Source organism: Dromiciops gliroides, chromosome 4 (genome assembly GCF_019393635.1).
Source record: "Dromiciops gliroides isolate mDroGli1 chromosome 4, mDroGli1.pri, whole genome shotgun sequence".
NCBI classification, from domain to species: Eukaryota; Metazoa; Chordata; class Mammalia; order Microbiotheria; family Microbiotheriidae; genus Dromiciops; species Dromiciops gliroides.
In genome coordinates, this window is record NC_057864.1 from 368,496,395 (window position 1) to 368,640,573 (window position 144,179).

General features: G+C 36.4%; 1 protein-coding gene across 3 annotated transcripts; it reads right to left on the bottom strand.

The window, feature by feature from the left end:
* Window positions 1-9,348: 9,348 nt before the first annotated feature.
* Window positions 9,349-112,730, bottom strand: MOXD1 (monooxygenase DBH like 1). Of its 3 annotated transcripts, none has more exons than XM_044004119.1 (13): window positions 112,598-112,730; window positions 112,130-112,430; window positions 86,821-86,967; window positions 83,146-83,313; window positions 82,936-83,019; window positions 42,594-42,773; window positions 42,028-42,130; window positions 35,208-35,374; window positions 33,736-33,927; window positions 31,862-31,921; window positions 29,299-29,441; window positions 13,281-13,449; window positions 9,349-9,871 (listed from the first exon to the last, which is right to left on the bottom strand). In XM_044004119.1, exons 2-13 carry the CDS (start codon window positions 112,391-112,393, stop codon window positions 9,683-9,685), a joined length of 1,866 nt encoding a protein of 621 aa, XP_043860054.1. In that variant the 5' UTR covers window positions 112,394-112,430; window positions 112,598-112,730; the 3' UTR covers window positions 9,349-9,682. The 3 variants fall into 3 exon arrangements, with proteins under 3 accessions (XP_043860054.1, XP_043860055.1, XP_043860057.1); XM_044004120.1 differs by lacking the exon at window positions 112,598-112,730 and adding an exon at window positions 93,716-93,812 and having other exon boundaries at window positions 112,130-112,232; XM_044004122.1 differs by lacking the exons at window positions 112,130-112,430; window positions 112,598-112,730 and adding exons at window positions 93,716-93,812; window positions 96,291-96,324.
* Window positions 112,731-144,179: the final 31,449 nt, after the last annotated feature.

A 144,179-nucleotide genomic window follows, 5' to 3' on the forward strand; every position in this document is an offset into this window, starting at 1 on the left:
AAGCTATGACCTGAATGGCCTCACCCTATCTGACAGCTGAATTTAATGATTATGTGCTTCTTTATATATAATAGAGTCCTGACCAGGCCAGTCTGGAACTTCAGGCTTGATAAAGGAATAAAATGAAACAGTCATGGAATATCTGACAGTAATCAAAAGGAGGTTTGCTTAGTCACAGTCCAGAAGGATATACAACAAGGATATTAAATGAGGACATATCTTGATCCAAGTGAATATTGTTCTCCTACCTCTGTGTTGCTCATGGAGGTCTGCAGGTCACAAGGTTAATCACACCTACCTCAGATATACACCATCACTGCTTTCTTACTGAGATCAATCCCAGTGGGTGTTGAATACTTTCTCTGATCCAACTGTATTCTGGCCCACAACCCACTTGGGTCAGGTGGAGTTCACAATGAAATACCCTCAAGAGATCAAAACTATGCAGTAACACCTTTCCCAAGCCCCAGAATTTTGCTTGAGTATTGTCTTAGCCAAATCTGCCTATGATACCATTGGATCAGAAGAGGTACAAATTACCCCTCCCCTTTCCCTACAAAAGCTGGAATATTTTACCAGCACTTGAGGGTCAATACCCTCAAAGCTCCTCAGTCTTTCTAAGACTCCCAAGTAAAATCTCTAGCCCTGTGGCAAGTCCAGGGCCACATTCATTCATTAATCATATTCATTCAATAAGATACAAATAAACAAACAAAGCAGTCCCTTCTTTAAAGAAGCTTACATCCTACTATAGGTGGGGGTAGGGGTGAAGGGAAGAGGGGATAACATCTACACTAGTAAATATATTAGAAGCATGTACAAAGCAACGTAAAGCCTCTATTCACTTGACTTTCATCCATCAAATTCAAGACTCTCACTTTGCAATTCACTTTCCCATCAGAATCCCTGCACCTGATGTGATTCCACAGTGTTAGTGATTATAAATTCTTTATATTATGCCCCAGAGCTATGAACTGCAGATTGTAAGTTCACTTGCTTAATCATGGGAAGCTAATGAGAGACCCTCCACCCTTGTTCTTCCCTGCTGAGCCCAGCATGGCAGAGGTGACTCAATGACATGGAAAGTCCCCCAGCTATTTTTTTTTTGTCCTTTGTCCTCTCATCATCCCTCTATTGCTCAACACGGGGAGATGGCCATGAGAATTTGGCCAATATTTTGCCTATTTGCCTGCTTATGGCCTTCCTTTCTACTGCCCATCAGCCAAAATAGATGTTTTGACACTCGTTTATCAGCCCAGACCATGGGTCTGCTTATCATTTTGGTAAGACCTCCTGAAAGGTCAAGAGAGATCTGTCAAGGTCTGTTCATTGGCCCATTTGTCAACCAATGGGATTCTGTTTTTTGTGTACACTCTCCTGGAGGGTCAAAGCCAATGTGTATCCACCAATGAGATTCTGTATTTTTTAGTTTGCTTTATCTATGTTGTCTGGCTACCAAGCATGATAAAACTCAGACCATAGGGGAAGGGGGCATCTCAGATGGTGAGAAAGATGAGGTCCACTTCATTAGAAGGGCCCATAAATCCTTTAATAAAGTGCTATTGGCTCAGAGTTCTGCCTTAGTTTCTTTTATTGTATGTTAGACAATTTAAAACCCCACAGTGTACATGCATGTATATACATATAAGTGCATTTGTGTATTCATAGAGAAATTTGATATAAATACTTTCTTTTTAAAATTTAATTTAATTTTTTTGTGTGGGGCAATGAGGGTTAAGTAACTTGCCCAGGGTCACACAACTAGTAAATGTCAAGTGTCTGAGGCCTGATTAGAACTCAGGTCCTCCTGAATCCAGGGCCGGCGCTTTATCCACTGTGCCACCTAGCTGCCCCCAATTTAATTTAATTTTAATAAACATTTTTATTTATAGTTTTGGGTTCCAATTTTATCCCTCTTTCCCAAACAATCAGATATGGATTATACATGTATAATTATGTAAAACATTACTATATTTGTCATTTTGTATAAGAAACCTTGATTAAAAGAAAAAAATGGGGCAGCTAGGTGGCACAGTGGATAGAGCACCTGCCCTGGAGTCAGGGGGACCTGAGTTCTAATCAGGCCTCAGACACTTGACACTTACTAGCTGTGTGACCCTGGGCAAGTCACTTAACCCCCATTGCCCCACAACAACAAACAAAAAAAAAGAAAAGAAAAGAAAAGAAAAAGAAAGTGAAAAATAGCATGCTTCAGTCTGTTCCATAAATATCAGTTCTGTCTTTGGAGGTGGATAGTATGTTTCATCAATAGTCCTCTGGGATTGTATTGGATCATTGAATTGTTGAGAATACTCAAGTCATTCACAGTTCTTCTTCAAACAATATTGCTGCCTCTGTGTACAATGTTCTCTTGATTCTGCTAACTTCACTATACATGATTTCATACATGTCTTTCCAGGCCCTTCTGAAGTCATCCTGCTTGTCATTTCTTATAGCACAATAATATTCCATCACCATCATATACCACAGTTTGTTTAGCCATTCCCCAAATGATGGGTATTCCTTTGATTTCCAATTCTTAGCCACCACAAAAAGAGCCGCTATAGATATTTTTGTACAAATAGGTATTTTTCTCTTTTTGGGGATGTCTTTGGGTTATAAACCTAGTAGTGGTATTGCTAGATCAAAGGGTATGCACAGTTCTATAGCCCTTTGGTCATAGTTCCAAATTGCTCTCCAGAATGCTTGGATCTTTTCACAACTCCACAAAGTGGATTAGCATCCCAGCTTTCCCACACCCCTTTCAAATTCAATATTTTCCATTTTTGTTATATTTGCCACTCTGATAGGTGTGAGGTGATACCTCAGAGTTGTTTTAATTTGCATTTCTCAGATCAATAGTGATCTAGAGCATTTTTTCATATGATTATAGATAGCTTTGATTTCTTTTTCTGAAAACTTCCTGTTCATATCCTTTGACCATTTATCTTTCTGTTTTTTGTTTTTTTGGGGGGTGGGGCAATGAGGGTTAAGTGACTTGCCCAGGGTCACACAGCTAGTAAGTGTCAAGTGTCTGAGGCCAGATTTGAACTCAGGTACTCCTGAATCCAGGGCCGGTACTTTATCCACTGTGCCACCTAGCTGCCCTTTGACCATTTATCAATTGGGGAATGACTTGTATTTTTATAAGATACAAATATTTTCCCCATTTAACCACTTCTTATTCTAGATACATTAATTTTGCATGTCAAAAAGCTTTTCAGTTTTCTATTTTATCTTTTGTCTTTTCCTCTATCTTACATCTGGTCAAAAATACATTTCCCACCCATAGCAGTGAACTGTACTTCTCTAATTTTTTAATGGTAATATTTAATATTTTTTAATATTAAGGTCATGTTTCCATTGTGTAATATGATATAAAGTACTGATCTGTGCCTAATTCCTGCCATATTACTTTCTGGTTTTCCCAGCAGTTTTATTAAAGAGTCAATATAAACTCAGAGTCAGTAATCATTTATTAAGTGCCAACTATGTGCCAGATTCTGTTTTGTTTTTTTGTTTGTTTTTAGTGAGGCAATTGGGGTTAAGTGACTTGCCCAGGGTCACACAGCTAGTTAAGTGTCTGAGACCAGATTTGAACTCAGGTACTCCTGACTCCAGGGCCGGTGCTCTATCCACTGTGCCATCTAGCTGCCCCCAGATTCTGTTTTAAGCCCTGGAGATACAAAAGGAGGGCATGACAGTCCTTGCTCTCAAGGTATTCACAATCTAATAGGGGGAAGACAGCACATTAACAAAGTTGAAAAGGGGTGGGTGAGTGGGAGGAAAGTAAAATAAAGTCCTGCAGTTAGGGTGGGAAATGATCAGAGGAAGTGAGAGCTTCAGAGTTGATTTCATCTTGCAGAATGAAGAGTTTCTGGAAATCATGAAGCCCAGGAAAGTAGCAGGACAGAAAATTATGTGCTGAATTCACTGAATAGCTTTTCTACAAAAAGTCTCTTCCCTGATTATTCTAGTATTTTATTCTTTGATTAATGCCTCTGATATTTATTCTCTCTTTAGTCTTTATTCCCATAGAATTTCTAAAGTACCTATTTTGAGTTCCCTCTTCTAAATAGTTTCTGTGCTATTGTCTTATAGATGCTGCCGCAGTCTCCCTTTTATCTGTTTGCAAATACCAACTCCAGCAAGAGAAGGAAATGATACAAGTATTTGTCCCATGGTAGAAATTTTTCTGTCACTGATTGCACCTTTTACTTTTTTAGGAGGTAGATAGATGGTACAGTATAGATAGAGTTCTGTGTCTGGAATACTGTGAAAGGAGTAGCTCCCAGTTACTAATGGCTTGTTATGTCTAGAACTCACAAGTGCAATTTTTAAAACAATTACTTGGGGCAGCTAGGTGGCACAGTGGATAAAGCACTGGCCCTGGATTCAGGAGGACCTGAGTTCAAATCTGGCCTCAAACACTTGACACTTACTAGCTGTGTGACCCTGGGCAAGTCACTTAACCCCCATTATCTCCCCCCCAAAAAAAAAATTACTTATAAGAAATTAAGCAGCAGCATCTGTAGTTGAATAGTCTTATTGCCATGGCCTCATTGTCCTCTTTAATTGACCTTTCCTGTTCCCTGGAGGATGCCTGGTACAGCTTAAGCACAACATTTACCCAAAAGACGCAGACATGGACTCAATGCTGTTGGCTCTCTGACAGCCTCAAAAAAACTACTTTTTCTATTCATCTAGCCTAAGAGGTCCACAACTTTGCCCCAGAACAATTCACCAGTTGTCATCTCTTGGTTTTTCTACCTGTTTGACCCCTTCTTGCCAGATTATCATCCTCCTCCTACTCATTAACTGTGGGCATCCCTGAAGGGTCTGCTGTGAGCTCTCTTTTTTCTCTTTATACTACCATCTTTAGTGATTTTTATCAGCTCCCATGAGTTCAATCCTCATCTTTATGTAGATGACTCCACAATTTATATATATAGCTATAATTTTCTGAGTCCCATTACTCTATAACCAATCATCTGCTGATCACCTAGATATTCCATCAGCATTTCAAATTGAACTTGTCTAAAAGAGAACTTATGGTAGAATTCTCTAAATATATCTCTACCAATTTATTTTTCTGATTCTGAGGCATTATCTATATACACTACCTTGACACTGACTTCCCATATAGTGACTTGGCAGAGGGTAGGTGCTTAAACGTTTGTTTAATTCAATTAAATTTGTGAGACAAATTAGGAGAGGAAGGCACCAATGTTGTGAATTAATTTTAGGTTAAACTAGCTTCTTGTTGTTCTGTCATGTTTAACTCTGCATGACCCTAGCTGGGTGGTATAGTAGATAGTGCCAGACTTGAGAAGCAGAAAGCTCAAATCTGACCTCAGACACTTACTAGCTATGTGACCTCACCCTATTTGCCTTGGTTTCCTGATCTGTAAAATGAGCTGAAGAAGGAAAAGACAAACCACTCCAGTATCTTTGCCAAGAAAACTCCACATGGGGTCCCAAAGGGTCAGAGTCAACTGAAATGACTGAATGACAAAAACCAACAAACTAGTTTCACATTCTTATCTCTTCTTTCTTATGGCAGCATATGGAGGTGTCAACACTCTTACATCTTTGATAAAACTGAGAGACAAGGCACCTCCAAGTGAGCGGTAATGCTTGGAGTAAAGCTCAGAGCCTTACATGAACACTGATGATATCATAGGAACAACCACATAATCTTTTTTTTTTTTTGGTGAGGCAATTGGGGTTAAGTGACTTGCCCAGGGTCACACAGCTTGTAAATGTTAGTATCTGAGACCAGATTTGAACATAGGTCCTCCTGACTCCAGGGCCGGTTCTCTAAGCTACTGCACCACCTAGCTGCCCCTTACAACCACATAATCTTAAGAGTTGACCAAAAAAAAAAAAATACAACTCACAAACAACAATAACAACAACAAAACCAAAGCCACAATAATATTAATTTGCTTTTTCTAAAACACTTTGAGTTTTATAAAATTCTTACCCCATTATGACCAAGATGAGAAAACTGAGTTCAAGAAGTTTGCATCTTTCCCATGGTCACGTAGTAAGAGTCAAAGTCAGGATTCAAACCCAGGTTTTTCCAGCTACAAGTTCAGTGTTCTTTCTCCTACATAATACTGTTTTTCTAGATCTCTTCTTGTCCTGAAATTCTATGTTTTAATCCTTGGAGACATCATCTTACTAATAAGTAAATGGAGTGTTTTTATTAAGCAAAAATAATTTACCTCATTCCCAGTGAAAGAACTCTGTCATTGTAAGGAAACACATATACCAATGTTAGATTCTTTTGGGCAGCACAGTTTATTCTATACTGATATGTGAGCAGAGTAGAACTCATTCAGTTGAAAGTAGAGGGGGCAACTAGGTGGCGCAGTGGATAAAGTGCCGGCCCTGGATTCAAGAGGACCTGAGTTCAAATCCGGCCTCAGACACTTGACACTTACTAGCTATGTGACCCTGGGAAAGTCACTTAACCCCCATTGCCCCGAACCCCCCCCCAAAAAAAAACCCCAAGAAAGTAGAAACACCTGGGCTCCATAAAAATAAGCCTTTCAAGTATTTTCCAAGAGGAATTTCTGTTTTAGAATAGAAAAATGACTAGTTAAAGGGAGGAGGGTATGACTAGCCTTTTTGATGACAGGCTGTCATCAGATGCCACCTTTCTCTTGTCTGGTGCTGCCATAGCCCTTTTTCAGAAACTAAGCCCTCATATCTCGAATCTTTTATTTCTGGAATCTCATAGGCTAGAAACTTCTAGTTTCCTGAAAAAAAAAAGGCACCTGCCTACCCTTAGCTTCATGGATAAGAGGCCAAATAGGCTTAAACATTACCTTGCCCCTCCGTATGAAGCACCTGGTCCCCTTGAGCTGCCCTGACACATGAAGTAGAGACAGACCCAGTAATTCAACCCACTGAACTGGCAAGAGTTTGACATAATGAGCTGCTAAATCCTGGGAAGAGCTTGTTATGAGAACATTGTGGACTCCCTCCTCCTTAAAAAGTCACTGAGTCAAGACTTTCTGGTACCATTCCTGATTTTATCCCCTCCTTGCCCTTCCTTATCCCATTTTGCAGGTGTTGATCCTAGCCCCATTGTAGGGGTTGGTGACCTGCCCTTGCTAGGTCAACTTCTGAGCCTATTCAGGGGAGGACATGGAAATGCTATCACATTACTCTTCCTTTGTTGGAGTCTGATTCTTCCTTTGTGCTCCCTGGGAACAGGATGTACAAGGTGTCAAGAGGCTTTTCTTTAAAATTTCTAAATAAAAAGGTCTATTGCTTCCAGTTTGAGTGTCCTCATCTGGTTCCTAGTGCAGCAAATGAGTCCAATAACTTCTTGCTAAACATACCTAGATACATGCCAAACTAACACAGTGTGTCTTCCAAAGCTAGGAAAAATGAATCAGTAGTCCTTACTGCTGATGTTAGTGGGTAACCACGAGGCAGTGGTGTGTTGGTAAATGGTTAACAACTAGTTTTTTTAAAATGTACACACAGGGGGCAGCTAGGTGGTACAGTGGATAAAGCACCGGCCCTGGATTCAGGAGGACCTGAGTTCAAATCCGGCCTCAGACACTTGGTACTTACTAGCTGTGTGACCCTGGGAAAGTCACTCAACCCCGATTTCCCAGCAAAAAAAAAAAATATACACACAATATACTTTTATATTTAATCTTCATTGTTAACATTTTCTCCAATACTTTCTTAAGTCTAGAGAATCAAGAAAATAATGTCAAGCCCTGCTTTGTAGCATTTGCTGTTCTCTGAGGTACAACTGCTCACATCAAAAATTTAACAATTGGTGATCCAGGTAGGAGCTGGTTCCAGCACATCCTTGTCAGGAGGTGGGGATTTAATGAGGTTAAGCTAAGAAGAGTCCCCACAGCTTTGCAGAATCAAGCTGAGTGTTTTATGAAATTGTGTAGGCAATAACATATTTCTCATAAAGAAAATTTTCATGGAAAATTATAGAATCAGATATGATTATAAAAGAAAAAAGTCAAATCTCAGTAGCAATATATTTTACAAACACAACAGAATTTTAATCAAATGATTCATTGCAAGGGGATGAAGTAAACATTTCAAAACATTATTTTTATTAAAGACTTTATATGGCATTGCTTTCCAGAAGAAAACCAGCTTTGAAATGACATCAACAAAAGCAACATATGCAATTGACTAGGCTAGTAACAGGAGTACTTGAATCACTTGCACATCTCAAGGAGAGAACAAGATGCCACAGGCAGATTTAATTCCATTTAGTTTATTAATACCATCCTAACATAAAACTATTATGAAAATGTGGAAATGTATCTGAACTGTACAGAAATCAACCTTAATCATGTAACATGAGTGCTATGGTGCATATATGCTAGACACAGAGGGACTGAGGGATCTTTTTTTTAAAGTGATAACTGGTTTCATTAAGGAAAATTAGTTTATTAATTATGCATATAAAAATAAATCTACAAGAGCAACCAAGGCTCAAATTCAGCAAGTATTCAGTAAGTTTGACATACTAGCACTGTTTTTTGGCAGCATGCTACACTGGTTTCCCACTCTCACTTGCCCCTCACCTGTGCAGGTCAAACCATTTGCCCTCTGACAAGGAACAAGTATAAAGAGCTTCTCAACAATTGGCCATCTGGCTCAGCTGGCAAGCTGAGAAACCACTTTCCTCTATGGCTCTATAACCAGTCACTAATTCTGTATCCTTAAGGCTCCAGAATCTATATAGATAATCAGAGCACCTGAGGAAAAATTCAGCAACGGGCGAGTGAGGAAAGCAACAGCAGATCTGTGGGGTGGGGAACTGTGAAATCTCAAAGGAGAATTAAAAGATGGGGGGGGGGGAGAGGGGGGGAATATAGACAGGCCCTTAAAGAAAGGGAACTTAATGTGGTAGTAACTTTGCAATAGTCAGGAGTAATATAAAATAGTCGAGAATTGAGCATAAAATAAGACACAGGCATGCTTAAAGAAAAGGACAAACAGAAAACAGCCAAAAGAGAAAGACAGGATAATGATAATAATAAGGCAAACTCAAAGAACAAGAAAAAGAAAGAAAAGTGGAATGGAGCTTGCTTCATGTTTTTAGATAAAAGCTTTTTTTAAAAGACAAGAGAAAACCCAAAATATATTAAAAAGCAGAAATTTTAAAAAAGAGTCAATTTTTTGTTTTTGTTTTTTGGCAGGGCAATGGGGGTTAAGTGACTTGCCCAGGGTCACACAGCTAGTAAGTGTCAAGTGTCTGAGGCTGGATTTGAACTCAGGTACTCCTGAATCCAGGGCCAGCGCTTTAACCACTGTGCCATCTAGCTGCCCCCTTGATTTTTTAAAAGAAAAAAATAAAAATACACAATTATCCTGTCTTTTGCTTATCCCCAAAGAAAGATTTTATTTCATGGAATGTTCATTTCACTGAACATGCTCATGTAGAATTTGACCTCTCTGGAAGAGTAGGAGAAGTTGGCTGATTGGTGTTCTCTAAACGACCTGGAAGTAGATAGGGAGAGAAGTGTGTATTCTAAGGAAAACAACCTGGGGAGGGGAGAGAGGGAGACAATTTCCAAATAGTCCATGACCTTTACCTACATCATTTTGACCATGGGAAACAAGAGTGCAAACATTCTGTGCTTGCCTGAAATAAAGAACATCACCAAGTACAATCAAAATATTATGCAAAATGCCTGATGCACACTGTGTTACTGAAGATAAGAAAGAAAACAGCCATCTGGAGAACAAAGTTTGGGTATAAAGAAGAGGAAGAAGAGGAGGAAGAGGTTGAGGAAGAAGATCCACACACAAATGGCTCTGGTTTATATGGTCTTTCAACTTCTGGAGGTAATGCTGTCATTCCTTGAATCTGAAATTAAAGAAATAAAAATGAGCATGTGTTTTAGGAAATATTATTAATGGTCATATTTTTTTCAGAATCATAACATCCTAATCAAACCCCTTCATTTTACTGATGAAGAAATTAATGCCATGGGCTGTTAAGTGACTTACCTGAAGGAAGTAGTAGAGGAAGAATTTAAACCTAGGTCCTTATGACTTTAGTCAGATTTCTTTCCACTGATCCTTGCTTACTATTGACTAGCTATGAAGAGAGGGGTTTATTGCTAAAGCAATCAAACTTCTAGACGGCCAAGGCAATAAAAGGCTAAGAGAAATACCATTTGTTGATATACTATTTACAGACTGAGTGTTTTATGACATTATTTAGACAATAGCATATTTCTCATAAAGAAAGTTTTCATGGAAAGTTATAAAATAAAACAAAAGATTATAACTACAGCTTTGGACAAATATAGAGGTCAACTCTAGTCTTATAATTCCTTTATTCTGGGGGCGGCTAGGTGGCACAGTGGATAGAGCACCGGCCCTGGATTCAGGAGTACCTGAGTTCAAATCCAGCCTCAGAAACTTGACACTAGCTGTGTGACCCTGGGCAAGTCACTTAACCCCCATTGCCCTGCAAAAAAAAGAAATTCCTTTATTCTTTGTTTCTACCTTCTCCATCAAGTTCAAAGTTGGGAGAGAAATAAAACTCCCATATAATATGGAAAATTAAAGTTTAAAAAATCAGGGAATATTTATTGAGTAACAAGTATGGATAAGGTACTAGCAGTCCTCTGTCTCTAGTCTCAAGTAATTATTGAGTGATTTTAGTCATGTCTAACTATCCATGACCTCATTTGGGATTTCCTTGGCAAAGACACTGAAGTGGTTTTCCATTTCCTAATCCAGCTCATTTTACACTCAAGTGGCTTAGGAAATAAGTGGGAAAGATGACAACTACCTATAATGATAGCTAATGTTATAGTCTTAGATTGTAAGAGATCTATGGGATATAGACAGTAAGTGCCATAGTTGCCCAGATAGAAGTTGGCAGTTTTCAACTCAATATAAAAGAGAACTTAAGGGTTACGGCAATCTCCAAATGCAATGGGCTACTTGGGAAACAGGGAGTTAATCATGACTGAGGGGGGCAGCTAGGTGGTACACTGAATAGAGCACCAGCCCTGGATTCAGGAGGACCTGAATTCAAATCTGACCTTAGACACTTGACACTTACTAGCTGTGTGATCCTGGGCAAGTCACTTAACCCCAATTGCCTCACAAAAAAAAAAATCATGACTGAGATGATCAAGTAGAGGCTGTATAATTATTTGTTGAAGATAATGTAATGGAATTCATGCTTCAGGTAGTGGTGAAACTAAGAGACCTCTGTAAATCTTTCCAACTTTAACATTCTCTGTAAGTCTATAAGATTTTATGATTCATAAAGTAGGTTGGACTTGAAGGGGGCAAGAGAGGATGGTGAAAAAGAAGGGTAGAATTCAGGTAAGTGGAAAGGAAGAGGAAGGGTATTCCAGAGAAGGGAATAGTATAAGCAAAAAAGTGTAAAGGTGGTATTGCACATGGCATCTTCAGGGGATAATAAATAAATAAAGTTTGGCATTACTGTAGGGTTTGGTTAGGGATAGAGTAGGTAATAAGGCTATAGAAATAGTTGAAAGTGAGATTATGCAAAATGTAATTACCAGATTCAAGACTGTGGTCTTTAGATAATAGGGAGTTACTAAAGGCTATGTAAAACATTTTAGAAAGAGTAATCTAATGATTGTGTATAGTATGGAATGATGAAGGTAGAGACCTAAAGGGAAGGAGACCAATAAGGAAGCTCTTATAATAATCTAGGTAAAGGAAAAGATTAAAAGTGAATTATTTAAAATAATTTTTAAATTCATAAAACAGGAATTATCCTATCAGTTTACACTAGGGGTTTGAATAAGTTGTTGCTCAGTCATTTTCAGTCACGCCCAAAACTTCCTGACCCCATGGGGTTTTCTTGGCAGAGACACTAGAATGGTTTGCCATTTCCTTCACCAGATCATTTTACAGATGAGGAAATTGAGGCATACAGAGTTAAGTGACTTTCCTTGGGTCACACAGCTAGTAACTCTGAGGCCAGATTTGGACTCAGGAAGATGAGTCTATCCAATGTGCCACATAACTGCTTCTTGAATAAATACATTTGCAAAACATTCTTCGCAAAAACAAGGAAAAAACTTCTTAGAGAATACCACAAAGATAATCATTGTTCATAGTTAGGCTGTGAAAATGAAAAAGATACTATCTAAATTAATGTATAGATATAGTACTATATCAAACTGCCAAGAGGTTACTATAATTAAAAATTTACTTAGAGGAATGAAAGTTCAAGAATCTGAAAGGAAATATTAAACAAAGCAGAAAAAGAAGGGAGCCTAGCATGATCAGGTTTCCTACTATATAATAAATCAGTAATTACCAAGTTTTTTTAACCTGTCCTTTAAAAAATAAAAAGGTAGATAAATGGAATAGATTCGGCAAGACCTACAAGTAATTGAACATAATAACGCATAGACTGATAAACCAAGATACATAAATCACTAAAGAAAGGGTATCTTATCTATGTAGAATGGGTAGGAAACTAACAAGCAATTTGTTTTTATTTTGTTTTTATTTTTAATTTTTTTGTGGGGCAATGAGGGTTAAGTGACTTGTCCAGGGTCACACAGCTAGTAAGTGTCAAGTGTCTAAGGTCAGATTTGAACTCAGGTCCTCCTGAATCCAGTACCAGTGCTTTATCCACTGTGCCACCTAGCCACCCAAAACTGATATGTCTTTAATCTAAATGGTTACATCATTCAAAAAAAAAAACTAGGATAATGGTTAAAGTGAAGTGCCACTTTTATCTATTTGGAGAATTCATAACTAAACAGAGTAAAGAGGAGAAATTATTGATTGGGAAAAACTTTCACATAAAATATCTCTGTTAAAGGTCTGATGTCAAAGATGTATAAGAAATTGATACAAATATCTGTCATTCCCATTAAACAAGCAGACAGAAAGACACGAACAGTTTCCAAAAGAAGAAATGGAAATGAAAAAGGAATTTATATTATTTATAAATAATCTTGCCATTTTGTCTGGACTTGTATTCATTCAGCATGGGGTAGTGAAAGAGTAAAAGACAGTTTCTGCCATTAAGGAACTTAAAATTGAATAGATTGACATGTTACATTTAAATTGATGTATGCTACCCAAGCAGGAGATAGAGACTTCAGACTGGAACTCAAAGGAGAAGTCAGCATTTGGAAGTGTTTCTTCCTTTTTCATTGAGCACTCCCTCTCCCCAGTAAAATAGTATCTTTACTCATCATTAGACACTTCCTTTGTGGATACCTTGTTTATGCTTCATCTATTGAAAATAAGGAAAGACTTACCGACCATTCTGCATTGTCTGTCTTGGAACATCTCACATTCACAGGCAGCCCAAGAACAAGTTTATTGAAGGAAATGCCATCTTTTTTGGACCATTTAAACTTGTTCATTGCATCCATGAAAGACAAGTTTTTATACTGCTTAGGACTCTTAATAATGAAAGGCCAAGTCCTGGATTTTTTAAAAAAAGACACACAAATTAACCATGTTCAAAACAAAACCAATAAATATTTCCCTTAACCAAGCCTCATTTTAATTTCTCAACTTTTCAAAAAATAAAATTCCCTGATCTGGTTCATGGGCCCAGAATCAGATGGTCTATGAACAAACAAGGATCTAAACAAAAACAAATATAGGCAAATGAAAAATAGACAAAATTTTGCCTCGGATTAAAGTAATATTCTCTATAGAACAAGTATCTTTTGTCCTCCCTTGTTTCTTTCCTTTAATACCTAGTCATCTTCCCTAAAATTCTATTCTGATGCCTCATGACAAATACCACCTAGGTGAGCCTTGGTTCTCAAAAGACACATTGGAAAAGTCCAAGCTCTGTTGAGTTCTCCTAAACAGAAAAACCTTTGTGTGGGCCTAATGATGGAATTCATGTCTGCTTTGCAAGGACCATCCCAGCTAAGCTTGGAGATGTTCACAAGCAGAAAGCTGATAAAGAGGCTGCTGTTGTTAAAGTGTTGGGTGTTCCCATTCTGTATTAGAGATTCAATCATAGTCATGTCTTCTTTTTATGTTTGTTTGCTTGGTTTTCGTTTGTTTTATTTGTTTTGTTTTGCAGGGCAATGAGGGTTAAGTGACTTGCCCAGGGTAAGCTAGTGTCAAGTATCATATTCATGTCTTAACTCACTCTCTGGACTTTTTTTCTTCATACAGTCTACCCTAGATAAAACTTCACTCTCTGGTCCCTCTATCCTGACTAGTAGCTACCTCATTGGGATCACTGTTTCAGGAAGGCCCTCCACCATGCTTCACTTCACTCATGTTTCACACCACTCCCCTGACTTCTCTTCAATAGCCTTTTGGGCCACTTGAGGATAGCACCCCTCTTCTAGGTTCCCTTTGTGTCATGTCTTTCTTCAGTATAATGCAAGCTCCTTCACAACAGGAACTATCTTGTTAGCTTATATGTGTCCTTAGTGCTTAGCATAGTGCCTGGCATATATTAAACATTAAATAAATGTATCTATCTATCATCATCTATCTGTCATCTATATCCATTTCTGACCTCTCACTCTCCCCCCCTCTGTCTGTCTCTGTCTCTGTCTCTCTCAATCTCTAATGTGGAAGTGAATACCTATAGATCCTCAGGTCTCTAGTAGATTTTAGGAACATAAGTCACAATTTTAATCCACTAGTTTTATACTGTGGTGGTCATTTTAAAAAATAATATTATATTTTCCCAATTACATGTAAAAATTTTTTAACATTTTTTAAAAGTTCTGAGTTCCAGGGGCAGCTAAGTGGCATAGTGGATAAAACACTGATCCTGCATTCAGGAGAACCTGAATTCAAATCCAGCATTAGACACTTGACACTTACTAGTTATGTGACCCTGGGCAAGTCACTTAACCTTCATTGCCCTGAAAAAAAAAAGTTCTGAGTTCCAAATTCTCTCCTCTCTGAGATGGTAGGCAATTTTATATAGGTTATACATGTGCAATAATGCAAAACATTTCCATATAAGTCATGTTGTGAAAGAAAACACAGGCAAGAAAAAACACTAAAAAAAAGTGAAAAGTAGTATGTTTCAATCTGCTTTGACTCCATCAATTTTTCCGTCCTCTGGAGGTGGATAGCATTTTTCATGATGAGTACTTTGGAATTGTATTGGATCATTATATTGCTGAGAGTAGCTAAGTCGTTCACAGTTGATCATTGTAGAATATTGCTGTTACTATGTAGAATATTCTCCTGATTCTGCTCACTTTATTTTGCATCAGTTCATGTAAGTCTTTCCAGGTTTAATTGGGAAATCAGTCTGCTTGTCATTTCTTATAATTTGATAGTATTCCATCAAAATCATATACCAGAACTTGTTCAGCCATTTCCTAATTGATGGGCATCCCCTCAATTTCCAGTTATTTACCACCACAAAAAGAGCTGCTATAAATATTTTTTCTACAATAGGCCCTTTTCTCTCTCTTTTTAAAATATCTATGGGATACATACCTATGAGTGGTATTGTTAGATCAAAGGATATGCAGTTTCAGAGCCCTCTGAGCATGGTTCCAAATTGCTCTCCAGAATGGTTGGATTGGTTCATACCCCACCAACAGTGGATTAGTGTCCAAATTTTCTCATATCCGCTCAAATATTTATCATTTTCATTTTCTATCATATTAGCCAATCTAATAGATATGAGGTAACATTTCAGAGTTGTTTTAATTTGCATTCCTCTAATCAATAGTGATTTAGAGCACTTTTTCATATGACTATAGATGACTTTGATTCCTTCATCTAAAAACTGCCTGTTCATGTCATTTGGCCATTTATCAATAGAGAAAAGACTTGCATTCTTTAAAAAGTTGGATCAGTTCTCTATATATTTGAGAAATGAGACCTTTATCAGACACACTTGTAAAAAAATTTCCCAACTTTCTGCTTTCCTTCTAACGTTGGCTACATTGGTTTTGTTTATGCAGAAACTTTCCAATTTAACATTATCAAAATCATCCACTTTACATTCTGTAATGCTCTCTAGTTCTTGTTTGGTCATAAATTCTTACCTTAACCATAGGTAAACTATTTCCTGTTGTTGGGTCATTTTTGGTCATATCTGATTCTTTGTGACCCTATTTGGGGTTTTCTTGGCAAAGGTCTGCCATTTCCTTCTCCAGCTTATTTTAGAAATAAGGGAACTGAAGCAAAACCCTTACTTAATTTAGAATTAAATGACTTGCCTAAGGTTACACAACTAGTAATTGTCTGAGGCTGGATTTGAACTCATGAAGATGAGTCTTCCTGACTCCAAGACTGGCACTCTGTCCACTCATCTGTAAAATGAACTGGAGGAGGGAAATGACAAATCACAACAATATCTTTGCCAAGAAAACCCTGAATGAGGTCATGAAGAGTCAAACATGACTAAAACTACTGAACAAACTAAAATGCATGTTGTATCCTCCTAGTAGAATGTATATAAGCTCCCTGAGGGCAGGAGCTGTTTTGTTTTTGACACTACATCCCCAAAGTCTAGTAGAGTGTCTGGTACATAGACTCCTAATAAACATCAGTGGGTTGCTAGGTGGTACAGTAGCTAGAATAATGGACCTGGAATCAGGAAGACATGAGTTCAAATCTGGACTTAGACAACAACAACAACAACAACAACGGTGACAACAAGTCGGTTAAAAACATTTATTAAGTACCTTCTATTTCCAGACACTGTGGTAAGATCTACAAATACAAAGAAAGACAAAAGACAGCTCCTGCTCTAGAGGAACCCATAGTCTAATGGGGAAAGTAACATGTAACCAACTATGTACAAAAAAGCTTTATATAGTATAAATTAGAGATAATCAATAAAGAAAATGCATTAGAAATAAGGGAGCCTGGGAATTCCTACTGTCAAAAAATGGGATTTTAACTGGGACTTACAGGAAGCCAAGAGGCAGGCTATCAAGAGGGATATAGAAAATATTCGGTGCAAATGCCCAGAACCAGGGTAAGGGAGTGTCTTATTCACAAACAGCTAGGGGGTCAATGTCACTGAATTACAGTATACATGAAGTAGGGATATAAAGATGTGAAGACTGCAAAATTGGAGACAAACAGGCTCTGAAAGGCTTTGAATGCCAGATGACTTTTTATTTTATCCTGAAATGATAGGGAGCCACTGGAGTTCATTGAGAATGGTAGGATGAGACATGGTCAAACCTGTACTTCAGGAAAATTACTTAGCAGGATGGAATATGGGCTAAAAGGGGGAGAGACTTTTGTTGGGCAGACCAACAAGAAAGTTAATGCAATAGTCCAGGCAGGAAGTAAAGTTAGAAAGGAGAGTTTTGAGGAAAAGAAAATAAGTTCTGTTTTGGACAAGTTGAGTTTAAGATGTCTACAGGACAATTTAAAATGAAAGACTGGAGGCCAGGAGATAGGTTTGGGCTAAATAATTCAATTTGAGGTGTATTAATGGAGAGATTATAATTGATTCCATAGAAGCTAATGAGACCACCAAATTTTAATGTTGTTGCTCTCAAAAATGCCTCTTGAACAAGAAAAAGGACCTTTCTTGACCATTCAAAGCAAAGGTCATGTTCTGCATATACAAGTACAAAGAAATCTCAAACACAATCAAGTTTGACAAGTGCTGGTATGTTTGAGCATGTTTTTGGACTCTAAGTACATATCACTGTACTCTGGAGAGCATAAAAGTCAACAATATGAATCTAATTGTACTAGTGATAAACTAAGTTACCTAACTTATATATCACAGTGTCAAGTCTAATTAGTTTTTTGTTTTCATTTTTCAGTTTACCCAAATCAAATTCAAGTTTCAACCATTGTAAGGAAATCCCTCTTTTTAATTAAGAAACATGCAGGGTTTGGCTATGAAAGATTTTTCAGTATGATAGTGATTTACAATCTGACATGTGACTTGCATCTGTGAATGCAAGAAACTCTAATGATGTATATTCACAATGTATATTTGGCCTCAGGTAAAGAAATCTACTTATAAATAAGATATTTATTTAATGTATATATATATATGTGTGTGTGTGTGTGTGTGTGTGTGTGTGTGTGTGTGTGTGTGTGTGTATAGACATCTGAGGCAAGCTGTCTTCTTGAAAGAATCATCACCTTTTCTGTGAGTCTGAAGATTATTTTTACATCTTTTTATTTTGGGTACAAGCCTATGATTTCATTAGTGTAGGTAACTCCCAGTGTAAAAATTCCCCCAGTGATACAGATTGGCAACTCATAGATAACAATTTTAGAATTGCCTGAGGCACTGAGAGTTTAAGTGATTTGCCCAGGGTTATCAATTTATGTTTGTCAATGGAATGATCTTTTTTTTTTAAAGTACTGAATCCAAATCCAGCCTTCTAACCATTACAACACTCTTGATCTATGTAACTGAACCCATTAAAATAGCCTTATTTCTTTGGGGAGACACAGAATGAGAAAAATGGTAATTTATGATTTGATAATTTTCACCTTCAGGTTCATTTTAGTTTAACAAAAGCCCCCTTCAGTTCCTCATACATATTTGATAAATGAGTGAAGGGGAGGAAAGCATTTATTAAGTCTTCACTATGTGCAAAATACTGTGTTTAGTCCTGGGAATACAGAGAGAAAGGCAAGATAGTCACTGTTTTTAAGGCACGCATGTATTATTAGAGATAGACAACAAACCTAGGAGGTTTTAACTTCAAATCAGATGGAAAGACCTAGTGGTCCTCAAGGTACACCAGTAAAGCAAATGGTGATACATATTCTTTAATGCTATTTCCATTTATTGAGTTACTAAAATGACAACTTTGCCTATTGAATATTTTAGGACAAGGTAGCATAAAAATAATACTCATCACCAAGGAAAATCAAATCAAAATACAGAGTAATGACATAAAACCTATATCATGATAGAATAAAAAATGTAATGGAATATAGATGTTGTTGATTCCATAATTTTAAAATTAATTTAAAATTAATATTGGCTTTAAAGGGGAATATATATGACTATTTAAAAAGTTAATAGCAAATTTAGGGGCAGCTATTTAAAAAAATTTTTTTTCTCTTCTTTTTTTTTTGGTGAGGAAATTGGGGTTAAGTGACTTGCCTAGGGTCACACAGCTAGTAATTGTTAAGTGTCTGAGGCCAGATTTGAACTCAAGTCCTCCTGAATCCAGGGCCAGTGCTCTATTCACTGTGCTACCCAGCTGCCCCAAGGGGGCAGCTATTTTAAAAAGAGCAATTTTTAAGTCATATCTACCTTTCAACAAGTTAAGGCAGTATATATTTTCATTTTTTAATGTGTTTCTTATTTTGCTGAACTGGTTTTTTTTCCCCTTTTTCTTTAGTTGTTATAAGGAATAGCTTTTGGGGAAGGGGAAGAAGGAAATATTGAAGAATATTCATAATATGGAAACAAAAGATATCAATAAAAACATTTTTAAACCTTAAATTTTTATAGGCATTTCAGAAATTATTGAGTCAAAAATTGGGTAAGAAGACTAAGTAGCTCCAGTCTCTGGGGAAGAAATCTCCTGTTGCTAGAAAATGATCTGATAATAATCATTTACTGAATTTGTCCAAACACTACCTCTTCTCTAGTACCTATTAATCATGTCTTATTTTTATTTATAGATGTGTGATCAATCAAACCATTCCACCCTTCTTTAAGTAAGTTATGTTCAGATACCTTTGTCTGCTGAGAACAATCAATCAGAGGTACGTGCAAAGCCAGACATTAATTGGTCAATCATAGGCTTTAGACTAAGTAAAAAGTCCCGAATCAATTTAGAAGTCTTTAAAGGCATTGAATGGAGTATAATGGTACCACTCAAGAAATTATACTCAGATTGGTTGAGGGATGTATTCACACCCTGAAAGACTTATATAAAACCAACAAGATCATGTGGGATCGAGATTCAACCATTGGGCAGCATAAAGCAGAGTTATTCCAGCCAAGTCCTTAAAAAAGCACAGCTTGGTTGGTGGTGGGGGGGAGAAAAAGAACCTCAACGTCCTTCCCCTTCCCTATTCGTTCTGAAGAGGACCATGTGAATGTCAAAGGACCAGAGAATATGAATTTTTTATTAGGAAACTAGCAGTGTCCTTGGGACAGCAGTGATGGGCATCAATAATTGCATCAAAGCCAAGGACTGGCTGGAAGCACCAAGGAAAGGCAAATTCAAGGCTCTATAAGGAACCCAGAAGAAAAGCTGCTCCATATCTTGAGGACTTCAGAAAAAGGATTTCCAGAAGCTGCAAGTTACCCCTTTGCCACATATGATATCCAGGCTTAAGCCAACTTTGCCCTTGACTCTCTATTAGTCAGAAAGTATGTCATGACTTTTCTATTCTTTGGGTGGGGGAAGGTGTACCAACTGTTCTTACTAAATCACCTTAGTAAAATAACCCTTCTAAAAGCAAGCAAGCCTGGTTAATTTATGTTAACCGTTAATCAAGAAATGGAACCCCATTGGTGGGGTCTCACAACCTAAAACATTTAGAAGGCACCAGCAGAACTTGATTCTGAAGGTTAAGCCTAGAATACTCTGGAGATTTAACCTTCTTGTGGAGTTGGGTTTGGGAGCACAGCTCCAGGGAATTTGTTACAAAAGGCAAGAGTTTGCTCCTCCTGAAAGTAATTTCAGGGATGAGAAAGCATAGAGGAGAAGGATGGGTTACTTATTAGGGGAATCCTTCCTAGCTAGCTTAAAAGGTGGTTACCCATTCCATTCAAGTTTAAGCCAAGCCTGAGCATAGGCCATCATGACATGATTCTAGTTGACTTTCCTTTTAAACTTTATCACTAACTTTAATTATGATGACTCACATTGCTATCGTGTTTTAATGTTTACAAAGCACTTTCTTATAATAGCCCTATGAGGGGGCAATGCAAATACTATGATTCTCTCTTTTTTTTTTTTAGTGAGGCAATTGGGGTTAAGTGACTTGCCGAGGGCCACACAGCTAGTAAGTGTCATGGGTCTGAGGCCAGATTTGAACTCAGGTCCTCCTGAATCCAGGGCTGGTGCTCTATCCACTGTGTCACCTAGCTGCCCCTATGATTCTCATTTGACAGTTGAAGAAATTGAGGCAGAGACAAGTTGCCAAGAATCACACCACTAGGGGAGGTAGTGAGGTTCATGGGGGAAGAAATTGATAGGAAGTCATAGAACTTTTATTAAAATCACTGTTCTGGGGGCAACTAGGTGGCACAGTGGATAGAGCACCAGCCCTAGATTCAGGAGGACCTTAGTTCAAATCTGGTCTCAGACCCTTGACACGTACTAGCTGTGTGACCCTGGGCAAGTCACTTAACCCCAATTGCCTCATCAAAAATAAATAGAAAAATAAAATCACTGTTCTGCCATTCACTTCTATGATCTTGAGCAAATTCAGCCTCTCTAGGCCTCTGTTTCCTCATTTGTAAAATGAGGGGGTTGGACTAGATGGCCAACAAATTCCCTTCCAACTCTCTATGATCATGTCAGTACCAAGGATTCAAAACTAGGTCTTTTGACTCCAGACTCATTGTTCTTTTTGCTCTATCAAAATGCCTTCTTCAGAGGAGATCCCTACTTGGAGTTCTCTAGACATAGATATAGTAGCATATGATGATTTGGGAACATAAAACAACCACTTTTCTAAGCCCACCATCTGCTGCATTATATGATCACTGCAAGCTTTTGGTGTTTAGTGGAGCCTTGCCATATTTTTGTAAGACAGAAGTACTGTTCCCCTCCTTCCTTCCCACTTAATAGACAATGCAATTGAGATAGCATTTGGTTGTTGGCTTTTTTTTATCCTCCCCACCCCCAGCTGATCCAAGTTGACTGTGAAAGGTTAACTTTAAAACAGAGCAACTAGTTTTAAATGAAACTAAAAACACAGAACAGCATTTTTTTTGCCACATTAGGTTATACAACATTCCTTTTTAATAGCTTATTTTTTAAATAGGGAGGGCCCTAAACCACACTAGCAGTATTACTTTGAGTTAGAAGAAGAAGAAAAAATGACCCATCTATTTTCTTTCCTTTAGATCTCTCAGCCAGCACCATATTGGTTTGGACTTTACCATCAATTATGTCACTGTGATGATGAAGTAAAACCCAATCTCTGATTTAGAGTCCTAATGTGTTTTTCAAAAGAGAGGCTCTTTTTTATTCATGCTTGGGAGAACTAAATAAATTTAGCCATGAAGATGAATGGCTTGATGTGGGTAATGTCATTTCAAGACTGGCCTTGTACTGTAAGGCCCTTCCCACTTTCTTCCAAAGTCATCCAAAGACCAATTTGCTCAATGCTACCTAAGTATCATATTTCTCAAGCAGAGTAATCTGAGAATTAGTGATACTGTGAGAAGTTTGGACATAAACATGACTCTTTTGGGGAATAGGAACCAAATATATCTAGAGGCTCCTGATGAGTCCAGATCCTAAAGGAAATCACGGGGCCGTAGACCACAACACAAGAGAACCATCTTGTATTATACAGCTTTGCCTTTTCCTTTTGCTTTCAACAACCAAAAACATTAATTGCTTTGAAAAAGTTTGGGTTCCCCTCCCCCTAAAACTCAAGTAAATATACATATTTAATGACAGTGAAAATTATCAATGGTCTGAAAACAAGACCATAAGCTAGTCCTGGAGAGCTAAACTGCCAAGCATGATCTCCAGAGAAATACTAGGAGTTCTCAAACTCTTTTCTATCCTGGACCCATTGGACCATCTGGTCAAACCTGTGGACCCCTTCTCAGAATGACATATTTAAATGCACAAAATAAAATACATAGGATTACAAAGGAAACCAATTACTTTGAAATAGTTATGAAAATATATTTTTTTAATTCCATGGGCTCCAGATTAAAAAAAACTACTGTAGTTGAAAAATTACAAGGTGTGGGTTTGAATACTAGCTCTGCCATTTACTACTTATACAACTTTTGGCAAATAATAAGTATGTTTTCAAATGGAGATAATGATATTTACACTAATGAGACCCAGCAAATAGATGGTTGGTATTGGATTGGAGTTAGAAAGATCTGAGTTCCTAGTGTGATTAGAGGCAAATCAGTGGTACACTAGGAAATGCTCTCAGTGGTACCCTAAGAAATGCTCTGAGACCACGAGTTATGGAGGTGTTGCCTGTCTGCATCCATGGAAACAAACATGAGCTATTGTCTTCTCTATTTAATAGCTTCATGCTACTGATCCTAGGATCACTGTAATTACAAAGACTTTTCACATCAGACATCCTTGTTCACTTACCAGTGGAGTATATCATTTACTGATGATATGTTCATCAAAGAGAAAAAGATAACCAGGACATCAGAAGATGGTACAACAGAGAAGAGGCAAGACTCCAGTAGGCAGTCTCTGAAGTCTGTTGAGAGGTGAGAGGAGAAGAGAGAAAGGAAGATAACAACTGAGGGCAGTTAATGTCTACATTAAGGGTAGCAGGAATCTGCTAATTGCAGATCAAACACACCTGCAAATCAAAGCAAGCAGCTTCAGATCTCAGGGAAAACCCCAGGAAAAAAACCCCAGGAAAACATAATAACAAGAAAGCCTTGCTCACAAGGCCTCAGCAAAAGAGCCTCATGCAATGAAGAACCTGAGCAGCAAGCAGTTTGGGCAAAGCTGCTGACTATGAGAGCTAGCAAGAGTGACAGACAACTGAAGATTTCCGTTTCAGCAAGTATGGGAAGGGGACAAAAATGGTGTGGTGACCTGCAGGAATTGCAAGTAACAAGTGACAGTCATTAAATACAAAATGCAGGATGGTTTTTCTGACAGGATGAATGAGCTGACAGATGTGTCTTTACTTTCCAGGATACTAGTGATAAACAAATAACTGGTTTCATGAAGGAAAGAAGTGAGTCAAGGAAAATGCAAAGAGGATATAGGAGTTTGAGGGAAAGAGAATGTGCTACAGAGATGGAAGGGGGAGAAAAGGACCACTGCACTCTGGGAGGTTCATTAGATTGTGAACTCCTTGAAGGTAGGAATGGTCATTTGACTTTTTTATCCCTAGGGGTTAGCACAGTGCCAGGCACATTGTAAGGGATTAATTAATGTTTATTGACTGACTGACATAAGTTTAACGATCTTCCCATATATGGTGAAGGCAAGATCTCAGAGAAGAAAATAGTGTTTTATGCTCAAAATGGATACAGATATAACATGAATATAAAAGGTAACACAGTTTTTTAAAAAGATGAAATCAAGTATTTTTCACAAATATTGCTGGGGGACAAGGGATAATTCTTAATAAAACAATGGGGGAGAGATTATAAAAGAAAAAATGGATAATTTCAAATAGAATTTTTTTTTTGGTGAGGCAATTGGGGTTAAGTGACTTGCCCAAGGTCACACAGCTAGTAAGTGTCAAGTGTCTGAGGTCGGATTTGAACTCAGGTCCTCCTGAATCCAGGGCTGGTGCTTTATCCACTGTGCCAGCTAGCTGCCCCTAGAATTTTTAAAGCTTTTTATGTAATAAAGACCAAATTAAAAAGGAAAAGGTAGAATGGGAAATTTTTTGCATCAAACATCACTGATAAAAGTTGGATATCCAAAATATAGATGGATATGATGCAAATATATAACACTAAGAATGATTCCCCAATAGATAAGTAGTCACAGAATATATAGTTTTCAAAAGAGCATTTGCAAATAAATGAGCACAAGAAAATAAGCTTGTTAATGGAAAAAAAGATTTGCAAATTAAAAAAAAAACTTTGAGTTTTCATCTCCATGTGTTTTAGTAAAGGTGAAAAATAGTAGGAACAGTGAATGTTTGTAGGAGTGTGCTTTGAGAAACGCATTGATGGATCTGTGAAATATTTGTAAAGTACTTAGGACAGTATTTGACACCTATTAGGTGCTATATAAATGCTATTTATTGTTATATCATCCTTGAACATATTTTATATACACTTAAATGTGTACATGTTCTTTCTCCTAATGGAATATAAGCACCTTAAGGTCAGGCTGTTTCAGTGTTGTCTTTGTATATCATCAGTATCTAACACACTGTCTGACACATTGAACATGGTTAATTAATGCTTGTTGATTAATTTAGTCTTCCTCTCTCTAATGGTTTCTACATAGATTTGCTACCATTGCTGATAGCTACAAAGCTAAATCCCAATGAGCATAATATTACTGGTACCTTTGATGGTTTCCAGCTTCCTTACATGTTTTTTAAATATTTAAGATACTCAGAGAAAGAAATTTTACTGTACAAAAATGTTTATAGCAGCTCTTCTCGTGGTAAAGAACTAGAAATTGGACTGCTCAATTAAAGAATGGTTGAACAAGTTATTGTATATGGATGTGATGGAACATTGTTGTGCCATACAGTTTCAGAGAAACCTGGGAAGTCTTCTATGCACAGATGTAGAGCAGAGCAGAACCATAAGAACAATTTTTAGAATAATAACTCTGAACGACTTGAGAACTCTGGTCAATTCAATGACTAATCACTATTCCAGATGAATGATGAATCATGCTACCAATCTGCTGAAAGAGAGGAAATTCATTCAATTTGCTGGATAGGACTTATATTTTTGAACATGACCAATGTGAGAATTTGCTTTTATTGACTATTTTCTTATGTGGCTTGTTTTTCTTTTTTTTTCCCCCCTTCAATGGAGATAAAAGATGGGAAGGAGAGAAAATAAATTCTTGTTAATTTAAAAATAAAATTTTAAATACTGAAAGAGTGGCATGTGTTCTAAGAACTGGGTCAGACTAAGCCAAAACTACCCTTGAATGCTATGAATTTTTAAAAGGTGAGGGTATTTTTTGTTTATTTCTTTAAACAAACAGAGACAAGAGGAAGATAAAGAAGGGATAGAACAGCTACTTAGAGTAGATGGGACAATGATTATGGATTTCAGACACCAAAAGGAGCTATTCAACTCATATTTTATTTTTGCTTTCTCTAAAAAGAATAATAATCTTTAGACTGAGAAGAATGGGTCGAAAGTATTAAAAGTAAGCTAGGAGATAGTTAAAGAAGACAACAGCTATTGAGATAAAATAACAATAGCCTTCATGAACAGCATGGAGAAAAATTCACAGATGTGATCGCTGAGTTGCTATTAGTGATACTTGAAAAACTATAGAGAACAAGATATTTCCTTTTTGGCTGTTATCCAGATCTTTCTAAGGGAAAAAAATGCTGTATTTTTTAAACAGTTCACTGAGGAGTTTAGTATTAATTCCTGGTAAAAAATATAGAACATTATTTAAAGGATGGTTTGTGAACTCTTAAAAATTGAAGCAGTGATTAATTGGCCACTTAGTGCCAGCATGTTTTCATCAAGAATAAGACAATTGAGTTGAATTCATTTCCTCTTCAGAACAGTCACTAGAATGGTGAGTCAAAAGAATATCACAAACATAGTATAATGTCAGGAAGACATTTGAATTAAATTTCTTTCATGTGATACCCTTGAGTATAAGATGGAGATAAGTCAGACAACAGTATCATTAGTTAGATTCAGAGAGTTTTCTGGTAGAATGCCCCATAGTATCTATTATTGGCCTATTCTGCTTAACGCTGTTATTAATACCTTGAATGAAAGCATAGATAACATGCTCATTAAATTTGAAGAAGACATGAAGCTGAGTGGGATAGCTATCACATTGATTATAGAATCAGAAATTAGGACAATATGTGTTGACTAGAAAAATCAGCTCAATGGAATTAGTTAAAATTTGATACTTAAAAATTTTAACTTATAAATATGAGTTAAACTGCTCAAATTTCAGAAAGGGAAGTCATAATTTAATAGAATTCATGTGAAAAAAAAACTGGGAAGTTTTAGTATACTGCAAGTTCAATTCCAATTCTATACCAGATGTCCATATGGACTAATTATTTATCACCTGTGATAGACTCTTCTGAGCTTGTATTGGTCTGATCAGCCACAGTTAGACACACGATGCATTGACCCTGATATAGAGATGTCATTTGTTGTACTTGATTATGAAGTACAACAATCCATACATAACAATGCAATATGACTACTATACTTAAGTCCCTTCTGACTTTAAATCTTTTATTCTAAGTACTTGAAGGGTTATCATATGAAAAAGAGATTAGACTTATTTTACTTTGCTCTGGAGGAGAAAAAAAAAACTAGGAGGAATGGATGGAACTTATAGAAAGGTAAATTTTAGCTGGCTTTAAATAAAATCTTTCTATTCATTGGATCTGTCCAAATAGTAATGTCCTGTCACTGAAGGTAGTAAATTTCCTATCTCTGAAGGTCTACAACTGGTATGCAAGTCACTACTTTCCAGAAACACATTTTTAGTGGTGGTCATGATGATGGTGCTGGGTTTCCTGTTCCAGTATAGATTGGACTAGATGATTTCCAAGATCCCTACAGATCTGAGATTCTATTGTCACTACAATCCACAATTTATGATGTTGTTCAGGAGTGACTTTTGCTTTTAGGGACTCACATCAGGCAAAAATCATAATCCTTTTTCAGGATCTCTGTTTGTGAAGCCTTGCCTCTGCCAAGATAAAAAGAACTCATACCTCAATCATGACTTTGTGAACTCTGAATCTTGTGACCTTATTGTTCATGCTGCCAATTCATAATGAATGAATTTCATTCTCCAGAAATATTTTGAGTTCAGTTATGAACTATTTTAAAAAATACTCATTTGTTTTCATTGCCTTAGCACTACATTGCTTTCTCTAAGTCCTATATATCCCATTAAGAATTATAGAAATTGGGGCAGCTAGATGGCACAGTAGATAGATGACCAGCCCTGGAGTCAGAAGGACCTGAGTTCAAATCCGCCCTCAGACACTTGACACTAGCTGTGTGATCCTGGGCAAGTCACTTAACTCCAATTGCTCACTCCCCCCCCAAAAAAAAAATTACAGAAATTTAGAGCGGGAAGAGTTCTTAGAGACCATTTCATTTAACTCCCTTATTTTACAGCTTTGGAAATTGAGACTCCAAAAGAGGAAGTGACTCATGATATTAAGATATAGGCTACTATTTAGTCCAACCTTCAATCCCAGATATGATATGAGGAAACAATCTTAAAGAATTGATGCGACTGAATGACCTGAAATTAGGACTTGAACCAACATTTCTTTGTCACCACCTATCATTTTCCTTTCTTTCTTTCTCTCTCTTTCTCTTTCTCTTTCTCTCTCTCTCTCTCTCTCTCTCTCTCTCTTTCTTTCTTCCTTCCTTCCTTCCTTCCTTCCTTCCTTCCTTCCTTCCTTTTTCTATCTATTTAACTTATTTATTTGCCTATTTAATTTTTTATTTGCTTACTTTCTCATTTATTTATTTATTTATTTATTTATTCAGCCCTTCATCTATCTCTCTATCTCTCTATCTATCTATCTATCTATCTCTGTCCCTCTGTTTATTTATTTAGAATTTTCCCCAAGTTACATGTATAAAGAAATTTTCACATCAATTTTTAAAACTTTGTGTTTGAAATTCCCTTCCTCCCTCCCTCCCCTCCCCTTAAGAACTCAAGGAATTCAGTATAAGTTATACACGTACAGTCTACCTATCATTATCTTAAATCAATCACAGTTTACAACATGAGGCTTTTCCCGATTACTTCTCCCCACCCCCAGCTGCTAGTGCCTGACCACCCAAACTGCCTTGCTTTAAACTTTGCGTATGCTTAAATGTATATATGTTCTTTTGCCTAACAGAATGTAATCACCTTGAAAGTGAGCTTTTTAAATGTTGTTTCTGTTTTTCTCCCAATACTAGCACAATGTCTAACACATGGTTGTTAGTAAGTGAATGTTTGTTGATTAACTTGGTATTTTTCTTCTGAATGATTTATATGTTGTTTTGCTGTCATTGCTGATAGCTATCAAGATAATTCCTAAGGAGCCTAATATTAATGGTACCTGAGTGCTTGTTGCCTTAAAAAAATACCAATATAAAAAAGAAAGGCACCTTGAAGTCATCAAATATGTAGGCAGAACTATTTTCATATTCAAGACAGACTAGAATCTAATCTGGATTTAAATCTACAAAGGAGACCACTTCCCTTGTTATTATATTCTAAGACTTAATGGCCTTCACTTTGAAGAACTTATGGCTAACCAAAACCATTGAGTCCAGTTTCTCTTTTTCTATTTTATATGGCAACAGAGGCCAGCTGGGAAACATGTGAGGTCACCCTTCCAGGTGTTCCTCCCACTAGTATAAAAATGATGGAAAATCAAAGCCAAAAGAACCATGGCTAAATAATGAAGACAATACAAAACTCAAGTTCACTTGGAGCCATACTAAGATAGATAGCCCACTCCACAAGACCCTGGACTACTTACGTGACTGGCCTGTAGATCTCCTTAACACCAATGAACTGAAGTTGTTCCATAATGTCTGGAATACTTGCACATCGAGTAAGATTGATTCTTGGGTAGTAGAGTAGATATGAGAGGCACATCTCACTTCTGGTGCTTAGTCCACCCTAAAAATTGAATGATTTCAACCAAAATAGCATGATTTTACCATTATTGCTTGTGGTTGAGCGGTGGGTAACACGTTAAGCAATATCCTGGAGTCCCTGCTAACATTGAAGTATAAGGAATCTTGAAGCCAAAAGACATGAGTTATTATTCATAATTATCAGGGATAGTGGTTATGCCTATTATAAGGTCAAAATGTATTAACTGATCTAGTAACCTTTCTAATGTGTGTGGCCAACTTAAAAAAAAAACAAACAAACACCAGGAAGTCTCTATGAGCAAAGGAACTAACCTTTATTAAGAGAAACAAAGGTAGGGTTTACAGTCTGCCCAGTATGGTCTGAGACCCTTATATACAGAATTCACCATTGTTTATAGGTCTCTTCATTCATGTATGAGCAACAATGCCCTCTAGAAGCTGATTCATGTAAGATTGCATTTTACAGGTCACTATGTCCCAACTTTGTGATATCCTAACTTTGTACTTTCATGATGTCTCAATCAGCCCTTTACAGAACTTTATTTCTTTATCATTTTAATGTAAAGATTAATATATGTGTATGATTATTATGGTTACATAATAAGATTCACACTTTATGATTTAGTTGGACTTCTAAGGTTATATAACAGAGGAATTATCTGGGACCATATCATGATTTGGTTACACTAACCAATCTTTTTATTTTTAATTTGGGACTATGTTCTTACCATAAATCACACAGTTTTTCTTATCCTAATGATTATAGCTGATAATACATTAGCAAGACAATACAGAGCAAAGTACTCAAGGAATTTATTATTGAATTTTTTAGTTTCAATTCCACCAATCACTTAGATTAATCTATCTCCAATAGGGCAAATAATCAATTTGACTGAATTTTTAAAATTTTGTAACTACAGCTATAAGGTATAAGTAGAGTTTTTTCATCTTTGGTCAACACAAAGTTTGACCTCAGTTAAGCTCAGAGAGGTCATGGAAGAATAATTCACCTTACCTCATCCAAGTAGCTCATCCTAACTCTAGCTCTGATTTCTTTTTTTTTTCTCTCTCTCTTTTTTTTTTTTTGCAGGGCAATGGGGGTTAAGTGATTTGCCCAGGGTCACACAGCTAGTAAGTGTCAAGTGTCTGAGGCTGGATTTGAACTCAGGTACTCCTGAATCCAGGGTCAGTGCTTTATCTACTGCACCACCTAGCCGCCCCTCTAGCTCTGATTTCAAGAATGGGAATCACATCAAGTCTAAGCTAAATTTATCTAGGAAGAAAGGAGGAAAAAAATATGAAGAGCTACCAATTTTAAGGACACTGGGAATAGCACAAATTTTTATAGGGAAAATTATTCCAAATGTAGCCCTCATATACTCAGCGTAACAATGGCAATATATTTATGCATAACACTTTTTTTGTAAGGGAGGTGGGATGTAAAGAGAAAGAAAGAAAGAAAAAGAGAGGTGAGATGTAAGCCCTTTACCCCTTGTGAACTCTTTATAAGGTGCAAATACCTTTTTGATTGAGTCAAGGAGAGTAATAACTTGATTGTCTGAGGAGGAAAATTAACTACCTCTGGGGGCTTAACTGTGGGTGGATTCTTGGAGATGGAGAATTGGAGAAATTAAAAGCTGGAAGCTACCTTTGTAGGAGTAGACCTCTACAGGTTTGGGTTTGTTTTTGGAGCAGTGGGAGAGATAGAGACAGTGAGAGATAGATGGAAAGACACACATACACACAAAGAAAGAGAGGGCAAGAGACACACAGAGAGAAAGACAAAGACAGAGACAGAAACAGAGGGAGAGGGAGGAAGGAAGAGAGAGGGAGGGAGGGAGGGAGAGAGAGAGAGAGAGAGAGAGAGAGAGAGAGAGAGAGAGAGAGAGAGAGAGAATGAATTATCTATGAATGACTTGATTCATTCTTCACAATGGAGAACAAAACACACTTTTCCTCATTTAAAATACATCCAGGATTTCTCATTTCCAGTGATTTGTTTTTGTTTTTGTTTTAGCAAAACTTTATAAAATTTGGTCCCCTTTAGCAGCTCTCCTTCTTAGGCTTAGGACTCTGGGGCTATGGAATAGAAAGAAGGCCAGAGTTCCATACAAGGATTGTTTTCATTAACATCCAGGTGCTCTATCACACTGAGCTAATGACCAAAGACATTATTAGGAATAAAACTTGATATGAAAAATACATGTAATAGCATTTTATAAAAAGCTATATTATTAACTAATTCTATCCACATAAATTGCATTTATTGGTTTGAATTTTAATAAAAATCTAAAGCATTTTATTTCATTTTATTGTGGTAGTACACAGTTACCTTCTCTTTTTCCAAGTGGAAATATTTTGTTCCTTCATTTCTTAGAAAAATAAAGGAAGGTTCATGCATTCTTTTCCAAACAAATCAACCTGATTAAAAGAATTGCTTACCCAAGTCATTCGTACTCGATCTCTAGTATTATAGCGGCATTCTGTGATTAAGTTGTCCCCCTAAAACAGAATTAGAAGTGCTTAGATTTGGAGTTTTGCATTGCTTCATTTATCAGATCTGTTGCCAATGGGGACAAGACTTCAAAACAGTATCTGTAGATGCTATAACTTTCTCTATATTTAATATTAATCTTTCAAGTACAGATGCTGTGCTACAAAATGTTGTAGGGGTATAATACAAAGATAAAACCTAGGTCATCTCTTCCTATGAGTCACAACTTCCATGGGTGGAACTCAAAGGTACTCCTAAACAGAATGAAAATCCTACTTGGGTCACAGAGTAGACCATGGATATGAATATAGGATATGTCATGCTATCAGATTGATAAAAATAATTCCATGGAATGAACTTACAAAAAAAGGACAGGATGTCTACCTTTTAAAAATTTCTCTATGGCTTTCAGTATTACTATGAGTTGGGCTATTTATTCATATGATGGGTATACATGCATATATGTTGTATATGAAAAGATTTATCTGAATATATGAATATATATGCATTGTACAGTATTTACATCTGCAAATAAATGGACTGATCACATTGGGTATGCCCCTCAGTAAGAGATCAATGCACATGTCCAGCTCTATCACCTATTACCCATATACATATGTGCATACAAACATACATGTACACCTAACCATATATGACACACATGGATCCAACTACATGTCTTTAGGTCATTAAGCACAGAGTCATATCATGACATCATAGATTTAGAGTTAGAAGGGACCTCAGAGTTCATCAAGTCCATTATCCTCAATTTACAGATATAAAAAAAACAGGCTCAGAGAAATAAAATTACTTCCCCAGAGTCAGATTTATATATATATATATATATATAATGTGTGTGTATATATATATAATGTGTGTGTGTGTGTGTGTGTGTGTGTGTATATATATATATATATATGATAAGGAAAGATTTGAACTCAGGGCTTCCTAACTCTAAGTCTAGCATGAACTCAATTCCATCACCTAGCAGCCTGTAGCATTACCATAACAATTGTTCTTAGACTACAACATTTCCAACATGCCCAAAATTTAATTATTAACTTTTCATCACTTTTGTCTGCCTCCTACAAGTGTAATTCATGGTACCCTCTTTTAAGAACAAGCCTGATTCCTCATCAAACATGATGTCAAACCCAAGGATTTCTAAGTTTTAAGTCAAATAAAGAGGGAAGTCACCTTTAGGGTATCTAATACCTAAGTCCATGCTTAAAATCTGCAGCTTGAATTACTACCTGCCACTACCCAGAAGTAGGAACACTTGGATGGTGCAATGGATAGAGTGCCAGGCCTGGAGTCAGAAAAACTTGAGTTCAAATATGCCTTCCAACATCTACTCTGGGCGAATCACTTAATTCTGTTTGCCTCCAGTATCTTTGCAGAGAAAACCCCAAATGGGGGCATGAAAAGTAGGACCCAACTGAAACAGCTGAACAACTGCCAGAAGCAATAGGGAAATCAGTAGATTTCAGTAAACAAATTGACTGTGTCCTATTTGGGCTGATGAACAACAATAATGGTGTCTTGGGGGCAGCTAGCTGGCGCAGTGGATAAAGCACTGGCCCTGGATTCAGGAGGACCTGAGTTCAAATCCAGCCTCAGACACTTGAGACTTACTAGCTTTGTGACCCTGGGCAAGTAACTTAACCCTTGTTGCCCCTCAAAAAGAAAGAAAAAAGGTGTCTTATTCTTTTGCAATTCAGGTACTTCTCTGCCAAACTCATTTGATTCATAGAATCCTTCATAAGTATAAGTCACCATGATTTCCATACTCTAGTAAGGAAAAGGATAAAGATATCCATACCGGCAAGATGGTCCTTTCTTCCTTTAGATACTGAAACTCCTGGAAATTGAAGTCAAAGTTATCATCATAAGCAAGTAGCTTCAGTTCCTCCCCTTTACGGAAATGGCGCATCCTGATACCTCTGCCGGCGAGATGTGCATGGAGAAGAACAGCAAATACATGAATTCCACTTGGTTTTTCAGCCTCTAGGGCCTGAGAGAGACCCAAAAAAAACTCATCAACATTTTTGAGAGCAAAAATAAACAAATAAATAAAAACATTCATTCAGAAAAATATTGTGTTTTCTATGTTCACTGTTCTAGGTGCTAGATGACAAATTATGCCCTCAAGGGGCATACATTCTACCAGACAAGAACAAGTGTCAGGTTAAGACAGTTTGAAGTAATGAAATCTTGAAAGAACAGTTGGCAAGGGGGCAGCTAGGTAGCACAGTGGATAAAGTACCGGCCCTGGATTCAGGAGGACCTGAGTTCAAATCTAGCCTCAGACCCTTGACACTTACTAGTTGTGTGACCCTGGGCAAGTCACTTAACCCTCATTGCCCTACCAAAAAATTTTTTTAAAAAAAAGGACAGTTGGCAAAACAAAGAAACAAACAAGGAAAACCTAAGGTAGAAGTGAATAAATGCTTGAACAGTCACAATGGCATTCTAAATTGAAATTATTCAGGGTTATTCTTTGCTTTTCAGCCCAAGTAAATTCTAAGTCACAATATTTATTCAGTTCCATATTGCCCATAATACATTTTTAAAATATTCCCAAAGTTTACAGAGCTTTCATTCAGAAAAGTCTCTCTAAATTTCTGAATTGTGGGGAAAGAATTTTTTATATTATGTTCACTTTTATCAACATTATTCTTTCTTTCTGGTGAGGAAGGAAAGAAGGGAATGGAGAGAAGTAGGGCAATTGAGAAACAAAGGAAATAGAGAAGGAGAAAGAAAAAGAGAAGAGAGGTTCAGAGAAGAGGGGAGAGAGGAAGGAGAGTGCAAACAGGGACGAGATTACAAGAAAGACAAAAATAGCAATCTGTCATCAATATTAAGAAATTAAGCAGGAAAACCCAGAACACTCTGAGTTACTCTTTCTATCCAGAGTTTCCCTTCCTAATGTCTGATCTCTCCATCCTCCAAGATAGAATGAGGAAACACACTTTAGGATTTTAGAGACAGAGAAATGAGCCCAATGTTTCCTAAAATGCCAACTCAATATTAAAAGGAGATGATATGCCTTTGTAGTGTATCCATTAGAATGGATCATTAATTTTTAAATAAATTGCATTTAATAATAATATATACATATCCTTAATAATAGGTGTATTCTTAATACTATGTAGCAAAGGTATCTTTAATAATAGCTACATTCAGAGCATTTACTTTAATGATTGTTTCTTGAGTGTTCTACCACATACTTTTCTGAGCTTGTTACTTAATGCCTAAATTATTTTAACCAATGAAGTCAGACAAGAGACTTACCTCTTCAAGGCATTCCAGAGTGCAGTGACCCTCTGATTTGAACTCAGGCATTCCTGGAGGGATGTTATGGAAGAGACTGACCCAGAGACCTGCTTCAATTATCCCAGCATCATATTTCCTTAGAATGGTGGTATGAAATAACCTCAGTCCAGAGCTATCAATCAAACCTGTAATAAAAGCACATGATGGAAAGTGAGTTTGACCCTGTAAAAAGAAAAATAATAAAATAAAAATACCATTACTCTCTAGTCTATTAAATGGAATTCATTCGTTTTCTGCAATGCAAAGTCTGAAATGAAGGAATAAAGCTGGCAATACATGAAAGCACTGTAAGAATTGAAAAGCCCTAATTAAAAGGTCAGTCATTAGTGGAGAGCTAGACAGACTATCTGCTCCTCACACTACCTCAACCACTGTCAAGTTTGACAGTAAATTTTAGAAAAATCTGAGTCACCTACCTGGTATGCCACAGTCCTCTAATATGAAGACCAAATAATAAATTGAAGGTCATTCATCTGAACTAAGAATAATTCAAAGAAGGTACTCCTTAATTTTGAACTGAGACGTTGCAGTTTCAAAATAAGAGTAAATAACTTGTTCTGAAACTGATTTTATATACATACACACATTTGTATGTGTATATATGTACATATATGTATGTGTATGTATACATGTATCTATACATATGTGTGCATTGTGTGTGTATACACACATTAGAGAGAGAGAGAGAGAGAGAGAGAGAGAGAGAGAGAGAATACACACACAACATCTATCCAATGTGGTTTTAATCCCACCTCCCTTTTGGCTCATTGTCAATCTATGACCCTCTGACACCTCACAAGCTATCATGATGAAATCCATCAATTCTTCAAGTATGGAGGCTGATCTCATAGAGTTTCTATATGTGGCTGTATATGAAATTGCCTAGAGTCCAAAGTGATGGGAAAAGTGCCCAAAGGATTCTATTAAATATTTTTAAATAATTTTTTTTTCTAATTCAATGGTTTAATGGGAATTTTTAAGAATGGGCAAAGGGATATTCTGTTTCATTAAATTTTCTGGTTAATTGTGGTTTAACAAAAAAAAAATTCTGGCATTCATTAGTTGTTGAAAATCTTTCTAAAATGTTAGTCTTCTTTTCTGCTTTAGTAAGGACAGTATACTCAACGTAATGTATTCTTTCTCTTTTATGACAGGATTTTTAAAGTGCCTCATCATTATGAAAATCAATTCTAGAGGGGGAAATTATAGAGGTTACTATACTAACTCTTGGATTACTTATAGTATAGTGACTTTGGAATTATATATTTGTGTTTTCAAATTTATTTTTTTAAAATCACTGGTATGAGTTTATATATTTGTACTTTGTATCTTTCCCTTATATACATTATGAATTGATGCATTTTTTCTTTTCCCCCAAATTTATGATTTGTTTTAAACATTCTTTTATTTTTAAATTTTGAGTTCCAAATTCTCTCCCTCCCTCCTACCCCCCTCACACTGAGAAGGCAAGCAATATATCAATTATACATGTGAAATCATGCAAAACATTTACATATTAGCCATATGCTCCCAAAAAAAAACAAGAAAAAGAAAGGAAATAATATTTCAATTTACACTCAGAGGTCATCAGTTGTCTCTCTGGAGATATATAGCATTTTTCATCTGGAGTCTTTTGGAATCATCTTGGATCATTGTATTGATCAGAATAGTCAAGTCCTTCACAGGACTTGACATAACAACATTGTGTTTACTGTGCACAATAATTTCCCAGTTTGGCTTACACCACATTGTATCGGTTCATATAGGTTTTACCACCTTTTTTTCTGAAACCATTTGACCTTGTCATTTCTTATAGCACAACAGTAATCCATAACAATCCAATGCCACAATTTATTCAGCATTCCCCAATTGATGAGAAGAGCAGCTAGGTGATACAGTGGATAGAGCACTTGCCCTGTAGTTGGGAGGACCTGAGTTCAAATCTCACCTCAGATAGTTACTATTTGTGTAACCCTGGGCAAATCACTTATCTCCAACTGCCTTAAACATCTGGAGCCATCTCCAGTCATCCTGATGTATATCTTGCCACTGGACCCAGATGGCTCTGGAGAAAATGAGGTTGGTAACCTTCCACAGCCCTCCCTCACCTAAATCCAATTCACTGCAAGTCATGACATCACTTTGATGTCATGGTCCTCTTCGAGAACAAAGGACTGACAACAACAATTAATGAGAATTCCCTCAATTTCCAATTTTTTATATGACTACAAATAATTTTAATTTCTTCTTGTGAAAACTACGTTTTCATGTCATTTTATGATTTATCAATTAGGAAATGGCTCTTATTTTTATAAATTTGACTCGGTTTGATATTCATTATATATTTGATAAATGATGCCTTTACCAAGGAAATTTTCTGTAAAAAAATTTTCTGTAAAAATTTTTGATATCACTTTATTGTCTAGGGTACCTTTTAGCACATTGTAGTTTCCTTGATTATCTCTTTAAATTAGGTTTATTTTTGTTTTTGCTCTGTCTGAAATATGGATTGCTATCCCCTCCTTTTTTACTTCAGTTGAAGCATAATAGATTCTGCTCCAGCCCTTTATTTTAATCCTGTATGTGTCCCTGTTTCAAGTGTGTCTCCTATATACAACATATTGTTGGATTCTGGTTTCTAATCCATTCTGCTATCTGCTTCCATTTTGTGGGTTAACTTATTCCATTCACATTCACAGTTATGATTATTAACTGTGTATTTCCCTCCATCCCATTATCTTCTGTTTCTTTTCTCTTTTTATTTAGCCCCTCAAAAGCCTATTTTGATTTAAACCACTGCTTCCCTTAATCTGCTTTCCCTTTTGTCATTCCTCCCTTTCCTCTTATCCCCTTCCATTCCAATTCCCCTATTGAATAAGTTATATTTCTATACACAACTTTGTGTGCATGTATGAATGCGTGCATATATCCATATACATGTATGTATGTATATTCTTTCTTTGAACCAATTTTTTTTTTTTTGCAGGGCAATGAGGGTTAAGTGACTTGCCCAGGGTCACACAGATAGTGAGTGTCAAGTGTCTGAGGCTGGATTTGAACTCAGGTATTCCCAAATCCAGGGCCTGTGCTTTATCCACTGTGTCACCTAGCTGCCCCTGAACCAATTCTGATGAGAGTGAGATTCAAGCATTGCCTACCCACTTTCTTGTGTACCCTTTTATGTGAGAAAAATTTTCCTATTCTATCTTTCTGTTCCCCCTTCTCCCAGCATATCTCTGTTTTTCCCTTCTTCATTTTTTTGCAGGGAAAGCATTCCAATATAATCATCTGCCACCCATGCCCTCTGTCTATGTAGACTCCTTTTAACAGCCCTAATAATAATAAAGTTCTTAGGAATTATATGTATCGTCTTCCCGTATAGGAATATAAACAGTTTAACTTTATTGAGTGCATTATGATTACTCTTTCATGTTTACCTTTTTATGCTTCACTTGAGTCGACTTTGGATATCAAATTTTCGATTCAACTTTAGTCTTTACATCAGGAATGCTTGAAATTCCTCTATTTCTTCAAATATTCATTTCCCCCCTGAAGGATTACACTCAGGTTGGCTGGGTAGGTGATTCTTGGTTGTAATTGTAGCTACTTTGCTTTCTGGAATATGGTATTCCAAGCCCTCCACTCATTTAGTATCTAAATCTTGTGTGATCCTGGTCATGGCTCCACAACATTTGAATTGGTTCTTTCTGGGTACTTGAAATATTTTTTATGGGAGCTCTGAAATTTGACTATAATATTCCTGGAAGTTTTCATTTTGACATCTTTCAAGAGGTAATCATCAGATTCTTTCCATTTCTGATTTACTCTCTGGATCTAAGATATTGAAGCAATTTTCTTTGGTAATTTTTTTGAAATATGATGTTTAGGCTCTTTCTTTGATTGTGACTTTAAGGTAGTTCAAATAATTCTTAAATTATCTCTCCTTGATCTATTTTCTGGGTCAGTTCTTTTCCCAGTGAGATATTTCACATTTTGTTCTATTTTTTTTTTCATTCTTGTGACTCTGCTTAATGGTTTCTTGTTATCTCATCAACCCATCAACTTCCACTTGCCCAATTTTAATTTTTAAGGAATTATTTTCTTCAGTGAGATTTATACCTCTTTTTTCCCCATTTGGCCTATTCTACTTATTAGGGAGTTATTTTCTCCAGTGAATTTTTGTGACTCTTTTATCAAGCTGTTAATTCTCCTTTCATAATTTTCTTGAATCATGCTCATTTCTTTTCTGAATTTTTTCTCTACCACGCATCTCTTTTATTAACTCTTCTGGGAATTATTATTGAGTTTGGGTCCAATTAACATTTTTCTCTGAGGCTTTTTTTGTAGCTGTTTTCACATTGTTGTTACCTATATGTATATATGCATATATATTACCTGTATGTATATATCAAAGAATAAATAAAACATCTTTTAAAATAATGAAAGGAAGGTGCAGAAAATTCCAATCAACTGATAGTTCCAATGAGTTTTAAGTTGTTAGTTTTATCATTTCAAAAACTGTGTTAATTCCTTTTGAAATGAAAACTATTTTGGCCACTATTACAGCATTTAGTGAATTATATCAATTAATTAATTAATTGATTAATTTTATCCATTGGCTAAACAAAATTATTTTCAATGTAATAATACATTAGTAGCTTTTATCATCTTTTTTATATGAAAGTCCATGTGAGAATTCTACCTGGTAGCTTTCATTTACTATTAGAGATAGATGGGACCTTGAAATCTTACTGGCAAATATAGATTTGGTCAAGTTAGTTTGTAACCAGTTCCTATCAGCTGCAATTCTGGTAATTGACCACTCTAGACCCTCCCTACACTCCTTTCTGTTACCTGCAGCCTGGCAAAGACCAGTGGAATTACCAACCAGGGATCCACATTGTCCTGACCACAGAGAAGAAAAAACCCTCTCTCCTGAACCAGTATCCACAACGTTTCCTGAGGAAACACATAGTCATACACAAGGGCAAGTTTAGGCAGACCACCAGCCACTATAGGGGAAGAATTCCAAAAGGTATGGCTTTTTACACAAACTCAGAGCCATCGCTCTGTATAAAATTCTTAGGGGACAAAAAGGGTAGGAGGTCATTCAGTCAGAATCACCAACCAGGGAGTGTCTAAAGTGAAGTTATTTGTCATCAGCTTTGGGGCAAGAACTGTGACTAATCTGAGGGCACAGTTACAGCTGTGTTATAAGGGAGGTTGTTTCCAGCTTTCCACAGCTGCATCCCCAGAATGCAGGGCCCCCTGTTTGGAGAGGGGAGCTGCAGACACACAGCAGCTGTGAAGGTTCCAAGACACTGACAGTCCAAATCCTGAGAAAAATACATTTAAAAAGACAAAATGGCAATGATGAATGTCTAAAGCCTAATGAAGCTACAAGATCTGAGTTTTCTCTACTTAATGCAGATAGAATATTTCACCACTTTTTCACTGACCCTTAAAGGTAAAAATGAATGTGTCAAAGAAAACAAAGAAAGTAGCATAACCCTGTTGATTCAAAACATCTTCTGTCAGCTAATTAGAGGAAGAATTCATCTATATCAAATTGCTAATTTCCAAAGGACTTCTATTGTTTATGAAGACTTTTTTCAGTGGACAAAAGAAGGTAGCTATGAAAGTTCTTTTTTAAAGTTAAAAGTCCTATGTGAATATAATTTATGATGTGTGCTAATGTTAAGTAGTATAGTTATTAGTTATTAATATTAATATTTTTCTTGCCATGATTGCATTTTCCTTAAAGGAAAATATTATTCCCACAATAGATTAACATAATGATTTTTTAAAATCATTTTTCCCCATTTTAGGGAAGCTTTGTTTTTAAATCCCCCAGAAGCATTTTAGGAGAGAACCTAGGGAGGGATAGAGAATAGATTCAGTATGAAAAAGCCAGCAGAAGAAATGGTTATAGCAGATTTTCAGTAGGCATTCTTTTCAAGGTACTGCATCCTTATGCCTTTTTTTTTGTTTAAGGTTTGAAGGCAATATAATATGTGTTTTTCTCTTTTTTTCCAATTAGCCTTAAGATATTACTTATTTTGATTCCAAAACAAAACTCTTTGTACCTCATTATCCTTGATGGATCTCATAAGTGAATCAAATGATTGAGGATGATCTGTTGTTGTTGTTCAGTTGTGTCAGACTCTTCATGACCTCTTTTGGGGTTTTCTTGTCAAATATACTAGAGTGTTTTACCATTTACTTCTCCAACTTATTTTATAGATGAGAAAACTGAAGCAAACTAGACTAAGTGAACTGTCCAGGGTCACACAGCTACTAAAGTATCTGAGGCCAGATTTGAACTCAGGAAGATGAGTCTTCCTGAATTCAGGCCCTGCAGTCTATCCACTGTGTCACCTACCTGACCCAAAGATACTGTTACTAGATCTTAAAGGTGACTTTTATGATTTTTGCTCGGAGTGTGACAAAATGGCATGCTGGATGACTCAAAAGATTCCATTTTATAATGTAATAAATGGTCATTTGTATATTTTCTTCACTTGGAGAAGAACTTTTCTAGTTCAAGGATGCATCAAAGATTTATATATTACATGCTACAAAGCATAACTTGTGTTATTCCACTCTATAACAGAACTTCAAGGTACATGTATCTACAAATTCAAATCAATTCCACAAATTTTTCCTAGAAGTACGGCACTGCTCTTTTGTCTGAGTTCCTAGTGAGTGCCTTTGGAAGATTCAGTAAATATCATTTTTATGAACATGAAGTGATAAAGATATAAAAAAGAAAACTCACCTTCCTGATATGTTGGGTTATCATAATGAACTTCCAGAAGAACGTAGTTAGGGTCTAATGACGTACCCAGGGACAAGCCAACATGAGGAGGATATGAAAAACCCTAAGAATTGAGATTTATATAAATCACTATAACATGTTCCCTACTGAAAGCTTTCATTTTAATCTATAAACTTTCGATTTCAAAGAAATTGCAGAATTGTCAAAACCATAAAAACAATATTAAGTGGCTTAATAAAATTAATTATTTCCTATGGACAAAGGAGAAAAAAAGCCATTTTTGTTTATTTGCTTCAGGGGTGAGGGTCAGTGACTATTATTTCATTGGTATACACAATTCTGAGTAAGGAAACTCTTACCAATTCAGATCAGCAACTATTTTGCTACTTGGAATCTTAGAGAGTTGCCTGGGAGAAATGAGAGGTTAAATAACTTGCCCAATGTGACACAGCTTCTATGAGGAATAGGTAGGATGTCTAAGCATGTTAGAGACATCATTCCTTAGAGATGCAGAGAATATTAACACATTGATGACAAATTGTAGCCTCTTTAACTATTATTCCTACCTCTCCACCAATGGCCCAAGCAAAGACCACAGTCTCACAGGTCAGGAAAGCATCTGGCATATTGGGGTGATAGCATTCATGGCCATAATCCAAAACACTCTCATTAAAATTGTTACTGCAGTGGTAGAGAAGAATGTGGTGTATTAGGCTCTCGTGGCCTTTTTGTATTACTGGTTCAACCTGTAGAAAAGGAAAATAAGGCTGTGATAAATAGAATAATTTTAATAAAACACAAGTAAATGATACAGATATTCAAAATATACAAATATTGTGACTAATTTTTAAGCAATATTATATTGAACTATAATGCGGTTATTTATATGTGTGTGTGTGTAATAGTGAAAGCAATATTGGATTTAGACTGAGTTCATGTCTGGTATGTTTCTATTGTGTGACAATGGGAAAATCACTTCTCTGAGATTCAGTGTCTTCATTTGTAAAATAAGAATCATGACATTTATAATCCCTACCCCCACAGATTTGTTTTAAGGAGAGTACCTTTAAAACTTTAAAATGCTATAGAAATGTGGGTCAATATTCAATTCACAAGGAATTTGGTATTAGGTATGATAATAATGACACAGTGATAACTGTTCATGCAAGAATATAGACTTTAAAAACCATTTTTGTTTTGTTTTTCCTCCAGTACTAACAGTATCTCCATGACTTAACAAAGGTAAAACAATGTTGTTTATTTGCTCGAGTCATAGTTCTAAGATTAGTATCATAAGACTAGAATCCAGCAAAGGAAGAACCAGATCTAAAAAATGGCCTTAGATGCCATTTATCCTGCCTACTATGGACTATTATTTTCAGGTATTAAGGGATTAATCCATACCCCAGAGGATTAAGTATGTCATTATTATTCAGACCCTGCCTCTCATGTACTCTTTGCCCTGGCCCCAGAGCATGATATAGGGTCTGACTTGTGAATCACATTTAAATATCTATGGAAAACATTGACATACCACACTTACCTTTCTAGGTTTCTTCAATGAAGAAAAGACATAAGAAGCACAAAGGGGGAAAAAAAGAACAACCCAGACTACTATAATTGATCCATTATAAATGTGTATTTGCTTCTCCTACTTGTGCTAACAAAAACAGAAAAGTATTTGCAAGTGGCATTTTACAGATAAAAGATGTTTAGCAGTGAGTCAATGAGGTTTCCTAGTTTCCCAAGGATTCCGTTTTTTAATAGGATTCAACAAGGACGAAAAGAAGATGGAGGACAAAATGTATATGGCTATATCTCTGGCTTGAGCCATGAGACTGAGTTCTACTTTAAATTGTTTATTCGATTGTTATTTTCCAAATTACTCTATAGCTTGCTCACAAATAAACATTTTGATAGTTAACATGACAAAATGGCATTTGCCCAAAGGCTTTCATTCACGTATGTATTGTTGGTTGGTTGTTATCCTTTGTTCTCAAAGAGTACCAAAATGACACCACTATGTTGGACTCGAGGTACAGTGTGTCTAATAGGATGATCAGGCCAATACAAGCTCAGAACTCTCTACTACAGATTGGGTACAAATAGTCCATATGAACATTTGGAGTGCAGGTGTCTCTAACTTGGTACATCTCACTTTTCTTTTGAACTACAGCAATTCTGCTTTGCTCATGGAGCACAGTGCCTCCTTTGATGAGGGCATGCCAAGTCAGCAACAAACTGTTCACACATGGAAAAGTGTTAACATTAAGTCTTCTGGTAGTCATCTTGCTTTGGAGCTGCCCCTTTTGTTGGATGCAATTATTTAGCTTGATGAGGATAAGTCTATGATCAGTCCAGCATTTTGTGCCACACATTGCCTTTGTCACTCTCACATCCTGTCTCTTCTCACAATGACATATTCTTTTTAATGACATCGTTTGCTGAGAAGATGCATCTATGAAGTTTTGTTGTACTTAGGTAAACCAAAGGCAGTGTTCGCGATGATGTTAATAAAGAGATGCACAAGTTTTCAGTAGTAAGTGACCATTGTTGTTGCTGTTTCCAACTCCATTCCTCCCAAGGACTTCCAGCCATGTCTGGTATTCTGTGCCTACTCTTGCATTAAAGTCACTCAGAATTATAAGCTTGTCCTCTTTCAGCACATTGATGATGAAGATCTCCAGGTCATAAAATTAATAATTTTTTTCTTTGACTTCATCAGAGTTCATTGGGTGTCAGTATACACACTGGTGATGGTACAAGTAGCAGTTGCATTGTGATAAGCCTATCATTCACTCCTTTTGGTAGACACATAAACCAGCCGACTAGATTAGTTTTAATTGCAAAACCTATATCAACTTCACAGTATTCCCCTTTACTGCAGCCACTGCAGGAAAACACATATCCAGTTTCAACTTCAGTAAACTGGCCTTCATTTGCTAGCCTTGTTTCACTCAGGGCTGCTATTTATATGCAATATCTGCTAAGTTCTCTCACAACAAGAGCTGAAGTTTTGTACATTTTTTGAGTGTTTCAACTGCAGGATGGAATCCCCTCTTTCTGTGGTAAGCAGGCCAATGTTGGAAAAAGCAGATAATTTTTAGGGTACTTTTTCTAGCCCCTTCCTCACACCAGGAAATGAACCTTAAAAGACTGCTCAAACACACCCAGGGGGCTGCCAAAGCCCACAGCTGATTCCAGTGAGAAGATGACTCTATAGCCTGGGCTACCTCTGTACAGGGTAGTGACTACTCCCAGTATAGCTCTACCTGCTGTTTCATCACTTACCTGTCACCATAGGAATTTGAGATAGGTGAAAATGGTAAAATGGTATGGGTGATGTCTTTTGATTAGTGCAAAAATTGGATAAGTGAGGCAGAATTACATGAAGTTGTTGGCATCACTCTTTTCCAGAGTCATCAACACATACATATACATACACATATATGTCCTACACCTATGTTATAACTTATTATTAGAACTCTAAAGCAAGGGCCATTTTTCATCATGACTCATAAGAGGCAGCATAGTGAAGTAGATAAAAGGACCCTTGGATTAAGGAAGACCTGGGTTCAAATTTTGCCCCTGACACAAAATACTTCTTTGACCACAAGTCACTTAACCATTCAATACTCTTATTCAGTCATTTTCATTTAAGTCTGACTCTTCATGACCCCATTTAAGGTTTTCTTGGCAAAGATACTGGAGTGGTTTGTATTTCCTTCTCCAGTTCATTTTATAGATGAGGAAACTGAGGCAAACAGGGTTAAGTGGGTTGCCCAGGGTTACACAGCTATGAAGTATCTGAGGCTAGATTTGAACTCAGGAAAGTGTCTCCCTGACTTCACTTTACCCACTGTTTATTTTCAATATGCTGGGCATCTCTAAAAGACTGAATAGTTATAGAAGACATGTTAGCATGTATTGGTGGAGTTTTGACAATATAAATCCCTATGCAAAAATCTCAAGTCTGGAACAAATTTGGGGTAGAAGAGGGAAGAATCATAGTTCCTGAGTGGTCATAATCCATATAATAGAAACCAAGGGAAAAAATGGCACAATTTATAAGCAAATACTTGGCAACAATACTAATCTAAAGGAGGACAGGTAAGTTTTGTAGAAGACCAAAATGTAGGAAAAGAAAAGGCATTGGGAGAAAAAAATAGGAGGGTAAGGGAGATGATGGGGAGGTAAGGAGGAGGGGAGGGGGAGAAAGAAAGAATTGTTTTTGAATTAGTTACTTAATCCCAGGGTGGGGAGGAAGGGAGGGTGTAATATTAGGTCTTGGCTCCTACCCCAATCTTCATGTATGCCTTCAGGGTGATTAGAGGCTACAGGAAGTCTTGTCTAACTGAGTTGTTGGCTACCTGTTAGTAACAGGAACAGAGAAAAGCTTCAGTCTGATAAATGTAGCCCAAAGGAGAAACAAAAAAGAAATTTTAAAAATAACTCAGAGGAGGATCTTCTAAATAATCATGATACTATTCTTTTCAGAAGAGTTTGCATAGTTTAAGTTTTTGTCAACCTTCAGATTACTCTCTACTAAGGGAGTAGACAACAGTGATTTAGTTTCTATCTTATGGTAAAACATTTTTAATGATCCCAGAAAAGGCAAAGAAGAAAGTCGTGGTAGTGGCCATTAAAATGTCACTTAATCAAGTATTCAGCAGGTATTATACAACAAAAGCACCCCAGTGAGCTCAAGGCAAAAGTAAAAAAAAATAGTGATAGTCAAGAAGCTGAGCCTGAGAAGTACCAGATATGAGGGAGGAATGAGGTAGAAGAGGGCACAGGGTAAACAAGACTAACAAAAGATAAGATATTCTCTTTATCCATCCTTATTTTTCATGTGAAAATGTTTTGCCCACATCTTTCCCATCTGTCTCCTTGCTCTGAGTGTCCTTCCCTTGAGGTAGCTGATAAGAGTGCTCTGGCAGGACTTTATTGTATTTTTTTACTCAATTAGTATATTCTTTAATATCAATTAATCAACCAACAAGCATTTGTTAAGTACTCTCTGTGCCCAGCCCAGATGGCAGGGCTACAAAGACAAAAATGAAACAGTTTTTTCCCTCAGAAAGCAATAGGAAGGGATATCGTGTACATAAATAAGTGCACACAAAAAAATCCAAAGTTATTTCAGGTAGAGAGGGCACTAGCAGCTGGGAAAACTAGGAAAGGTATCATGGAGAAAGTGGTGGTTGAGCTGAGCTTTGAAAGAAACAAAGGCTTCTAAGAGGAAGAAGCGAGAAGGGAGTACCTTCCAGACCCAGAGGACAGACAATTCAAAGCTATGGGCATAGGAGATGGACTGGAATATGTATCCTACCTGTCTTGCCTACCTTCCAGGACACTAAGTCCTAAATACTGTAAAGAATTAATTGTGATTTGAGGTTTTTCTGACCCCATCTTTGACTATAGTTAGAAACCCCCACGTGTGCCTCGGCCAGCCTCAGGTGCTGCCTCTTCGCCAGCACAGTGCTCCACCCACTTCACACTGACACCTCTGTGGGCCTGGTCAGATTATAATGATTGGAAGCCGGTGAGGGCAGTCAGGTGACCTTCAGCATCAAGAAACTGGGGGCAGTTGGTGTTTGTACAGCTGCCTGTTGATTCTGTCAATCAGGGCTGCCAGCTAATTTAGCTTGGGGCTGTGTGTGTATGACCACCCTGTTTCCTGTGAGAGAGGGGGTTTTCTGAGAAGGAGGAGGGAAGAGATTCTCCATTCTGGCATGTGAGAGGGAGAGAGACGGGGTGCAGCCGTTTTGCTCTTTGGGAACAGCTGAGTCTGGTTAGTGTTGGTTTCAGGTCGTATTATTTTCTTTCCCCTATTCCCTTTTTCCCTTGTCGCTAGTTCTACTAATCTTACTTGTGTTTTAAATTCATTCCTGTTAATAAACCCTGTTTTGTTTTTGAAAGAGGCTGTTAATCTCCTTCCTTACCCCAGTATTACAGTGAGCTGCCTAATTAACACTCCCCAATTAAAATTTGGCCCTTACGATACTAATGTGTTGACTGGATGACCAGCAGAAGCCAAGGGAAGTGGTAGGTGTTCAAGAGTAAAAAAGGAGAAACAAGGAATATAATACACACCAAAGGCTAAGAAGAGGTTGGCAGCCAGCTATATCATATCATGAAACCTTAAAACTGAAAGGGCTCTGATAGGTCAACTATCACAACCTGTTCATTTCTTGGATGAGACCATACAGGTGAAAAGATTTGTCCAATGACACACAGGCCTTTGGGTTCCTTTGTATCACCAATGTCTTGCTGACATATTGACCAGTCAAATGCTCTTTCTACTATACCATATTGGGTATGCTGGCAGGGAAAAAGCTGTTTTGGCTATAAAGACCACCTATCCAACATACAGTTGCATAAGAAAAAAAACTGAGTACCCCCCAAAAAACCAATATGGTTAGAACACTTCAACTACCTAATCACATCATAAACTCTGATACCAATGTAACATTCATAGAAACAGTTATGCAGTCATATAACAAGCTTAATCTTGGTCATTAAGCACCCAAATGATGACAGAATGGCATTTGAGCCTGAAACAATGCCATGCTGACTCTTCAATTTGAATTGTGGACAATTATCTGAGGTGCTCAGAACCAAATCTCTAAACCCTGGGACAAACTCAAGACATCAAAGGGCAGTGAGAATTTCTCCAAACTTAGAATCAATAAATATTTTCAGAATGCATACTGTAGAAAGGGTTATGGGAAATGTTTCTTCTGCCTCTGCTACTGAATGAAGGGCACCCTTGTCAAAACACAAAAAGTGCCTGCCTGCTGTTCAGTGCCTCAGCACCTGCTGTGTGCATGGTCATTACTTCAAAAAGAACTTCTCTTGAAAACCATGGGACATCACCAGAGTTAGGAATCCACATCCTTTTGTGGACTTCAAGTCATCAGTTGCCTAAACAATAACACTTACTGAAACAAGCATATTTTGTTCATTCCCTCTCCCCCTCCCACTTATGCTTTCATAAACAGTTTTACAATGTGCAGATTTGCATCTGTGCCATGAGCTTTTCTGAAACAATTTTTACTTGAAAACAGAGATTTATGCAAGAAGAAAGTGTCACTTTCTTGCATAATAAAGGCTTTCTTAAACTTAATTAAGTTGAAAAGAAATTGTTATGTGCATTTTATTTAGTTTCCAAATTTTGGATGAAAGAAAAAGTATCCTCCTTGATTTGCCCTCTTACAGCAAACACTGGGGAAATAGGAAGGCATTTACAACCGTTCTGTGCAACTTCCTTTCTAATTATTCCTCCCAGTCCAGCCCATTTAAGAAATAACCCTTGCTTGTTGAAACTTGAGCAGAACATAGCTCTCCTAAAACAACTTCCAACTCAATAAATTAACATTTAAAGTGAAAGTTATCTGCAATTAGGCATAATTTCTCCCCTTTCTTCTTATTCCTTTCCCTCCTTTTCTGATTAGCACCCCCTTTTCTAAATTCAACTGTATAATTTAATCAACTGCCAAATCTTACCATTCTTTCCTTCACAACTTTTCACCTTCTATTCCTTCCCACTTACAAAGCTGTGACCTAGTTCAAGCCTTTATTACCTTTCATTTAAATTATTGCAAGAGCCTCCTAACTGATCTCCTTGCCTCCAGTCTCTCACCACTCCAATCCATCCTATGCCGTGCTGCCAAAGTAATTTTCCTCTAATGCACATCAGACCATGTGACTCTCCTACTCAACCAGTTCCAGTGGCTTTCTCTTGTTTTTAGGATAAAATAGAAACTTTTCTGTTAAGCTTTTACAGTCACATACAAACTGGCTCTGACCTTTTTATCTAGTCTCATTTCTTCCCAAAACATACTCTTCAATCCAGACAAACTGGCCCTCTCTCTGTTCATATTCTCTGGACCTCTGCACCGGCAGTTCCACATTTCTGGAATGCATTGCCTCTTTACATCTATTTCATTGAGTCCCTCTCTTCCTTGAACATGCAACTCAAACAGCATCTGTGGTATTAGTATTTTTTCTGATCTTCCCAACTCCTAGTACCCTCCTTTCCAAACTACCTCATACTGAACTGCTTTGTATTTGTTGATATTTAATCACTTTATGATATTTACTTGTGTCTCCAAATGTCTATATCCACCCCAGCCCTGATGAATGTAAGGTCCTTTGGAATAGGGATTATTTCATTTTTGTACTTATATTCCCAGTGTCAAAACCAGATCCTGACATATAGTAATCACTTAATAAATAATTGTTGATTGGACTTTTTTTAGTTCAAACTTTGTTTTTTTATTTCATTTCCTCATCCCTCTGCCAAACCTCCACATTTTTACTTATGGAATGACCTTCTTTCCATTCACTCAAATTCCCAACTATGGAGTCATTCCTCATTCCTCTCTATCAAAACAATCAATTCGATAGAAAATGCTCTCCATATCCAGAAAAAAGAACTGTGGAATCCAAACGTAGATTGAACCATACTATTTCTACTCTTTTTTTGTTTTGTTTTTCTTTTTTGAAGTTTTTCTCTTTTGTTCTGATTCTTCTTTCACAGCATGACTAATGCAGAAATATATTTAATGTGATTGCACATATATAACCTATATCAGATTGTTTTCTATCTTGGGAAGGGGAGAGGGAAGGGAGAAAGAAAAATTTGGAACTAGAAATCTTATAAAAAAGGTTGAAAACATGTAACTGGGAAATTATAAAATACTTTTTAAGATTTAAAAAAAAAAAGAAAGAAAACCACACAAAAAATGAAAACAAAAACAATCAATTAGAACTTCACAAAACCTCTCTAATCTATTGATTTATCTTCACTGATATAGCCTCTTCCCTAGTTCAGGTCGTAATCAATAAATATTAAGCACTTATTTTGTGTCAGACACTGTGCTAAGCTCTAGGAATACAAAAGAGGTAAAAGATAGTCCCTGCCATCAAGGAGCTTACAATCTAATGCACCAGGACTCTGGTGATAGTTCTTAATGTTTCCCTAATTTCTTCTTCTTCCATCTCTAACCTCCACACAACTGCCAAATTGATATTCCTAAAACAAATGTCACATTTCTACTCAAAATTTCAATGGTTGCTTATATTCACAAAGATAAAATATAAATGTTTGGCCTGGAATTTAAAGTCCTCCACAATCTCATTACTTTCTACTTTTTTTTTTCAATATTATTTCATATTACCACTTCTCTGAACTTTTTGTTTTAGCCAAACTTGCCTTCAGCTTTTCCTCATAAATGACATTTCACCCCTTTTTTTGGTCACTGATGTCAGTAATATGCTCCTTCCTTACCTCTACCTTGTAGAATCTTGAGGTTCCCTCAAAGTATAGTTCTTGTGCTTGGTTTTTCCTAATCCCTGTAGTTACTATTATTTCTTTCCATCTTGGACTACTTTGTACATAACTTATATTTATTATAGTCATACTATCCATCCCTCAGTAGATTAAAGCAATTTGAGGGCAGGCATTTTTTGTTTTTTGTTTTTGTATCTCAGGCACTTAGCACAATGTCTTATACATAGTAAAAGCTTGATAGCTGTGTTTTGAATTGAGTTGAAATTATTTTAATTCATTATTCAATTGGCATACAGTTTTCATCTCATCTCAAACTTCTTTATAAAATTGTCTCTGATCTAATTTGGCCACATGAGTAGGCATACTATGTAATTACTATGTCAGAGTGATTTCAGTTAATAGAATACCAAAAAATATCTCTTCACCAACTTTGTGATTTCTAAAATTAAATAATTAGGTATTTGTTCCTTTGGTTGATATCAAACAGTATGAATTATATACATATATCCTGGAAAATATATATATTAAAGCTTATGGGTCCTTTATTTCAGGATTCACATCAGCTGTTGCCTTCAGCTAAGAGAATAGAGAGGGTGTAGCAAGCAAGCCATAACAAGTTGTACCTGAGGCTAAGGAACAATTTCTTGAGACGGATTTCACACACTGGATCCCTGCATTATCCCCAACCAAGCACTGTTTTCCTAACCTAGCTCTATATGGATGTCCTTGGCTTATGACCTGTTGTTTCTGGAATTAGGCAACATTCCCTTGCCCATTTCCCTAGATCTGTTTTCTTTTGGGATTTTTCACTTTGACTTCAGGAAAGCTTTAAGTTTATGCTCTTGAACTCTGGGCACAGTAACGCTGATCCACTCTCCTCTCAAAGGATCAAGGGTCTGACAATTTTGTCTCATAAGAAAAACAACCCCCCACCAATTATTGGAATGAGTTACTTGCTGCCCTGCAGGTCCTCCAGCTGGAGCCTGTGGAGCCCTACCCCAGAAGTTAGTTTTGCAAAAAAACAATTCTTAGTTGTGTTTGTTGGTTTATAGGGATTTTCATTTTTTTTCAAGGTTATCTAGTTCTCTGATTTTCTATTGATGTTTGTTGGAATGAATCAAGACAATTATTTGTTTTCCTTCAGCAACGGGAATGTATTTTCTAGGTATCTTTAATTGCAGGTTTAGTTTTTTAATCCTCCTATTTTATTAATGTAAGTTTGCAGAGATAAAAATTTTCCTCTAACAGTTATTTTAGCAGTATCACATAAGTTCTGCTGTTTTCTTATTGTTAATTAATCGAATAATTTATTGTTTCTATAATTTATTTTTTGCTCTTTGAATTATTCAGGATATTTTTATTTAATACTTATTAAGGATTGGTCTTTTGCTAATATTTCTTTCATTTGCAATTTTTATTGCATTATGGTCTATAAAGGATATGATTTGGGGGGTAGTTTTTACTTTTGCCTGAGATTTCCTTATTACATAACCTATGTTCAATTTTCGAAGATAATCAGGGATGCTAGAAAAAATGTATATTTTAATATTCTCATTCCCCATGGGTTTTCCTTTTTTAATCTTTCATTTGGATTTACATAGCTCTGAGATAATATTAGATACTTCTACAATTAATGTATTATTAGCTATGTCTATTTGAAGTCCTAAGTTTATCTTTTTCAAACTTACGTTATGCCATTTTCTAGTTATGTATGACAGTATGTGTGTTTATATATGCAATATGCACATGTGTATTATATAAATAATGTGTGTATATGTGTTATGGGCCTAGCACCCCAGAAGTTCTCTGGGGGTAAATCAAAGAACCTTCTCCTTGAGAAACTAAATCAAAGGACGGACTCACCTAAAGAGATAAGTGACATCAGATCAGGACTGAGCTAGTTCCAGGACCACTACCCTTCATTCCAGTCTCCCTCACCCCTGGGGAGATAAGATTACGTGTGGCTGCTACCGTTGTGGCATGAGGAGGAGAGAGATGGCTTGAGAGATCCGCAGCCACCCCTTCTCCAACTCACCCAGCCACCACCAGTGGGGGATGGTCCTCCCCCAATAAGAGAACTTTCCAAAGTCAGATGATCACCCCCATCAGTCCTATCTGCCTGTGTCTTGCTCGAGGAGATAGGTATCTCAGAGCCATGCCTCGTCTATGCCTTCTCCCCATGAGAAGAAGTTCAAGGATTTCTCTCTTGGTTTCCCTTCCCTAGCCCCTAAATAAACTATTGTATTATTCTATTGGATTTGTGTGCAAGAGGGTGTAATTCTTTTTTTGTTGTTTTGTTGTTGTTTTTGTTTTGTTTTTGCGGGGCAATGGGGGTTAAGTGACTTGCCCAGGGTCACACAGTTAGTAAGTGTCAAGTGTCTGAGGCCAGATTTGAACTCAGGTACTCCTGAATCCAGGGCCGGTGCTTTATCCACTGTGCCACCTAGCTGCTCCATAGGGTGTAATTCTTTAAAGAGGAATTCCTAAGGACCCCAAATGCCTACCCCTATCCCAAACTTCTATCCCAGACCCCTATCCCAAATCCCCCACCTATTTCCCCCATAACATATGTATGTATATATGTATGTATATGTATATATATTTGTATGTGTATGTATATATATTTGTATGTGTATGTATATATATATTTGTATGTGTGTATATATACATATGTATGTGTATGTATAAAATCTGCCTTGTTTAGGGTGTCTATACATTTTTACCCTATTTTCTTTCAAAACTGTCATTTTTGTTATCTAAAAATCTTGCTTTTTTAATTCACCTGAACTATAATAAAAATTTTTTCTATTCATTTCTAAAGTTAAGGCATATGTATATTTTCATGCATGTGAAAATTGTTGGGGTGTTTATCCATTCTTCTATATTCCTTTTTTCCCATTCAGAAGTTAAATATTCTTGCATCTATAGCTATAATTGTTCTGTATGTGTTTTCTTCCATTTAACTTTTTTATATTAATTTTGCCACCTTTTAAGTTTGCACAAAGTCTCTGCTTTTCTTATGCTATACTCCATAACCTTGCCCAACTCCAATTTCCTTGGGTTTACTTTTAACGTTGTTCTCCCTTTACTAAGTTCAGACAAGAGTAATGTACTGAATCATCTCAGTTCTCTTACCCAATACATCATTTTCTTAATTTCAATTACATTAATTTGTAATTTCACTAAAAAAAAAGATGTTATAGTTCATCCACTTACTCCTTTCTCTTTCTAGCATACTCTACATATGCAAGAATTAATGTTCCATTTGTGGGATTTGCAATTACATTCCTTCCTGTTCTTTCTCAGATTCTTATATCACTTAGAGCTTCTGAGGGGCTGCTGCTGCTTCTTCTTCTCCTCCTCCTCCTCCTCCTCCTCTTGCCCCGGGTCACACAGCCAGTAAGTGTTAAGTGTCTGAGGCCAAATTTGAACTCATGTACTCCTGACTCCAGGGTTGGTGCTTACTTCTTCTACTCTCCTTAAAAAAAGTATCTTCTTCTAAAGAACCATATCCTAAAGAATAATAATTAATGGAAAAGGTGGCTCTGTAACCTCAATTTACAGGTCCCAGTCCTGTTCCTTTTTTCCTCTTCTCATCATCTGTCCTTGGGATTTTGTAACATTTCTCTCAAAGCTATGCCCCCAAGTAGTTCCTCCCCACTAGTGGGTAAGGGTCTTGAAAATTATAATCTACTTGAAGAAGTTGTTCCGAACTGTCCTCCCCACCTCTCCTTGCCTTCCATTGTTATCACTTTCAGGATCCTATCACTACACTTTCTTTCCCCTTCATCTTGCCAAAGATTTCCCCTTCCACTGACAAATATGCACACCCCACTCCCTATTCTGTAACCTTCTTCCTGATAGGGTATCCCTCCTCTCCCACAGTTTCCAAGGGAGAGGGAGAGGGAGAAATTGAAAACTTCTCTTGCACATATCCTTTCAAGTCCTTACTAGTCTTCTTATGAATCTTCATTTTCAACCCTCTCTTCTCCTTTTCTAAGAGGAATTCCTATGAACTAGAGGAGGTGGGCAGGGTTATGGAGTATAGCATAAGAAAAACAAACCACAGAGACTTTGCGAAAACTTAAAAGAGGAAAAAACTAATATGAAAAAGATAAATGGATGAAAACACAAACATAGACATTATAGCTATAAATGTGAATGGATTTAACTGCCCAAGGGGAAAAAAGGATATAGAAGAGTAGCTAGATTTCTTATAAATTAGTAGTGATTATGAAATGTTCTAACTATTTCTATTAGAATATGAAATTATTTTCCAGGGAAAAATAATTTTCCCTTGGCTACCTAAAATATTTGTTATTTTATATTGTAGTTCTGAATTTTTACTGCATTGCTTGTTGAATTAAATTTGGGATTTCTTTCTATTGGTATTGTCTCAATCTGTTCTCCAATATCTGCTTCTAGGATTTCTGTAAAAATGTTCCAGTGTGATTCCCTGAAGCATGGTATTCATGTAGTTCTTCTCAAATATCCATAATATCTTCACTCATAAACATTTTGGACAAATGAGAGTTTATTATAAGATAGAAGAATAAAGAATTTATATGTCTATTTAGTTTTTAGATAACTTTTTGCAACCAGGGATTTAGTTTTCCTACACAAACTAAACCTAATTTATATTTCTCCTATTTATAATAAATTCCGTGATTTCAAAGGTATTCCTTGGAACTTGGTACCCTTTGCATATATTAAATTCCCAGGTAGAATGTTTCTCAGTTAAACAATTTTTATTGTAAACATACATATTTAACAAGTATGTGCTTGTGGAACGAACCTGGTTATTTGGGATCTGATTATCTAATTAATTAACCTGAAATTTGACTTTTGATCATTTCATTAATAGCAATGAAGTATCTAGGCTCCTGCCCTCAGAACTGAATAATTGAAAACTTGATTGATATGCCCACACATAGAGCTTTTTATGTGGTTTCTATGAGTTTAGAATGAAATTCATGTACTTCCCAAAGGTGTTACATCATATTTCAATTTATATTTAAAATGCTAAAATTTATATAATAATTTTTCAACTAGCTCACTTTATAGCACTTTTTAGCACCAGTAGAGAGAATTTTTTGATCATTCTTTTGAACAAGAACCAAAGTTCGCACATGGAAATTCAGTGAACTTAGCTGATTCTTATGAAAGAAGAACTATCTCTTCTTTCTAGCTCTAACCTGGTCAGAATTTTCTATCAATTGACCAATAAGCATCTAATACTCATGTTTAGCAACATAACCTGACAAACAGAAATGTTGAGGAATTTAGAAATTGGACATTCCTTTGTTCTAAAGACATATATCCAAAATTTACATATGAACTGATTTTTTGTAAATTAAATTAAATATAAAATGTACCAAGAACTTACTATTAAAAAACTGCAATGAATCTCTTCATAAAAATGAAAAACCACTCTATAATTAACCAGGTTTATGAAACTCATTTTTCATGAAATGAAGTACATACACACACACACACACACACACACACACTAATAAAGTGGCTTTCCTGGAACAAAGCCAAAAAATTACTGAACCTCACCCCACCTAGCCAAAAAAAAAGTTATTCCATATCCGTAAATTTGATGCCAAAATGAACTATTATATCTTTTAATATTTGGCGATAACTTTATTATTCCTTGTGTGTGGCTGATTATCCCCTATAAGTTGGCCCCACTGGTGTTATAGTTAAAGATATAACCATCAAATAGTGTTTTAGGGAAATAAGACTAGTCTTGGTATTGAGTATCAATTGCTATGGAGAAAGATTGGTGTTAGAAAGGTAAACAAGATGAGTAGTGCAATAATTTTTTACTGAAATTGCTCTCTTGAGAAGTACTAGACTAGAGGGGGAAAGAAGGTAGAAAAAGGGTTGATGATAGTTGTGAGAACTGGGTCAATTTGGAACTAGCTCAAATGTCTGACCCAAAGAGTTATTATTAAAAATTCTTAGTGCAATTGGAAAATTTATATTCCATTACCCAATTGGAAAAAAATTAATGAAAACTAAACTTTTTCAATGGAGGCTCAAAAACATAATTGATCTTGTTTCTTATCTTCAAAATGTTTCTTCTATTTATAGAAATAGAATTTCAAGATTGAAAGGAACCTCAGTAAGTCAACAAGCATTTATTGTATGTGCCAAGCACTGTATTAAGTCTCAGGGATAATTTTTTAAAGGGACAGAGGAAGGGAGGAGAGTTGTTTCTGTCCTCAAGGAGTTCACATTCTAATGTAATGCAAATAACCATGTAGAGACAAGATGAGTACAATGTAGATGGAATGTAATTTCAGAAGGAAGAGACTAGCAAGAGAGTTGAGGGGGAAAAAAACTAGAAAGACCTCCTTACAGAAAGTGAGTTTTGAAGTCTAAAAGGCAGAAAAGTCATCTATGTAGTTCAGTGTGTAGCTGGGAAAGAATTCCCTATAAAGTGTTTTCAAGTGATCATCAGTCTTTGCTTGACGACCTCAAATAATGAAGACATCTCCACTTCCAAGGCTACATTGTCTTTTCAAATAGCACTAAAACAATTACAAAATGTTCCTTTAAACATAAATTCTCATCTTTTCAACTTCAGCTCTCTGCTCTTAGTTCTGTCCTCTAGAATCAAAAATAAGTCCCTTTCATATAACAACCCTTCATATACTTAGATATTGCTATCATATTCCTCTTAAGTTTTCTCTTTTCCAGGCTAAATACCTAGGTCCTGCAATCTGTCTCAATATAGTGTGAAAAAGTGGCTTTTCAACATTTAGTTTGCTCTCATCGGGATATTCCCTAGCTTATCCATGTGTTTTCTTCTGTTCCTAGAAGAAAACACAAAACTCCAGATGTTATTTGAACCCCATTAGGCCTAATTTAGGCCTCTCTATAATGAACTCAAAGTTTCCATTAGCTTTGTTGTCTACCATCTTATATTTTTCATTCATATTGAAATTGCAGTACAGTAAGTTCCCTGGATGTTTTCCAGACAAACTCTTGCTTAACCATGACTCTCCCACTATATACTTCTGAAGCTGATTTTTTTCATCCAAATGTCATTTCGCATTTATCTCTATTCAATTTTATCTTAATAGATTTGACTCAATATTCTAGCATGTTAAGATATTTTGAAATCCTTTCTGGCATTTAATATGTTAACTATCCCTCTAAATTTTGTGTCATATGTAAGTTTGATTAATATACTATCCATTCCTTTATTCAATTTACTGATAAAGGTATATAAAACCAAACTAAGATGCCTGTAGAATTGAGCTACTAGAAACCTACTTCAAAGTTGATGTCAACTATAGTTGACTACTCCTTATATCAGGACAATTAACCAGTTCTAAATCCATTCAACTGTACTATCAGCTATCATCCACCTTTTCTCTATCCTTCTCTAATCCAACCTTCATCTTCTATGTGGATTATTGCACTCATTCATTTACCTGATTCCAGGCTCCCTCCACTTTAATATATATTGAATATCAGTGTCAGATTAATCCTCATAAAACACTGTTTTCACCATGTCACTCCCTTAACTAAAACAACCAGTGGGTACACAAGCCAAACTCCTTTGTATAGTATCCAAAGACCTTCATAGGCTGATTCCAATTTTTTTTTTCACTCCTCCCAATGTATACCCTCTGCATACTGAACATATCATCTAATTGTTCCTCATACACATCTTGCTAATTTGCACATTTATGACATCATTCTGGTAATTCCCACCCCTACCCCTACTTTGTCTGTCTTTCTTTTCTGATCATTTAAGTCCTATTTGTCCTTCAAAGTTCACTTATGCCATGATGTCTTTTCTGATTATCTCTCAGCCAACACTGATTCTCTTTTCCATACATTCCTACTACATTTACAATCAGTGTCACATAGTTTAGCACTTAATATATAGAAATATACTACATACATACACATGCATATACATATATATGTATGTATACATATATACATATATGTGTATACCTTATGATACATACACACACATATACCTTAAAGCTTACAAGGCACTTTCCTAACAATCCTGTGTGGTAAATAGAAAAAAAAATGTTCACGTGCAATGTTTTAGGCTATTCTTTTCACATGAATGTTTTTTACTCATTGGCTGATAGGAACAAACTATCTTTTCCCACTTGAATGATTTCTCTTGCAAACCACAGGTTATTTTATGCAGAGATAAACGATTTCTTATGCTGACGTTTGAGGCCATATGATTTAAATCTTCGTCCTAAGATATGCAATTTATTTACAACAGAATCAATATCTACAGGCCCCACCAAAAACAACAACATCAACAAAAGAAATTATTAGTCCCTACAGAATTGTTCCTATTCTTCTGTAGGCATATGGATAAAAAGAGTGAATGTCAGATCCAACCTTTCCACAAAAGCTTGTAATAGAGATTGTAATAGCTGGTAGTAACTCGAATTTACATGTTCTCTGTTTTGGTTGCAATTCCATGAGTTAGAAGTATTTTCCTGAGCTCAAATCTGGCCTCAGACACTTGACGCTTGTTATGTGACCTTGGACAAATCATTTAACCCTCTTCCCTGCAAGAAAGAAAGAAAGAGAGAAAGAGAGAGAGAAAGAGAGAAAGAAAGAGAGAGAAAGAAAGAAAGAAAGAAAGAAAGAAAGAAAGAAAGAAAGAAAGAAAGAAAGAAAGAAAGAAAGAAAGAAAGAGAAAGAAAGAAAGAAAGAAAGAAAGAAAGAAAGAAAGAAAGAAAGAAAGAAAGAAAGAAAGAAAGAAAGAAAGAAAGAAAGAAAGAAAGAAAGAAAGAAAGAAAGAAAGAAAGAAAAAAAAGGGGGCAGCTAGGTGGCAACGTGGATAAAGCACCAGCCCTGGATTCAGGAGGACCTGAGTTCAAATCCAGCCTCAGATACTTGACACTTACTAGCTGTGTGACTCTGGGCAAGTCGCTTAACCCTTATTGCCCCACAAAAAAAAAAAAAGAAGTGTTTTATTATTATTATCTTTGTTTAAAAGGATGCCTCTAAGAGGGAGGGGGCAGTTTATGGGGAAAAGAAGGTGATATAAAACCAAAAGATGTCCATAAAAAACTTTTCTTAAAAAGAAAAAGTACATCACCAAGATTCTTTTGATATACTAGTAATCATATTTTACTATTTGCCCTTCGATGTCTGGTTCTTGTCAGATCTTAACCCAGATCCTTAGATTTTAATTTCCTACATTTCAAAATCTTTTTGTTTGTTTTATATGGTTAAAAAATCCCCCTAATTGTTCCCATAAAGAGAACATTTATTGCCACACTTTATAATGGAGTACATTCTGTTTTTCAAATTTGCCAAATTTCTCAACTTATTCTTTAAAGCTCAGTCTAAATTCAAGTTATGATTATCATTACCTAGGAATGAGATGCTATATGGCCTTTGCTTTGAGAGCATGAGCAGACCCAACTGTAGTTTGATGTGCTTTGGGAAAAAAGCAGGACCCAGCTCCTATATACTCACAAGTCAGGATACTCAACTCCAGAATTAAATTCAGTTCAATGAATGTCCATTAAGCAACTTCTATGTACTGACATTAGGAATACAAAAAAGACATAAATGAAATATTCACCCTCCCAGAAACCCCAGCCAACTAGCGAGGTATCATGGTCAACTTTTGACTTTCACTTCCTATATCCAATGAGTTAAAAGGCCTTATTGATTGTGCAAGGACTCTCCTATACTCTTCTCTCTGGCACTGCTACCCTCCTCTCACTGACCATCATCTCTTGCGATAACCTTCTAGTTGGTTCCCTTGCCTAGTCTCTCCACTCCTCCATCCTCCATTCAATTGAACAAGTGATCTTCCTAAAGTCTGACTAAGTCACTTTCCACCCCACCCCTCCATTCAATAAACTTCAGGTTTCACCTATCACTTCAAGGATCAAATACAAAATCCTTTCTTTGGCTTTTAAAGCCCTTCATAACCTGGCCCCTTCCTACCTTTCCAATTGGTTAAAACCTTAATCCCCTCAAATTTAGTGACTTTAACCTCTTTGATGTTCTTTGAACAAAACACTCCATCTCCCAACTTCAACATTTTCTTTTTTAAAATTTATTTTATTCATGGGATAAAACAACTATTTCCATAAACATAGTATAATAAAACAGATGATTGCACATGAAACTGCAAATCTGTTACATACGACTTGCTATTCCTTTTAAATATTTGATAAAGTTATCATCCAAGCATTTTTTTTTTTTAGTGAGGCAATTGGGGTTAAGTGACTCGCCCAGGATCACACAGCTAGTAAGTGTTAAGTGTCTGAGGCCAAATTTGAACTCAGGTACTCCTGACTCCAGAGCCGGTGATCTATCCACTGTGCCACCTAGCTGCCCCCATACAAGCATTTTCACTGGCTGTTTCCCATATCTAGAATTCTTTACCTTTTTCATTTTTATCTCCTGGTTTCCTTGATTTCCTTAAAGTCCAAATTCAAATCCCACCTTCCCTTCTGCAAGAACCTTTCACTGTTCCCCATTCCCCTTAATGCTAGTTCCTTCTCTTGGATGATTATCTTCAATTTGTCATATATATAATATATGTATATGTATGTATATATACATACATATATACACACATACACATATATACATATATATCTTGTTTGTACATAGTTGTTTGTATGTTGTCTCCCCCAATAGAGTGTGAGTTCCTTGAGAGCACAGACTGTTTTTGCCCACTTGATTTCACCTCATTCTACTGTATTGCCTCTGTGTTTCAACTGAAGAGAACAGAGAAAAGGCACTGGGCAGCCCCAGGCAAGGTCTAAACACTTACTCCCTTGTATTTTCCTCTTCACTTTCTAACTTGAATCTTCATGGAGGTACCTATATGTCAGGTGGAGTGGATTTTTTCTGACATTAAAATTATGGATATTTACCCTGCAAAAAGTATTATTATAAAGGCTCCCTTCTAGCCTGCTGTCCTCTTACCCAGACCTACTTTGGACTCTGAAACATAGGTCAGATATTATACTATTTTGCATCTCCTACCACATCTGCCTAATGGATTTACTACTCTTATATGAAATATAAACTAGTTATCTTTTCTTTAACCAATCCCTAGATAGAGGTTCTTAATCTTTTTTGTGCCATGAACACTTTTTCAAAATATTGTTTTTAAAGTCATAGGATAACAAAGGAAACTAGTTATATTTGTTCACACACCCCAGGTTAAAAACCTCTGTCCTAGACCCAAAATTAATTAAACCAAACTTTAAGAATGGTTTTCAAAGATTCAAAGTTCATCTTATGGATTTGGTAATTCAATAATTCAGAGGTAATTTTTACAAATAAAGGTTTTGACCAAACCAATCAGTGGATGGGCACAGCTCTCCCACTCATCCCTTCCAACAGAGTACATGACTCATGGGACTGAAAGTTACCCTTAGATTACTTCTCCAAACCATCTGGCTGCCAAGCATGTAGATGTAACAGCTCTTCAGAAATGAAATATAATTTCACTCCTGATAATGACACATAGATTATCTGAATTCTGTTATACACAGCTACATACTGCAATCCCCAAAGACCTTTCAAAATAGTTGGATTCCCAGGATGCATTCAGTTTCATGTTAACCAATGTACCCCACTCCCCTATATTTGTGGATTATTAAACGCTGCCCAGGTTCCATTAAGAAACTATTGGTCCAGGGGCAGCTAGGTGGTACAGTGGATAGAGCACTGGCCCTGGAGTCTGGAGGACCTGAGTTCAAATCTGGTCTCAGACACTTGACACTTACTAGCTGTGTGACCCTGGGCAAGTCACTTAACCCCAATTGCCTCACACACACACACAAAAACCCAACAATAAAAGAAACTATCAGTTCCTACAGAATTGTTCCTATTCTTCTATAGGCATGTAGATAAAAAGAGTGAATGTGAGATCCACGCTTGCTGCAAAAACACAGATGGCATATATCAGGGCAGTTACATTGCCTAATTCCTGAGCAGACAGGCCTCTTGCTGGGATAGACCTGACAAAGAGATTGAAAGTCTTTCCCTGATTTCCCAAGTATTTTCCATTACTTTGTTTTCCTTGCCTTCTTTGAAGTTACAGTCATAGTCTGTTCTTTACAACTTTATGTCTTAATGATTCTATCCATGAAAGGGCAGAAACCTCAAATTATTAACAAATGATCATCTCCATAAAATCTGGCAGCCGTAAATTGGGAAAACAATCTGAGTTTTGTTTTGTTTTATTTTGTTTTGTTTTGTTTGTTCCAGTAGAACATTTTTGGTGTAAAAGTAACTCATTTTTGTGTGTTTTCAAAAGCTCTATTTCCTTTATTTTGATGGTGTCACTAATGCCTGCATGCATATGTATTCGGTCCATATGAAAATCTGTGGCATGTTTATACATGCTATATTAACTTAGTACTTATTTATATTTATTTAAATATTCCTGGGGGCAGCTAGGTGGCACAGAAGATTGAGTACTGGCTCTGGAGTCAGGAGGACCTGAGTTGGAATACAGCCTCAGACACTTGACACTAGCTGTGTGACTCTGGGCAAGTCACTTAACTCTTATTGCCCTTCCCCGCCCCCCAAAAATAAAAAAACAAAAAACCCCACTAAATATTCCCCTTCTTTGGGCAACTTAATAAATCTGCCATCTATCTCTGTTTGAAGAAAAGAGGAAAAATGATAATGTCATTTTTCATTCCTTAGGTGTAATAGCCTCAAGAATGCATCTCATAAGAGACAACAGAAATTAGCAACATTCCTTCATAGAGAATTTCAATGACTTTTATCCAGGGATGATGATCACTTCTTTAACTCTAGAAAAGCCTATAAAGTGGATTTTGGCTTTATCCCCATGATGGGAGAAAATGATACTTCATTGTATTGCTTCAAACCTCGAAATAAAATGGATTTAAAATTAGGAATCAAATATAGATCCCCAAATTATTATTTGCTGCCCCCAAATCCCTAATGCGTGGGTGCCAGGGCAAAGGATTGTAATTTAAAACTGGGATAGACCTTAAAGATCATTAAATCCATCCCCTCCTCCTTTTACAAATAAGGAAATGAAAGCTATAAAGATGTACACAGGTTTGTTTACCCAGCAAATAAAAAAATCCTTAGGAAGGATTTGAAACCAGATCTTCCTGATGTCAAATCAAACACTCTTCTCCACTATACTACATCACTTTTCTAGAAGGGCATAAGTCTAGCAGTATGTAACTGAATGACACAGTTCAAATGTTTTAATGAACAAAGAAATTCTGAACTGAAAGGGACTCTGGAGGTCACATACACACTCCTCATCTTACAGAGGAAACCAAAGCTCATAGAGGGGTCATGATTTGCCAAAGGACACAAAGCTAGTTAGTGATAATTTACCAAAGCATAAGGCACTCACAGAAAGAAACACTCTCTTTAACTTTCATTTCTTCCCCCTTCCCATATGGAGGAAGAAAAACTAGTGTGAAAGAACTTAACTCTTGAGGTAGGTGGGCAAATCACTGTGCAATGTTATACAAAAAGCCTTGGCTTATCTTGAGGATGACATAGTTTTGGGAGACAGACACAGAGACAAAGACAGACAAGGACAGAAAGAGAGAGAGTTCTTGGGTCTGGGGAAACCAGTTGAGGCCTGAACTCTTTCCTGAAGATTGAGGGCTTCTCAGCTTTTTATGTATGTATGTTTATAAATATATATATATATATATATATATATATATATATATATAAACTTAGATTTATATTTCCCACCTGTACCCAGATAATGTCAGCCCTACTGCATAATAGAGAAAGACAATTATCAGCTACAAAACCTACCTGTTTAAGGGAAGAAACTTTTTTTGAATGCATTGGTAATATACTTCATATTTCTCTTCCTCATAAAGTAACAAAGAACCACAGAATTTTTAACAGCATGCGCATCAGCACCAACCCCAAAGGTTCATGATCTCAAGATTAGAAAGATTTATTTTACAACCTTTATTGGGTTTTTTTGTTTGTTTGTTTGTTTGTTTATTTGTTTGTTTTGCGGGGCAATGGGGGTTAAGTGACTTGCCCAGGGTCACACAGCTAGTAAGTGTCAAGTGTCTGAGACAGGATTTGAACTCAGGTACTCAGGAATCCAGGGCCAGTGCTTTATCCACTGCGCCACCTAGCCGCCCCCCCTTTATTGGATTTTAAAGGGAAATATTGCCCCCAAAGAATAGTATCCAGTCTCCATTGTTGACAGGTGAAGGAAAGGTCTAAAGAAATTTCAAATGCTAGAAATCCAAAGGGCCAGTGTTTTTCCTCATACCTGTGACAGATTTAAAGTGCAAGTGACTAGGTCATTGCCTATGTTCATCATTATTATTTTGAAGTATGTTTTTCAAAATATTTAATTTGGTGGTCTTTTAAAAAATCAAGCTGTGACGTGTTCTCTTGTTCAGTCGTTTCAGTCACATCCAACTCTTTGTGACCACATTTTAGGGTTTTCTTGGCAAATATGCAGAAACAATCTGCCATTTCCTTCACCTCATTTTATAGATAAGGAAACTGAGGCAGACAGAATTAAATGCCATGCTTAGGGTCACACAGTGAATAACTGTCTAAGGCCAGATTTAAACTCAGGAAGATGAGTTTTCCTGATTCCACGCCCAGTGCTCTATCTACTGTGCCACCTAGCTGCCCCTGTGGCACCTTCTACCAATCTATAATCCTCATGGCAAATATTTTTTCCATGAGTTGTGATCACCAAATAATTTATCATCAATTATCTAACTCATTTAACTACATATTCATATAAAATATAAGGGTTTTTTCCCCTCAACCTTCTCTTTAAAGAATACTACATTGAGGGGCAGCTAGGTGGCGCAGTGGATAGAGCACCAGCCCTGGAGTCAGGAGTACCTGAGTTCAAATCTGGCCTCAGACCTTAACACTAGCTGTGTGACCCTGGGCAAGTCACTTAACCCCAATTGCCTCACTAAAAAAAAAATACTACATTAAAAATGATTCATTAAACAGATTGAATAGTGATGATTAATATTTTTAATGCCATTCAGTCACCCACATACCCATGAATTTGATGTACTTATTATTTAAAATCCTCTACTATTGTCCTCCTCTGATATTTCACTGTGATGAAGAGGTGGCATTGGGTTCTTAAAGGCAATGGGACATAAACTCTGGCATGTTCTGCAAAGCTGACAAATATTAGCACTTGAGTCAAATGATGGACTGCACATCTGTCACCTGAGAAGTAGCCTAAGTCCATAAAGTCTCATTATCATTTTCTCAGGAAGGTGATTAATTTTTCCCCATGAAACTATGAATGAAATCAACTAAGTTTTATAAAAGAGATGAAACTCCTTGTTGATGGAGACCCACGTTAATTATATAACTCTTTATCAAAATAATGAAGTGTTAATTAACCCAGAGAGTAGTAATAGTTTATTTCTTTAAAATATTTGTTGGCGGGGGCAGCTAGGTGGCACAGTGGATAAAGCACTGGCCCTGGATTCAGGAGGACCTGAGTTCAAATCCGGCCTCAGACACTTGACACTTACTAGCTGTGTGACCCTGGGCAAGTCACTTAACCCCCATAGCCCTGCAAAAAAATATATATTTGTTGGCACTCAAAATAAACATTGTTTTGAGTAACTTACCAATCTAACAAGATTTATGGAGAAAGTCTAATTTTATTGTTGTTTGCTACATGAATGGAAAATATTCTTCAGAGGATTGAAGTTTCCTTTTTATCATGAAAATAAGAAAAAAGTTCTTTAATGTGCATACAGCCTAATCATGTAAAGTTTAACTAAAATGTGAGTTCTACAAAGTCTCACATGGTAGGTTTTTACAATCTACACAGCCAAAGCAAAACAACACAATAGGGAAATAGTTCTCAAAATGTGTTGTATGTGGTTTCTTCTTGTATGATGAAACTCTAAGAGTTAAAAATCAGTGAGGTCCAATGTCAACCAATCAACAGGCATCTATTAAACATTTACTATGTCATGGATATTGTTATAAAAACATAAATACAAAACTATCTAAAAGCATAAAAAAGCCCATATGACTTCAACCAAGAGCAAATATTTGGAGTTTAGAGATCATTGAGTCTGACCTCCTCATTTTAAAAATGAGGAAACTGAGCCTGAGAAAAGTTAAGTGACTTGTCCAGGATCACAATCCATGACATGCCACATAATTGAACATAATTGTATGTTCTATTAATCAATCTCTCTATTTCTTACTCATTGTAAAATTATTTTGGTGATTACTGCTCCATGGAATAATTTGAGGTTGACATGATAATTAGAGAAGCATGGAAGAAATTTTATATCAGATCTATGGGTAGGGGAAGAGTCCATGATCAGATGAGATAGAAAGGGTTACAGAAGGTGAAATAAAATTAGAAAATTTTAAAAGAGAAATAATGTGGGTAAAAATAGAAGAACATATGAGTGGGTCAAAAATCTTTGAAGCATTTCTTTAATAAATGTCTTATTTTTTAAAACACATAGGGAACCATTTCAAATCTATATTTCTTTCTTTACCAGCTGGTTTTGCTTTTGACTAACACCTCTCTTTATCTACCCTCTCTCATTCCTCCTTTTCTCTTTTTCCCTCTCCCCAAAGTTTCTGTTGAGTGAAATGAATTTCTGTACCCATGTGGGTATATGTATGTGTCTGTGTACGTTTTTTCCTCCTCTGACCAATTCAGATGAGAGTGAAGTTCAAGTGGCATTCATTCCCCTTACCCATTCTTCCTTTTTTGTAGAGACATTGTGAACTACAATTATGTGAGATAATTTCTCTTAACTTTTCTTTTCCTTTGACTTCTCTATTCCCTCTATGACACTTAATGATGATAGAGTTCTGAGGGAACACGTATCATCTTCCTATATAAGAACATAAATACTTTATCTTTGTTTATGCCCTTATAATTGCTTACTCACATTTACCTTTTTATGCATCTCCTAATACCTTTCTTAACACATTTTCTATTCATCTCTGGCCTTTCCATACGAACTACTTGAAAATCTTCTATTTCGTTAAAGTTCCATCCCGCCCCCCCCCCACCACCTTTTAATCATGCTCACTTTTACAGGGTATACGAGAATACTTGGTTGTGAGGCTAGATCTTTTAAATTTTACAAAATGATATTCTAAGCTCTTTGCTTCTTAATAATGATGACTGCTAAATCTTGTGTGATCTTGACTATGGTTCTCCCACACTTGAACTCTTTCTTTCTGGATGTTTACAGTAACTTTTTAACTGGGAAATTCTGAGTTTTAAGAATTATATTCTTGGGAGTTTTCATTTTGTAGTTTCAAGAGAAACCCAGTGGATGTTTCCCCCTATTTTTCTTTTCACTCTGGTTCTAACACTTCTGGGACGTTTAATGACTTCTTGATATATGATGTATAGACTCTTTTTTGTTATAGCATCCAGATAGTTTAGTGATTCTTAAGTTATCTCTCCTTGATCTGTTTTTCAGTCCAGTTGTTTTTGCTATGAGATAATTTATATTTTCTTCTGTTTTTTAGTCTTTAGGCTTTATTTGAGCATTTCTGAGGGTAACATGGAGTCATTAATTTCTATTTGGTTAATTGTAATTTTCAGGTTTTTTCCTCTCTGGTAAGCATTTTGTACCTCTTATTTCAAGCTGCTAATTCTCTTTTCACATTTTTTTATAACTCTTACTTCCCCCACTTTTTTTATCTCTGGCATTCTATGTTTTTAAAATATTTTTTCATCTTTTTAAAGCATTTGCTTCATCTCTTCCATGAATTCTGGCTGTATTTGTGCCCAAGTCATGTTTTCCTTTGAGGCCTTGCCTGTAGATGTATTGGTAGTCATTCTCTTTCTCTAAGTTTATGTCATAGGCATCTCTGTTGCTATCATAGCTCTTTATGGTTGGATTCTTTATTTGGTTGCTTATTTTTCCTTTTTTTTTAAACTTTAGGCTTTTTTTTTGATAGAGTGAAGTTCTTTATACTCCTGGGGGCGTATCTGGAATGAGCTTTTGTCATCTTAGATCTTGTTATTTTCTTGAGGAACTAAGTGATGTGTTATTACAACATCTCAAGGATATCTCAAGCTGGGAGCCTACAAGCTTTGAGGGCTCCTAAAGTGGTATGATATGGGGCAAATCTGACCATTGCCTTTCTGATCTGAGATCAGCAAATTCCTCACCCAATTTAGAGCTGAATGACACTCTTATGAGCCTGTTGTTAGCTACAAGTTCTAGTAGACTACTGCTGGCCTCAGCCACAATAAGCCACTTCAAAAGCCCTATAACTTAAGAGTAATTGTAGGCTTTCCTTTGGTCTGGGATTCCTACCATGGCTATTCTCCTATAGGCTTCAGATTGGGCTACAAGCTGAAACTGTGGCCTTGCTCTGTTCCTAGTCAGAGCCACCCAGTTGGGCTTGATTCTGAAGTTGTTCCTCCATCAGTACATAGCATGGGGCCCAAGATCACACCCAACCTCAGAACATCATCCCTAGCTGCAGGTCCTCTTCTCAGTTAAGCCTATATCTGTGACCCAGAACTGGGTAAAGAGCAGCAGCTCTCCCTAAGCCAAACTTGGATGGAAAATTGCTCATTGTGATCTCTTCTTGGATTTCCAAATAAGTAGTTGGTCTGGTACATTTTCTTCTAGTAGGAGAGGTGTGATGGAGGTGCTAGGATATACTTACTGCTGCTACTCTGCCATTTCGGCTCCACTCCTCTCCAATCTATCTTTATTTACTAACATTACCTTACTCTAAAACTCTACATTATAGCCAAATTGGCTCCCTTGCTGGCCCTGGTAAATGATATTTCATCTCTTATCCATTTCTTTGCACAGGTTGTCCCTGATGCCTGGATTGAACTCCTTCCTCCCCTATAACTTAGAATCCCTAGATATATTAAAGGTATGATTCAGGTGTGACTTGCTACATGAAGTCTTTGCTGATTCTGCCCCTTCCTGAAATTGCCCTCCTTCATACTACAGATCTAAACCACATAAAGCATTGATTCATCAATAAATTCTTCATGAGCAATTACTGTGAATGACTGAACACTATGGCAGGTGCTAAGGATGGGGTAGGAGTGGGTGAACATAGCTCATGGTCTAGTTAGGAAGGCAAGTTATGCACGCATGAACCCATAAAATTCAACATTATAAAACCTTCAATATTTAATGCTTACCATTTGGTACAGTTTTTCAAGAGAGAAGTACAAAGAAAATAAATGTCTACATGTCTTAGAGATTTCAAAAATCTCTTTCCCTGGAGATTTTTAGGATTATGCTAGAGGACTATGTTTCTGGAGGATGTTGTCAGTTCATTCTTTCTTGAAAGTAGGAGGATGAATTACTGCATAATTTCTGTAGGTCTGTATCAGGCCCATGATTTAATCAGATGTTGTTGTTGAATGATCATAAAAAAAATGTCATAAAGTAGCCCAAAGACATTAGAAGCAGCATATAAATACTGGTGATGACAATTACAAACATAGCCCAAAACACACTAGTCAATAGCATGGTTTTAGCATCTTGAGGCTCTTCTCAGTTCTCCTGTTGAATTGAATAGCAATCTGTGGGCTCTGTGAACCTTGATCAACCTTCTGCCTCAAGTCTTATTTTAAGGAACTAAATTGCTATACACATACATGGGCAATTAAGATGTAGAACTTTTTTTTAAAGACCTCATGATGTAATTGGATGGGGCTTTAACATTAAGTAAAACTGTCCAGTTCAATTCTCAGAATAAAAGCAGCTATTGACTGGTATCGCTCAAGATAAAAATCAGTGCCCTTATTTAGACACTGAAGGTCAGAGACTGGAGTTCCTTTGTATTTACCACACTGGAGTCTTTGGTATTGCTAAAGCATTCCTCGGTCAAAAATACTCAGTTACCCTGACAACGATTTTTATTTTTTGCAGGGTTTCTACTTCATAACCTGACATTTCTATGCTATAGATTTGAATTTGAAGTCTAAGAAGCAGCTGCTAAGTAGTTCCAGCATGGCCAGATGTTTGCTGAAGTGGAAAGTGTTCTTTGCTCAACATGGGGCTTCCTCACAGACCAGTGGGTGTCATTGAAGCACTTTTCGCCCCACTAAAGCTGGAGGCATCTTTTTCAGTTCATACACACATCCTGTTTTTCACTGATCTCATAGTCATGCTTTGATGATAAATAGCCAAAATGTTTATATTATTTTTTAACAACCCAAATTTCCTTCAGGGGAAGAAAACAAGTGTAAGAATGTGATCATCCCCCCATGTCTTAAGAACATTCATTTTCATTTTCATAAAATACAGCTTTGTGCTTAGAGTGCCTCAATACTTACCAACCAGCAGATGGATATGGCTCACCATAGGCAATCCCACCTAAAGTCAATTGGCAGTAACACTATCAATGAAGAATAACCAAGCACCACATGTAGCTACACAACCTTGCCCTCCCTTTCCATATGACTACCTTCTGTTCAGTTTCAGAGGTCCGCCTCCTCCAAAGTATACTGTTTTGTGCCTTCTGGGAATTCCTGCCTTGATAAACTATACCAAATAGTTTAGCAGTTAGATATTTTCTATTCTGTACTATCATATTTTATTACTTCATGCCTGTATATTTTGATTCTCCAACTAAGCTATGAACTGAACCAAATCTCCTCCTCCCCCTCCTTGGGTACCCAGCACAGCTCTCGGCCACACAGAGTAGTTGCTCAAAAATACTTGCAAATGAAATAATGCTCTATGTGGTTTAGGACTGCAGTTTTATCAGACGATTTCCAGGTGAAGAGATAAAATAGGATATATCATATACCTAGCTAGGGAGCAAGGTGGTACAGTGTATAGAGTGTTGAGCCTAGAGTCAGGAAGATTTGAATTCAAATCCTGTCTTAGTGACTTACTATCTGTTTGACATTGGGCAAGTCATTTAACCTCTGTCTCAATTTCCTCAATTGTAATATAAGGATAATGATAATGACTACTTTGCAGGGTTATTAGTGCTTATCTCAGTGCCTAGCATATAGAAGGCACTGAAATGATTGTTTCCTTCCATTTCATTATTTATTTTCATAAGGACATATTTTAATGAATGTCAGGTTGTTTTTTTTTTAAAACTGAAAATCATTGTTTCTAACTGGTATGATCATACCTAATAGTAGTAGAGTGGCCTTCTTCCCATCTTTGTCTGCTATGTACCCTCAGCATCTAAATTGGTTCTCTTGGTCTTTCATCTATCCCCCTATGACCTTGCAGGAAAACCCTAAATAAAGTCACAGAAAATTCATTAGGGTTAGGAGTTTTGTGCATTTTATATCTTCAATAGCCTTTATTTCCCTATTCCTATTTCCACCATCTTTCTTCACACCTTTAAAGATACTTAAAGGTGCGAAGAAGGATGGTGGCCAACATTTCTCATGTTTTCTCACTCATAAGCCTTTGCTCATTTTATTCCATTTCTATCCACTAAAACCCAGCTTTCAAAGCCCAACCAAAGTGTTCGAAATCTCCCAGTCTTCTCAGATCCATACTTCCTAGCTCTCAGCTAGAAATTATTCCTCCCTCCTCTAAATGGTTCTTTGTCTCTTTTTCATTCACTTGTGAGGTTCTATATTAAATTGTTTTTATTAATTTAATATTTTATCTTCCCTATTAGACTGTAAGATTCTTGGAAGTAGGATCATGCTATTCATCTTTTTATGTCCCATAATATCTAATAAATGCATGTGGAATTGATATGAAAGCTTTCCATATAGTAGGTTCTCAATAAATATTTTTGAATACATAAATGAATGGATGTATAGATGGATGAATAGCTTCCAGTGATTAGGGACACTGAAAGTCAACTTGAAGAGTGACTGCTGTGAAAGTGTGTTTGTATTTTCTCTTTCATTAGAATGAAAGTTCCTTACTAGAGGGATTTTTTCATTCTTTGTATTTGTATCTCCAGAGCACAGTACAGAGTAAGTGCTCAATAAACACTTAGGTAAGTGAATCCTCATGTTACATATTTATCCAAAATCTTCTTTGGATGACCCAACCTTACTGTTTTTTTTAAAATTCAGATTCTCTAATAATCCCAACATCAAACTCAAAATTGCATGAAAATAGCTTCTTACATATTATTTCAATGCTGCTTACATCAAGCTAAGGTAGAACATGAGTTCTGTTAAGATTTGTGCAAAATTGGGGGCAGCTAGGTGGCGCAGTGGATAGAGCCTCGGCCCTAAAGTCAGGAGTACCTGAGTTCAAATCCGGCCTCAGACACTTAACACTTACTAGCTGTGTGACCCTTGGCAAGTCACTTAACCCCAATTGCCTCACTAAAAAAACAAAACAAAACAAAAAAAAAAATTGTGCAACCCCCCCCAAAAAAAACAAACAAATAAAAAAAATGGGGGCAGCTAGGTGGCGCAGTGGATAGAGCACCAGCCCTAGAGTCAGGAGGACCTGAATTCAAATCCTGCCTCAGACACTTGACACTTACTAGCTGTGTGACCCTGGGCAAGTCACTTTATCCCAATTGCCTCACCAAAAAAAAAAAAAAAAAAGATTTGTGCAAAAGTTTATAGGATTCTTAATGGTTATTTACAATATCTTTCACCTCTGGCTAATATTTGAAACCACATTTGGTGCTATTTATTGAGATTTCCATGTTGAAAGTATTTCTTTTTATCTTTACCTTGAAACAAATTCCCCTTATCTTCTAAGTATGCAGTCTTTACTAAGCAGTTACTAACACTTTTCCTTTGGGTCCTGACAATTAACATAAAGGGTTAACTTTTCATTACTTACATTTACTAGGGCATAAATCCTTCCCCTTCCTAGAAGAATCACCCCTTTTCACTAAATCCAACCAGGTTATAGCTCCGTGATGAAATTCAGCTGTGAGTCCAGAGAACAGCTGGTATTCTAGCCATTCTTGTCCCACAAAGAAATACCAGATGTATCCTCTGTCACTATATCTTAGGGTTTTACATTTCTGGATTCAGAAAGACCCGAGTTAAAATCCGGCCTCAGACACTTGACAGTTACTAGGTGTGTGACTCTGGGCAAGTCACTTAACCCCAATTGCCTCACCAAAAAAAACAAAAACGAAAAAACAAAACCAATTCAGATCACCATGAAATATATTGACTAGGCGTGCATTTCTACACAGAGCACTGTGCATTAGATTGTGATGAGTTAGTTTAACAAAGGCAATATTCTGGTCTCTGGGAGCTTAAAGTGAGGAAGATTGGGCACTGAATGAAAGAAGCATCCATTCTGGAGCCCATATGTCAATGTAAGAATGTCATGCTTTATGCAATAGATGTGCTCTTGAAGAGTTGTATGTGACTCAGACTTTTTTTTTTTGAGAAAGAAATATATTTTGTAATACTTCAAGGGAATTCCCCATTTTTTGGTCTTCAGAGGGGGAACCTTTTTGAAAAAGTAAAGAATAATTGTGCTGTTTTACAGAACTAAAGATTGGTTCAAAGTCATATGTCATAAAAATCTAGAAAAAGAATATTAGCAAAAAATACAATAATGTTAGTACCTTAACAGTGAAATATTGTCTACTGCCATCTGACTTCAATCACTGTACAAAATTTTATAATGAAAACAGACATCAAAATAATATTTGGCAAAGTATTATCTATGAAAAGGATTACAAAGCATCATTCAGTGGGAAATTATTTTTAGTTGTTTGAAGATTTTGTTTTGGACAATCATCCTAGACCATTTTTTCTTAATATAAATATCCAAATTAACCTAGAATAATTTTAAGCTATAAAGTCTCTTGGAAGTTATTAAATCAGGGCAGCTAGGTGGCACAGTGGAAGCAGCACTGACCCTGGATTCAGGAGGACCTGAGTTCAAATCCGGCCTCAGACACTTAACAATTACTAGCTGTGTGACCCTGGGCAAGTCACTTAACCCAAATTGCCTCACCAAAAAAAAAAAAAAGCTATTAAATCCAATGTGCAATTTTGTAGATTAGGAAACTAAGGCCCAGAGGCAAAACGAGTACATCAAGGCCATTCAGGAAGTTAGTGGTAGAATCAGACCTGCAGCCCAGATCTTCTCACACTCAATTCTGTACTCTTTCAGGAAAAAAAAAAATTGTTCCTATATTTTATCTTTATATCACTTTAATTCCAAAATATATGCCTTCCTTTGCCATACCTAAAAAGTCATCAGTTGTAATGAAGAATGAAAAGAGAAAAAAATCAGTTTAAGTTTAGCAAAACTAGCTCATATTCAGCCTGACTGTATATGCCATATTCCACATCCAAATTGTAAAACAAATCAAATGAAGTAATTCTTGTAAAGTGTTTTTCAGATCGTGCTTCAGACACTACTCATTGGCTATCAGGCCATAAGCAAATAGAAGGGGAAGAGAATAAACATTTACATGACACCTACTATATGCCAGATATCATGCTAAGTGCTTTACAAATATTATTTCATTTGATCTTCACAACTATGCAAATAGATACTATTATTAGCTGCATTTTACAGTTGAGGCAACTGAGGTAGAAAGAGGTGACTTGTTGAAGATCACATGGCTAGTAAGTGCACCACCTAGCTATCTCTCAGTTTCCTCATTTATAAAATGAGGATAATGATAACATGTACTTCATAGGATTGTTGTAAGGATCAAAAAAGGTAATGCTTATAAAGCAATTCATAAACAAAGTGTTATACAAATATTCACTATTATTCCTGTTATCAATAAATAAACCATTATTAAATGCTTTCTGGTGCAATTAGCTGGCACAGCAGATAGGGTGCTAGGCCTGGAATCAGGAAGATCTGAGTTCAAATCTGGCCTCAGACACCTACTAGTTATATGACCCTGAGCAAGTCACTTAACTCTGCCTCAGTTTCCTCATCTGTAAAATGAGCTAGGAGAAGGAAATGACAAACCACTTCAGTATCTTTGCCAAGAAAACCCCAAATGGAGTCATGAAGAATTGGACACAACTGAAAAAACAATTTAACAACAACCAAAAAAACCCATTTCTCTAAAAAAAAAAAGTCAGAGTTTTTCAAGGTTACATGTGCCATGTACTATGCTTGGTGCTAGAGGTATAAGGGCAGAAACAAAACAGTAACCATATTCAAGGAGATTACTTGGGCAGTAAGCTAGGGATTTTGAGGTGCAAAGATGTGGCAAGAGTACATTCCAGGCATAGGGTATAGATAGTTCATGCAAAAACACAGGCATTTTGTGATGGGACATTGTCTATGAGGAACATGGGGAAGATGATTTTACCAGATATGTAGAGTGTGTGAGGGAAAGAAATGTATAATAATTCTAGGAAAAGAGGCTGTAGTCATATTATCAAGAGGTCTAAATTCTACACAATGAAATGTGTATCTTATCAGAGGAAATAGGGAGTGAGTGGGGCTTTTTGTGTTAGTAAGATGATATGGTTAGACTTGTGATTCAAGATTGTTTTTTCTGCTGTGTGAAGGATTACTGGAGAATGGAGAGACAAAGAAGGAAAATCAGTTACTGGATTGACCACAATTGTCTAGGAATTAATGTGGTATCCATTTGAGTAAAGAGAAGAGGACAGGTATGAGAAATGTAGAGGTATAATGATAAAACTTGACAAAAGCAATTGATTGGGGTGAGGGAGGGCTGAAGAATTGAGGATGATTCCAGGGTTTTGAATCTAGGTAACTGAAAAAATGGTGGTATCCTTGATAGAAATAATGAGTTCTGACTGAGATATTTTAAGTTTGAGATGGTTCTGGGATATTCAGTTAGCAAGGTCCAATAGAGAGTCTGGGTACTAAGGAAAGAGTAGTACTTGAAATGAAGATTGGAAAGTCGGTGATTCAGATAAAAAGATAGATAACAAGTTCATCAAATTACCAGTTGGCATATGACAGACCTGGAAGAAGAGTTAGCATGTTGAACAAATGTGTCATAATTCAAAAAGGTCTTGACAGTCTAGAGAACATTGGGCCAAATTGAATGACATGAAATTTACGAAATAAATGCAGTCATATTTGGACTAAAATAAAACCACCAACTTCACAGGTACAAGATAGTGGAGGCCATAGTAAAACAGCAACGTGTCTGAAAAGGTGTTTTTAGTATACTTCACACTCAATATGATTGATATTAAAGCAGAGTGAGAAATTAGAAAGAGTGCTAACTCTGCAATACAAATCTACTTCTGACACTCACTACCTATGTGCTCTTGGGCAAATCATTTAAATTCAAGGGTAGCTAGGTAGTGCAGTAGATAAAGTACCAGCCCTGGATTGAGGAGGATCTAAGTTCAAATCTGGCCTCAGACACGTGACCCTTACTAGCTGTGTGACACTGGGCAAGTCACTTAACCCTCATTGCCTGCCCCTCCCAAAAAAATCATTTAAATTCTCTGGGCCTCAGTTTCCACCAGTAAAATGAAAGAATTGGACAAGATAGTCTCCGAGATCCCTTTGAGCTCTAGATATATGGCTCTACAAAGTATGTGATATAGGGGCAGCTAGGTGCTGCAGTGGATAAAGCACTGGCCCTGGATTCAGGAGTACCTGAGTTCAAATCCGGCCTCAGACACTTGACACTTACTAGCTGTGTGACCCTGGGCAAGTCACTTAACCCCCATTGCCCTACAAAAACAAAACAAAAACAAAACAAAACAAAAAAACAAAGTATGTTATATAGTTAATTCAACTTTTATCTACATTAAGAAAGGCAATATTGAGCATCAGACCATATACAACGATAATAGTCCCACAGTACTAAAGCTGTATCTGGATTCTTATATTCAGTTTGAGGGACCACAGTTTAGGAACAATGTTGATAAATGAGAGTATACAAAGGAACAACCAGAATGTTGAAGGGCCTTGATCACTTGCCATATAAGGATTATCTTAGAAATTTATGATGTTTATCTTGAAGAAAATAAGACACAAGTGATTTGATGGCAGTCTAAGTATTTGAAAGATTGCCATGTGGGAGAAGGATTTTATATTCCATTTGGCCCCAGGAGACAGAATTAATAGTAAAGGGTGGAAGTTGCAGAGAGGGAAATTTAGGATTAATGTGAAGAAATAAAAAACTAACAAGTAAAGCCCAACAGTGGGATATGCTGTCTTTGAAAAGAGGAGGAGGAAAATCTGAAAAAGGAGGAGGAGGAGGAAGAGAAGAAGGAGGAAGAGGAGACAGAGATGGAGGAGAGGAAGGAGAAGGAGACAGACAGACAGAAACAGAGGAGGAGAGGAAGAGGAGAGAAGAAGAGGAGGAGGAGGAGGAAGAGGAAGAGGAGGACGACGAGGAAAAAGAGGAAGAGGAAGAAGAAGAAGGACTTCTCTCCAGAGCAAGGGTCAAAATAAGTCAAGATATAGCTTAGCTTCTCCAAAGAAGAGGATTAAGAGGTTCTGTTTCTATAAAGCACTGTGTTTTTTCTAACATGTCCAGAATTATTTGCTTTTTAAATGTCATGACAAAACAACAGCACAGGTGTTAGAAGTAGTATTAAAATACTTCAGTATGAAGAATTTCCATGGTAGTGAGAAATAAGAGATTTTGAATACTGGAATAAAGATCCAACTTATGAAGTATAAGTAGCAAAAAGAATATCTTTATATTAAATTAAGTTAAATTAAGAGGCAATGCAGTTAGGAAAGCAAAGATGTAAGGAAATTTCATTTCTGCAGAGTGAATGAAAATAGGAAAAAGCATTTCCCTGGGTTGTTAATTTCCTTGGAAAGAAAAAATCTTTTGCATTAAGCTGCTCTCTAAGTTGCCCTAAGTCTTAGGCTCATAGTACACTAGTGAGCGGGACGATGATGACTACCTATCACAAGGTCAATGACAAGCACATCCTTGACAACACCTTCTGAGCCTCTCCCTAGTTTGTCATGATAGGCATTCCCATGACAGAGATTTCATGAGCCTGGATGTTAACATTCAGGAAGCCCTGACAAATATACTAAACTTTAGACAGTTTATAATTTTTTGGAAATCGGAAGAGACCAAACATACAAACATGAAAAAAATAAACTCAAAGGCCACTAGAAATAAAAAAATGCCTTAAAGATAATCTAAGCCAACATTTTCATTTAACAGATGAGAAACCTCAGGATTAGAAATGATAAATCACTTTTCTACAGCTAATTAGCAGCAGGGGTGGGGGAGGCAGACTAGAAACTTAGATCTCCTAATTTTAAGTCAAGTCCTTTTATTACTCTTCCAGGTTGTCTCAAAATAATAGAAAACAACAGGAAACAAAAAAATATAATAGCTGGAAGAATTCAACTTGATGAACATAGTATGGATAAGCATTGGATTTGTGATTTCATTGGAAGAAGGAACTCAACAATGATAAAACCACCTGTATCAATGCAGATCTTCACAACATAGTGTTTTAGAAAGTTGACTAAAAAACGAAACCAGCCCAGAATCAGTCAGTCTACATGAGAGGCAAGACTTGAACCCAAGATATCTCAGCTTCAAGATCATGTCACTAGCCGCATGCAATGCTTAGAATATAAATGTGATATCTGTAAGGGAAAAAGTAAAATACCTTGGGGGGGGCGGGGCGCGGCGGAAAAAAACTCACGCAAAAAAAAAAAAAAGGAAAGAGATTCACAAAGAGATGATTCCACCAGCTGTCAAGAATGATGTAATTCAGGATGTACTTTGTCTGACACTGGGAGAGCAAAATCTCCCACAACTTGCAAACTTGAACGCTGAGGGTTTACGATATTCCTTGAAATAGAAAAATACTAACCCTAGCTGACTTTCAGAAACACAAAAGTGTGCTAATGTTGGACAATTCAGTAGAAAATATCATGTTTAAAATGGAAGTGACTCATGCAATGGAAAAACTGGGCTAGAATTTCTTTTTGACGTGTTGATATTAAAAACAATATGGGTATGGTACATGAAAACAGATCTACATGAGTGGTATTTCATGGCTATTCAATTCCCTGGTTTTATAGACATTTCATGGATATCTGATTTTGGTGATATTACCAATAAATCTACTTACATTTTCTTTTCCTGAGAGACATTCTGTCAAGTTAAACAGTCCACATTTGTATAACTTGTGGAAATATAAAGACACAATAAAATCTAACTTGGTGGTAAGTAATGTACTCTGCTCTATTGCAATGAAAATAGTACAATGAATCCCTCAAGATCACAGATGTCAATCATGATTGTCATGGTGGTGGTGATGATGGCATTATATTTCTATGTAGCAAATGACAAACCATTTTTATTACAACTCTTACAAATTACAAACCACTTTTTATTATAAAACTCTTTATGGTAAGTAGTGCAAAATTTTCTTATTCTTAATTTACAGATGAAGAATCTGAGACTAATAGAGGTTGTCACTTTTTTTCACAGGCATCCAAGTAGTAAGTGGCAGAATCAGGAATCAAATTCAAGTCTTCTGACTATAACTAGAGTTCTTTTTAATCATGCCACACTATAACTATTGTATGCAATTATAATGACATATTTCACCTTCCATGGAACACTATCTCAAATCTCTCATGTTTCCTTTCCTAAAATTAGGACTCAATTCTGCAAGTGCCCTTTCCAAAATTAAGCAACTAGCAAATTGCATAAGATCCCTATTTTTTTCTTTCTCCAACAAAGAAAAGGTAACTTAGTAGTTGTAATGAGACCAGATAGAGAAAAGATCCATTGCAGAGCTATACACTGTACTTAGTAGGCATATAATAAAAGTATTCTTGAATTGAATTGAATAAAATAAATGGTTTCCTGAAAAGGATTCTTAAGCCTCCTGAAGGCAAGATGTACTCATTTGTATCCCTAGTGCTCACATATCATATTCACTAATTATTGAAAAAAAGAGAATGCCATTTCCAATAGTAGATAAATCAGCTGAGGTGTAAAAAGTAATGGACAGAATAAAAGTCCCACTATTTGCTAGACATATGACCTTGGGCCACCACATTTCAGTGCTTCAGTTTTTTTTATCTGTAAATTGGTTTTAACTAGATGATTTCTCTGATCCCTTCCAATTCAAGCCTTGAGAAAGGGCTTAACCCTTCTGTTCAACTCTGGAAAAGTCATGTTTAAAGAACAATAAGGAGGCCAGGGTCACTGGATCACAGAGTAGGTGGAGGGAAATAAGGTATAAAAAGATTAGAAATTTAGGAAGAATCCAGGCTACAAAAGGCTTTAAAAATCAGAATTTTCTATCTAGCCCCAGAAGTAATATGGAGACAATGAAGTTTATTGAATATAGGAGAGACATGCTTAAGCATGTGCTTTAGAAAGATCAATTTGATAGCTAAGTGGAAAATAAATTGTAATGGGAAGAAATGAGGCTGGGAGACCAAATAGCAAGCTATAGCAATAGTCCAGGCAAGAAATAATGAGAGTTTACACCAGGATGGTTGTAGTTTCAGAGGAGAGAAGGGAGTAGATAGGAAGTGATGTTATGAAAGTAGAAAAGGTAGGATTTGACAACTGATTGGATGGGGTGGGGGTGTTGACAGAGGGAAACAGGATGAAACACAAAAGTTTTTACTTAATTATATTCTATACTTCATTGCTATTCACAGGTGTTAATTTTCTTTCCCACCTACATTATAGATTGTTTGAGAACAAAAGTCATGTCTTAATAATAATAATGAGAAAGATAACTAATAGTAGCAAACATTTATAAAGCTCTTTAAGCTTTGCAAAGCTTTCTTTCTAACATGTATGTGTATGTGTATTATTTGAAAGTTACGTTTTTTAATAGGCTCCTTGGTAGACACCATGCTAGACACAGTAGGGGCTTAAGCAGTTTTGTTAAATGATTGTTCACTTAGCTGCTACTCTCTTGGGAGGAATGTACCAGGAAATATCAATGTTCTACTTCAAGTTGATGTCATTGCTATTTCTCCTGATAAAATGGTTTACTTTCCATTATTCAAAACAAAACATGTATGCACATACACATAAACACATAGGCACTGTAACTACTACTCTTCTTCCTTGGACAACTTTTTTTGTTTGTTTTTGTTCTGTTTTTTTTTGTAGGGCAATGGGGGTTAAGTGACTTGCCCAGGGTCACGTGAACAGCTAGTAAATGTCAAGTGTCTGAGGCTGGATCTGAACTCAGATCCTCCTGAATCCGGGGCCAGTGCTTTATCCACTGCACCACCTAGCTGCCCCCCTTGGACACCTTTTTATGTCTGGTATGTAAAACCAAGATTTTATAGAGATGGAAATATTACATTTAAAGTGATAGTATTTTCTGAAATCTACAACATTTGTTGCAACTTAAGCCAGTGGTTATTTGGCCAAACTAGTTCTATTTTTTACACTGATCCACGATTCAAAGTCCACATGATTTCCCCCAGGTATAACAAACTAAAATCTCTTTTCTGTTTATTTGGTAGAGTGAAAAGGACATTAGGTATGGAGTCAGAAAACCTAGATGCATGGCTCTGCCATCTCTCACCTGTGCAATCTCAGACAAGTCATTTAAGCTACCTAGGCCTCAGTTTCCTCACCTAGAGAACAAGAAAGTTAGGCCAGATGACCTCTAATGTCCTTTCTAACTTGAAATACGTGAATCCATGATACTTGCTTAGAGACAGAAAATCGTCACATGTCGACAGACCAAATTTAATCTTGAGTAGGTCCCCTACCTTAATCACATGATGCTTTTCCCGGAATACAGGTATCTTAAACATTTGGCACCAATATGTCGTTCCTTTATTTGGAATCGGCACCTGTCTTAATAGAAGGGAAGGGAAATATGAGAGTCAGGCAACTTTCCCATATAAAGGTTTAGGAAATGTGCTTCATTTCACTAAAATTTTCATCTCAAAGTAATATATGACCCCAAAGAGACTTACGTTTTTATTTCTCAACTCAAAATATGGTAAGTCTGTGGGCAAAATGTTGGTTTTCTCCGGATTCAACAATTTCAAACTCTTGGTTCCCCGATTAGATCCATGGTATTTAGGACCTGATTCACCAATGTCTTCATCGTGATAGGCCCATATCACTCTCACTGTGCTTTCCTAAATGAAAAGACCATCTTATGAAAATGAGTTTTGGACAAATCCTTTCCTTACAGCCTTGCTGATTTAATAAACAAGCCAAAAGTGTTTGCAAAATAGGATATGTAAGTAAATAAGGGCAAAAGAGTATTTTATATCATGATATCAATATTACAAAAGTAAACAATTTTGAAGACCTTTATAAACTGATGATGAATGAAATAAGTAGAACCAGGAAAATAATTTATGCAATAGCATTAACATTATAAAGATGAAAAACTTTGAAAGCTAATAGTACTCTGATCAATGTCATAACCAGTTATGATTCCAGAGGTCCAGTGATGAAGCACACTATAAATTTATATATATATATATATATATATATACACACACATACACATACATACATATATATTTTTTGAACCAGGCCAGTGAGAGAATTGTTTTGCTTGACTATGCATATTTATTCCATGGAATTTGTTTTTCTTTTCTTTTCTGAATGAGGTGGAGGTGGTATGAGAAAAAATAAAATGCTTGTTTTAATAAAATCTTAGTCTTGGAGAGTTGTATATGACAGTGAGAGGTCAAATAACTTGCCCAGGGTCATATAGCCAGTATGTATCAAAGGTGGAAATTGAACTCAAGTCTTCCTGGCTTCCAGACCAGATCTTTACCCACTGCTTCTTGAAAGATTATACAATTAATCCCAAAATAGAATGCTAGAGCAATTACTCCCATGTCTTTGGTTTTATGAAAAAGACAAAACTAGATAATTTTGGTATAACTACCATACAAATGGTGTGCATACAAAATATTCGAGTTGGGAAGACAAATCACATTTTTTGCCCAATACCATGTGTAATTGGTTGTTTTGGGGAGAAAAACATCAAAATTACATTTCATTTCAGTACTTCTATCTGTCGTCACAAACAAAATCCAAGTAGTTAGTAAACCACCCATCACTGAAGTTCTAGTTAGGTTCCTAAATATACAAACTACTCATTGATAGAATACAAATGGAGCCATAAATGAGATATTGATTTATTGATGGCTGCTAGATGGTGCATTGGATAGAGTTCCAGGCCTGGAGTCAGGAAGACTCATCTTCCTGAGTTCAAATTTTACCTCAGATACTTATAGTTGTGTGACCGTGGGCAAGTCACAAGTCTTTTTGCTTCAATTTCCTCATCTGTTAAAAAAGCTAGAGAAGGAAATGGCAAACTATATCCATATCTCTTCAAGAAAACCCTAAATGGTGTCATGAAAAGTTAGACATGACTGAAAAATGATTAGACAACAATAACAAATATGTGTGATTATTTTTGTAATAAAGGAAATTCTATCACTTTGAACATTTGTTGACTTGAGAGAGTCCAGTAAGGTCAAATAAGTATCCTGTTTTGAACCAGCAAGGCTGGACAAAGATAAAAAGCAAGTGCTCAGACCACACACACACAGTTATATTACTACTGCCAGCTGCTTTGTCATAACAACTTTGAAAGGAAATACAAAATTAAAGTTTTTTTCCTTTAAAAATTTAACTGTATTCCTTCCCTAACAAATAAAATTATTATGACTATTATTTCAATATTAAACAATGATTGAAATCTGTTGTTCATGAAAGTAATACTGACCATGCATGTATTTTTGGTTCCATTTTTATCCACTCTTAATCATGTCTGTAATCAGAGTTATTTCAATACATAATTATCATTTTAATATTTTCATTTACTAAATGAAAAAAAATTGTTCTTCAATATAGGTATTAGGGATTCATTACCAGAATTGCCTCAGGTTGATGAATTTGGGGGAGCAAAGCAGCTCTTAAAAATTTGTAGATGGATTATTATCAGCAGTGGTAGAGGGAGTACCCAAACCAATGAAATCAATGATCTTTAAAGAATCCATATAGGGATGGAATTAATTCCAATATACCATGTCATATTTTCTAAAGTGTCACCTAACTTATCTTTGAAGTCAAAGATTCTTAAACGTTGGACTGTGACCTTGTTGGGTTTTTTTGTTTACTATTCTGATATGTACTTCAATACACATAAAAAAGTTTAAGAATCTAAGTATTTCAATTGCACATCTTCACAGGGTTTAAATGATTTCCTTCTTTTTAATGATATGGAACCCAGTATACTTTTTTTGAATTAATGTTTCATTATCATAAGACGAAGTTAAAAAAAAAGTAGCTATAAATCAATTTAACTATAAATCCTTTTAAAAGAACCCCCTATTTAATAATGTGATAATTCTATCTTTTCCTACAGAAATTCTATTTCTATGCTTTTTTATGCATGCAGGTCATCCTTGATTCTTGAAAGATATGCTGGGATAAATTGAGGTATTGCAAGTCTTATCAAGCTAAGATTTCCACTAACGACCTTTCAATGAACCATGTGTCCAGGACTAGCCTAGCTAAATGTTGAGGTATTTGTAACCAGAAATGTGGCTACCAGGTGATAATTATGTTTTGGCCACAACTCATGAAGACCTTCTACTGACACTTGGAGGGGCTTTGATTTATGTTAATGAAGTCAATTTCAGTATCAATATAACAATAATGACAGTAATAACAGATTTGTGAAATATTACATTTTTTATCTTACCTATTTCATTGCCTCTGAAACTCCAGTCCTTTATCTATTTTAAACCACAGAAAGGTATACTAAAATTTCAGCTTTCACAGACTGTATCATAATAGGTTTGAAGCATAATACATATTTTGATATTTTCTCTTAAGAAATGCCTCTAAAACATACTCAGAAAAAGAAATGCCTCTCCTGTTGAAAGATTCTCAGATGTTTTCAAGTTGATTTCTAAATTTGTACAATATTATTATATCCATTAGAAGAAAACTGAAAACACAGATGTTCCACAGATAAAAAGTTGACTCTCAGTTTTATAATTCTTTAAAAAAATGTATAGAGTAGTAACTATACTCTAAGATTTCATTATTTGAAGCCTAATGTATAATTCATTTAAAAATAAAATGAAAGCTGAAATTGGTTTTATATTCATGTAACAAGTAAATTTATTTCCGCTATTTTTCTTAATTATTGCTCGTCATTGCTATAATACTATCTTCCAGCTGAAATATATTAAATCAGGTGGTGACACCAAATTCCATAAAATATTTATTTTTAATAATGAACATTTTAATGTAAAGTTTTGAGTTCCAAATTGTATCCCTCTTTCCCTCCTTCCCATTTCCTTCCCTGAGGTGGTAAGGAATTGGATATAGGTTATACATGTACAGTTATGTAAAACATTACCATATTAGTCCTTTCATATAAGAAAACTTGAATAAAAAGAAAAAATGAAAGTGAAAAATAACATGCTTCAGTCTGTGAATATTTATTTTTTAAAGCTCATATATATATATATATATATATATATATAAACTGAGTATAACTTTGTCTTCAAAATTGATATGAAGAGATTGGTGCTTCCAACTACAACATAAAATTCATTTCAATGATGAGCATATTTATACATAAATTCAGATCTAAACTTTCTTACCGTTATGGTTTTATCATTTATGTCACAAGTATGTAGCTCCCTGGTAAATTCAATTATGGTATGTGTACTGTTTTGCATGGCATATTCTAGATGGTAATCCTGTTGAGGATCCTTCTTTAATTCTCTATTTATATGTGTGAAATAATCCTGCAGAAAATATAGAAAAGGGAAAAAATTAAAATCTGATTGTTGTGACCTCAGAAATAAACTGAATGCAAGAAATCTAACTTTGGTTATTAGCAAAATCTTCCAATGAACTTTCTCTCCTGGCCCCTTCTGTGGCATAATCAGAGAATGTGACTTTAGAGATCATCTTCACACAGAAAAGGAAACTAAGTCAGAAAGAGGTTCCAAGGTCGAACAGCTACACAGTAAGTAGTAAAACCCATATTAAAACCAAAATTTCATTATTCTTAAACAATCCTCTTTCCCATGTACCACTGAGGAACAGAACGGTAAAGAAAACTATCCATCCACCACTCCCACAGAAGATACAACTCTGTCTAAAGACTGAGTCCTTGCCTCCAAAGATTTATAACATACTCTAGTAACCAGGGATCTGTGATAAAATAATGGGATTTGGCAGATGCCCAGAACCTACTTAAGGATGATTAAATTGAGACCACATCTGGCTGGCCCTGAGTGGGGTGTTGTTCTCAGAGGCTGTGGACTACAACATCAACAGGAGACCACCTTCAACCAATCAGCTTGAAGAGCCTCCCCTTTTGGGGAGGGAAACAGGAAGTAGGGAGGTGAGGCTATCTCCCTAGATTCACCCTCTTTTTGTCCAGGACTTTGGTTTTGTGGCAGACAGAAAAAGAGAGAGAAAAGTAGATAGACTTTTCTGGTGTTTTGGGACCCTGTGTGTTGTCTTTACTTTTTAATAAATACTTAGCCTAAACTCTTGCTGAAATTTTCAGTCAATCTTAGCTAGTTTCCCCCCAAAACTGGGGGGGAGGGCAGGTAAGGACACATTTGATTTTAAACATCACAGTTCAATGAACTAAGTATTTCTTTGTACCCTGAAATTTGTTATTATGAGGTTTGCAAAGTATTTGCCAATGAGGGTTAAGTGACTTGCCCAGGGTCACAAGCTAGTCAGTGTCAAGTATCTGAGGCTGGATTTGAACTCGGGTCCTCCTGAATCCAGGGCCAGTGCTTTATCTACCACACCACCTAGCTGTCCTCAATATGTGCAATTTTTAAAACTAGTCACTTCTATAGGCTTAATATTTCTGCAAAATATTCCTGTTTCTTTATGCCTCCTATCAACAGTGCTCATAGATATAAACATCTAGAACTAATGTTCATTGATCATTTTCAAGATTTATGAGATATAACAAAATCTATGAAAAATAATGATAATCTGCATTTGTGACCAAAAAAAACATTTTTACCTAAAAAAATTATATAGATCTAATTTGGAAAGTAGACAAGAGAGCTAAGTATTAAATGATCACAAATACATTCATTTTTACTAATGTTTAAATTACCTTTTAATAATAATTTCACTGAGTAATCTTGGTGCTCTGAGAAATGCATGCAAATACTGGAAAAGGATTTGAATCTGTGACAATCATGCTCAGGTAGCTAGCAATGGTTCCTAAATTTTGAAACAAGGTGGTCATATGATATTTTAAATTCCTTTTCTCTCCTCTTCAATATACGTCTACAGAGGACAATTTAAATTTAGTACTCTGTCCTCTTACTATACTGCTTCTGAAGGTTATAATATCTATTTTGATACCTTTACAGGATGGCATTGAGTTCTATGTCTAGTTCATATTATAGAATATTTTCATATAAAGGGATATTAGGAACCATTTAGTCCAACTTATTTTTTTTTCTTTTTTCTTTTTTTTTTTTTAAGTGAGGCAGTTGGGGTTAAATGACTTGCCCAGGGTCACACAGCTAGTAAGTGTTAAGTGTCTGAAGTCGGATTTGAACTCAGGTCCTCCTGACTCCAAGGCTGGTGCTGTATCCACTGCGCCACCTAGCTGCCCCCAGTCCAACTTATTTTTACAGATGAGGAAAGTAAAATCCTAAGAGGTTTCTTGACTTGTTCACATTCACACTGTAAGTAAGCTAGCATTCACATATGTATCATAGGGTTATAAAGTTAGAACTACAAATTCTAACAGAACATTGAAACCATCTAGCCTAACCACTTCACTCTACAGATGAGGAACTAAGGCTAAGAAAGGTAAGAGACTTCCTTAGGATTACACAGCAAAATCAGGATTTGAACTCAGGTCTTCTTGGCACAGAGTCTTTGACCCAAAATGTAGTGGTCATTACATTATACTACATTTCCTCTTTATTTTACTGAGAACTTACATTGCTTCTCCTGAACAGAACCTGTATAAAGCATGGTGCCTTCATCAACCCTATTCATGGGCATGTTTTAAAATGTATATAGGGGCAGCTAGGTGGCACAGTGGATAAAGCACGGGCCCCAGATTCAGGAGGACCTGAGTTGAAATCCGGCCTCAGACACTTGACACTTACTAGCTGTGTGACCTTGGGCAAGTCACTTAACCCTCATTGCCCCACAAAAATTATATATAAAATGTATATGGAACAATCAAATCAAAACAACCTGAGCCCTGCCTTCCACTCGTCAGATAAAGTTGACCAAAAAAAAAAAAAAAGGAAAATGACAACTGTTTGAAGTGCTGAGAATTAACAGACACATTAATGCACTGTTGGTAGAACAGTGTCTTAGTCCTGACGTTATGGAAAGTGTTGTGGAAATATACCCTCAAAATTCACTTAATCATGCATATTATTTGGCCCAGTGATACCGCTACTAGTCTTCACATGCTTGGAGTAATTATTCTCCTCTCTACCCCAAGCATGTGAAGACTTTCTTGAAGGAATTTACAGATGAAAACAATTTGTTCCAATAGCCATGAAGGCATCTGAAGCAGGTGCTATGGAGTGCTTAAAACTCAGTCAGATATCGAAGACACCAAGATTATCCACTGCATCCCAAACCATTGCCAGTCATCTGAACATGTGTGACTCTGGAAGAGAGAGTGACACAACTCTGCCTCACTTAAATCCAATTCGCAAGCAAATCAAGACATCACCTTCGTGATAGCATATGTCTTCTCTGAAAATTAAAGATGAACAATAACAACCACCACCACCACTACTAAGCATATACTGCAAAGTACTCTAAGAGAATAAGGACCTATGTACAAATTTATTTATAGCAGAAATTTTTGTTATGCAAAAGCATTGGAAACAAAGTATGTATTTATCAAATAACTAAGCAAATTTTGGCATATGAATGGAATAGAATATGCTCTAAGAAATGACAAGTGGAATGGATTGAGAGAAATTTGGGAAGATTATATTATTTGATGCAGAATGAATTAAGCAGGACCAGAAAAATAACTTCTACAATAACTATGACATGGTCAAGTCAATCAATCAGTCTGGAAAAAATTATTCCATGACTACTATGTGCTAGTTATTGTGCTACAAACACAAATACAAAGTAAAAACAAAGATCCTGCCTTCAGGAAGCTTATGATCTAATGGGAGAGGACAACACACAAAAAGAAGCTGAAAAGCAGGGATTTGGGAGATGGTACCTAAAACCAGGGGGATGATGGAAAGTTCTAGAGAAATCCCAAAGCAGAGCAGCCAGTAAGGAGAAAAACTGTGATGAGCCCCTCTTTAAACACAGGCCCTGAAGCCCATGACCCTGCCCTCCAAGAACAGGGTCCTATCAGAGGGACAAAGGATGAAATGTGAGCTTCAGTCAGATTCAGTCTTACAGGATGATGAGACCAGGGATGAGTTTCCCAGGAAAAGAAGACATGATAGAAAGGTAGCATTTTTTTTTGGCAGTGTAGCTAAAGAAAACCAGCTTAGAAAGTCTCTGATCAATGCAATGACCAGTTACTACTCCAGAGAACTGATGATGAGGTGTGTTACTCACCACCTAACAGAAAAGCAGGGGCCATGGAGAGCAGATTGAGATATACATATTTGGGCATGGAAAATATGTGGGTTTGTTTTGCTTGACCATGCTTATTATCATAAAGAAGGATTTATTTAAAGTATGGTTATGAGGGATTTGGGAAAGAAGAATGGGAGCAGAGATAAGAAAAAAATTAAAGAGGATCAGTTTAGCATTTTAAAGAGCACAGATGAGAACAGGAGGAGGATGGACAAACAAGCAGGACATCTTTGAAATAGCCCTGATAAATTTTTTACATTCTTTTTAAAAATGAAAGCGGTATGCAATAAAGATATGTAGTTTCACATAAAATTCTCTTTTACTGTTCTGTGAATATGGAAATGTTCATTTCTTACTATTGATAATAAGTTCAGAATAACAAAAATAATTGGAAAAAATGAAGAGAACTGTATAGACAAATTAAACAGAAATAAAATACATGACTCATTTGCCCTCTCCATAGCTCCCCACAAAACCCACAATGTTTTACTAAGTCTGTGGCTCAGTAACCATTCAAACAATAGTTCAAGAATCCCCACCAATGAATTTACTTTTACCAGATAACTAGACACATTTCAGAGTCAAAGATGTTTAATTAAACAGCAAGTAAAGTGGGGGGGAAAGCCCTTTACTCATGCAAATATGGTACGTAATATACCATAGCTTACTACACCACCATTGAATGGAATACCCATATAGAGAAACTTATGTGGTCAGGTTATATGTGGAGGGCACATACAGAGTGGTAGGTGTGACCAGGGCACACACATTACTAGGGCAACTCAGACCTCCAATTATTCAGAGATGCCACTGTCAACTAATAATGCCATTACATGCTCTCCATGGGAGTACACTGTTTTTGCTAGGAGAGACTTCCCATGCTCTTTAATTTTTATCTCTTTTGGATGTTTCCACATGTCTCAGGGACACCTGACTGCTTTCTACTACTATCTGCTAGACTTCAAGTGTCTATCTTCTTCAGGATATCTGCTGTTCTATTCAATCAGGGCACAGTGGTTGGAAAATAGTCGTGCAAGCAGAGAGGAATATGGCTGTTTTAGGGCATAGTCAAAAACTATCGGTTATCACCAATGACGAAAAAACCAACAAATGACAGCAGAATGTTCCAGGCTATGATTAAATCTGTCTTTACTTTTCTTCTAACACTAACTTCAGAGGTTTGATTCCAGGCAATTTTCTGACTTAGAAAATTTATTTTTTTAATCCCTGAGGGTGAATATGTGTCCACAAAATCCTATGTCAGAGATTCTACTTCCTCCGAATTAAGAAAAAAAGAATAGAGGCTCTAATAAGGCACATTGCCTCTATTCCAAAGTATTCCTTTATTAGAATGCAAATAAGCTGGGGGAAAACACAAACCAAGGGTAGCTTGCAAGGCCTTCACCCTCTGCCCTTGTTTCACATCCCTTATTTCATAACTTCCAACAACAAAAATACTATCATTCTGTGTTAAATTCTGCCTGCCTATCATGAATTTCCTTATTCTCTCTATATTGTATCAGAGTAAAATACATAGTTTTGTTTTATTAATTAATTGGTAAATAACAGCTATATAGAGGTACAAGTATGTTATGTTTTGGCAACAAAAAAGTATGAAAAACTTTTAAGTTCAGTCAGCAGTATAGCATTTTTTTTCTAACACTTTCTTAAGTCTGAAGAATCAAGAAAACAAATCACTGGCCTAAAATAATGCATACACTAGTTAGTAAATAATAGCAATAACAAAACCCTGATGATAGTAAATTAAATCTTTCCAAGGGAAAAAAGATGAAAGGAAGAAATAAATTTTGGTGATAAATGAACAGGATTATTCAGAGAGAAATGATTTAGTGTGGTAGTGGTCATTTTTCCATCATTATTTGAGGTCTTCAAGTACAGGATGAATGGTCACAAATGTTTTAGATGGGCTTCTAGATGAGTATCTAAGTTACTTAAGAGATACTTCCATTTCTAATATTCTGTGACTTGCCCAATATCATACAGGCAATATACATCAGAGAAAGTAGTGAGCCCAGGTGTTGATCTTGAGGCCTACTGCCTACGCCAAGCTACCTTTCATGAAGTTAATTTACTCTTATTAAATTTAAACTTGTTAACTTCAGCTTCCACCATGGCTTCCACCTTTCAAGATCTTTTTGGATTCCAATTCTATTTTCTAATAATTCAATTCAACTGAATGGACATTTATTAAATGCCTACTATATAAGCTAGTCTGCTAGATGTTGGAGAAACAAAAACAAATGGTCCCTGCCTTCAAAGGTTGTTAATTCTACTCTTAGCTGTCTGTCACCTACAAAGATAGTAAGTATACCATAAGCATATCATCTATACCTGCATCCAAATCTCTGATGCTAAAAAAAGTATTAAGCTAAATCCAGATACTCTCATCCTTAATGATTTGTTCAGTAGTTCCATCTTCCATGAATTTGACTTTAAAATACTTTAAGATTTTTTGTCTTTAGGACCCCAAATGAGCAGCTCATTGAGACTACTCTGGCTATGATTTATGGACTCTCAGAACAAGAAGAGACTTAAAAGTTCATATTCCAACCCTCTCATTTTAAAAATTAGGAATCTGAAGCCTATGGAGGTAAAGTGATTTACCCAATTTCATATAGTCAATTAGTTCTAAATTCCTCTTTCAATGATCCAAATAAAATCCAAATATCCAAAATATGAACAGTTGGGAGATAGGTCTAAACAGTCACATGATGGTTTTATTAGCTTTACCATTCTCAATCAGGATGAAACCATATGATTTCTGCTTAGTTTTTTTCTAGGATTTCTAGGATCCTGTCATTGTCTACTCTGTTCCTAAGAACTTAAGTACCTATAATGATCAAATAAAGCATTTATTGAAGTTGAGTATTCACTGTAAGAGTTTTCTGTAATGTGACCTACAAAGGATTCTTTGTCTAGAATGGAGGGTAGTGCTTGACTGGTCTGGTTGAAGAGTCCTCCTCAGTTCACTCTCTGCAAACAGCTGAGAGCTCAGCATCTAAAAAGACAGAAGTCAATTATTTGAAAAGCACTATAATTGCTTAACCATCAATCAGGAGCAATGGGAGTCCAAAGAAAAGGATTGTTACTAAAAATGGCTGATTCCTCGATATTTAATGGAAATAAGTTTATCAAGTTAAGTTAGATTTAAACATTTTGTAAAACAAAGCACCAAATAATAAATTCCGTGTTTATCTTGTTTTCAAACAATTTGATGATTATTGTAGACACTATTTCAGACTTTTCCCATGAACCCTGGATATTTCCATAAGACATGAAACATTCAGATGCAAATTGAAAAATTCACTGAAATGGGTCCAGAGGTCAGTCCCTTTAAAGGCCACACTCAGGCTAAAATTGGATTTTAGCCTTAACCAAACAGTGATTTTGTTGTTTTTGTTAAGTGGACAAGTTGAGAAATATGCCTTAAGACTACTCATCTTATTCAATTCAGTTAAGCAGTTCCCTTATGCTTGTTCTTAGAACTCAGTAACTGGCAGTTCACTGCCACATGTTACCTTACTTGAAGCAGTTTTCCCTCCCTTTCTTTGGGTTTCATTAAGTCTTACAAGGATCCTCTTTAACACTTTCAGATTTAGTGCTTTGTTTTGTCACCTTAAAATTTATCCCCACTGTTGTATTCTGTCATGTTAAAACACTGCTCTACATCGAACTGTGAGAGGCACAATACATTATCTCTTCCAGCCCCTTCTTTTTAGAAATCTCTTTATCTCTTAAAAAAACAATATTTAAGTGGTTTGCCCAAAATTGAAAGAACACAGCATAACACCAAGATTTGAATTCAAATCATCTGATGCCATGCACAAGTATTCTTTCTCCCTCATCACACTGCCTCTTCAATAATTTCCCAGCAATGTATCACAGTCTATGTTCCTGCTTCAAAGAAGCATGAAATATAGAAGTTGAACACAAAGAGTTACAGATCTTAAAGTCATCTCACACTTTAATACATCACAATGACTTAGCCTTTCCTTCCCTTTGCAATCATTGCAACTTAATCCTGCCTTAGACTTCTTACTAGATAGAGCAGAAATTTTTCCTAGCTAAAAAAAATAGGGCAGAATATGTGTATATGCATGTGTGTGTATGTATGTGTGTATATATACATATATTCTGCCCTACTTTTTTTTTCCAACTAGGAGACGTGTGTCTGTGTATGTCTGTGTGTGTGCGTGGAAAGAGAGAGAGAGAGAGAGAGAGAGAGAGAGAGTTCCTTATGAATGAATGGGTTGAGTTCCAAAAGTTTGTTTTATAGTTAGGTTTTTTGGGGGGTTTGGTTTTGGGTTTTGGGTGGGGCAATGAGGGTTAAGTTACTTGCCCAGGGTCACACAGCTAGTAAGTGTCAAGTGTCTGAGGCTGGATTTGAACTCAAGTACTCCTGAATCCAGGTCTGATGTTTTATCCACTATGCCACCTACCTTCCCCCTGTTTTATAGTCAGTTAATTATTATCTAAAACATATTTTACTTTACGAATCATGTCACAATTGGTCTTTAGCTTCCTATACTCCAAAAACCCAGGTCTTTGGGTTCCTTAAAACAACCACCTGGCTTATCATGTGTCTTAAATAATAGTATTATATTAAAATTACCAGTCTATGTTCTGTATAATATGAACAGGGAACTTTGGGGGGAGGGAGGTATGGGACCTGGGAGCAAGAAAAAGAAAAAGAGAGGCAAGATGTAAGGAAAAGGAAAAGAGTTTCTTCTCCCTTTCCAAGCCATAAGATCAAGCTAAGGCAACATTTTGTAATTGGTGAAATTTGTCTTTAACATTTCCTTCATCTCTTTCTTAATTCCTTTCCCATGACTTTGAGCCCCTTCACACTCAGGTAGACTCCATTACAGCACTTCACCCAGACCTGCCCCACCCCTGCAACTGACACATGTTCCAAAATTACACATGTCCCTTTCCTCACAATTCCATTCCTTGAGAGTAACTGGTCTGAACTGTGTCATGAGGGAATCAATCAGATGGAACAAATTCAAAACTAAAACTAATCGAGAGATCCAAGCAGTCAGAGAAAAAAAAATCAAAAGGCATCTAAAGATCATCAGAGAGGAGACACAAGGAGGCTAAATCCAATTAGATAATTGAATTTCTGCCTAAGCATCAACTTCTATAAACTTCTTTTTCTTTCTCTCTTGTTAAGGACTGGCAAGAATATACTAATATCCAATTAAAAGCAGTAATGTAGATTGTGTCGTCCTATTTTGAAAAAGATCTTTAAATAAATTAACTCTCCCCAACAAGAAGCACTCATGAGAATCAGGATGGCATAGTGGATAGAGAGAGAGTTGGCCTCAGAGCCAAGAAGACTCCTCTGTTCAAATTTGGTCTTTTGCTATGTACTGACTGTGATTCTGGACAAATTAACTTCTCCATGCCCTTGTCAATTCTCTAAGATTATAAATTCTGGAGAATGTAAAACCTACATTAGTAGGAGTTTCCTCACCCAGAGTTCCCTCTATTAGTGAAATCACAGGTCCAGTCCTTCTCCCTGGCAAAAGTCCTCAGGGACCAAAAGCCCCTCAGCAAAATCAAAAGACATGATAAAATTGCAGTCAGTTGACAAACAAATTAATTAAGAGCAAAAAGAAGACAATAGACTCACTTCAAATAAATATATGGCAAAACGAGTTTTGCCGCAAAGAAGATAACAGGCCTGGAAGAATACATTTCTGCTCTCTAAATTATCAAGTGTTCACAATGGGCCAGACACTGTACTAAGTGTTGAAATTATAACAAGGGAAAAAAGATGGTTCATGAACTCAAGGAGCTTAATTTTTTTAAGTTTTTTTATTGATGTCTTCTGACTTTTGTATCATCATGATTATGGCTAATATCTCTCCTTTAACACCCCCCCCAAGAGTAATCACATATAATAAATAGTATTTTAAAACAAAATAAACAAAAGAAAAAGAGAAAAAACAGCACGACTGATCAATACATTGAAAAAGTCTAAAAAACATGCAATGTATAACACCTATGAACCTCCCATGAGAAGAGGTAGGTTGAGAATGTCCTCTCATCTCCATTCTAATAATACTTGCTCTTTGCATTCACTTTTGTATTTGTGTGTGTGTGTGTGTGTAGTTGTTCTCCCCATTCAAATTGTTATAGATATTGTGCATATTGTTTTCTTGGCTCTACTTACTCCACTTTGCATTGATTCACATATATTTTTCCAAGCTTCTCTATATTCATCACATACGTCATTTCTTACAACATAGTAATATTCCATTATATTCATTCAAACACCACAATTTGTTTAACCATTCCTCGATGGACAAGCACCAGTTTTGTTTCCAGTTCTTCTTGTTGCTGCTGGTGCTGGTAGGTGGCACAGTGGATAGAGTTTCAGGCCTAGAATCAGAATCTTACTGAGTTCAAATCCGACCTCAGACACTTACTAGCTGTATGAACCTGGGGAAGTCACTTAGCACTGTTTGCCTCAGTTCCTCATCTGTAAAATAAGCTGGAAAAAAATGGCAAACCACTCCAATATCTTTGCCAAAATCTAAATGGGGTCACCAAGAGTTAGACACAACTGAACAAGAAGATAATATTTTTGTTTGTATGGGGATTTTCTTATCAATGGTTTGGTATCTTTGGTTCAAAGGGTATGGACATTTTTAGTCACTTTATTTATATAATTCCAAATTGCTTTCCAAAATGTTTTTTTTTTTACCATTTCACAGTTCCATCAATAATATGGTGGATGCCTATAACTCCAGGTGTTACTATTGCCATTTTCTGTCATCTTTTCCAATTTGCAGGATGTGAGGTGAAATCTCATACTTGTTTTGACTTATATTTCTCTTATTATTAATGATTTGGAACATTTTTTCCTGTTGTTGTAAATACCTTGCAATTCTACTTTTGAGAACTGTTTATTCATTTCTTTTGACCATTTATCTATTGGGGAATGGTCATTATATACATGCATGTACATATATGTGTGTTTATACACTGTATGTATGCATATGTGTTTGTTTATACACATGTGTGTATTCACATGTGTGTACGAATGTATGTAAATTGTTTGTGTATTTTTCATACCAAACCCTTATAAGAGGAATTTGATACAAACTTTTTTCCATTTGACCATTTCTAATCCTAGAGATACATTAATTTTGTCTGTTTAGAAGCTTATCAGTTTCATGTAATCAAAATAATCTATCTTATCTTTGCCTCTATCTTTTATTTAGTAAAGAATACATCTTCTGCCCATAGCTGTAAGAGATAGATGATCTGCTTCTCTTCTAATTTTTTGTAGTATAATCTTTAATATTAAAAAAACTAGCAGCTTTATTTTTTATTGCCCAGTATCAGATCACAGATCCCAGGTGGACTGTGCAGAAGTACTGTTCCTAAGGTAGGGCATGATGACGTAAGGTCATAAGCCCTGAGTGTATACACCAAGAGAGGAGCAAATTAAAGAAAAAACAAGTATCAATAGTATTTCAGGCCCAAGGCATAGTACAAAGTCCCTGTTCCAGCTTCAAGTTTAATCTGAAGCCTGCAAAGTTATGGAAGAATTGGAAAGAGAAGTAATAGCTTGGCACAAGAGGTACAAAACTTTGTTCAAGTAACTAACACTGAAAATTAGAATGAGCCAAAGAGAAGCCAATGCATCCATGAGACAAGAAATATTAAAAGAAGACTGAAACAGGAAGAAAATATAAGGTATTTCATCCTTATCTCTGAGTTACTCTATTTAAAAAAAAAAACATCCAATTTGTCATCAATCCATCAATCCCGAAAACAACTGACCTATAAAACAGATTAAGGAGAAATAATTTAAAAATCATTGGACTACCTGGACACTATCACCTGAAAAAAAGAGCCTAGACAGAATGTTTTCTAAATTTAGGATTGGGGAGGTATGGCTATATACCAGCATATAGTTTCAAACAAGCTTCAAGCTCATTGAGACAAAAGTATGATATGGCAGTCAGCCAATAAAAAGCCATGATTCCCTAAGGTACATTAAAGGAAGAATAAAATCCATAACAAAGGAAAGCTAGTTCCACTGTATTCTGCTCTGTTCTGACTCCATCTGTAGCACAGTGTCCAGTCAATGGTACCACATTTTGAGAAAGATCTAGACAAACCAGAAGAGCGTGGCCAGGATAGTCAAAGTACTGAAGGACATGCCAGAAGAAGAGCATTTAAAGATGGGGATTAGATAAAATAAAACTACTTTTATTTCTGTGGGGCAATGAGGGTTAAGTGACTTGCCCAGGGACACACAGCTAGTAAGAAATATTTTTGATAAAGAAGCTACAACCAGGTCTATCCCTATCATTAGCTCCCCTAAGTTATTTCTGCTTTTCCTTCCTCTACTTCTGAACCCATATATTTGCAAAAGACTCCAAAATGTTTTGAGGTTTTCCTTTCAGAATAGCTACCAACCAATGTCTTTTTTAATATCTTAAAACAACATGGATAAATTCAAATTAATAGAATTTAGTCCAATTTTCTTTTGTTAAACCCATAGATTGTGTAAAAGTCAGGTGCATCTTATAATGAATTCTACTCTGGAATGAATATTATTTTAGAAAGGTTCCAATTCAAAAAGCTTCCTTTAAAAGAGAGGAATTTTAACTTTCAAGTAGCATTAAAATTTACTTAGTACCTACCAATATTTTAATTAACTACAAATGATAAAGATCATTTCCATAAAATTTCTGTCTTCAAACTGACTAATCTGTAATTAAATAAAACTAAAAGTTTTATAAAAATACTAAATTATGAAATAATTTGAATAAAATATTTAAAGATACAAATTAATTGTATCTAACATATGATAATATATCATACAGCCTCACTGATCCTATATTTTAAATGCTTGTATATTACATCATTCACTGCAATACCTTCAATTATCTTGGAGTATACTGTTCTGTAATAAAATTTAATTTTTGAGATATGTCATAGAAGCATTATTTCAAAAACAGATTTTTAATAGTATGTTTTGCCTTTACACCCATTATTCTCCTTTTTAAAAAAAACTGGCATGTAAAATATAAAACTGGGGCCCATTCTACAAGTTAACATTAGAAGAAGTTGACATATAGCTGACATCTATCACATAGGAATGGAAGCAATATAAGAAATATTAGCCTTGGTTATCCGCTGGCCTGATGAGAACTGTAGTTAAAACTGTCTTTCACACACCATGACTTCTTTTTTTTCTCCTTTGAATATGAATTCTAGAAAAATTTTATGGCTGGTGTTGGGAAAAACAGAATGGAATACAAACTCTTATGGGGGTAATAAAAGCTGCAAAGAGACCCCCATTTGGGCCTTGGAGAATGTAAGCACAGCTGCTATAGGAACCTCAAGGAAAATGTTACCATCTGTCATCATATACTTCAACAGGTGCAGGTAGTGGGGCTTTAAAAACAAATATTTCAAAAGCTTTTCTACTTCAAAGATTGTTGTTTTTAATATCCATTTTCCATAAAGCATGTTAAGGTAGTTTGATGATATTGACAGTGGCAATAGTAAATATCCCTACAATGAAGAGAATCTTTGATCCTGAAAAATTCTAAAGTTACCGACCAAGTATATAAACACAACATCTACAGCTGGGCCAACTAGCTTCTCATCTCTACATAAAGATCCATAGGTATATAGTACATTGATTTCAATTAAAGTAGTCTTTAATTCAAAATCTTTGAAATTTGTGAGAGTACACAATGAGAAAGATATACCCTGCCTGAATAGCTGGATCACTTCAGATGAAATAGAAACTTTCAGGGTTTAATGAGAAATGTTTAAGATGTACAGAAATGCTACTGCTTAATAATAGCAAACATTTATAAATCTCTTTAAGATTTGCAGAGTAATTTGTGTGTATATGTATATATATATGAGTATATTATATGTAAACATATGAAATTTCATTTTAGCCTCTCAATTCTTGAGCTAGGTGCTATTGTTAGTATTCCCATTTAACAAATGAGGAAACTAGGTAAAATTATTTTCCCAAGCTCATATATTTAGTCAAGATTTGAGGCAAGATTTGAACTCATCTTCCTAATTCTATTCATTAGGCTACATAATACTTCACAATAGAGGTGACTGGACCTATGATTTCAATGACATTTCTAGCTCCAAGTTTAAGAAACTCCCTCCACTGATGCGGGTTGGCACTTTCTCCACAACTTGTACTTTTAGAAAGATTAATAGAACATTGAAAATTTAAGTGACTTGCCCAGAGTTACACAGCCAATAGATACCACAGTCAAGACTTGAACTCAGCCTGTCAGGCTCTGAGATGGGCTCTCCATCCACTATTTCACACTTTTGTTGTTCAGTAATTTTTTCAATTGCCCAACTCTTCATGATCTTATTTGGGGTTTTCTTGGCAAAGATAATGAAGTAGTTTGCCATTTCCTTCTCCAGCTCAAAGACAGACTCTTAGTGACCCCATCTTGGATTTTCTTGGTAAAGATACTGGAGTGGTTTGCCATTTCCTTCTTTAGCTCATTTTACAGAGGAGTAAACTGATGCAAACAGGATTAAGTGACTTTCCCAGAGTCACACAACTAGGAAGTGTCTGAGGTCAGATTTGAACTCAGAAAAATGGGTCTTCCTGACTCCAGGGTCAGAACTCTCCATTGTGCCAGTTAGGTTCCCTATTCCATAATAGTCAACCTAAATGTTCTATTGATTAGAGATGCCTGAGAAAATACAGGCTGAAATAACCAAACCTAGCCCAAACATTCTTTAGAAAAGACATTATGTTTCTACAATTTTATTTTATTTTATTTTTTTGCAGCGCAATGAGGGTTAAGTGACTCGCCCAGGGTCACACAGGTAGTTAAGTGTCAAGTGTCTGAGGCTGGATTTGAACTCAGGTCCTCCTGAATCCAAGGCCAGTGCTTTATCCACTGTGCCACCTAGCTGCCCCCTTGTTTCTACAATTTTAAAATAAAACTTGTCCATTGCACACACGATTTAACAGAATTAATCTGGAAGTGTCTATGCTCTTATTTGACTTTTCCCTACACATTTGAGTTCTTCCCCATTGCTTATATACTCAGGTCCTCCCCATAGCTAAAATGCCTACAAGTGACGCTGCCATTCCCCTTGTGCAATTTTTCTTTATGTTCTCCTTTTCACAGCCAAACTTTTTGAAAGAATTTCAGAACTTGAGTGAAATCAGAAGCAACATTAAAACAACCACTAGTAGAATTCAAGTAAACAATCATTAAGCCTCAATTTCTGCTGCTTTCTCCAAGCCTCCCAATATAACTTCTAGCCCAATCCCATGACAGAACCAAATTTCCAAAATTACCAATTCTCTCTTTACTTCTGATGAATTTTTCTCAGTCACTATCTTCCTCTACTTCCTGGAGATTTTGTCTCTTAATGATCTACCCTCCTTTGGGTTCTGTAATATTGCTTTAGTATGGTTTACTATTTCTTCTCATTACCTTTTTCTAGGTCAACTTACATATCCTACCATTGAATGTGGCTATCCCTCACTATTCCTGGGACTTTTTCTATTAATTTCTGATCATTACATTTCATCTCCTCTCCTCTCCTTCCCTTTCATCTCTCTCTCTCTCTCTCTCTCTTCCCCTGCCCCTTAGCTCTGTGCTCAGTGGCCTCCTCCACACACCTCTACATTCCCCCCCCCAAAATTTTTAAGCCCTCAGTGAAAACAGAAGTGATGCATGGAGAGACTACCACTGCTGCTACCACGCTTGACTTGAGACTTCCTACACTGAAAGTAGAAACCTTGGCTCCACTCTGCCAACCAAAATGCCTGTCAGGCCCTGTGTTTTGGTCTTCTGTACATGCTTAGGTACTGCATATCTGTCCCTGGCTCCTGCCTGTCCACCTGTCCTCTCCTGTCTCCGTATCCAGTCCTCAAGTATCTGCCTCATATTCTTTTTCATTCTGACCAGAATCCCACATGGCTGGCCCCTATATGTTCCTCCTCCTCCTGCTGCTCTGATCGTCTTTCTCTGTTTCCCTCCCTCCATTTTCCACATGCTCTGGCAAATTTGCCTTACCTTTAAGTAGAGATCTGTGGAAGGGTCCACTTATATGAAGTGAGAACTGTCTGTACTTAGAGCCTGTGTGTTATAACATGCGTTGAAACAATTATACCAATAATATGAAATGCTATGGTAGACAGAATGATTGAGATAAATAGAAAGATAGATAGATAGATAGATAGATAGATAGATAGATAGATAGATAGATAGATAGATAGATAGATAGATAGATAGATAAACAGGCTGACAGACATAAGGAGGTCCTGGAAAGGAGGGAGTATAGAAGGTAGCTGAGCAAGGGTGCAGGGATGCAAGAGTAGAGGAAGAGGAGGCCAGTGCAAGTGGACCCTGAATCCAGGAAATGCTTGAAATCACTGATAGTGGCATGATTACTGGTGAATACATAAGTGGTCCATCATCCCAGCTCTGCTACTTACTTCCTACATGACCATGGGTAAACACAACCTTTTTGAGACTAATCTCTTATTTTTAAAATGAGGATGAAAGATTAGATAATGTTTAACATCCTTTCCAGCTCTAAGTCTTAAAATCCTATGTACCAATTTCCATCATAGCTGAGAAAATGAGACAAGGCAGGAGAAAAAGTTTAGCCACTAATAAAAAACACACTTTTATAAAAGTTGTTGGCAAGCTAGATCAAAGTTAGAGACTCTTGTAGTTTACTAAACATACATATAAACAATATCATAGTAAGAGAAAGGAAAGAGCATGTAGTTTACACATAGATTTGAGAAAGCCTTAATTATATTTCTTGTAGGCAGACAGCTTGTTATGCTCAACATCTATGGAGTTCTTTGAAGCTCATGCCAGCTGATTTTTCCATAGTATATAATACAGTAGTGAACTTGGCAAAAACAACTTTCAGAAATATGTAATCGATGCTGGAAGTCCATGGTTGTTACACTGTCCTTATTATTATTTTCTGACAGTCCTTATCTACAGGTGATTTTTTTCTTAAAAAACATATTAGACAAATGGTAAGAAAGAGCAAGGAGAATATGTTACTTCTTTTTTGGATGAATGATAATAAGGAAAGAGATTTATAATTTTTATAAAAAGTTTTATTGCTTTTCAAAAAATGTTCTTAAAAAGTGGGTTGATGTTTGAACATTTAGGAAAAAACTAGAGTCTATCTTTAAGCAACAGATCACAAGTATAATTTAGGAAGGGCCAAACTGAGGCGTTAGAATTTCTCTTAACTTCTACAGCTAACTAGTTATGTGTCTATTGCTGAGCAAATTACTTAACCTCCTTGGGGGTTCCTTATCTGTCAGATTCATTCATTATTGAACAATTATTTATTAATCATCTGCAGTCTATAAAATGCTATACCTGACAATGGGAAGACAAAAAGTTTTGAAAAGACCATTCTGACTCTTTTGGAGCTTATGATATTGTAAACTGAGGTGTAAATAAACTAAACAATCCCAAGAACCCATGTAGCTCCTGTTAACTCTATGAGCAGAATCATCTTGGAATCAGCATCTCCAGAAAATTGTAATTAAGTTTGCAGAAGGTTGTGAGTTGTTCAGAAAATAGCAGTAAATACCAAAATGACCCCCCAAAAACCCCAAAATGTAAATTAACTTTGAACAATTGATATTCGAAAGTTTTTAATCATAGTTATTAACTTCCAAATATTAGAAGAGATCAGCTATAAGCTCTGAATAAAATATACTATTGCAATACAAAACTGGCTGTCTTTTTTGTTAAGTATTCAGATATGTAACCCTAAATTTAATATCTGAAATTACAGAAAGGTTGTTGAATAAAACCATTCTCACTGGGTCTCTTCTCTACATATTCTTATTTTTAAATTATTCTATTAATGACAAATTATTGTATAGAATCTAGATATTCAGTATAACTAATTTATATTCATCATATTATATTTATAATAATTCACATTTATAAAGCAATTTACCATTGTAAAACATTCATGGATGGTAAGGGTAACATGCTATAGTAGAAAGAGCACTGTATATATTCTGAATTTTGACTTTCCTGCTACCTGTATGAGCCTTGGGAAAGTGGTTTAAATTCTCTGGGTCTCAGTTTCTTCATCTATAAAATAAGGGTGTTGGACTAGACAAGTAGTCATCAAAGTATCTTGTATGAAACCTTGAGGGTCCCTGAGACCCTTTCAAGAGTCTATGAGGTCTGGGGGCAGCTAGGTGGTGCAGTGGATAAAGCACCAGCCCTGGATTCAGGAGGACCTGAGTTCAAATCTGGCTGCCCTCAGACACTTGACACTTAACTAGCTGTGTGACCCTGGGCAAGTCACTTAACTCAAAGAAGAAGAAGAAGAAGAAGAAGAAGAAGAAGAAGAAGAAGAAGAAGAAGAAGAAGAAGAAGAAGAAGAAGAAGAAGAAGAAGAAGAAGAAGAAGAAGAAGAAGAAGAAGAAGAAGAAGAAGTAGTTATGGGATTGTTGTTGGGGACAGCTAGCTGGTGGATTCAGGAGGACCTGAGTTCAAATCCGGCCTCAGACACTTGACACTTACTAGCTGTGTGACCCTGGGCAAGTCACTTAACCCTCATTGCCCTGCCCCAAAACAAAACAAAACAAAAAAGAATCTGTGAGGTCAAAACTATTTTAATAAAAAGACTGAGGCATTATATTTGCCTAGTAAAATGCTTCTCCTTTTTCCAACTATATATCTGTGTGAGATAATATTTTCTTGATATATTTCATCCAAAAAACATAATGCAATAAATTGAATGCAGAAACAGATATGAAAATCCAGCTGCCTTCTATTAAATAAGCCATTAAAGAGATTTCCAAATATATATATATATAACAACACCACTCTTCTAACTAAATATTTTGTTTCCAAAAGTATATTTTCCATGTTATTTATGTTAACATAATATGTTTGTTAAATTTTTAATGAATTAATAAATATTTTAAATTATTAGGATTCATTTCTAATACTGTAAATAAGATAAATATAAACAGAAAAAGAAGTACTTTGGGGTCCTCAATAATTTTAAGTTTGTAAAGGAGTCCTAAGACCAAAGAGTTTGAGAACCACCTGACTAGACAATCTCTAAGGTCCCTTTCAGATGTAAATCTTTTCTCTTTTGAGATCTTAGGTTCTTATAACAAACAACACATCTCACTATAACAGAAAAACAAGTCCTAGAATTCAGAAGGTCTGGATGCTGGTTGGGACTGAGTGACTTTGAATAAGTCACTAGTTCTCTCTATTCTTCAATTTCCTCCTTTAGAAAATAAGGGGATTAAACTAGATGACCTCCAAGGTCATAATAACAACAAGGGGATAATAATAGGACACAGGGTTGTCACGAGGATCAAGTGAGATGCTATTGTAAAATGCTTAGCACAGTGGCTAGCATGAGCTTATTCCCATTCGAAATCCCTACCCTTCTAACACCTTTTTCCCCTCTAAGATTTCTTCCAGTTCTAATGTTTAGTGATTGCATGGAAGACTATATCCTTTTTTCTGGACAACAAAATGTTAATGGCATCCTATCATATTACCAATAATTAACGGCATGGGGGTGGGGGGGCGCGGGAATCAACTTCTTCATTCCCCCAAGTGCATGTGGATTTCTTCCTTCCAACTTTCGATGTTGAAATTGCTGGTTTCCAAAATGTTTCAACTACTTGTATCAATTCAAATACATTGTTCCCTAAATTGCCTTTCTTCAGTCAGGTTCTTTGAAGTCTTTCTTTGATCCAGAGAGAACAATACTGCTGGAGGGAGCATTGTGTTACACCATAGCATGTCTACTTATTACTAATAACACCAAACCAAGAAGCGTGGATGGATCCTTTTGTCATCTGCAAATTTTTTGGCTTTACTCAAAGACTTCTAAATATCCCTTAACAAAGCACCAGCTGAGCTCGGTCAATGTGGCACACACTTTTCATCTTCACGTTTTGCTGTCCTTCCAATTTGCTTTCCAAACATTTCTTTGTTGCCGTTGGCAAGGATGCACTTAAAAGCAGCACATCGTTAACCACAAAGAATGCTCCCTGTTTTCTGTTCTTTAAAATCCCATTCTAAGAACTTCCCAATGATCAGCCTAGGAGCAATTAAGCTGCCACTGAAGACTACTTCTGATAATAGAAATGCTTTGGTTCTAGTGACAGCTAACAAGCCAGGCTGTAACAAATGATAACATATGTTTCATTCCCCATTCACTAACGATTTACGGCTCCACATTAAGGATGAATCAATTTTTGTGTAACTGCAACAGACAAACCTCACAATGCCACTCTCTTCTCTAACACACAAAACAGGCATTCATCAGCATGGATTACTTGCCTCAAAATGGGGCTCCTCAGCTGCTATGTGGTTTGGGTGGGGGTGGGGTTGCACTGTGTCACATAAGGGCGGGGAACAAGGACAGGACATGAATCCATCATAGAAACATGTTAAGCCCATTCATTGACACAAAGATCTAAAGGACAACTATGAAAGTCAAGTAAGGGTTACCCCTAGGCACTTGGGTTTTAGATAGTGTAGAAACCAAACCTAGCCATATAGCAGGTAATAAAGGTATAATGTATCTAATATGTTAGACTGAAATATTCTTCACTATATAAACTGAACACTTCTCTCATTTCATGGTTAGTTTGTTTTTAATTTTAGCACATACATCTTGTGTAGCACGATAAACAATGCTCAAAAACAATTCTAAATCAGCTGGATCAGATTAATTTCACAAAATGTTCAGGACAAATAAATAAAAAGTCAAGACAGGGGAGGTCAGGAACAAACCTCATCTCAATCCTATAAATTGCAAAAATACAAAATATAAAGTTACTTAACAAGCCATCAGGCAAAAGCTGAACTCTACTGTCTGGGGTGGCCCCATGCTGTCAAGAAGAGTCCTTAGCAAACATGGAAAAGGGATGGGCCAAGAAAAGTTCAGACATCCTTCCTGTAGGGGAGGGGTGATCACGGCATTGACCACCCATTGACTCCTGAGAAGTAGAGGGAAGGGAGAGATGTAGGTGGTAGATGAACAAGTAATTGCTCATGAATATGAGGGGAGGGCAGGCAGGTGATAGCAAGTGGTGGATGGGGTAGAGACACAGTAACAGCAATCTGAAAACTAATGAAGAGCAGCCCAAATGGAAGGTCACAAATGTCCATAGAACTTCACAACAGAAAGGGGCCATTAGAGATAAGTTAACCAAATGCTTTATTTTAGAAATGAGAAGAGCAAGAACCAAAAAGACTCATGACTTGTTCAAGGCACCAGAACCTGGATTTGAACCCAAGCTTCAGATACTTTGAGGTGTGGGAAGAATGGCTCTGAACTTGAAATCAGAAGAGCTGGGTTCAAGTCCTCATAGTGTGGTCCTTGGTAACTTACTTGAAGTCTAAGCCTCAATGTCCTTATATTTAAAGTAGAAATAATATTGACGATAGATAGATAGATAGATAGATAGATAGATAGATAGATAGATAGATAGATAGATAGATAGATAGATAGATAGATAGGTAGGTAGATAGAGATACATTTAATAAGTGTTCATTGCTCTTCATCCCATACCTGGAATGGATACCCTCCTTACCTACATATTTTATAATCTCTAGTTTCCTTCCAGTCTTAACTCAAACATCATCTTCTATCTAAGTCCTCTAAACTCTACCCCCTCCCTCCATTCCCCACTGCCTCTCTGCAAGTGCCTCCTAAAAAATTACTTTTTATATTCCTATATATTAAATATCAATTTTATATGTATCTCTATCTCTTATCTATCTGAACTTGTCAGCTCCTGAGCTACAATGTAAGTTCCTTGAGGACAAAGATTGTTTGACCTTTGTCCTTGCATATCTAGTTCTTAGCACTATAGGAGGCACATCTTAAGTGTTTAATAAACATTTGTTGCTTTTAACTGACTTTATTTTGTCCTTATATTCATAGTAACCAGAACAGTACCTGGCACAGAGTAGGCACTACATAAATGCTAGTTAATTGATACCTACCTCACAGGGTTGTTGTGAATATTAATAATGACCCTGAAATCACTTTGTAACTGTGTCAATATCGGCTGTTATTAGTGTCTGAATTGGAACACTTTTCTGTAACGTTTTCTGATTTGCATAATTCTAGAATTTCAACTGCTATCTTTGCCTTTATTTCAATGGCTTAGATTTGTAAATATAAAAATTAAAATTGTACTTAAGTATTCTACCCTCTTTTACAATGCTCTAAATTCTGTGACAAAAAAAAAATCCTCCCCTTTTTATTCTGACAGCTTGATGTGCTACTGTCCATGGCCAGAGGGGACCCTATTAAAAGAAAATGACAATTCCAAAAGATGAAAGTGGGGAGTGGAGAAATTCAAACCCTAAGGTTAAATTTAAGCATGAGAACTAAACGAAACATACTAGAAAGACAAAATTTTAAGGCATACTGATGAAAGAAGTAGGCATGTCAATTTGAGTTTCTGACATCCTTTAAAATGATTGCTGAATTCCACTCTCTGAATACTCATGATCATTTTCAGCTTTACATTTCTCTCTATTTGTTTCTTTACCCTGCTTGATGATATTTTTCCAGTGGGCTTTGGAAAGTTTATTATGGCAAAAAAAAAAAATGCACAGCATTAATTCCAGAATCAAATTACTAATAGAACTATACCCCAAACTTTTAAATGTTATCTATTTGCTAACATGAGAGGGCTGAAATACTTAAGACCACCTTTCTCATCCCATTATTTTATACATGAGGAGCCTGAGGCCTATAGAAGTGAGGTCACAGGGTAGTAGTCAGCAGAGCCTAGGTTAGCTAATTCCAAATTCCCTGCTCTATCTACATAGAGCCTTGAAACCATTATTCAAACCAGTAAGCAAGAAAGTGGAAATGAATGGGCTCTGGTAAGACTACTCAATTTCATAAGTTGAAAATTGAATTCAACCTGGAATAGCAAAATGATAGGCATAGATTCTATTGTCTGTGAATTGTCCTAAATAAAGGATGTTTCTATTTATTCTCTTTGGTTTCTTTTCCATCTAATTGAGGCTTCTCCATCTTCCTATAAACCTGATAATGTAATTTCATTGTATTTCTCTATGTTATGAAATGAAGGAAAAGTAGTGACATTATAGCTCAGGGGGAAAAATGATCTTTTGCAGCCTAATATTTGAACTATACATATAAGAAATGAAAAAGATGCTAACAAATTCCTCTTCCTTTCTAATTAAAATATATATTTCAAAAGGGTGGATCTCTAGTTGTGGCTTTTCATACTACATGTCAATGGATTACTTGAATTACAAGATTAAATGATGAATTTAAAAATGCTAATTCGTCTACATATAACATTTCTTGAACATCAGCAGTGTGAAATGCATTTTAGATTAATAAAGTCTATGTTTAATGGGTTTGGAATATAAATTCATTGTGTCTACATGTGGAAACAAGATTCTAAACTTAGCTTTTCTTCTATCAAATTGTGTGGATTCTCTAAAATGTTTTTCTCTTGGGGGGAAATACGAAGCCAATCTTCAAAGAGAGTACCTTGTTTTATAAATCTGAATAATAAGTTTTCCTCATGTCCTTTCCAGTGGAGGATGCAGGCCTGGCTAAAAGCAAGATTAACAAATAAAATAATAAAATAAAATAAAACAATTCATTTAAATAAGACATTATCTACTTCTTGTCACTAGAAAGTTAGTCTTTCCACTTGCTGAGGCATGCCTTCAGGTCAAAAATTTGGTTCAGAAGTTAATGTCTAAGCAGCAAGAGGAAGTTGTTTATCAATGACATTTCACAGACTTAAATTCTCAAGTATCATTTTATTTCTAAAGACAACATTTTAGGTTTCAAAAGTGATGAAATTCGCGGGGAGGGGGGCAGAAGATTAGTCTCCTGTAAAATGGCAAGAACCTAAAAATAGGATTATGCTTAGTAATTTTTGCTATTAACTTGTTTCTTGCCAAAATAGATATTCTTTAATCACAATCTTCTTTTATTTCAGACTAAATGTTTTGGTAGGGATAGAAGGAACTGAGGAGTCCATACTAACAAAGACATCTGGAAATATCTTTTAGGTGACCGTAAATTATGAGTTTTATATTCACTGTTCTTATTTATGAATCTTTCGGAAAATGCTCTGAACTGATGTCCCATGGACCACCAGAAGACTAGTATCTAATATTTTTAATGAGCCATTTTAAGAAACTGAGAGAATAACTTTCAAGTATGTGATTAAGTAATGTAAAAGTAATTTTGGGAATGTTACTGATGGTGAAGACAGTGAAAGGCTCCAGGTAACATAATTTCCCGATTCATTCTAATCACCTGATGAATGCACTTCCCCACCCCCCCATTCACAAAGAGAAATATGAGCCATCTGGCAAGACAGCAGCTGTCAAGTGGTTAAAACAAGGTTAGAACGCGATCTTCCACCTATGATGCATTGGGAGGTGTGAGAACCTTATGAATGTCTGTAACCGACCAACGTGACCCAAAAGACAGGGAATGATCCAAAAATATCCTTCTGCTTCCCATATAGGAGCTCTTTAGTGACAAGAAAAAAGAACTTTAGTGACAAGAAAAAAGAACCCGCACCAGGGTCCCAAGGTCTGGCAGGATAACCTTAAGTCCCGTTAGTAGGAACCAAAGGAAAGACTACGCAGGATTCTCCGCCACAGAGCGCTATTGGTTTCCCAAATCCGTGGGTTGGACAGTAATGGAAAACATAGAGTGACAACAATCAGAAAGCCATCAAGGAGAATCAGCTGAGAGAAGGCAAGTCTTTTGACTCCCACAACCCGCAGCCTGTCCCTTGGAAACGCACGCAGCTGTAGTCCGGAACCCGCAAGAGCCCATTTAAGTCCTCAGCTCACGCTTTCCGACAGTCAAAGCGTTGTCCCAGGCAAGACTGAGACTACTCCGGCAGAGTGGATGTTTTTAGTTCAGTGGGAGTTTGGGGGAGAGATGAGGAGCACAGAAGGTGGGGACTGACTGCTCTGAACGGTGTTCCAATCAGTGCATCAACAAGCAATTATTAAGTGCCTTCTATATGCGCGGAGATACTACAGAGAATAATCTCTATTCTCAAGGAGCTATCATCCTAACTTGGGCAAGGCTGATGGGGTGGTTCTGAATGTTAATCTGCGAAGACCCCCAATCTCCACACAAACGCACAAACTCAGCATCTGGTGCCCGCTGCTTGCGCCCAATCTCCCCCATATGCATACTGTAGGGCACAAGGTGGGGAAGCAGCGAGGGGCCATCCTGTCCCGAGAGAAGGAGGGTGCTTACCTGCAGATAGGGACTACCGTTCTCCACCCCTCCCAAGACGATGTCCGCTGAAGTCATCGCTCCAGTGGGCGAGAAGCCCAAGCCTACGTAGCCAAGGGTCTGCACCTCCAGGCGGAAAGCAAGGGTGCTGCCTTCGTGGCCCCAGTGCAGCCAGTACTTGCCCTCCCAATCCAGGAGAGTGCGATGTGGGTAGCTGCGACCGGTTCCCCCTGGGGCGCCGCCGGGGAGCAGACCCCACAGGAACAGCAGGGACCAACGGCACATTGTCGTTCTCCTCCTACTTTGGGCACCTGAGCGAATGCTAGAGAGGAAAGAAAAAGGGAGCGGGAGAAAAATAGCCACTTGGGAGGGTAGCCGGCTGGGACCTCCCCCCTCTGTCTCCGCTCCCTCCCCGGCCCAACCTTCCTCCCCCCCCATCCCCACACCCACCCACCGCCTCCCCTGTCCCCCCACCCCCATCCCCCGCACCAGCAGATGGTAGCTGCTCCACTCGGCCGCCCGCCGCGCCCAGGAGGGGGCCGGCCTGTCTCAGCCCGCCCTCCCCGCTGCTGCGCCCTAGGGGGCCCCAGACCCAGCAACCAGTCTGCTCCCGTCCCGTCTAGTCTCGTCTAGCCGTGTCCTGCCACATCCTTTTCCCTTGTGGTGTAGTGGGAAAAGTGCTGGCTTTAGTTTCCCAGGATCTGGGTTCAGATCCTGTCGCTGCCACTTAACTTTACAACCTTATGATCACTTCTGGAATCTCAGTTTCCTAGTCTGTAAAATGAATTAGATGATCTCCAAATTCCCTTTCAGCACTAAATCTGAGATCCACTTGGGATCTTTCAGCTGGGTCCTAGAACCTAGAACCTAGAGAAGCAGGTGACTCAGAAAGGGACAGAAGGGTCCTGGAAGGGGAGAATAAAAAAGAAGAAGAAGAAAAGAGTAAACGCGGTGGGTATAAAGATAGTGGAAAGGGAAAGGGAAGGGGGGGGGGGAAGAGAAAAGTACTTTGGGAGGAGGGGAAGAAAGAGGTAGGGGTTGTTGTCATGTGAGGAACGTCACAAAAAGGAAGTCCTAGTGATTTGAAGAGAGGTCAGAATAAGTTTAAGAGGGAAAGTGGGGACAAAGGGAGGAGTTTGTGCTGAACACAACTATTATGGTATGAAAAAGAAAGACAGGAAAGTTTTTGGTGGTGTTTTTGTTTTTTGTTGTTGTTGTTTGTTTGTTTTGGTTTTTTTAATATGTTGGGGTTTTTTTCCTCCTCCACTTCCATAGAGTTAGGTGTTAAAGAGATGTTTCATCTAGTGCAAACCCTTGATTTTGAATATAAGGTTGCAAAGATATTAAGTGACTTGACTAAAATGACATAAGTTATGAATTGCAAAACCAGCATTTAAAACCAACTCCTTTAACTCAAAATCCAGTCTTCTTCCCACTGTACAAAAGACCTTTTTCCTTGTGTTCAGGGAGGGCCCGTCTATTGGGTGGAAAACCCTACATACTCTACCTTTGGTAACTAGTCAGTCCTTTTTTTATTTGTTTCTACATTTAACCCTTGAGTTTGGCAGTCAGTAAACATTCATTAAATGCCTTACTATGTGCCAGGCACAGTGCTAAGCACTAGGAACACCAACAAAGGTAAAAGACAGCTCATCCACTTGAGGAGCAGTTGTCATCACTATCAACCAAGGATGCTGTTATTTCCTCAGTCTTCTACTTGAATATATAAACCATCAGTCTGCCTCCCAGCTACCTTTCCAACCAATTCGTATTTTTATGTTTCATTCCTTCATGTGTTCAACATTTCAGCCAAACTATACTAGTAGATATTCCCCCAATTTAGCTTGCAATCTCTAATCTCTTTCCTTTTTTTCTTTTTGCAGGGCAATGTGGGTTAAGTGACTTGCCCAAGGTCACACAGCTAGTGTCATGTGTCTGAGGTCACATTTGAACTCAGGTCCTCCTGAATCCAGGGCCAGTGCTTTATCCACTGCACCACCAAGCTGCCCCAATTCCATCATTTTCAAAGGCTATCTCCCCTCACCATCCCCCCAATGTACTCCCTTCTCACCTCCACCTTTTAGAATCCTCAAATACCTTCAATCTCAGTGTAGATGCTACCTCCTGTTCTTGTTCAGTCCTTTCAATCAAGTATGACTCTTCAGGGCCCCATTTGGGGTTTTCTTGGCAAAGATACTGGAGTGTTTTGCAGTTTCCTTATCCAGCTCATTTTACAGATGAGGAACTGAGACAAACAGGGTTAAAGTGACTTGCCCAGGATCACACCACTAGTAAGTGTCAGAATCCTGATTTGAACTCAAGAAAATGAATCATTCTGATTCTGGGCCCTCTATTCACCTAGCTGCCGGACAGGAAGCCTTTTATGATACCACCACCCCGCCTCCCAGTCATTAGTGTTCTCTGCTTACTAATATTGCTTTCTATTTATATGTCTGCATATATCTTATGTCTCCCCATGGGGGGGGGGAGTAACATCCTTGAGGGAAAGAATTTTACCTTTTTTGGTTTAGGAATTGTGTCTTTGAATAGCACATACAAGGCACTTAAATGTTTAGTTTATTGAACTGAATAGTTAAACTAGATAGCAGAATACTACAATCTGATTGCAGTTTGGACTTTGTCATGAGAATTTTGAGCCCACATCCTTTCTCTTCTGTTATTTTGAGTCTTACTATAGCCCCATCATCAAACTTTCATGCTTGTTGTTTTGACCACATCAATCATTTTCAAAAATAAAAAGCCATAATAACCTCCACTTACACTCTATATCAAATAAGAATTATTCGCTCTGTATTTGAACACCCCATTTTAGATACCAGTGCTCTGGGGGCAGCTAGGTGGTGCAGTGGAAAAAGCACAGGCCCTGGATTCAGGAGGACCTGAGTTCGAATCCGGCCTTAGACACTTGACACTTACTGGCTATGCTGGGCAAGTCACTTAACCCTCACTGCCCTGCCGAGAGAGAGAGAGAGAGAGAGAGAGAGAGAGAGAGAGAGAGAGAGAGAGAGAGAGAGATACCAGTGCTCCACAAGGTTTAAGCTTCATCAGAATCAAGGTTTTCCCCTGAAGCACGACCTATTGCTTTAGACTGCTTTCATCTTCAACTTGCATTCCTACTTATTTTCATGCTTTAAACAAACTTCAGCTTAAATTTTTTTGTTTTCCTTTTCTTTGAAAACTTCTTTTGATGCTCCAATCTTCTAAAAAAACTTCCCCCAACTAATTAGAATGACCTTCAAGACCCATAACATAACTGAATCCCTACCTAATTTTCACTGAAGTCTATATTTGCATAAATGCAAAGAAAGTCATAAATTTTTCATCTTATTTTTCCATTAATGTAAGATCATTGAGTAAATAATGACTTTGTATATTTCATGTCTGGAATTAAATCCAATTCAAGAGTTTAACAAATATTAAAATCAATAAAAATCAGTCAGAGACTAACTCTACATGTCCAGAGTTATGAGCTTACTTCATGCTCAAAAGACCCATCATGTTTTGATCTGAATTGACCCAGAAATTGGGGGGGGGGGAGATGAAGAGACTGTTCTAAAACTATTCAAGCCTACCAGAATGCCTCTCCACTTAAGTACTTTTCTTGTAGGAAAACAAAAATTAATTTCATGGTAGAAGAAACTCCAGGTGAGGAAATTTCTCCTACCAATGTATATTGGCACTTGTTCTTAGAGAGTTGCCTGGTTCATTAAGAGGTTAAGTGACTTGTCTGGTGTCATATAGACAGTATAGTCAAAGGCAACACTTGAATTTGGATCTTCCTGACTTCAAGGATAGTGTTCTGCCCACCTTAACCATGCTGCCTGAAGAAAGACATAGGTGTTCAATAAAGGTTTGTGGAGATGCAACATGGCATAGTAGATAGAGTTCTGAACTTGGAGTCAGGAATACCTGGGGTTCAAATCTCACCTCTGACACAGCCTGTGTGACCCCAGGGAAGTCATTTCAGTTGTCCATACTGCAGTTAACTTAGCTATAAATGAATATAAAAATTCAGTGACCCTTAAGGTCCTTCCTATCTCTAAATCCTATGCAAAAAAAGCTAGAGCTAAATAAACTATTGGGATTCATAGGATAATTACTAGTTCTCTTTTTTTCACTTAATTCTAGCTTGAATTTTCTCAATAAGAAAATTACCATGTTAAATTATTAACATTCTCAAAAAATTGAAGCACTGCAATCACATATTTTTAAAAAAAGAAGGGTGCAAGAAGGTATCAGGAAGCAAGATGGTACAATGGATAGAGACCAGGACTTAGAATCAGGAACACCTGAGTTCAAATCATGCCTCAGACAGTGAATAAATATGACTCTGGGCAAATAACTATGTCAGCAGGGGCAGCTAGCTAGGTGATGCAGTGGATAGAGCAGCAGCCCTGGAGTCAAGAGTACCTGAGTTCAAATCTGGCCTCAGACACTTAACACTTACTAGATGTATGACCCTGGGCAAGTCACTTAACCCCAATTGCCTCACTTAAAAAAAATAACCATGTCAAGATTCCCATGCCAAGATGACCCCTGCCTTTTTACTATTAGGAGACACCCTGTTTTCCAGAACTAAGACCCAGCAAGCAAGCTGTGTCCTTGTTTTTTTTTTTTATTATTTTTTTTTGGCAGGGCTATGGGGGTTAAGTGACTTGCCCAGGGTCACACACCTAGTAAGTATCAAGTGTCTGAGGCCGGACTTGAACTCAGGTACTCCTGAATCCAGGGCTAGTGCTTTATCCACTGCGCCACCTAGCTGCCTCCTGTGTCCTTGGTTTTGACATAACAATCTTTTGCACTCAACCTCTGGATGAACTCGGTCACAGCAAAATCCCAGAATTGTTTCACACCAGCACCAGGAGGTCTCTGAGCTTGGACAAGTACCTGTAGTACCCATGTTCTGCTATGAATCAAACCTGTTCCATTGTTGCTATTACCCCCTCCATTGTCAGGGCTGCAGCTCACTGTGTAGCCATTGCTATAAATATTGAGATTTCTCCACACTAAAATGGGTCTCCTAAGGGGGGTAGGGTGACTTATGTATCTAGTTTCCCTCTTCCAATGTAATAAAGAAAGCTTTTTGCTTATAACCACTGATAGCTCTTTGCTTCTATTTTATTTTATTTTTAGAGTTAACTGTGGTTTTGATAACTTGTGTGAGCTCTCTGGTTTGGGTTTTTTTTTTTGTTTTATTTTGTTTTTGTTTTTTAGAGTTAACAGCAATTGCAGAACAACTGTGGCTCCTTGGTCATTTGGTCAGGGTTGACAACTACCACTCTTCACTTCAGTTCCTTCATCCATAAAATAAAAATAATAATAGTACCTACTTCCCAAGGTTGTTGTGAGGACAAAATGAGATATTTCTGAAACACTTTGCATACTTCAAAGTACTCTATAAATGCTATCTATTCTTATTGACTTGGTCGAATGAATGCCCCTAAACAGCAAAAAATAAATAAAATTTGAAGATCCTTGGGTCTTAGACTGCCCAAATAGCTTTCATTGAAAAATAAATAGGAAGGAAACAGGTGAGTTGATTTTGAATTCTTTAATACCTCATTTGAAATGTGCCAAACTAATCCTACTGTTTTCTAACCATGTCAGTAAAGGGGCACTGTCCCCACCCCTTCTTATGTGTATTAAAAAGAAAATAAAAACCATGGGCATGAAAGATAAGAGATTCAATGAAGTCCTATCTAATTTAAGTCCTAGAAACCTTACAAAATCTCTCATTTTTACAATGAATCATCTTCTTGTATTTTCTAATAGGGAATTTAAAAATCACCCATTAAACAAATTTTAGCCTTCACCCCTTCAGAAGCACAGCTTGAGATCAGCCAGTGTGCCTGCACCCATGCCAAGCTTTCTCACCCACAAACCCTCTGCTGCAAAGGTTTATTTATATTTCCACATTAGTCAACTGAAAAAAAAAATGAAAAAGAAAAAAATCCCTAAGAGCAGTAGAGAGTCAAACCAAAGTCACTTGGTGAGGGCAGGGAGTGTCTAAAGTAGGTCATTTTTCTTTTGGAATAGCATAGGTGTAAGCACTTTTTCCTCCACATACCAAAAGTGTAACAATAATACTTAATGTTTAAAAAGTTCCCATCTTCTAGGTAACTCAAAGAGAAATATTTACATATGTGACCTCAATGATTCTCCAACACTCCTACAGAGAAGGCAGAACACTGTCTCAAGTCTAGTTTACAAACTGAGGCACAATCATGAGGTCATTCAATTTGTCCAAGTTCGTCCAGTGAGTCTGTGCTAAGAATAAAACTTTGGTTTCCTTTTTACCTAACACAAAATATTTTCTCCATTCCTCACTATACATTTTTCAAAAAAAAATGGTTTTGAAGATTACTAGATAACTATTGTAATAACTTCTTTCCTAAGGATGGATTTTGTTTTAGGATGAGAACAAGATATTATAACTCAGAAGTAGAAAAATAACAGATTTTAGATTTGTTCAACAATTCATAGTGAATGATGATGGTAATTAACTAGTTAACAAGTATTGGCTAGCGTGTCTACTCTGTGGCAGGCACTATGCTAGGCATTTGTGATTCAAAGACAAAAGAAATGTCTCTCATTAAGGATCTTACATTCTAGGGGGGAAATAGCATGTGTATGTTTGTATACATAAACACATATATGTGGATGCAATATTAACTTATAATATGCATATAATATATAATGCGCTTATATATATATATTATATGATATCCCCAAAGTCTTAGTTCATTAAGACCATGGGGACACACTGTATGTGTATTTATACATTACACACATGTAATATGTAACACACGTATACATATATACATATCATATACACACAGCATTATACTTATGTAGCAAACATAAGTACACACAAAGTATATAAAAATGCATAAGTAATAAAATATGGAATCCCATTGGTTGATAGACCTTGCTTCAAGGGCCAAAAAGGATACATCAGCTAGAAATGGTGTGTTGACAGTAGGGCGATACATTGGGTGAAGCAAGGAATATCTCTACTGACTAATTGTTCATAAGATGTTCATGTTAAGCAAGTAGAGATGGTGAAAATCATATTGTAATGGAATTTATTAATTTGATCATTGACAATGCTATGCTAAGGTTTAGTAAAAATGCAGCAATTCAAACAGTCAAAGAAGAGAATCCAGCTTTCCAGACCAGAGTCCAGAATTCAGTTTTTCCAGACCAGAGTCCAGTTTCCTCCTGATGACACCTTACCACTTCAAGAAGACAAGAGAACTCAGAGACTTTATGTGAACTGTTTTGCTTTATTAGTTTTTACTATCTCCTTTCTGTTATTATATGCCATCTGTAACATGTACTCTATGCAGAGGCTCTCCCTTTGCAAGACTAATGTCAAAGCGTCAGTTCATGAGGGAAAAAAAAATCGCCCCTCTGGACAAAACTTTCCTCTCTTCCTTTTCTATATTGTTGTTCACATATTATTAGTTAGCAATAGTTATTATATTCTTTTTACTGTTCCATCAAGGAAACATTTTGTTTCTTGAGGAACAAAAGGGGGGGATGTGGTAAAAAGTTTTAACAGTCGGTTAGCGATAATGGAGAGATGGCAGTTTTTCTTTAAGGACCACCCTTTCGGGGAGGAGACCAACGGCATGAGCTATGCACGCCAGTTGGCCTTCTAGCACTCCACTTCCAGGGTGTGAGCTTAAAAGGCAAGGAGAGAACGGAAGTGGGTGCTTTTTCCTGCTCTGCTGGTCTCCTGACTGCGCTGTACTCCAGACGCTGACTGGAGTTCGACTCTGCCCAGCTCGAGGTTAGCAGCAGCACGTGCTTGACACAGTCTCTCTCTCTCCCCAAAGGCGGCCTTGGGTTTTGGTGAGTTTTATACGGAATATAGACCAAGCTTAGACTTAAGATGATTTGCTTTGTATTTCTACTTTCCTATCCCTCTAATCAACATCACCTTGTAACTACCATACAATAAAAGCTCTAACTAGAAAACCAGAAGCTTCTTCCTAGTCTGGGAGATAAATTAAGGGAAAAGTTAAGTAGGGGAGATTTATGATCTAATATCCAATTTTAAATCTCACATACATAGATACTAAACACAAACTGGGGGACTTTCTGTACCATGTTGCCCTTTCTTGGGCTGGTCATAAAATATGAGCAAAACTAGACGGAGATATCCATGTCAGCATTCTTTCAGTTACACAAGTAAATTTCATAGCTAGTAAACAAGTAGTGAATATGAGACCTATTATAGGGACCTTCTATAAGGACCTCTTTTATCTAGTTATCCCTATATGATATGTGTAAAACCTGGATTAGTGTGTTGTTTATTCTTATACCTATTATTAGTTGCCTGACTAAATGTGTATTACTAGTTGAGTATGTCACTTAATAATTACTGATAGTCATTACCACTTATGAAATCATGCTGAAATGATTAATACTGATTAGGATTTTAGTAGGGGTCCAAAATAAATCATCTCTCACACTAGAAAAGAAAGCCCTACTCCTCCTACACCCTCCCATACATACCTTTGGGCTGCATGCTACCTTTTTGTAACATCCTTTCTTTTTGTTTTGTTTTGGTATTTTCACATTCAATGTTAGTGTGTTTTTGTTTTAACCTGTATAAAATATTGGCTCGGGATAGTATTGACCTACATAATATAATTTGCTTTGGAATCATCTACTTCCCTGTCTTTCTAGTTGTATTATACATCATTGTCCTTTTCATACTCTATAATTCAGACAAACTGGTCTTCTTAATGTTCTTTACACATGACAGACACTTCATTGGACTATGAGCTTATTGAGAGCGGTAACTATTTTTGTTGTTAGTGCTGTTATTTTTTTTAAACTTTTCTTTGTATCCCCAGTGACCAGCACATAGTACACTCAACAAATATGTATTGTCTTGAATTGCTCTGTCAATGCTTGCAATTCACTCCCTCTTTATCTCTGCTTTTAAGGATCCACTTTTCCCTGAAGACTCAGCTCAAGCACCACCTTCTCATTAAGATATTTCCTGATTCCTTCCAACTCCTAGTGTCCTGATTCCCTAAATTACCTTGATTTTTCACACATTCTGTATGTACTTGTGCTCCTCTATATGCTGTTTTCCTTGGTGGATCTTAAGCTCCTTGAAGGCAGGGAATGCCTTCATTGATTTTTGTGTTTGTATTCTCAGTACTCAGAACAACATGGAGCACATAGTAGGTATTTAATAAGTATTTGTTGTTGATTGATTTGTTGTTTGGTTGATTGGATGACAAGAACTATGCTAATTTTAAAACATTTTGCTGATAATATGTTCAAAAATGTAAGAAATAGTAATAATAAGAATCAATGCTTTTTACTTTTATCCACTGTCTCCCTATTTTTTTTAAGTCAACAGCTAGTTTAGCTAGGTTGGGTTGGATGGAAGCATGGTGTGGTTTCTGAGTTCAATGACCTGGACTCAAATTCTGGATATGATATTGAAACACTGTGTGACCTTACACAAGTCACATAATCTCTCTAGGTCTCAATTTATTAATTTATTAATATTTATTTTTTAATTTATATTTCCCCCAATTATACATAAAAACATTTTTAACATTCATTGTTTCTTTTTAAAGTTTTGAGTTCCAAATTCTATTTCTCCCTCCTTCCAGAGACATAAGCAAACTGAATCAATTTTTAGTAAGTGCCTGCTATATATCAGGCATTGTGCTAAGTTCTGAGGATACAAAAAAAGGAAAAAGCCAGTTTCTGCCCTCAAGGAGCTCACAATCTTGCCTTCATCTCTAAGATAAGAAGATTGGAATAAATGACCTACAAAGTCATTTTCAACTCTAAATCTATGATCCTATGATGATAAGATCTTTTCATTTTTGTCCTTTCTTATCTGCTGCTGTTTAAACGTGACCTGTGCTATAATTAGTCAATGAGATGAGTATATACAGATAGGTAAAACAATGGTTAAAGAGCTGGGTCTAGAGTCAAGAAGACCTTGGTTCAAATCCATCCTCAAACACTGATTAGCTATGTGACCTTGGGCAAATCACTTCACCTCTGTTTGCCTCAGTTTCCTCAACTATAAAATGGGAATAATAATACTATCTACCTCCTACGGTTGTTGTGAGTATCCAATGAGATGATATTTGTAAATACACAGTAGAAACTTAATAGATGTTTGTTTGCTTCCTTCCCTAATGATATTGTCTGTTTTATCATATCCAGAGCATTCCAATTATTTTCCAGAAGGAAGAATTCATGATCTACAGGCATGAAACTACTGAAAAATTTCAAATTCTTCATGCTAATGGAGAATCAAACTACATCACATCCATATATATGGACATTCTTGCTCTCAATGAAACTGGAAACCAAGAAATAACAACTATACAGAAAGAGGCCACAGTTATATAAAAAGAGTCTCTTTCATTTCCTGATTCTGAATCATCTTGCTGTGATACCCAGGGCAAGTCACATTTTCAACATTTTTATGAAGCTTTTATACTTTTACTTTGAAGTCACTAAGTATCATAGCACATGTTGACTTGCCTACAAAGATCTTGTCAAGTTATTTTTGTTTCTTATGTATCTGAAATAGATATTGACACATAAGCTGCATTAATTTTCATAATTGTCTACTTGCTTGTACTCTTATTGGCAGCTGCAAGTCAAAATGACCAAGTGATATAAAATTATGTCCGTTACCCTTTGGTTCACCAATAAACCAACACTGTGAAATCCTTTACTCAAATCTCTAAGGAGAACCAGTGAACCTCCCTCCATTTATTTGCAATATCTTTATGGCTTCTGACTTCATTTACTTCCTTCATTGCTGTATCAATCCATAAAAATCATTGAAAATAAATGTAACATGGGACAGCTAAGTGGTACAGTGGATAAAGCACTGGCCTTGGATTCAGGAGGACCTGAGTTCAAATCTGACCTCAGACACTTGACATTTACTAGCTGGGTGACCCTGGGCAAGTCACTTAACCCTCATTGCCCTGCAAAAAAAAAGAAGGGGAAAAAAGAAAAGAAAAAGACTATAAATGTAACAATAATAGTGCTAACAGAGAAATGTTTGGTACAGTATAGAAAGTCTGTATATGACTCTTAGCACCTTCTGTCCCATTTCCCACCATTGTACTGTTATCATTAAGAAAATAGAAAGGGGTCATCATGTGGGAATCAACCATCCAAAAAGAGGAGTAAATACCACTTTAACTGACTTGGGAAATCTCTTAAAACATCTAAATGTCAAGTCAAAGGGAAATGAGAATAGTTTCAAAGTATTGTGGTTTTAACACTATATTTTTTAATTTAATAAAATTAATTCATCAATGTAGATAAATTAAATTTCTTTGTGATTTCCGGAACCTAATCATCCTGAAAGATCACACCAACTCTGAAGCCTATACCTCCGCAGTACCTCCTGCTCCTGAAATCTCTCCCTCTCTCTCACTGGAAAGGGTCGCGGGTGGACATCCTGGGAGATTCTCCCAAATTCTGCATTTCAGGAAGGTGCCCATGGCAGGTATTTCATCATTCCTACCAAGGTACTGGACATTGTGTTCTTCACTGGGTACCCTTTCTGCCCCACTCTCTTTTTCAGCTTTTTAAAAGTGTTGTCTTTCCCCCACCGCAACCATTAGACTGTGAGCTTCCTTGAGGGCAGTGACTATTTACCTTTCTTTGTATCTCTGGTATTTAGTATGGTGCCTGGCACATAGTAGGCATTTAATCAGTGTTCATTGACTGACCAGTTCCTGCTCAACTGAGAAAAATTAAAATAGCAGCTACTACTAAAACACCTGCAATTTTTTTTTACTCAATTTGCACTTTCTTCATCTATAATTATGTACAATCTGATGACAGTTCAGCAAGATGCTGGGCCCCTTAAGACATACAAGATACAAACATTTCACAAACATTTCCCATAATTGCAATTATGTTCGGAAATGCCATTATTAGGTACTTTATGGAATTGAATAGAAGTCACTTAAAAAAAAAAACCAAATTGATTTGGTGCTTAGCCGTGTTTGTGTATAGGCAGAAGCAAAGAAGTTTCCTCACTCCTCTACCGATGTTATTACTTTATTTTATTACTCATCTGTTGTTTATTCCCCCCCCCCTTTTCTCTCTATCTATCCAATTATACTTCCCTGCCTTTGCCTAATCCTTGTTACAGAACTTGATGGTAGTGAGTTGTTCAGGAGTAGCTTCCACAGATCATGCCCAAATGATTAAACTAAAATTGTTATCAGAGGTCCTTGATGTGTTTGACTATTTTCATTTAAATTGAAATATAAATGCTCTCCCTAGAAATTCTGAATATTATTGGGGTTGTCCCATATTTTCCCCAGAAATTGTATACTTGCTAGATTACAAGCCTAATTTTTAAGTGAAAGGAAAAACCCTAGAAAATTACAGCAATGTGAATTTGAATGCATTCCCAGTATATCAGGACAATATGAGCTTAAATGGATATTTGATTGCCAGTGAGAGGAAACAGTGCTTTAATTTTTTAAAAAACCAAGAAAATCAGTGGATTTAGTACATGAATGAGTATGGTTCTATAGACTAAAATGAATTGCCCATTAGTTCAAATGCAGGAGTTCTTTTTAGTCAAAATTCGCCTCTAGTAGCAATCCAAAACTGAATTCAAATTAAACCCCACCCGGTGAGTTCTGTGAAAGGAACATTAATCCAAGTGAATCTAGACCTCAATAAGTAATTTTAAGAAAAGTTTAAAGGGTTCATTATAATAGATGATCACAAGGAATATAGTGGAAAAAAGTAAATGGTAATTTTAAAAACTCAATCAAAATCTTAGGTACTTAAATAGAGAGATTTCACAAAGAGAAGCTCAAACAAGGAGGAATTAATTTAGTCATTTTGGAAAAAATATGAAATATCTTGGTAGATGTGTTGAAAGAGAACTCAGGAAAGCCTTTTTATATATGCTAGAATTTAGGAAAAAATTAACTCAAAAATTAGGTCCAGTTCCTAATTGAGAAATGGTTACAGGATATGAACAGGCAGTTTTCAGATGAAGAAATTAAAGTTATCTATTGCCATATGAACAAATGTTCTAAATTACTATTGCTTAGAGAAATACAGATTAAAACAACTCTGAGGTACTACTTCACACCTGTAAGATTGGCTAATATGACAAAAAAAGGAGAAGACGTGGAAAAAATGGAACACTAATGCTTTCTTGGTTGAGTTGTGAACTGATCCAACTATTCTGGAGAGCAATTTGGAACTATGCCTAATGGGCTATGGGACTGTGCACACCCTTTGACCCAGTTATATCACTACTAAGTCTGTATCCCAAAGATATTATAAAAAGGGTAAAGGACCCCCAGGTATAAAAATATTTCTAGCAGTTCTCTTTGTGGTGGCAAAGAATTGGAAATTGATGGGAGGCCCATCAATTGGCAAATGGCTGAACAAGTTGTAGCGTATGAATGTAAATGGGATGCTATTGTGCTATAAGAAATGATGAGTAGGATGATTTCAGATAGTCCTGGAAAGAATTATATGAACTAATGTTTACTGAAGTGAACAGAACTAGGAGAACATTGTGCACAGTGACAGCAATGTTGTTCAATGAAGAACTGTGAATGACTTGATTATTCTCAGCAATACAATGATCTAAGATAATTCCAAAGGACTCATGATGGAAAATGCTCTCCACATCCAGAACAAAGAACTGTGGCATCTGAATGCAGATTGAACCTTACTATTTTTACTTTTTTTTCATTTTTTTCTTTCTTAAGGTTTTTCTCTTTTGTTATGATTCTTCTTTCATAGCATGATTAATGTGGAAATATGTTTAAATGTGATTGTACATAAATAACCTATATCAGATTGCTTGCCATCCTGAGGAGAGGAAAGGAAAGGAAAGGAGGGAGAAAAAATTGGAACTCAAAATCTTATAAAAACAAATGTTGGGGACAACTAGGTGGCACAGTGGATAAAGCACTGGCCTTGGATTCAGGAGAACCTGAGTTCAAATCCGGTCTCAGACACTTGACACTTTACTAGCTGTGTGACCCTGGGCAAGTCACTTAACCCTCATTGCCCTGCAAAAAAAAGAATGTTGAGAACTATCTTTACATGTAAATGGAGGGGCAGCTAGATGGCACAGTGGATAGAGCACCAGCCCTGGATTCAGGAGTACCTGAGTTCAAATCTGGCCTCAGACACTTAACACTTACTAGCTGTGTGACCCTGGGCAAGTCACTTAACCCCAATTGCCTCACTAAAAAACCAAAAAAAAAAACAAAAAAAAACAAAAAAAAATGTAAATGGAAAAAATAAAATAATACTAAGGAAAAAAGTAAAATAAAGTCCACATCTAAAAAATTCAGTCCAAGACAGCTAATAAACATATTCCCTAAATAGCTGTGTCCCTTTCCCCTATCACTCTGAACTCCACATTTAAACACTAAATATTCTCCATATCAAAAGCTCCAAATCAGATCATTATGTTGGGTTTATACAGCTGTGATTTTTGACCCAAAATGGTGTTATTGCCCCCAAATGATTTGGCAATTTAGGGAAAATAACTGATTTTAAAGCAAATTATCCAGATTAATTATCTCTACTGACCAAATTGACCATATAATTTCCATCTTTGCACTGTAATATGAATTAATTGCATTATACTGGGCTTAACATAACACAAAAATATCTCAAAATTAACCTTGTAATACCATCATTAGAACAATGGCTTTTACACATGAAAAGAAGACAATGGCATCTTTTGAACCATGGAAAGCTAAAATTTTTCATCATTAAGCCTTTCTTAGTAGGAGGAATGAAAAACCTTTAAAAAGTAAACAAACTGAAAGAAAAACTACAGTTACAGTCAAAATAATCTAGCTCAGAAGTTCTCTGATATATTCTATATGATTCTATGCTATAAATTTTGCCCTTACCTGAGAATTTCCAGTACCATAAACTGACATTTATTTCTTAGGGCTTCAAGCTTACACATTCAACAAAGTGTTGAAATGGTGGTGAGAATAGGAGGAAGCAAAGTAAGTCATATAATCCTCTTTTTTTTTTTCTTAGAGTCTTAGAGTCAAAGCAATGAAACTGTTCCTGTAGGCTAAAAGGGATAACTATCTGATCCATTTCCTAGTTGACACTAGGGGATAGAGGGCTGTGTAGACCAGAGTCCTGAATTCTTAATAAAGTGAAATGAGAATGGACTTCTAACAAACTTAAAACAAAGAGATAAATAATCTCTCTCTTTTTTCAATTCTATAATCAAATCTTGGAATTCTCAGCTGTAAGGGATTAGGGAGCAAATTATAGTGGCCACATTTTCTTTAAATTGCTAAGTAATTCTTTGACCCTTAATGACACTAGTAGGTACTTAAGTAAAGGTAATCATCAAAGTCATTTGAAATATGTGCTATGCACAAACTAGCCAGAGTGTTTAGTTTGACTTGACCAATCAAATTGGCCAAAAAGAGAGTCAGATATTTTTTCTACTTTTTACTGATTCACTATTGTGTGTTTTTATTTCTTGACTGTCACCTCACTCAAAATAATCTGTTTAGAAGTAGAAATACAGCCAACATCTTGTCTTTGCAATATAAGATAAAGTTATAATAATGAAAATATGAACCCACTTTTCCTCTTCAATACTACCACAGAGATTTGTGTATTACCCTAGTTAACTTAATACTTTGTTAGCAAAGTATTACTTTGGCCTAAGGAATCAATCCCTTATGAGTTAAGTTCACTCATGGGAAGGATTGTCCAAAAAAATGTCCAAAAAAAAAAGATGTCTTCCTTTCCCCATCCACTGCTCTTTATTCCTTTAAATTGGAATGCAAGTAAACTTTATCAATCTCCTTAGGCTAATATATTCCCCTAAATAAATAGCAGTTAAGGCTGAGTAATTTTAAATCATGTAGCATGTTTTCTTTAATTGTCTACATGCAAAGCTTTCCAACATTTAGTTTCTGAATAAATGTTTATTACATATCAAACAAAAGCAAACTATCTAAGTGTAGTTATATTGTTGGATTGTGGGAAGGAGGACTCAAATCAAAGATGGGGATTTTGTAAGAAGAAATAAATAGGTTAAGAAAATAGGTAAAATATAGGTCTTTAAAAATATATATTGTCGGGGCAGCTAGGTGGTGCAGTGGATAGAGCATCGGCCCTGGAGTCAGGAGTACCTGGGTTCAAATCCGGCCTCAGACACTTAACACTTACTAGCTGTGTGACCCTGGGCAAGTCACTTAACCCTAATTGCCTCACTAAAATATACATACATATATATATATAGTCAACTTTATTTTGCCCTTCTGTTTCATGGGTTGCCATCAATGAAAAAAGTTTCATCAGCCAGGTGACCAGACTACAGATGACATGATTCTCCATGATCCCATAGACTTTTTTCTGTTGTTTTTTTTTTTGGGGGGGGGTCATATTCAAAGACTTTCCATCATGGTAGAATATTCCAATGCTTTTCCACTGGCATAGCTTTTGAGAACCCAGGTTTATCTCTAGACTACAATGAGGCATCAGAATAGTACTTTTGTGGAGGAAATATGTAAAATACATCTCAGTTGTGGGCTGCTTCATTTTACTTCTGAGATGATCCTATCAGAGTAGTGGGAAAGAAAGCAGGATGCTTTCAGAAAAACCTGGAAAGACTAAATGAGCTGATGCAAAGTGAAATGTACTGTATACTGTGAGATTTAAAATTGGATATTAGATCATAAATTTCCCCTCTTTAACCTTTCCCTTAATTTATCTCCCAGACTAGTAAATGGAAGAAGCTTCTGGTTTTCTAGTTAGAGCTTTTATTGTATGGTAGTTACCAGGTGATATTGATTAGAGGGATAGGAAAGTAGAAATACAATACAAATCGTCTTAAGTCTAAGCTTAGTCTATATTCCGTATAAAACTCACCAAAAGCCCAAGGCCACCTTTGGGGAGAGAGAGAGACCGAGTCAAGGTAAAAAGTTTTAACAGACGGCTAGCGATAATGGAGAGACGCCAATACAAAGTAATATCAATATTGTAAATGACTGCTATTCTCAGCAATATAATGATCTAAGACAACTCTGAAGGACTTATGATGAAAAATGTACTCCATCTCCAGGGAAAGAACTGATGGTATTGGAATACAAATTGAAGCATAATGGTTTTAGTTTATTTTTCTTGATTTTTTGGTCTGTTTTCTTTCACAACCTGAATAATATGGAAATGTTTTGCATGATGACATGTGTATAACTCATTGAATTCCTTGAATTCTTGAGGGAGGGAGAGAATTTGGAGAACAAAGTTTTTAAAATGGACATTAAAATGGCTTTTACCTGTAATTGGAGATAAAATTTTAAATAAATGAAAAAAAGAAATTGTCTTAACATGTAATTGGAAAAATAAAATACTATTAAATAAAAAGGAACACATGGCATGTATTGTGTGTGTGTCAAGCACCAAATAACATCACAAAGAATTAAACTGACTCCATTTTGATAGATGTGGGAGTTATCCTTGAGTCTGCCATCTTTGTACATTGAGATCATCAATTCATCATAGGTAAGATCAGTATTTATAATAATAATAAAGAATAGTATTGAAAAAAGTTTGAAGTAAATTAAGATCTAACACCAAATTAATTACTAACAAATTACTAATAAAAGTGTTAATGGGAAATAAACCAAAAAAAAAAAAGTTGTCAGGGTCACCAACATAATAATTTCATCCATATATTAAGCCAATATAAACTATTTGCTAGGAGACTAAAAATTGCCTAGAAATTAACTGTTAATAAACATTTGACTTAATTGCCAAATCTAGATAAATTCCTTCCAAAGACAACACCAAGTTAGATTATAAATTCATCAGAAAATCCTTGTGGAAAATGATGATGAATGATTAAATGCAGTATTTTTTCATAAAGCAGAGAGGCACAGTAGAGAGTAAAACCAGTTAGAAGAAATATTGGCAAGATATACAACTAAGGAAAGTCATACCAAAGTTATTCAAGGATGAAAATGGAAAAAGGACTATAAGACAGGAGAAACACACACATATACACACATAATTTTATGCATACTTTTGTTTATCAGTTATATATATATATGTAAAATTATTCTATATATACTTCTGTTTATCAGTTCTTTCTCTGGATGCATATAGAATCTTTCTCCATATAGTTAATTTGGGTATTTATAATAGTAAAAACAATTTATTCAGTAAGGGTTTTGAGGAGGAGAGATCTTCTTCCATTACCACAAAGAACCATGTGAGGGGGCAGCTAGCTGGTGCAATGGATAAAGCACCGGCCCTGGGTTCAGGAGGACCTGAGTTAAAATCTGGTCTCAGACACTTGACACTAGATGTGTGACCCTGGGCAAGTCACTTAACCCTCATTGCCCTGCAAATAAATAAATACATAGATAGGTAGATAGACAGACATACAGACAGATAGATGATAGATAGATAGATAGATGATAGATAGATAGATAGATAGATAGATAGATAGATAGATAGACAGACAGACAGACAGACAGACAGACAGACAGACAGACAGACAGACAGATAGATAGATAGATAGATAGATAGATAGATAGATAGATAGATAGATAGATAGATGAATGAATAACTGAATAACTTAATGAATGAATGATGATAAAATAAAAAAGAATGATGTGAAAGGGGAACTGGGAAACCAGAGTTTAAATCCTGGCTCTCATACATACTAACCAAGCCACTTCAGGCCAACATCCCTCCCAGACTTTGTTTCGTCAATAGTAAAATGATGGAGTTGCAATAAATGATCTCTTTAGTTCCTTCTAACTCTAAATCAATGGTCCTATAATAATAATATGGGTATATTTGTACTCCCAGAGTTGCTAGAAGAAAAGCATGTTGTAAACATTAAGAAAATGCCAAATAAAAATAAGTTGTCATATATCCTTATTGTCTAGCTAACCAACAATGGAGAACTTAAAGGGAAGGAAAGGACCCAATGCTAGCATTTAACCAGAGATAGCCAAGTGAATATCTATAATGCTGAAAAAAAATGAAGATTTCCAGATACAGAACTATAAAATGAAATTTTCAAGTGTAAGGTCCTTTGCGAGTTAAAATAAAAATTTCCCTTTTAAATTTAAATAACAGTTAAAATACAACACCCTTTACATTCTGAACTCAGTAACAATTATTTCAGCCATGATATGAATAATCAGGAGAATTTCAAGTACCTTATTTTCACAGATGATTAAAGTTGTTTTGTTAACATTTTCTCAAATATCATTCTATTCTTGAAATTTAAAAATGCATACCTGAAATCTTCAAAATGTTTTCAATCGTGTATTGTACTATGTGAAGCCGCATTTCTATAATGAACTATCATACTTAATATTTGTGTTTAGGCCTAAAAATTTGTGACTTGATTTCTGTGTTTCTTTAGTGATTTAAAGATTAACCCTTTAGAAATGGTAGGTTGAATATTTTTAAAGTTGTTGAAACTGCATATTAGTGAGATTAAATGGGAGAGTCAGAATATAGGTAGCCACAAATCTGCCAGTTTCCCCCTCTCCTAACTCCCCCCACCCTCTTTTCTGAGCTTGTTAAGGAATTCACATTTCATTGAATGTAAAATGACTTTTGAAATGATAATTCCTACTTATTTTGAGCATGACCAAAGAAAAAACAGAATTTCCTTGATTCTAATAATTTTTTTTTTACCATGTGGTAAGAATCAGAAAAAAAACATACAGAGTAACTAAAACAAAGCAAAAAAGAAAATAGTTAGGAGAGAATATTTACAGGAGAGAACAGCTTCAGGGTATTCTCTATGAAGCCAAGAAACAAACAGTGTTTTAACCACCAAGCCTGAAATACTACATCAAATATTAAAGACACAAGTAAATAGTTGCCTGTTTGAAATTAACTTTGGGGTAATGACCACCAAGATTAGGTAAAATAACAATTTCTTGACATCAGTATAGGATTTTACATACATCATCTTATTTTGAGCCTCACAAGAAGTCTCTGAGATAAGTACTGCAGGCATGAGCGCTCTTGCTCTCTCTCTCTCTCTCTGTCTCTCTGTCTCTCTCTGTCTCTCTGTCTCTCTCTCTGTCTCTCTCTCTCTCTCTCTCTCTCACACACACACACACACACACACACACACTTTATTAGAGAGATCTTAAATAACTTGAGATTCAGAAAGCTAAAAAGATTCATCAATATACTCTCACAGTTAGTGTCAGAAGCAGAGCACAAACCCAGTTTTCTCCTGACTCAAATCCAGAGCTTCCTTCACTATACCAGACTACATCTGGTAACACATGTGTCTTTTCATGTGAATTTCCCATAGATAGAATTCAAGCTTGCCAAATCAAGAAATCACAGAAAAAACAACATATGTTACCTTAGGATTTGAATGCATGGAATTTCAAGTCATTCCTCTAGCTCATACCGCCTATCCCACTACTCCTCTTCCATTTTTTATCATACCTTATTGGCTCCCCCTTCATACCTCATACCCATTTTTCTAATCCCTTTCTTTCTATTCTATTTCCCTCAGCCCCTATTCTTGACTTTGTAACTCCAAGAAGATGTAGGACACATCTTTAATTTTACAACAAGCCAATTGTGGGGGATGGGGGTATTTGAAAGAAAGAATTTGGGCCTATCATCATTTGGGGGGGAACTTCTGTGTGAGAAACACAAGACACCTGTCAGACAAACTGTTATTGAGAGCAAAGACTTCAAAACAATGCTTCTTAAATAAGAATAAAAATTCAGAATTTGGCTCTTCACCTAGAGTTTTTTGGTGGGGAAGTGAGAAAGAGGAAGCATGAAGTGGTCTGGGATTTCACATCGATGATTTCATTGGCATAGGAATCCTGATAAGGAAACTAACTCTACCAGCACAGATCAGCAAATGCTTGCACATCAACTTGGAGTCTTATGTGATGAATAAAATTATACGTGGATCACCCTATTACTGTTCCAAGTTTAAGGAAAATTAGTTGGGGTTCATCATATATTTGTTACTTAGAAATTAAAGGCTACTGCACCAGTTTGGGGCATTAAGCATTAATTAAAGCATATTAAATATTAGTAAAGAGAGGGCACATGGCTCTGAAAGATAAGAAAGCCAAGCTAGGATCTAGGGGAGAGAATCATCTGTATCCTGCCTTCTTGAGCATTCCAAGCCAAGAGAGAGAGTCACTGTGTAAGCTTGCTGCGGGCAGGAGAGCTTGCCCTTCCACGTTGCTCTAAGCCAATTGGCTAGCATCATTCAAATCTATTGGTTTACTGGATTTGAGGATGGTCTGGCTAATGCCAGAGTACAGAGCCTTCCAGGGGGAAAAGCCTTCAGGCAGGTGTGGTTCATTTATTTATTTATTTATTCATTCATTCATTCATTCATTCATTCATTTATTTATTTTTGGTGAGGCAATTGGGGTTAAGTGACTTGCCCAGGGTCACACAGCTAGCTACTGTTAAGTGTCTGAGGCTGGATTTGAACTCAGGTCCTCTTGATTCCAGGGCCGGTGCTCTATCCACCGCGCCACCTAGCTGCCCCAGTAGGTGTGGTTTTAATCCCTATTCACAATCCAAATTTCCTTTGAAATTCTCCTGACTCTGGGCTGGCTCCAAGAAAGGTCTGGCCAGGCTCTCTGGGTCTCACAGAACCCCAAAACACCCTATTATTAAAATTTTTCTCACACTTAAAGAGTAAGTACTCTGGGGTTCTCAGAAGTGAATTGACTGACTCAAGATCACACGACCAAATTTGGATACCAGTCTTTCTGATTTTAGAACTGACACTCCAACCACACACCATACTGACTCCTGGTAAAATTTTGCAAAATTGTAAACTAGATGTCAGCTTCCTTTATTGTTAAGTTAGATGTCTCCATGTGGTTTATGTCGGACATGTTATACCTACAAATGTCAGCTGAGGTGCTTATTTCATTATTTTGATGCTTTAATGAATCTGAAATATCACTGGTGTAATCCACTGTTCCAGACTGTGAACCATCCATTTCTTTTCATCTTACATGATTTTTGTCACTGTCTTTCCATTAACCTTACAGAGATGGTCTGAACATTATGCTAGGGGCCTTCTTCAGGTGCTTTGAATAATTGGTCGATGTCAGTAGTTATGTCCATCTCTTGTTAGTTGAATAGATCGTCATCTTTTCTTGTCGTAATGAGTTGATCCTGACTCAGGCCAGTAGTTTCATTGCAAAATTGGAACAAAATGAGACATTCATAATCCATCTTATAGTGACTAAAAGAAGTTGTACTTATTTATAGAAAGGGAAGGATGTTCAGAACAGGAAAGTGATGTCTATCCAGGATGAAGTGTTGATTTAGATGAGCACAGCTTGCCAGTGTTATTCATGCTGCTGGTCTCCAGTTGAAAGCCTCAGAGAAGGACTCCAGTTCCTCATACCCTGGCTTTTTGGGTACCCAAGTAAATAGAAACCTATGTCAATGGCCAAATCTTATTGCCCTGAGCTAATCAAATCTCAAGGACAGTGGAAATGCCTTTTAAGGAAAAACTAGACTGACTTGCGTAAATATGTGGGGAGGTGGGTATTAGAATGTTATTTCTACCAGATTGCTCATATACCAAGACACACAGAATCTCAGAGTTGGCCTCACATGGCCTTTCAGGCTCTCTAGTTCCAAAACATGCCTAGATGGAAATCCCTCCTCCAATATACTCAATGAATGGTCATACTACCACATGATTTTAATGGTGTCTGCCACTTCTCACATACAAATCATCACTGGCAATATAATGCAGACCACACTCATTCACTGTGGGTCTTTCCATTGCCTGCTGGGTCCCCCAGAATTGTGATTCTTCTTCATTAGAGATTGTCCATGATTCAGAACCTTACATCATCACTGGGGGAATAAAAATGTCTTTTTTCAAATGGGCTTTTGCATATCAGTTAATTAAGAAAAAAAGAGAGAAGGCAAAATAATTAATATGTCTGGGAATTTGAGCTTCCCTTTGCCTTAGAAGTAATGCCCCAGGGATGAGGTTGTGGGAAAATTAGTGAGGTTGTCCCCGGTTTTCTCCTATCACACCTGTCTCTGAATAAACCAGTCCATTCTATTTTGAGAAATGTCCATCTGATTCACTTTTGAAAATAAGAATTCCAGAAAGTAGCTATTGCCCCATAAAATATGAAAGGGGAGGATTCATGCTGAAATTACCTAACTGTGCAAAAAGCATGGAGGGAAAGAAGGAAAGTGCAACAAAGCACATCTAAAAATGAAGCACGGAAAAGCAGCAAAACCATTTAAGATCCCTATAATTAAAAACATGCAAGGGGTCCTGTTAACCTCAGCTGACTCCAATAACATGGTTACAAGGCAACTGTTATACTACCAACATGTCATTAGCAGTAAATACAGAGGTGAAGAGGTCCAGGGCAAATAAGATCAAAGGAGAGGGAAAGTGTGATGGGATGAGAGGACCCCACACAAACATTGGCAGGGATGGACTTAACCCTGCTTTCCAGTAGATTCAAGAAGCAACAGTGACAGCTTGAAGTCCTGAACATGAATCCTCACCTGCTTTTATTAGACTCTATACTAAACTTGACTAGGATTTCGAGCTGGAAGGGGCTTTTAAGATCACCTAGCACACCTCCCCCCCTTTACTTTATAAATAAGGAAACTGAAGCTCAGAGAGATGTAGTGATTTGTCCTAGGGAATTTGGCTGTAATTAGTAGAGAGATGATTTGAATTCAAGTCATCTGACTCCAAATTGAGCCTTCTCTCCCCTACACCACCCATGCTGTCATTTCCAGGATGATGAATGAAATTACAGGCAGACCAGTTTTTTCTGGCTTGCTTAAGAGTAGTTGCTTTGGGGATAAAGAGAGCCATTCTCAGCCTTTCAAATACGACCCAAGGCTTTTGACATCCCTTTGTAGAACACTCACTTTTTAAATGAGTCACATAACACTGATACTGACCTTTGACCAAGGAGTCAGAATAAAGTTCTTGAGAAAGTCCTTTTCCAGCCAGGGGCTTAAAAAAAAAAAAAGATAGAATGCAAGTTTATTTGGTCTGTGAAGGAAACTGAATTTGGTTTTTAAAGGCTCATTACCCCAGTCTTTTTTTTTTCCTGCTCTGTAACTACATTTAATTCATTTATTACTATTCATTTCTCTATCTCCCACTCCACTGTTCCAAGGCTAAGAAATTAACTTGAAGGTTAGAAAGAGTAAGCTGTGATAGTTCATCAAAAAATTAGAAGGAATACACCTATTATAGTCATCTTTTGTGTGGATTTAAGGGTGGCTTATTATAGCCATTTTGAGTATACAATTTCATGGTACCTTAAAATTCCCCTCTTAAATATCCATCTACCTGACCTGACCTGTTGTTGCTCACTAGTGTCCAGTTCTTCTTGACCCCATTTGAGGTTTTCTTGGCAAAGGTACTAGAGTGGGTTGCCATTTCTTTCTTCAGTGGATTAAAGCAAACAGAAGTTAAGTGACTTGCCCAGGATCACACAGCTAGTGAGAATCTGAGGCTGGATTTCAACTCTTCCTGTCTCCAGGCCTAGCGCTCTATCTACTAAGCCATTTAGCTTCCCTGACCTATAGCTACCTAATATTAACTATTAATTATTAGCATGAGATTCAAAGATAATAACTTTCAAATAAGTTTTAGTAATTCTCATTTTTAAAAAAGTTAGCTTTTTTTAAAACCAAAATACTGTGCTTGGTGTTTTGCAACCAGTTCATAAGAACTATAATGGACATGAGACAGTCTTTGTCAGAATTCCTCTCTGAAAAAAATTAAAATGGGGAACTTGAATAATTATGTATTTCAAATCAAATAAATGTTTTGCCTAAAAATCTAAACTGAGGAAAGCATCTTCTACAATTGCCATGCTGAACTGATTGCAAAACCTTAATGTATCCAAATGCAGCATTTCAGTAAAAGTATAAGCTGTTGGGGCAGCTAGGTGGCGTAGAGGATAGAGCACCGGCCCTGGAGTCAGGAGGACCTGAGTTCAAATCCGGCCTCAGACACTTAACACTTACTAGCTGTGTGACCCTGGGCAAGTCACTTAACCCCATTTGCCTCACTAAAATAAATAAATAAATAAATAAATAAATAAATAAATAAATAAATAAACAAATAAATAAATAGTCAGCTGTTAGAAATCACCCACTTTACAAAACTTTCACTCTGAAATGTAATGATTCATTGACACGGTACTCTTTAAGGGTGATGGACTATAAAAGAACATATTTCCAAAGCCCATGCCCATTCAGTGGTTCTAACAGTTTGGCTTAAGTATAGCTCATTTCCAGGCCTGAGGCTCTCTCAGACAGTAGGTAGGAAGGTGTAGTCTCAGTATAAATATTTCAATCTCTTTTTTTTATTTCTATCTTTACCATTCTCCTGAAACTGTTCTTTCAAAAGTTAACAGTGACCTAATTACCAAATCATAGTATCAAAATGATAGAATGTCAAGGGACATTCAAAATCAATCTAATCTCTTTCTTTTTCTTTTCAAGATTTTAGTGGATCCATTTTAATTTTATTTTCTAAATCATAAAAGTATTTTATTATTTTCCAGTTACACATAAAGATAGTTTTCAACATTTGATTTTATAAAACTTCTGGTTCCAAATTGTTCTCCCTCCTTCCCCCCTCCCCAAGACAGAAAGCAATCTTATATAGGTTATATATGTACAATCACATTAAACATATTTCTGCATTGGTCATGTTGTGAAATCCCTTTATTTTAATTACTTTTTCACCCTTGGCTCTTCCTCTCTGTACCATTTGTCCACTTCAAATTTCTTAAATTATTAAAATTCTTTTTTTTTTATTTTCCCTTTATGACAAGATGTTATCCTGATTTTCTTTATTAACCCTCAACAATTTCCTGTCTCCATTAACAGTTTCACTACTTCGTTCCTTGTTATCACCATTGCCCAGTAAGGAGCCTTAGCATTTTTCTCATCTCTATGCCTTGTTTTGACTTTTTTTTTTTTTTTTGCAGGGCAATGGGGGTTAAGCGAAGTCACACTTAACCCAGGGTTAACTTTGCCCAGGGTCACACAGCTAGTAAGTGTCAAGTGTCTGAGGCCGGATTTGAACTCAGGTACTCCTGACTCCAGGGCCAGTGCTTAATCCACTGCACCACCTAGCTGCCCCCTTTACTTTTTTCATGTTCAAAAAAGTATGATTCTGCACTTTATGTCCATTATCTCTATCTCAGGAGGTGGGTAACATACTTTGTATACATGGTTGATCATTGCATAGATTAGAGTTCTTAAATCTTTCAAAATTATTTTCCTTAATAATGTCACCATCCTTACAAAGACTATCTTGATTCTGCTCATTCCATTCTGCATCAGTTTATCATGCCCAGTATTCTCTGAAATCATCTTTCCTCATTTCTTATGGCACAATAAAGTTCCATTGCATTCATACAGATGTGAAGAGGTCCACAATTTGTTCAGCCATTCCCCAGATGTCAAAGAGGCAATATAAGTAGCCCCTTAAATTCTAGATTTTTTATTTTTTTTATTTCTCTTTTTAACCCTTTCCCTTCAGGATCAGAAAGTTTTCTTTATTTATAACTATTTCCTCTCTGGGATTATGTTTCTTCTTAAACTGTACCCATCCCTTCCTTATTCCCCCTTATTTCCCTGTTGAATTTGAAATATTTCTACACCAAACTGTTTGTGTGTGTGTATGTATTCAACACTCCTTTGTTCATTTTATATGAGTGAAGTTTACATGATGCCTACTTCCTTCCCCCTTTCCTTCATATTTGTATACTCTATCACACAAACCCAATAAGAAAGAGCAATTTCTCCCCCTTCTTCCTCTCTCCTTTCTAAACTAGTGAGTTCTTTTTTTTAATCTCCCTTTTCTTTCCTGCCTCCAGACCCTGAGAACAGAATCATTCCATCTTCCAAGAACTCTGTGTTTTGTTTTTTTAACTCCTTCAATACTCTTTGGAGACATTAAGGTTCTGAAGGGATGCTTGTTTCTTTTCCTATTGGAATGTAAGCACTAAATAATCAAAAACCACCTGCTAATTATTTAAATAAATCTACCTTTCTATAGTTGTCTACATGTTCCAATTTCAGATTTCCTCCTCAGTTTTCATTTTTTCATCAAAAATGCTTGACACTTCTCTATTCTATTAAAGGTGTATTTTTTTCTCATGGAATTATGCTCAGCTTTGCAAGGTAAGTTATTCTTGGTTGGAAACCTATTTCTTTTGCCTTTCAGAATATTGAACTCTAAGACCCCTTATTTATAGTAGAAACTTAAGGTCTTTTTAAAAATTCTGATTTCTTGGTATTTCAACTGCCTTTTCTGGATTCTTGCAAAAAAAATTGACATGGAAGTTCTGGATATTGCCTATGGCATTCCTGGGAATTTTCTTTTGAAGGTTTCTTTCGGGAGATGATCAGTATAGTATTCCTATCTTTTCTCTACTCTCTGATTTTAATAGAGTTGGGAAATTTTCAGTTATAATTTCTTGAAGTATAATGTCTTTTCTTTTGCTCTTGGATTATAGCTTTCAAGGAATTTAATGATTCTTAAGTTGTGTCTCTTTTACTTTTTCCCAGGTCAATAGCTTTTTTAACATCAGTTATCTTACATTTTCTTCTATTTTTAAAATCTTTTTATTCTGTTCCAGTATTTCTTGTTGTCTCATAGTCACTGATTTGCAGTTGACTATTTTGGTTTTCAGGGAGTCCATTTCTTGCATAGGGCTTACCACTTCTGTTATGATGTTTACTCTCCTTCCAACATTTCCTCTAGAGTTTTTTTAAGTTTCATTTCATTTGACCTAGGTATTCAAGTACTTCTTATGGAAAGTCACTCCCCCCTCCTTTGAATCTCTTACTCTGTGTGTGTGTGTGTGTGTGTGTGTGTGTGTGTGTGTGTGTAGTTACTTGCTCCTTCTTTTGGAGGATGTCTAGATTTGCAATAATTTTTATGCTCATCAGTGCTTTCTTTGATTAATTCATCACTATGCTTCAATTTCTGAATTGGGGCTTTGTGCCAGAATAAGACACTTGATCCCTGCTACCCTTTCAGGTGGCATAATCAGCCCTGCTTGGTCTCACTGTAGATCCTCTGGGCTTGTGCTTACCTCAGCCTTCTGTGGTTGGCATCTCACCCATCTTTAATGTCCAGAGCACTCGGTGTTCAGAACCCTATTATCCCAGGACAGTGTTAGGTGTTTTTTAAGAGCTCTTAGGCTTGAGGTGTCCCGGTATGAGCACTGCAGCACCACACGGGCTGGAATCATATTGGTCCCTGAATTTGCCAGCTGATTCTCATGGCTCCCAATATCCCAAACTTAGGGATTTCTCAGGGAATCCTTTTTTCTTTATAATCCCCAGACACAGAGCTTTAAAGGCTATGCACATCCCATCTCTGGTTGTACTAGAAATTTACTCTGTGCTGCTGCTGGCTTTTGTTTTCTACTGCCTGGAGGCTTCAGATGAATGTTTATGTAGTTCTGTGGTCCGTGTTGACCTGCTTACCTTAGTTACTCATTATATTTTTTCATCATTATTCATTCTGGTGTGAACTTCCAGGTTTTCTGGATGACAGCAATGATGATGACTACGACTACTACTATTACTAGCATTTACATAGCACTTTATGGTTTGCAAAGTGTTTTGTAGATATTATCTCCCTTTGTTCTCACGACAAGCCTGAAAGGTGAGTCCTATTTATCCCATTTTTATAGAATTATTTTGTAGTTTGTAAATTGTTCAGATTAAAAATGCCTGCATAGAAAATGGAGACAAAGAAAAATCGGCAGTTTTTCATCGTTTAACAAAGAAAACCAGCTAAAGTAGCTGTTTCTTGTGAGCTAATCACACAGATCAAATCTTAGGTCTTCATCAAACTCCTCTATTTCTTCCTTTGCTGCTTTGATGCAGCAGCAGCAGCATAAGTTGTTACCTCTGCACTAGGTCAGTAGAAACAAATACTAAAGAGTCATTAAGGAAAAGCCTTTACCTTTTAAGCAAGTGGCAAGATATATTCATTCTCCATAGATATAGACAGGACCCCCTTGTGCCTATTGATAACAGAGTGGGAGTACTGATGTGACACCTGGGTAACCAAACTGCAGACAGATGCTGGCAACATTTCAGACACCAGCCTAGAAGCAAAACTGCAAAGTCTGTAAAGTTGCAAAGTCTGTAATAACAAATACTTCAGGATTGTAGATGTTGAATAGTCTGCCTCCCATTCAGTTAGCCATCTTGGTAGGAAGACTGGTTTTTCTTTTTAAGAACTCATCTATTTTCATTATTTTTGCAAAAATTACTATATGAAATCTCAAAAGAATCTATGTGAAAGATTCTTCTAACTATATCTACATTCCTAGCTTCTCTCCTCAGTTCTAGTGGCATATTTTCTAATAAATAGCTCCTGCATATTTTCACAAGGATATCCTACCATCACCTCAAATTTACGATATCAAAACCTGAACTCATATTAACCTGCCCAACTTACTCCCTTTCCTGACATCACCATACCTATTAATAACAAAATAATACAATATAACACTTTCCTAATTATCCAGGTTCTTAACTGAACAGTTGAGGGGAAAAAAGAGTATAGATTTTTTCATAAACAAAATAAAAGCTATTACTAAAACTTACTTTCAATATAAATAAATAGATAAATAGAAACAATGATGCTGATGAAATACCGAGGGCCTATTGAAGAAAGTTGCATTGACTTTCAATTATTCTATTCATTACTATAGTTTTAACTTTGATGTTGGTTTTATTTAAATAAGTCCTCTGAAAGAATGATGTTTATTTGATCAGGTTTCATTCAGATAGAATTGGGTTTGTTTTTGTAATGCTAAAAAGGAGAGGAATGCTCATATTTCAATAACATTTTGATCTCATTGGACTTGTTCCTCATTTCTCTCTTATAAATGTTTGTTAAAATATCAAAGCATTACTTATAATATGCCGCTGACTGTAATGCAACTTAGACTACAAAGCAAGGGGAGAAATTCTTCTTCTTTTTCTCAGTTAAAAGATATAGTCCTTGGGGCAGCTAGGTGGCACAGTGGATAGAGAACCGGCCCTGGAGTCAGGAGTACCTAAGTTCAAATCTGGCCTCAGACACTTGACACTTACTAGCTGTGTGACCCTGGACAAGTCACTTAACCCCAATTGCCTCACCAAAAAACCAAAAAAGATGTAATCCTTTTTCATAATAGTTAACTAGAAAGAAAGTAGGCATCAATCAATTGGGGAATAGTTAAATTTTAATAAATATATTACTGTGTCATAAGCAATGAATATGAAGAATTAAGAGAAACATTGGAAAAGTTATATAAACTAATACATGGTAAAGTAAGAAGAGAAAAACATGCATAAATGTAAATAGAAAAAACAATAAAGTGAAACTAAATTCTATGCAATTGTAATGATAAAATTTGGCCCCAGTTTTGAAAATAATTCGTTTACCTCTCTCTTTTTTTTTCAGAGCTGGGAGACTATGACATGCACTATTATACATGGCTGATAAATTGGTGGGTATTACTGATCTTCTTTTCTTTATCTTAGTTTTTGGTTACTACAGTTGGCTCACTGAGTAGGGGATGAGAGAGGTATAAGAAATGACAGCAATTCTTTAAAATTATTAACAAAAATAAGATGAAGAAAGAAGTTGTGTGTTGTTAAAAATTTAAACTTGTTCAGAAAATAGGAGGAAATCATATTCCCTCTCAATCTATCTGTATGTGTGGTGTTATATATATATATATATACATATACACACACACATATATATATATATGAGTATATGTGTATATATGTGTATTTATCCATCTATCTCTAGCTATCTATCATCTATGAGATTAACCAATTTAACCAAAGTGGACCATGATATGCTCATTGTTTCAGTTTGCCCTGGCAATCAATATGGTACAGTTATATAAATGGATAACCAGAACTATTTGCAAAGTCCTGAGTTAATCATTGTTAAAGTGAACAATTTAAATACTTAGGTCTATGGTCAACTTTTGTTTCTGCTAATGGTAAGGTACTGATCATCCCAAACAATAGAGAATATTGAAGCCACTTCTTTTGGGCTTTGGAATGCATCATACATTTATTCTTTTTTTTTTTTTTTGGCAGGGCAATGAGGGTTAAGTGACTTGCCCAGGGTGACACAGCTAGTAAGTGTCAAGTGTCTGAGACTGGATTTGAACTCAGGTCCTCTTGAATCCAGGGCCAATGCTTTATCCACTGAGCCACCTGGCTGTCCCCATAGATTTATTCTTGCAAGAGGTCATTTTGTTAGTCTAATGTTAAGGGCAGTTAGGTGATACAGTGGATAGAGTGCTGGGCCTGGAGTCAGGAAGACTCCTATATCAAACACTTGCTAGCTATGTGAATCTAGGCAAGTCACTTAACCCTATTTTCCTGAGATATTCATCTGTAAATTGAGCTGGAGAAGGAAATGGCAAACTACTGCAGTATTTTTGCCAAGAAAACCCCAGTAGGGTTACAAAGAGTCAGCCGCAACTAAAAAATATGACTGAACAACATGTCTAATGTTACTTTGGATTCCTGAAACATACATAAAGTAGGTGGGGTGGGGTGGGGGATAATCTAACAACATGACAGAAAGAATTATGGGCAGAAGTCAGGGGTTACAAATTTGTTGCAGAGACACCATAAAGTGAATAATCCATAAAGACATCATTAGAATCTGACAGTATTATACCATATTCCAGGCATATTTAAGAACCAATTAAAAATAAATCTAAGGGGTATAATAAGCAACCATTTCCATGGTCAATTAATAGATTTAAGGACTCTTTTCTACGCAATGGGCATTTACAAATCTGCGAGACTAGTTTACTCATCTACAAGTATTCCCAGAAATTCAAGCCACCTTCTCCCCCACCACAGACACTTTCTGTTTGGTTTCCTGGAATTTTGAGGTTAAAGACAAATATTTGATTTGAACTAGATCATTGTTCCCATTCTATAT

Excerpts from the sequence above, each read along its gene's own strand:
- MOXD1 (XM_044004119.1), bottom strand. The coding sequence starts at position 112,393 with ATGTGCCGTTGGTCCCTGCTGTTCCTGTGGGGTCTGCTCCCCGGCGGC. Across the intron at positions 86,968-112,129 it reads ACGGTAGTCCCTATCTGCAG|GATTATTTCACACATATAAA; the intron begins GTAAGCACCCTC and ends TATTTTCTGCAG. Across the intron at positions 13,450-29,298 it reads GAGATCTACAGGCCAGTCAC|GACTTGGCCTTTCATTATTA; the intron begins GTAAGTAGTCCA and ends TAAAAAATCCAG.